The 144,179-nt window shown below is 39.7% G+C and overlaps 2 protein-coding genes across 4 annotated transcripts; one reads left to right on the forward strand and one right to left on the reverse strand.

Annotated features, from left to right (window-relative positions):
• Positions 1 to 9,225: 9,225 nt before the first annotated feature.
• CPM (carboxypeptidase M) lies at positions 9,226 to 82,859 on the forward strand. Of its 2 annotated transcripts, XM_068971281.1 has the most exons (8): positions 9,226 to 9,385; positions 55,322 to 55,419; positions 61,431 to 61,603; positions 63,193 to 63,377; positions 64,067 to 64,234; positions 69,354 to 69,506; positions 80,328 to 80,476; positions 82,617 to 82,859. In XM_068971281.1, the coding sequence occupies exons 1-8, from the start codon at positions 9,226 to 9,228 to the stop codon at positions 82,857 to 82,859; spliced, it is 1,329 nt and encodes a 442-aa protein (XP_068827382.1). The 2 variants fall into 2 exon arrangements, with proteins under 2 accessions (XP_068827382.1, XP_068827383.1); XM_068971282.1 differs by lacking the exon at positions 69,354 to 69,506.
• Positions 82,860 to 101,079: 18,220 nt separating this feature from the next.
• MDM2 (MDM2 proto-oncogene) lies at positions 101,080 to 126,920 on the reverse strand. Of its 2 annotated transcripts, none has more exons than XM_068969733.1 (11): positions 126,620 to 126,920; positions 125,830 to 125,914; positions 123,150 to 123,224; positions 120,891 to 121,024; positions 118,869 to 118,918; positions 115,909 to 115,976; positions 115,675 to 115,771; positions 112,443 to 112,603; positions 107,826 to 107,981; positions 106,771 to 106,848; positions 101,080 to 104,601 (listed from the first exon to the last, which is right to left on the reverse strand). In XM_068969733.1, exons 2-11 carry the CDS (start codon positions 125,908 to 125,910, stop codon positions 104,026 to 104,028), a joined length of 1,476 nt encoding a protein of 491 aa, XP_068825834.1. In that variant the 5' UTR covers positions 125,911 to 125,914; positions 126,620 to 126,920; the 3' UTR covers positions 101,080 to 104,025. The 2 variants fall into 2 exon arrangements, with proteins under 2 accessions (XP_068825834.1, XP_068825835.1); XM_068969734.1 differs by lacking the exon at positions 126,620 to 126,920 and adding an exon at positions 126,050 to 126,169.
• Between the last annotated feature and the right edge of the window lie 17,259 nt (positions 126,921 to 144,179).

Here is a 144,179-nt window from a genome sequence, read left to right on the forward strand (position 1 = left end):
GTCTTTTATGGCTAGATAGCTCATTTCTTTTTAGCACTGAATAATATTCCACTGTCTAAATGCACAATAGTCTATCCATTCACTTACTGAAGGACATCTTTGTTGCTTCCAAGTTTTGACAGTTATAAATAAAGCTGCTATAAACATCTCTGTGCAGTTTTTTGTGAGGCCATAAGTTTTCAGCTCATTTGGGTAAATACCAAGGAGCAAGACTGCTGAATTGTATGGTAAGAATATATTAAGTTTTGTAAGAAAACACCAAACTATCTTCTAAAGTGACTGTACCATTTTGCGCTCCCTCCAGCTATGTATGAGAGTTCACACCCTCATCAGAATTTAGTATTATCAGTGATCCTGATTTTGCCCACTCTGACAAGTATGTAATGATATCTCAGTATTAAATTTACATTTCCATGATGACTTATGATGTGGAGCATCATAAGTCATATTAAGCATAAACATATTATAAACATAACATTATAAACATATAAACATATTATATGTAAACATATCATAAACATATTAAGCATCTCTTAATATGTTTATTTGCCATCTACATCCCTTCTCTTGCAAAGCATCTGTTAAGATCTTTGGCGCATTTTAAAATCAGATTGTTTATTTTATTATTGTTTTAAGAATTCCTTGTATATTTTATATAACAGTCCTTTATCAGATGTGTCTTTTGCAAATAATTTTTCCCAGTCTGTGACTTGTCTTTTAGCTCTCTCGATATTGTCATTTTGCAGAGCAAAAGTCTTTAATTTTAAAGAAGTTCAGCTTATCAATTATTCTTTTTGTGATTCATGGCTTTGGTGTTGTGTTGGGGAGGAAGAAATTTTCCTCTATCCTTCTATCCTATTATTCTGCGTTTAGCCACTCAGTCATGTCTGACTCTTTACAACCCCATAGACTGTAGCCTATCAGGCTCCTCTGTCTGTGGGATTTCCCAGGCAAGAATAATGGAGTGGATTGCCATCTCCTCCTCCAGGGGATCTTCCTGACCCAAGGATGAAATCCGCATCTCCTGGGTTTCCCCCATTGCAGGAGAATTCTTTACTGCTGAGCCATCAGGGGAAGCCCTAGATTCTTCTGGCTGGTCTAAAAGTTAAACTGACGTGGGACACATTAACAGGAGAAAATCAAACCAAAGTTTAATGATGTGTATATGTGGAAGAGACCAGAGAAACTGAGCCACTTGCCAAATGGCTGAAGCCTCATCTTGAATACCATCCTCAGTTACAGACAAAAGAAGATGTTGAGGGTGGGAAGAGTCAGTTACAGAAGGTTGCTGACAGTGATCCATTTGTTTAATCTTTCACCAGTACCTCACTGTCCTGATTAATGTAGCTTTATAGTAAGTCTTGAAGTTGGACTGTGTTAGTCCAGCTTTGTTATTCTCCTTTAGTTAATTGTGTTGGTCCTTCCTTATGCCTTTTCAAATTTACTTTAGCCTCAGTGTGTTGATATCTACAAAATACTTGCTGGGACTTCAACTGATATTGCATTGAATCTACAGATCAAGTTAGGAAAAACCCACATCCTGACAATATTGTGCTTTTCTGTACATGGACGCAGAATCTCTCTCCATTTATTTAGTTATTTGATTTTGTTCATCAGAGTTTTATAGTTTTCATCATATAGATCCTGTACATATTTTGTTAGATATATACCTAAGTATTTCTTTTGAGGGGATGCCAATGTAAATAGTGGTGGTCATTTAGTCACTAAGTCATGTCTGATTCTTGTGATCCCGTGGACTGTAGCCTGCCAGGCTCCTCTATCCATGGAGTTCTCCAGGCAAGAATACTGGAGTGGGTTGCCATAATGATATTATGTTTTAAATTTTAAATCCTACTTGTTAGCATGTAGGAAAGCATTTGATTTTTATATATTAACCTTGCCACCTGCAACCTTGCAGCAATCACTTCTTAGTTCCAGGAGATGTTTTTGTTTATGTTTGTTTTGTCAACTATTTCAGATTCTCTACACAGATAATCATGTCACTTGTGAAACAAAGACAGTTTTGCATCTTCCTTCCCAACTGTGTTTAATTTATACTTTTTTTTTTTTTGGCCTGATTTCATTAGCAAGGACAGTCAGTAAGATATTAAAAAATAGTGGCCAGAGGGGACATCCTTGCTTTGTTCCTGATCTTGAGGAAAACTTTACATTTCTTCTCATTAACTCTGATGTTAGCTGTAGGTTTTTTGTAGATAGTCTCTAGTAATTTGAGAATGTTCTCTTCTATATCTAGTTTACTGGAAGTTTTTAATCAAGAATGAGGTTTGGGTTTTGTCAAATGCTTTTTCTGCATGTATTGATATGATCATGTGGTATTTTGTTAGTCTATTGACATAATAGTTTACCTTATTCAGTTTTCAAATGTTGAACCAGCCTTGTTTACCTGGCATAAATCCAACTTGGTCATGATATATAATTATTTTTATACTTTTTTTGGATTCAACCTGCTAATATTTTGTTGAGGACTTTTGCATCCATGTTCATGAGAGATAACAATCTGTAGTTTTCTTTTCTTGTAATATATTTGTCTGATTTTAATGCCAGCATCATAGAATAAGTTATGAAGTATTCCCTTTGCTTTCATACTCTAAAAGAGATTATGGCAAATTAGTAAAAATTCTTCCTTAAATATTTGGTGGAATTCACCAGTGATCCATTTGGGCCTGGTTCTGTTTTTAGAAAGTTATTAGTTATTGATCAATTTCTTTAGTAGATATAGACCCAAACTTGTGTTTAATAAAAAAGAAATTTAAATGTTAACTTGTAGAAAATTGGTAAGATGCTAATTTTTTTTTTAATGTAAGGAGGGCATGGCAACTCACTCCAGTATTCTTGCCTGGAGAATGCCCATGGACAGAGGAACCTGGCAGGCTACAGTCCAGGGGGTTGCAAAGAGTTGGACACAAGTGGGTGACTAAGCACGATTTATTTATTTATTTTTCATTGCACTGGGTCCTTGTTACTGTGCATGGGCTTCCTCTAGGTGTGGTGAGCAAGCCTTACGCTCTAGTTTTGGTGCGCGGGTTTCTATTTGCAGTGGCTTCTTTTGTTGTGGAACATGGGCTCTAGGCGAGAGGGCTTCAGTAGTTGTGGTACACTGGCTTAGTTGTCCCAAGGCATGTGGAATCTTCCCAGACCAGGGACTGAACCCATGTCCCCGGGATTAGCAGGTAGATTCTTTACCACTGAACCACCAGGGAAGTCCCAGAGCTAATTTTTTTGTGTAAAAGAGATACAAATAATTTTTGTCCTTTATAGATGAAAATGATTTCTACTCTGTAGAGAAAGAAAGAAAGTGAAAGCGAAGTCGCTCAGTCGTGTCCGACTCTTTGCAACTCTATGGACTGCAGCCCACCAGGCTCCTCCGTCCACGGGATTCTCCAGGCAAGAGCACTGGAGTGGGTTGCCTTTTCCTTCTCCAGGGGATCTTCCCAACCCAGGAATCGAACCCAGGTCTCCCACATTGCAGGCAGAGGCTTTAACCTCTGAGCCACCAGGGAAACCTTAGTACCAAAGGTTATAGTTTATTACTATGCAGGAATTTAATCAGATTTATATCTAGCAATAATTTAGAATGGTTTCAATATTCTTTTTTTCTTACACTGATATATATAAAATATTACTTCCCATATCTTTCTTTGAAACAGCTTTGTTTCCTGCTGACTTCTTCAATAATAAGCTAAAAGAAAAACCAGACCTAGGGCTTCTCTGGTGGCTCAGGGGTGGAGTCCACCTGCCAAGGCAGGAGACACAGGTTCTATCCCTGGTCTGGGAGGATCCTACATGTCGTGAAACAAACGAGGCCTGTGTGCCAGAACTACTGAATCTGTGCTCTGGAGCCTGGGAGCCACAACTACTGACCCTGAGTGCCTGGAGCGTGTGCTCCGTAATAGAAGTTGCCGAAGTGAGAAATCCCTGTACTGCAACCAGAGAACAGCCCACGTAGCAAAGAAGACCTAGCATAGCCAAGAATAAATAAATAAGTAAAATTATTTTTAAAAAAATAAAAACTTGACCTATGTTTTCTCTGTACTTTTACTCTGTGTGAGAATTTTTTGAACATTTTAAAATTATACTTTTGACACTTTATCAGAATACAGTTTGGCCAAATATTTAAAACTGCATGTCTAAGAACTGACCCTAAAGAAATAAGGATGTGCTCAAGAATTTAGTTCTAAGACCATTTACTGTGTATAAGGGTAAAATATCAGAAGCAAGTATACTGCATTAGGGGACTACTTAATGCCTAAATATATTTTCAGAATTGTTGTTACTGGATAAGTGGAATTTGTAGATTTTAAATATTTCTTTACCTTGTTCATATTTTCTTGTGACACTTTTGAAAGAAAGGAAAAGCAAGATTGAAGGTCACAAAGTCTAGTTTCACTGGTCTGCCCATTCTTGTTGACAGTTATTGTGGTATTTAACCCCTGACTATAGTCACTAGTCACCAGGCTTCCCTGGTGGCTTAGTGATAAAGAATATGCCTGCCAATGCAGGAGGCAGGGGTTCCATCCCTGGGTGGGGAAGAGCCCCTGGAGAAGGAAATGATAACCCAGTCCAGTATTCTTCCCCAGGAAATCCCATGGACATAGGAGCCTAGTGGGCTACAGTCCATGCGGTTGCAAAAGAGTTGGACACGACCTAGTGACTAAACAATGACAGCAACAAAATATTCACTATAGTCTTCCCTTCTGCTCTGATTCCTGCCACTACCTTAGGGAATTTCAGAGTCCCATGACAGAATCATCCACCTGCTCCCCAAGCTTTTAAAATTCCTTAATATCCCATTTCCAATGTCCTTCTTCGCTTCTGTAATTCACTCCAAAGAAATTTTAGACCTTGTCTTCATTGAGAATTGTCTATCTCTGACACTTCTGTGCTTTTTGCTCTTTCAGGTGAAAACGCCTTCATTGTTTTTCTGATGAAAAGAAGTAACACATGTATAACTGCAACTTGTTTTCAGAAAATACAGAAAGATTTTAAAAGAAAAATCAGAACTTTGCAACTCAGATCTTACCACTCAGCAGTTTGTAACCCTTTAAACTTTTTGCTAGGAATAGTTTTGTTTGTTGGCTTGCTTTCCAAAGTGGGAATTGACTATTCATTTACTTTTACATTCTTCTTTTTGCCACTCAATAACTTATCTTTCCAAGCCAATAAATACAGACCCACATCATCAATATGACTGAAAAAATAATTTATTGTAAGGCTTCAAGGACATCAAACCAGTCCATCCTAAAGGAAATCAGCTCTGAATATACATTGGAAGGACTGATGCTGAAGCTGAAACTCCAATACTTCGGCCACCTGACTCATTGGAAAAGACCCTGATGCTGAGAAAGATTGAAGGCAGGAGGAGAAGGGGACAAAAGAGGATGAGATGGTTGGATGGCATCACTGACTTGATGGACACGAATTTGAGCAAGCTCTGGGAGTTGGTAATGGACAAGGAAGCCGGCGTGTTGCAGTCCATGGGGGTGCAAAGAGCTAGACACAACTGAGCGACTGAACTGAAGGCTATAATATTCTTCATCTAACCCAAGGTGTCTCAGTCTCAACACCAGAATTTGGGGCTAGTAAATTCTTTGTTGTAGGAGGCTGTGTTGTCACCGAAGAATGTTTAGCAGCATTCCTGCCCTCTACCCACTAGATGCCAATAGCACTGTCCTCCTCCCCCACCCCAAATCAATCAAAAATATTTCACACCTATTCCCAAATGTCACCTGTGGCCAGTATTAACCCCCAGTTGAGAACCACTGATATAATCAACCTGCCATTGTTTGTTTATCTACTTTGTCACAATTGAAAACAGGTGCTTTCACAAACTGGGCTCAATGTTATGCAGAAGCCTGGATGGGAGGGGAGTTTGGGGAGAATGGATACATGTATATGTATGGGTGAGTCCCTTTGTTGTGAAATTATCACAACATTGTCAATCGGCTATACCCCAATACAAAGCAAAAAGTTAAAAAACAGTGGTGCTTATAAATATCCTAACATATAAATTTAACACTCCTTCAAACTACTTCTATAGCTTAAGTTTTTATCAAAGAAGAGCATATTTTAAATTTTTATGTCCATTCCCCAGATTTCCTCCCAAAAATATTGTAGCAATTTATAGTACCATTAAAATAGCAGGAATGTCATTTTCCCAGATCCTGTCCATTTCTAGGTACCATCAATTTTTTAATCTTTCTTGGTGATAAGCAAAACAAAGTATTACTTTGCCCTTCTAATGCGTAATTCTTTGATTGCTAAGCAGGTTAGTAACTTTTACTATGTTTATTGACCATTTGTATTACTGCTTTGGTGAACTGCCTATTAATATCCTTGCCCTTTCTTGATTTTGTAAGGGCTATCAATTCTTCCAGTTTGCAATTTTTCTGGTAACCTTTGAGATTTCCTGAATAAAATGTATACATTTTTATGATGTGAAATTATCTGCCTTATTATGGTTTTACCTATAGTGGTGTCGTGCTTAGAAAGATCACCTGTGTTAACTGTAGTGTTTTAGTCTTTTACGCCAACCTTATATACCTCCATATCTTTCACACTCTAACACTAAGCCTTTTTGACCTGTAGACCACTGCAAATAAAATTTGAATGTACATAAGGAAATGGCAATCCACTCCAGCACTCTTGCCTGGAAAATCCCATGGACGGAGGAGCCTGATAGGCTACAGTCCATGGGGTCACAAAGAGTCGGACACGACTGGGCAACTTCACTTCAGGGATCATCTGGAAATCTTATTTAAATGTACGTTCTGATTCAGTAGGTTTGGAGTGAAACAAAGGATTCCGCATTTCCAGCAAACTCCCAGGTGATGTCAACGTTGTCTGGACCATACTTTGAGTGGCTAGGGTCTGGACCTTCAGCCCTCAAATCCCTATTCTCCCTACCTCCTTTCTCTGATTGGCTTTCTCCTGAATTTGCTTCTCTTCCTACAGACTATGAACCCCAAGCACAGCAATTTCAACTATACCTCACTCCTTTGTTTACCTGGAATAAGAACCCTGGCAATCTCCATCCCAGTATGGACCAAGCAATATCTTCTCCAGTCTCCAGCCATGTCACCACTAAAAGAAATCACATAACTGCCACTTGCTTCTGTACCAAATGTATGATTTTTAACATCAGATCAGGAATCCTTGACAGTTCCCTTTCCCATTCTTTACAGTTATTTTGCCTAAATTTAATCTCCTCAACCCTATTCCACCTCCTTTCAGGCCTCTGACAAATGAATGACAACATCTTAAAGTCATACAGTAGAAATAACAGAAGAGTAACTGCTGCACACTTTTTTTTTGAGTCCTCTCAGCAACTCAACAACATCATAAGATTTTCCAACTCTTAGAAATTTTGCTTATAGATTAATTATGAATTAAACTAGGTTATTTACTTAATAGACATCTCCCAGTTATTTAGGTAAGTACAACGATCATTTCCATCTTACAGACTAGGAAACTAAGGTACAGTGAGTTGACACAACCAATGAGTGTCAGAGCAAGGACAGAAACCCAGATGATGATGCTCTTAAACCTCTCTACTCTGCCTCCTGGGAAGGTTCCTAAATGCTTGGTGTATCTATCTATCACAAAGAAGAGTGACTAGCAATTTTCAACTCTGGAAGGCACATTCCATTCACATTCCCAGGCCTCAGAAATTCTGTTTAATTCGTCTGGGGTAGTGCCCTGGCACTACTGTTTTTAGTCTGTTAAAGGAGAATGTTATCCTAAATCAGTGCTTTTCAAACGTTTTACATTTACTGGACCCTTGGCACAAGTCTCCTGTTACCCTGATAGATAATGTATAACAGGTGTGTGAGGTGTTTGCCCTCCCCACACACCCTCTCAGGTTTTGGTCAAGTCCTTGCTGTCCCTAGTGCAAACACAGACCATTCCATCCTTCCAGAAAGAAGCATTTTAGGCCCTGAAGCTGACCTGGGCAGCGTTGGTGGAGGAAGCGTTGACATTACAATGATGACTCTGATGCCTTCTCACACATGATTTCCAGGTTGTCAGTGTTCAATTTAACTTTGATTTAGTCAAACTTCCCTGGTGGCTCAGCTGGTAAAGAATCTGCCAGCAGTGAGGGAGACCTACTGGGTTGGGGAAAGCCCTGGGAGACGGCACCGGCTACACACTCCTTTACTCTGGCTTGGAGAATTCCATGGACTGTATAGTGTCCATGGGGTCGCAAAGAGTCGGACAAGACTGAGCGACTTTCTCTTTCTTTCATACACTATAAATATTTGTCGGAAAATTTCCTGGACTCCGCAAGATCCATTTAAAACTTCTGAACACACGTTCTGAAACGCCACGCGACCGCAGGGCTGGGGGCGCCTGGAGCGTCTGAGAGCGTGGCCCTGGCGAGTCGAAGAGCATAAGAGCCCGCCTGCAGCTGCGGCCGCCCGGGACTCACGGCTCATCGTGGGGCTCCAGGTGAGCCCCGGGCTTGCCGGCCCGCACCGCCCAACGCGAAAAGCCGTCCCAGCCCTTGCTGCAGCTGTTGGGCGGAGCGCAGGGGATCCCTACATCGGACGGAGCAGTGGCCGAGGTGAGAATACTTCCAACCTAGGGCGCCGGCAAAAACTAAGACCACGCAAGGTAACTCAGTTTCGGGAAGCTCTGCCGCGCCTCGGTACAAGTCGCCGCGCCCTGGAATCCTCGCGCAGCGTGGGCGCCTGGGGGGTCAGGTGAGAAGCAGGCGGAGGTGCCCGGGTCGCCAAGCTAGACCCCGCCCCGGAGTGCCTCGCGCGGTGTCTGAGTGGGCCAAAGCGACGTCAGTCAGATGTCGAGGGCGGGACCTGAGCGCGCCCGCCCCTCTGGCCCAGCTATAATGTCTGGTCTCGGGAAGCGGCTGCAGCCAGGCGGCGGTGTGCGCCTGGGCAGGGGTGAGGCTTGGGGCGTGCGGGGTCAGGCGCAGCTGCTGCGACTGACGGGCGATGGAGGGTGGTGGGGACGTGGGGAGGGGCTGGGTGGGCTACGGGATGGTGGGCACCTGGGGCTGCCGGTGCTCTGGGTACGCTAACTGCCGAAGGTGTTGCTTCCAACTTTTACCTCTTTCGGAAGCAGCGAGATTTAGTGTCGGGAGATCTGATACTAGAGAGCAGAGCGGGAGCTAGTAGCATTCACATTTTCCCTCCACCCCACTGCCTGCTTTATCTGCTCAGCTTTATTATTTTTATTCATCTCTAGAACATGGACTGCGCCCGCCTCTGGCTAGGGCTGCTGATGCCTGCGGTAGCTGCACTGGACTTCAGCTACCACCACCAGCCAGAGATGGAAGCGTTTCTGAAGAATGTTGCCCAAAACTACAGTTCTATCACTCACTTACACAGTATCGGGAAATCTGTGCAAGGTAGGGTGTGTCTCCTGTACTTTTCAAAACCCCTAGTCCTCAGTTTCATTCATCAAATATACCTTAGCTTCCTGTCCCCTTTCTATGAAGCTACTCAGAGGGGCTCCAGGCGAATCCATCACTGTCTTGCGTGTAGATTGTTTCTTCCTTTGTGTGTTGCGTTGCTTTTTGTCAGGGGAGTACTAAGATCTGAATTTTACTAAGTGTCTCCGCTGTCATTCGGTGTCATTGAATGCTTTGCGAGAATGGCGTTCTGATTTTGGATTTTGCAGACAGATTTCTTGGAATGAATATTTTAGCCTTTAGTTCTCTAGATAAACTTTTGCAAAGAAAGTCTGTTTACCTATCTCAAGTTTCCCTTTTTGATGGCTTCTTTAAATATGATTCAAACTGTTAGGATCCTGTCTTCAAGTCTCTTTTAAATCGAAATAGTGCAGTTCTATTGGTGAGATTTCTATATCGTGTATAATATGGCTTAAAGTTATGTAAAAAAAAAAGTGACTCTGGTACTGATTAAAAGGCTGTTTTAAAAATTATTCATTGGAATAAGACAATTGCTGAATAATAAGTGTACCATAGCAGTGACTGGTATTGCTCCTAGTATTTTCATGCTCATCATTTAAATATTTTAATTTGGAAGCCATATATTGAGTATAAACATTAAAATGTATATTATATTAATTCTTTTTTAGTAGATAGGAAAACTGAATCGTAGTGAAATTAGTATCTTGCCCAAGAACACCCAGATCACGAGTTAGTTTTATAACCGGGATTGGCATTCAGATCATTCTGCTTCAAGGCTTAAATATTTGGGGGAAAAGGCAAATAATTTTACCACGTATTATTAATCTTATATTGGTACTTCCCCCCAAACATACCAGTTGACTAAATACTTAAGTTTTGTCAAGTGTATGTAATTTGGATCTCAACTCTTTTTTTTTTTCCCACACCAGAATAATACTTTAACAATCTGCAAATCTGTTCTTTTGGTTTTAAGTCCTGCAAAATGAGTGGTAAATCAAAGATCTGTGCACGAGTCTCTTGGATCTCAACTCTTTATAAGGTGTGTTTCAACCCCAACTGAATTTTAGCTCTGTGTTTTTCAGCCAATTTGGCAGTCTCTTAATCACCATCTTCTGAAGTAATCATTTCCCAAAAACTTAAGGCCGTGGTTTATATTGTAAGCAGTGTTCCATAAGTTTGGTTATATGCAATGCAACAGAAAAATCCTAGGCTTGTGCGTAATGGCATCTTTGTTTTTAAACAGCATTGCTAAAGAGTTGGTGCCAGAATTATTCTATATTGCTCTATAATCCAAAATTATAGAGACTGAATGTATGAGAAAGCATATCTTGAATCAGCATATGTATATAGCCTTTTGAAATTGTTTTCCCCTAGGGGTAAAGAAGAGCAACTTTAAAAGATCTAAGAATACTAATTATATCAATAAAGGAAATACAGAGCACAGCTGACTTGAGTTATTGTTCAGTCATCATTTAAACCACAAGGCAATGTGAATGTTGTTAATTTTTAAGTACTGAATGAGTTAGCTTCTATTTTTTCAAGCACAAAGTGCTTGTGCAAGAAAATCAGGGACTCTCTCAATGTCAACCAGCTATTTTGATCTACCCTGCATGCTATCAGACTACAGCAATAATGAAAGCCAGCAAGCTTAACTGTTTTTACCTGTGTGCACTCTTGTAGTTAAAGGACTGGGGAATTATCATGTAAAAACTACAGTGATGCTAGTTTAGGTCAAAGGTTTGTATTGAGTATGCTCTGAATCATTACTCTGATTAAGAAAAATTCCAAATCTGCTATTGGGTTCTGAGCCAGAGGTTAAACTGTGCACTGGTAACTGGGAGCTGGTTGCCAGGGCACCCTTGTATGATTGTTGGTACTCTTTTTGCTAGATGGACAGTTTTCCCTGGCCGTCTTGCCCTCTGATGTAAGATGCATACTTAGCAAACATGATTTACCATATGTGTTATTTATTTTTCTTTTTTTTATTATGAATGTGGACAGCTTACCTAGAAGGGAAAGTAATATTTCTACCTTGCCAATTTATTTTTAGCTTTTGTAAATGCCTGTCACATGTATTTTCACTGCTGTGATCATGGATTATAGTCTGCTTTCTTTCTCCCAGTTCATATCGTTTCATTATGTATTTCTATGAATTGAATGGTTTGCTAGTGTGAATTGGTTGCTGCTGCTGCTAAGTCACTTCAGTCGTGTCCGACTCTGTGTGACCCCATAGACAGCAGCCCACCAGGCTCCCCCATCCCTGGGATTCTCCAGGCAAGAACACTGGAGTGGGTTGCCATTTCCTTCTCCAATGCATGAAAGTGAAAAGTGAAAGTGAAGTCGCTTAGTCGTGTCCGACTCTTCACGACCCCATGGACCACAGCCTACCAGGCTCCTCTGTCCATGGGATTTTCCAGGCAAGAGTACTGGAGTGGGGTGCCATCGCCTTCTCCAGAATTGGTTGCTAGATAATATTTTACATTGATTATATTAATTTCTTAGTCATTCATCTTTGAGCCATCTATATAGTTTCTGGTGGCCTCTGTTATAAAACAGTGATGCTAAAAAAATTGCATGTCATGATTAATGGCCTTCTCTTATAGTTGATTATTTTTCCAGTTTTTAATTTTGAAATGTTTGAAACCTACACAAAAGCTCTGCATACAACATCATTCATTATTAGAGAAATGCAAATCAAAACCACAATGAGGTACCATCTCACACCAATCAGAATGGCCGTCATCAAAAAGTCTACAAACAATAAACACTGGAGAGGGTATGCAGAAAAGGGAACCCTCTTACACTGTTGGTGGGAATGCAAACTGGTACAGCCACTGTGGAGAAGAGTGTGGAGAGTAGAACTACTGTATGACCCAGCAATCCTACTGCTGGGCATACACCCTGAGGAAACCAGAATTGAGACACATGTACCCCAATGTTCATCGCAGCACTGTTTACAATAGCTAGGACATGGAAGCAACCTAGATGTCCATCAGCAGATGAATGGATAAGCAAGCTGTGGCACATATACACAATGGAATATTACTCAGCTATTAAAAATAACACATTTGAGTCAACTTTAATGTGGTGGATGAAACTGGAGTCTATTATACAGAGTGAAGCAGGTCAGAAAGAGAAACACAGATACTATATATTAACACATATATTTGGAATTTAGAAAGATGGTAATGACAGTCCTACATACAGGGCAGCAAGAGACACAGATATAAAGAACAGACTTGGGCCCTGTAGGACAAGGAGAGGGTGGGATGATTTGAGAGAATGGTGTTGAAACATGTATATTACCATATGTAAAATAGATGACCAGTGCAAATTTGATTCATGAAGCAGGCCACCCAAAGCCAGTGCTCTGGGACAACCCAGAGGGATAGGGGTGGGGAGGGGGTAGAATCGGGGTTCAGAATGGGGGAACACATTATACCTGTGACTGATTCATGTTGATGTATGGCAAAAATCATCATCACAATACTGTAAGTATCTTCTATCTTTTTAATTATGCCTAACTCCCTTTGTCGAGTGTGTTTGGCACATATTCAGTGATTTTTATGTTTGTTTAGTGGCTTGAATATTTGCCAGAGGAAAGTCTTCAAGCAGAAAAGTAGGCCATTTGTGTCCTGCCATCAGATAGCCCCCTTTAAAATACAAATGTATTTGTTGTATCAATAGACTCCCCAGCTTTTCTCTTCACATCCCCTCAAATTAGTTCTAGGACCATTTAAAATAAGATTTCCTACATCTATTCTAAGAATCTTGTCTTTCCTCTTGCTAAGTCTAACCTTTATCCGAATAAGGAAGGTTGCAAAGATCAAGGATTAGATAACAATATGTTATAAAGTGCTTTCCACATATTGGGTGTTTTAATACGTTTTTTTAAATCTCAACATCTCAAAGTAGGCATTAACATCATTTACGGAATGGGTCCAATGAGGTACAGATAAGTCAATTAACTTGCTGAAGATCACACAGCTGACAAGTGTTAGGTCTCAAGCACTTCTTTCTCATCAAGGAAACAGTTCCACATAGATGTGGTTGCATGGAGATTGTGGTAGTTAGTGGAGGGTTTCAGAGTCATGTTTTGGGCACATTTGATCTGAAAATAAAGCTTCTGCCAAGATCCAACACAGTAGTTAGTTGCCACTTGTCTATTGAGCAGTTGAAATGTGACCAGACCAAATTAAGACCAGCTAAAAGTGTCCCATGGACAGGGGAGCCTGGTAGGCTGCAGTCCATGGGATCGCTGAGGGTCGGACGCGACTGAGCGACTTCACTTTCCCTTTTCACTTTGATGCATTGGAGAAGGAAATGGCAACCCACTCCAGTGTTCTTGCCTGGAGAATCTAGGCAAGCGGGATGGGGGAGCCTGGGGGTTGCCGACTATGGGGTCGCACAGAATCAGACACGACTGAAGTGACTTAGCAGCAGCAGCAGCAAAAGTGACTCTGAGGATTTTAGTTCCAAAAAGGAAAATAGTCCATTAATATTTTATATTGATTCCTTGTTAAAATGTAATATATTTTAAATATATAGGCGATATAAGACATATTTAAAAATTAACTTCACCTGGTTTTAATTTTGTTAACATGGTTGTGGTTTCTAAAACATTTTAAATTACATATGACTTGCACTGCATTTTGGGCCATGCTGATCTGGACAGAAATTTGTTATGAGCAATTTTTTTTCTGAGTACAAAAGGAACTCAAGTTCATTTAGAAATTTGGGAAGTTATAACAAAGCACCAAGAAGAAAATTAAAATCTCACCATCCAAAGGAAACATGGAGTAAACTTGAAAGACTATATGCCCTTTGTGTCTTTCTCCCCTCCCACTGAGCCAAATGACTTGCTTGCCTGTGCAAACATATTTCTAAAACTTAACTTTTAATACCTGCTATGTGTCCTATCAATGGATGTACTACTGTTTATTTAACTTAGACCCCACTGATGAACATTTCGTTTGTTTCTAAACTTTTCCTGTTATTAAAAAAAATGGAGGCTCAAAAGGGAGGGGACATATGTATACCAATGGCTGATTCATGTTGATATATGGCAGAAACCAACACAATATTGTAAAGCAATTATCCTTCAATTAAAAATAAATAAAAAAAATTTTAAAGCCATAGAGAACATCTTTGTAGCTAAGACAACTGAAGTTGTCAGAGTGCACACAGGCTTGGTAACCACAAGGCCCAAGTTCAAATTCTAGATTCTCTATTTTGGAGCAGTGTGACCCTGGGTGGTTAGAATAATTCCTGGAGCATTGGTAAAGTATTACATAAGCACTGCCGTTCAGGATAAGACCTGCTATTGAGGATACATTTCTAAAAAGGAAATTACCAGCACTTAAAGCAGTTTTATGTATTTGATACATGTAACCAAACTTATTTCCTAAAAGAGTGTATTGATTTGATAATCGCACAAGAAATGTATGCTTAACTCTTCTAAATCTTATATCAATGATAAATCAGGCATTAGTGGCTTTAAAGATTTCTGTAGTATTTACCAAAGGGTACAGAGTTTCGGTCATCAGGATGACTATGTCCTAGAGATCTACTGTATGGGGGAGTGCCTATAGTTAACAATATTGTTTACTTTAACATTTGCTAAGAAGGTAGATATGCTAAGTGTTTTGATGATGATGAAAGATAAGTGTTTTCATGATTCTTTAAAGTATAAAGGAGAATTTATTTCTCATGCATTTACCTCACGAACTCTCACCGTCCTATATTCCTTCAACAGATATTTTATTGAATTTCTCTGCCAGGAATCTTCATAACATTGCATGTGCTTAAAAATCTTCCTAAAATTTGGCTTGGATTCCAGCCCCAAAGAGGCATGCACTGTGTTTCCGTATACAGATCTCTCATTGTCTACTACCCTGGACTACTACTATCTCTCATTGTCTACCATTGGCTAGCAATTTACCCTCAGAAAGGAACATTGCATTTGAGACTTTTGCCACCGTATTCAGTTTTCTGTCACTCTGTTCATTTCTCAGGTGTGATCGGACAGCCAGTGTGCTTGAGATCCTGCTTAAGATGCTTTTTGTGATGTAAATACTGACATATTGAGGACCAAATACCAAGAAGACCACTAAAATCTAGGAATTTCAGCTGTAATATACATGTTGTGGTTTCAGGTTACATTGAGTTCGCCTTTCTCCTTCTTTAACTTGAAATGTAAAGTCCTTTTCTGAAACATCTTAGGAATATCAGCCTTGTTTTATAACCACTCAGTTTCTTAACGACACTGCTTTTTTTTCTTACAATGAAATGATTTAGATTTCCACCATATTTGTAGGATGATGTTTGAAGAGGATGAGATAGAATTTCCAAAAAAATAACAGAATTTTACTCTGCTTCTTGCGTCTAGGAACAATTTTTGTTCCAAATGTCAAATATATCCAAACACCAATACTCTAGGGCCATTTGAAACTTAACGGATAGTGACAGCCAACATTGATTGAATTTTACTCTTTACCTAGCACTTTACATATACACCTCACCTAATCACTCTAGTAAGAGTGTGAAATACCATTATTACCCTTCAGTTCACATGGGAAGAATTGAGATTGAATGAATCATCCACAGTCAGTAAATGACAGAGGAGTGATTGGAACCAAAGTCTGTCTTGCCCAATAGTGAACCCTTAAAAGCACTTTGCTGAAGTGAACAGTTTCTCCCGTTACCTTTCTCTCTTTTTGTCCCTTCCCTTTCCCCCACACATCCTTGCCTCTCCCCTTGCCCTGATCCCTATGATTCTGAAAAAGTTGACGAACATACTGTATCATCCAAGAAAAGGTCTGTTTTAAATGGTTTTTTATGTGCTGAGTGATAGTTTGTAGAATTCCTTGACCCCCCTTTCAATATTTGCAGTTTCATCCAAAGCAGTGTGAATTCCATATTTTGGTGTAGAGTTAATTTTTTTCTTTATACCAAAACTGTTTGATTATGAGGCAAAAGGAGAAGGCTGAAGTTCTGATTTGCACACTTTGGGGACACCCACCCACCTAAATGCCATCTCCGGAGTTGATAATAGTGTTTCTCATTAAAAGCAGTACTGCCCCCTAGGGGGAATTTTGAAAATTGAGGGGCGGTTTAGGCCATAACTTTGACGTCTTTGGATGGGGGACCTTGCTGATAATGCATCCTCCTGGTGGTGTTAACAATACACAGAATTGTCATGCATAGTGAAAAATCATCCCCCATACTTTCTAATGTCTTCCATAAGTGAAAGACAAGCTTACCATCATCTGAACCTAGAACCAATTCTTTTATTTACAAATGCAAAATATTTTCCTTCACAATTTTAATATGTAACAAACTTTCCAGGGATGTAACTGTAGGTAAATTGAGGAAAATTTTATTATGTTTTTCTCTGAACTTGATTTTGAGATATTTCACATAAAATCCTGACACCAGTGGGCACACAGCTCTATCAGTCTACATTTGTAATAAATGCCTTCACTGTGGGTCTCAAGAATTGATATAAGCATCTTTTTCATTGTGTCTTTTAGTGGATGGTGCCCAAGTATTTACATATTGATAATGTTTTATTATAAATTGCTTTCTTTTTATTTTTCCTTGATATATAAATCTTTTTGAAATTACATAGGCAAATATTTTCTGTGAATTTTATGCCAGCATAGTAAATAAAGGAAGAGTTGCAAAATATTGGGTGTGAAAAGAGGCATCAACTGATAGGGTTTAGAACTGTTTGTCTAAAACCACAGATGCAGAGAGCTGATAAGGACCCTCTTCCGATTTGTGTAGCCACCATCCAAAAGGTATGTGGTTTCCGTTCTTAACCAAAAAGCTGTGTGTCTGGAGGTAACACCACAGTGACAAATAGAACCTAGAGTTGAGAACTAACTGCTGTTCACCCTGTTTCCTTCCTTTATTTTGTGCATTTAGAGTGTCCCTTTCTCAAAGAATACAAAGTCAGAAAGTAAGATAAGGATATTACAGTAAAAAAAAAATTGAAGTATAGTTGATTTACAATGTTGTATTTCAGGTGTGCAGCAAAGTGATTTAGTTTATATATATATATAACGTGTGTGTATGTATATATATATTTCAGATTCTTTTCCATTATAAGTTATTATAAAAAAGTTAAATTTTTAAAGATTATACCAAATACCAACATGCATTTTGGTTAATGGAAAAAATTAAATTGAAACTTCCTATCTAATGATTTAAAGCAATTGGTATTCTTTCTAGCTCTGTAGTCATTCAATGCAAGATAAGATAGTAGTTTGCTGAGAGGGTAGGAAATCCTTATTTGAGTTTGTGTGCAAATAAACAGACATTAAATAAAAAATGCAAAAACAGACATAAGTTCCACATTAAAAGAGTTTTCCCATGCCTGTTTTGTAAGGACTGCTGCATGTCAGATGGTTAAAAAAGGCACATTTTCTGGTCTGTGGCCTTTCACATACATAACTTTATCAACAGCTCTACTGGAGGTTTAGTCTCCACGGCATCACAAAAATGCCACCAAGTTCAAACAAGTTGGCTTCAAGCTGGCTCCTCAGACTTAGGCTCCTTAGGCTCCTGAACCTCCCCAGAGCTTCCTGAAGATAACAGCCTTCATGGTAGGGTATAAAGGCATTAACAACAGGGTAAACCCTTCAAATATGCAGGCACTGTCACAAAGTCTGGGAGAAGAAAGCAAACCTTCAATCTGTATAAACAAAGAGCTTTCAGTGAGTTGTTTACTCAGTTTTAAAAAATTGCTCTGATAGAAATCTCTCTGAGGAAACTAGAACCATACTAGGGAGCACAACCAAAGTCACCTGAGCTGACAGTCCTCCTGATACATAACTGGGCGCCCCTTTCCAACAGAGTGCACAGGAGTACTACGAATGTAGTCAGGTGAACGTTGAGCACGCTGCCACATTTTCAGAGCAGGAATGGGTGTTGGGGACCACTTGATCATTTATTCTGTTGATTGAGCTGAATTCAAAGCGTCATCTCCTCCTGGAAGTGTTTTTCTAGACGCTTGGGCAGAGGCAGACTCTTCCTGAGCATCTTCCAGCCCCTCTGTCTTTATTGCACCTGGATGGCAGGGACCAGGCTTTGATCATCTGTGTATCATAGTCCCAAATATGTGCTGATTATATGTGACAGGCACCCTGAGGGTCACAGCTGAAGAGTTTTTCCATGCATTGTAAAGGAAACTTTAATGTAAATACATTTTTATACAGTATAGTATATAGTATGCTATGTGTATGTATATAAGATGTTTATTTTTATATATACTTTTATAGACATTTATGTAGTTACACATACTATATGTAACTTTGTGCAATGTTATGTAGTTACATACATAGTATGTACCCATAAGTGTCAAGAAAATGAAATTGTTTTCTGGCCATATAAAGTATTTTGCTCAAACTACAGTAAAATATTATGATAACTTGGAGTAGTGGTAATGGAGTACTCAGAGAGTCACTGGCATGTAGGAGGAGGCAATAGGGATGTTAGTGTCCTTCAGGCAGTAAAGGGGATAACTGAACTGTTCACTGTCAACTAAAGGGGTTTTATCCCCCTCTCCACTCAGCCCCCCAGACACTAACCAAACATGTGTTAAAAGAGTAAATACAAGAGATACACACAGAGAGACCCCCCCTTTCCATTAAGAAGAGTTTAAGTAAATATCCCTGGTTTTATTTGAACAGTGTGTATTTAGAGAATGTAAAAAAAGAGAAAAGGACCATGTGATGAAGCCCTCTCCACCACCACCACCCCCTCCCCCACACACACAAATGTTAAGCAGGTACTTGGAATCCCTTAATTTTAAGAGTCTTTTTTTTTTTTTTCCTTCCAAACTCAGCAATGCTTTACAGATTTAAGATGTACAGGTTTTGGAAATACAGAGGTAGACAGATTGAAGGTTGAAAGCATCTTTGATTTTTAATCCCTATTAAATATTCATTCCCTTGTTCATTGTTCGTAACTCAGTCAAGCCCATCCATTAAAATTCTTTTAAGGGGACTGTTTACTTTTGTGAAAGTGTAGACACCTGGGGACGTGTGGAGAGTATAGATCATTTTAACATGGAGCCCTTCCACAGAAATTTCCCCATTATATTAATAATTAAATATATTTGCACCTTGGTAATAATACCAAATGGCAACCCACTCCAGTATTCTTGCCTGCAGAATCCCACGGACAGAGGAACCTCGAGGGCTATAGTCCACGGGATCGCAAGCATTGGACACAACTTAGCAACTAAACCACCAAGCCACCACCAATAATACCAAATGCATGTGGAGTTAAAGCTGAGATGCAGGTTGCTCAGTTGAGGAACATACTTACTCTTAGAGACTGAATAATCTTGCTGTCCTAGAGATAAGCCTGGCAGGGTTATCATTTGTTACCAGTAAAGTCCTTTCTGTTTATGAAAAAAAAAAAACAGACAAATTTGGAAATACCACATTGTAGCCTTACCAAGCATTTAGTTGGGCCTGGTCATCTTCTGAGTTTTAGGACCGTATACATCTAAATGTACAGAAGGTGCCTTCAGATTCAGCAGCACACTCCAGCTCACAGTGTAGGGTGGGCAGAGAGGGAGGAAGTTTTGAGGGCAGAGGAGTCTACTGTATTCCAAGAACAGAAACAAGGCCAGTGGCACTGGAGCACAGAGAGCAGGGGTAGAATATTTTGGGTGTGGCTGGAGAGGGGTGCAGGGGACAGTCCATAGGGTGCCTGGTATACCGATTCAAAGAAGGAGAGTTTGAATTCTCTTCTGATGATAACAGGAAACTACTGAATGGTTTTCATCAAAATGAAGTCATCTGATGTGGGTTTAGAGAAATTGTGACTTTGGCTGCTGTTGATGTTTCTCAGTCACTAAATCGTGTCTGACTCTTTGCTACCCCATGAACTAGAGCACGCCAGCCTTCCCTGTCTGTCACTATCTCCAGGAGTTTGCTCAGATTCATATCCATTGAGTCCGTGGTGCTATCTAACCAGCTCATCCTCTGCTGCTCTCTGCTCCTTGGCTGATAAGTAGAGAGTTAATTAGAAAGAGGAAAGTATAGACGGAGGGAAAATAATTCAGTTATAATAATCCAGGCACCGGTTAATGGTGGTATGTTGGATGAAGATGCTGTATTAGAAATGGAGAGAAGCGGAGGGATTCGAGATTTGCTTTGAAAATAAAACCAACAATACTTGCTAATGGATTGGAAGAGAGTGGGCAGGGATCAGGGAACAATAAAATATCCAGGATGACTTTCAGGTTTCCCGCTTGGGCAGCTGAGTGTCTGAGGTTTTATTTACCAAGATAGAAAACACTAGAAAAGGACAAGTTTTGGTTGAAACAAAGAGCTCTGATTTAGACAGTTTTTAGAAATTTGAAATCCTTAAAAGATATCCAGTGGGAATCTCTAGTAGACAGGTGTACAGGTGGAGTCTGGAGGAAAGTTTTGACTATAGAAATAAACGAGAGTCATCAACATGTAGATGGCATTGAAACCTATATGATTAAAAAAAAAATCTAACGAGAGTAGAGATAAAAGAGGGCCCGAATAGAGCTGTAGGATACTGTAATCTTTTGAGTCTGATAGAAATAGAAGCCAGCAAAGGAGTTAGGAAAAAATCAGCAATGAAGTAGGAAAAAGATGAAAAGCAGTATCATAGACATCTCAAAAGGGCAGCAGTTCAAGAAGTAGGCTGTCTTGGGGTCCCATGACCACCCACGAGTAAATTGCCAAAGGACCCGTGACTCTACAGAGTCTCATACAGACAAGATTAATGAAGCAAAGACACAGTGCAGGCACCGCAGAATAACGATACATTAGCAAAGACTAGAGAAGTCAGCATAGGCTTACCTGTTCTCAGTGAGGGTTGCACAGATGCATGCTTCTCTCCAACCTGACGTCTGTCTCCACTCACAGAAGCCCACTCAAGTCTTGGAGGCCCAGAGTTCTTCACAGGAGCTTGTCACATGACTATCGTGACCAGCCAAGATACATACCCACACTAGGTACCAGGTACGCATTATGAATATTACTGTTTCCTTTAAACAATGCTTTAGGCCTGGTATATACTGACCCTCTGTCTTGCGGGTACAGAATAGCATCATTAATTAGAGAACACTGAAGGAGTTTAGTGCTCAGGGTTTGGTTAAGGGCATTATGATGAGTTTAAGTGTTCTAGAGATAAGCAAGGAGCAAGTAAAGCAGACCAGCTATGTTTCTTTCCTTGCAGAGGTCCTGCCCAACCATGTTGGATGCAGTTATAAGTGAAGTTTGAGGGCCGTAAAGTGATAGATCCCAAAGTTGCATTAGCTAATCTCTATCTCTAGACAGATTCATTCAATTTATTCAGCAAACATGTACCAAATGCTTAATATAGTTTGTGACATGTGCTGGCATAAAAATATAGAGGTAAAGAAGTCAAATGTGGCCCCTGCCCTGATACAACTGATGATCTGAGACGTGAATGGGAAGGAAGAGACATCCTAATGAATGCAGATAGGATTCACCTTGGGGGAGTAGATGGCGGGGGAACTGAAGGATAGGAGTGAGTTAGGTGAAAGGTGGAAGTTAAGGCTGTAAATAGTGTGTTCAAAGGTCTGGTGGTGAAGGGGCATATGGGCCTTGTGGAGCAAAAGTTGAATGTGGCTGGAGAGGAGAGCATGCAGGGGCGAGAGGAGGCAAGATGGGCAGATTGTGGAAGACCTGGCCTACCTTGTGAAAGACTTCATGCTTCACCCAAAGGGAGTCGTCATCATCCTAGGGACTCCTGCCTGATAGGTTTGCTTTTTACGCAGAAAATTTCTGATTATTTTACAGTTCACTTTGCGTTACGATAAAGCTTCTCTTTAAGAAGTAAAGTGCAACAGCCATGTCTGAAATAAGAAAAATAGTGACAAAATATAAACACGCCAGGGTCAATAAACCAGAACACCAACAAAGCATAATATTAAATCTACAAAAATAAGAATCAGTTCAGTTCAGTCACTCAGTCGTGTCCGACTCTTTGCGACCGCATGAATTGCAGCACACCAGGCCTCCATGTCCATCACCAACTCCCGGAGTTCACTCAGATTCACGTCCAATGAGTCAGTGATGCCATCCAGCCATCTCATCCTCTGTCGTCCCCTTCTCCTCCTGCCCCCAATCCCTCCCAGCATCAAAGTCTTTTCCAATGAGTCAGCTCTTCCCATGAGGTCATCAAAGTACTGGAGTTTCAACTTTAGCATCATTTCTTCCAAAGAAATCCCAGGGCTGATCTCCTTCAGAATGGACTGGTTGGATTTCCTTGCAGTCCAAGGGACTGTCAAGAGTCTTCTCCAACACCACAGTTCAAAAGCATCAATTCTTCGGCGCTCAGCCTTCTTCACAGTCCAACTCTCACATCCATACATGACCACAGGAAAAACCATAGCCTTGACTAGACAGACCTTAGTCGGCAAAGTAATGTCTCTGCTTTTGAATATGCTATCTAGGTTGGTCATAACTTTTCTTCCAAGGAGTAAGTGTCTTTTAATTTTATGGCTACAATCACCATCTACAGTGATTTTGGAGCCATAAAAAATAAAGTCTGACAGTGTTTCCACTGTTTCCCCATCTATTTCCCATGAAGTGATGGGACCAGATGCCATGATCTTCGTTTTCTGAATGTTGAGCTTTAAGCCAACTTTTTCACTCTCCTCTTTCACTTTCATCAAGAGGCTTTTTAGTTTGTTTTCTCTTTCTGCCATGAGGGTGGTTTCATCTGTATATCTAAGGTTATTGATATTTCTCCCAGCAATCTTGATTCCAGCTTGTGTTTCTTCCAGTCCAGCGTTTCTCATGATGTACTCTGCATAGAAGTTAAATAAGCAGGGTGACAATATACAGCCTTGACATATTCCTTTTCCTATTTGAAACCAGTCTGTTGTTCCATGTCCAGTTCTAACTGTTGCTTCCTGACCTGCATAGAGGTTTCTCAAGAGGCAGGTTAGGTGGTCTGGTATTCCCATCTCTTTCAGAATTTTCCACAGTTTGTTGTGATCCATGCAGTCAAAGGCTTTGGCATAGTCAATAAAGCAGAAGTAGATGTTTTTCTGGAACTTTCTTGCTTTTTCCATGATCCAGAGGATGTTGGCAATTTGATCTCTGGTTCCTCTGCCTTTTCTAAAACCAGCTTGAACATCAGGAAGTTCATAGTTCATATATTGCTGAAGCCTAGCTTGAAGAATTTTGAGCATTACTTTACTAGCATGTGAGATGAGTGCAATTGTGTGGTAGTTTGAGCATTCTTTGGCGTTGCCTTTCTTAGGAATTGGAATGAAAACTGAGCTTTTCCAGTCCTGTGGCCACTGCTGACTTTTCCAAATTTGCTGGCCTATTGAGTGCAGCACTTTCACAGCATCTTCTTTCAGGATTTGAAAGAGCTCAACTGGAATTCCATCACCTCCACTAGCTTTGTTCATAGTGATGTTTTCTAAGGCCCACTTGACTTCACATTCCAGGATGTCTGGCTCTAGATGAGTGATCACACCATCGTGGTTATCTCGGTCGTGAAGATCTTTTTTGTACAGTTGTTCTGTGTATTCTTGCCACCTCTTCTTAATATCTTCTGCTTCTGTTAGGTCCATACCATTTCTGTCCTTTATCGATACAGTCTTTGCATGAAATGTTCCCTTGGCATCTCTAATTTTCTTGAAGAGATCTCTAGTCTTTCCCATTCTGTTGTTTTCCTCTATTTCTTTGCATTGATTGCTGAAGAATGCTTCCTTATCTCTTGCTATTCTTTGGAACTCTATATTCAGATGCTTATATCTTTCCTTTCCTTCTTTGTTTTTCACCTCTCTCCTTTTCACACCTATTTGTAAGGCCTCCCCAGACAGCCATTTTGCTTTTTTGCATTTCTTTTCCATGGGGATGGTCTTGATCGCTGTCTCCTGGACAATGTCATGAACCTCATTCCATAGTTCATCAGGCACTCTGTCTATCAGATTTAGGCCCTTAAATCTATTTCTCACTTCTACTGTATAATCATAAGGGATTTGATTTAGGTCATACCTGAATGGTCTAACAGTTTTCCCTACTTTCTTCAAAAATAAGAATAGTTCATCAGAATTAATCAGCATAAAGAGTTCTGATTTAAATACCATATTTGGGTCTGATTATTCATTTAAATCTAAAAGATCATTTATTTTTAATCATACAACTTAACTAGAAGCATTTTAATGATGCATTGCACATAGTGTCTTTTTTGCCCTCACAGAGCACAGATCACACAAAGATTTTTTTTTTTAATCAGTCATTTTGGAGACAAATCATAGTTATGCCAGACTTATATACTGAAAGTATTTAATAATAATTAAATCTAGAATTCAGAGAGAAATGTTAGAGTACCTAGGAATAGATACTTAAAATTTTTTCCCAACTGTATTGAGATATAATTGGTGTATAATCTTATGTAAGTTTGAATTGTGTGATGTGATGATTTGATACACATGTACTGTAAAATCAGAAAAAGGTTAGTTAACATCTCCTCCTCCTCACGTTTATACTATTTTGTTTTGGTGGTGGTGAGAATATTTAAGTCTGGTCATTCATTCAGCAACTTCATATAATACAGCATTATTCACTATAGTTACTGCGTGTGTTAGTCACTGAGTTGTGTCTGACTCCTCTTGCAACCCCATGTGACTGTAACCCACCAGGTTCCTCTGTCTGTGGAATTTTCCAGGCAAGAATACTGGAGTGGGTTGCCATTTCCTACTCCAGGGCATCTTCCTGACCCAAGGATTGAACCCGGATCTCCTGTATTGCAGACAGATTCTTTATTGCTGAGCCATCGGAAGAGCCTGTAGTCATTGTACTGTCTATTAAGTCCCCAGAATTTATAACTGGAAGTTTGTTTCCCTTGATCAACACCTCCCCATTTCCCCTCTTTCCCAGCCTCTGGCAACTGCCAATCCACTCTGTTTCTGTGATTCCAGCTTTTTCAGATTACACATATAAGTCAGATCATTGCTGTGTCTTAAGTCACTTAGCATAATGCCCTCATTTCCTCCATGCTGTCACAGGTGGCAAGATTTCCTTCTCTTTTATGGCTGAATAAAATTCCATTCTATGTGCATACCACATTTCCTCTATCATTCATCCATCTGTGGACGTTTAAGTTGTTTCCGTGTTTCAGCTATTATGAATACTACTGTTTTGAACTTGGGGGTGAAGATACCTCTTGGAGATACTGATTCCGTTTCCTTCAAGTAAATACCCAGAAGTGGAATTGCTGGGTGATTTGGTAGTTATTGGGGCTTCCCTCTGGCTCAGACAGTAAAGAATTTACCTGCAATGCAGGAGACCTGGGTTCAGTCCCTGGCTCGGGAAGACCCCCTGAAGAAGGGAATGGCAACCCACTCCAGTATTCTTGCCTGGAGAATCCCCACAAACAGAGGAGCCTCACAGGCTACAGCCCATGGGGTCACAAAAGAGTCAGACATGACTGAGTGAATAACACTTTCACTTTACTTTTTCTTCATGGTAGGTATAATTTTAAATTTTTTTTGGGGGGGAACTCCATATCATTTTTTTACAGTGGCTGTACCAAGGTATGTGCCTACCAACCATGCACAAGATAGAAAGTGTTTCTATTTTAAAACAATATTGGAGTTATCATGAAATACAGTTGACCCTTGAATATCATGAGCTTGAACTGCATGGGTCTCCTGTGGGTTTTTTTTTAATAGTAAATACTACCGACTACATGATCTGCAGTTGGTTGAATCCTCTGAAAAGCCACAGATACAAAGGACTGACTAAGTTACAAACAAGACTTTTGATTGCTCAGAGGCTTGGCACCCCTGACCCCTGTGTTGTTTAAGAGTCGACTCTACAACCACTCAAACTTTTCAAGTGTTGTATAGCAGCACAGAGAGGGAACTTAATCTTGGTCTCATTTTCTAGCAAGTTGTTGAGTAGGAGCAGCGAGGATGAGAAAATGAAAGACCTGCAGCTGCTGTTTACTGAGTACCTGTGATGTGCCAGGCGCTCTGCTAGGCCCTTAACAGATTTTCCTCACTTAAGCTATACAAAAGCTCTAAGTTATCTACATGCCTATCTTAGAGCTGAGTACAAACAGATTTCACAGATGAAGGAACTGATCCAAAATTGTGTCTTGGTAACTGATAGATTTGGGTTAATAATCCAAATGTGTCTTCCAGTAATTCACTTATATACTCAGTCAACAATTGATTTATTGCCCTCCGGTTGTCTATCAGAACCTTGGCAGGAGGCTGCAAAGAACCTGGACCTTTCTTTTTAGGAACTAGGGCCGGGGCCTTACACCTAGTCACCTTAATGGGAAAAGTACCATAACAGGGCTATAAATGTTGAAAGGCCTGGTATCCAGGGTGCTTGGGAAAGTCGAGAAAGGCTTATCAGGGAAGCTGATAATTGGACAAAGCTTTGACTATTCCCAGGCAGACAGGTGACAGGGTAGGAATTCTTGGTAAAATGAATGGAGAAAATAGACTGGAGTAAGGGCCAGGGTGAGACTGTCCTGCAAGCAGCATCTGGGGCACTGAATGCTGCCCTCATACACAGTGAAGGATAAAGAATTGACGGTGGTTTCCTGTTTTTTTTTCTTACTTTTTAAATTATTTTTTATTGGAGTATAGTTGCTTTACAGTGTTGTGTTAGTCTCTGCTCTGCAGCAAAGTGAATCAGCTCTATGTATACATATATTCCCTCTTTTTTGATTTGCTTCCCATCTAGGTCACCACAGAGCGCTGAGTAGAGTTCCCTGTGCTAATACATTGGTATAAAAGTAATTGCAGTTCAGACCATGAATTTTAAATCATTATAACTAGGCTCAAACACATCTTTATTAATCAAAATAGGAACCATTACAATCAATACATTTTTGCCAATGAGAAATAAGTTTGTTTATTCCTGTAGCATAAAAACCTATGCTTTGGGATTCCATAAACTCTTAGAAAACATTTTCTGACTCCTGCTGCTTGTGATATTGTTTCCCTGCAAAAAGTTGTTGAGACGCTTGAAGAAGTGGTAGTTAGTTGGCGAGAGGTCAGATGAATATGGCAGATGAGGCAAAACTTCGTAACCCAATTCATTCAACTTTCGAAGCACTGGTTGTGAGACATGCAGTTGGGCCCTGTTGTGGAGAAGAATTGGGCCCTTTCTGTTGACCAGAGCCAGCTACAGGCATTGCAGTTTTCAGTGTATCTCATCAATTTGCTGAGCATACTTCTCAGATGTAATGGTTTCACCAGGATTCAAAAAGCTGTAGGGGATCAGACCAGCAGCAGACCACTAAATAGTGACCATGACCTTTTTGGTGCAAGTTTGGCTTTGGGAAGTGCTTTGGAGCTTCTTCGTGGTCCAACCACTGAGCTGGTAATCACTAGTTGTCATATACATTCCACTATTCTTTACATATCACAATCCAATCGAGAAATGGTTCGTTATTGTGAGGAGTAAGAGGAAGATGACACTTCAAAAGAATGATTTTTTTGATTTGTGGTCAGCTCATGAAACATCCACTTATCGAGCTTTTTCACCTTTCCAATGTACTTCAAACGCCACATGACCGTAGAATGGTCGACACTGAGTTCTTCAGTATCTTCTCATATAGTTGGGAGAGGATCAGCTTCGATGATCCTCTCAATTGGTTGTTGTCAACTTCCGATGACCAGTCACTATGCACCTCACCTTCAAGGCTCTCATCTCCTTTGCAGACTTCTTGACCCACCACTGCACTGTACATTTGTTAGCATTCCTGGATAAAATGCATTGTTGATGTTGTGAGTTGTCTCCACTGCTCTATGACCCATTTTGAACTCGTTTAAAAAAAAAGTCGCTCAAATTTGCTTTTTGTCTAATATCATTTCAATAGTCTAAAATAAATATAAAATAGAAAGTAATAAGTCCTTAGCAAAAAAAAACAGAAAACGAGAAATGTGCATGAAAATGCTATGTAACATAACCACATTATGCTTAAGAATGTATTCCGATATCTAACAGCAAATTTCAACAATGCAAAACTGCAATTACTTTTGCACCAACCTAATATATAGTAGGTTCTCATTAGTTATCTATTTTATGCATAGCAGTGTGTTTATGTAGAATTGATGATTTCTAATATGTCTTAGCACCTAGGGTATCTTAGTTTGTGCTCACTGGAAAATACAAAATTTTAGGAAGATTATGTCTTTGTGAGTTTGGTTATGGTTTTTTGGAAACAGATTGTTCAAAGAACAGTGATAAATAGGGAAAATATTTTGACTCACGTAACTCTTCACTAAAGTTGCATAGTTCGTAGCCCCCAGGGAACTGTGATTCCACAGAACATTCTGTTCTTTGTCCTTGGGAAAATATGCTTAAAAAGGAATAGGGACTTCCCTGGTGGTTCCAACGCATGGGGCTTGCCTTCAGTCTCTGGTGGGGGAGCTAAGATCCCGCGTGACTTGTGGCCAAAAAACCTAAACATAAAACGGGGGCAATATTGTAACAAATTCAACAATGACTTCAAAAATGGTCCACATTTTTAAAAAAAATCTAAAAAGGAATAAAAAGGGTTTTTGAGCATTAAAGTTGTATATTTTATCGAATGCTTGCTACATACTAGCTACTTTCACATATTATTTTAAATCCTGATGTCAATCTGGGAACTAAGTAGTGTTATCCCTGTTTTAGAAGCTTCCCAGGTGATGATATAGTGGTAAAGAACCTGTCTGCTGATACAGGAGATATTAGAAACATGGGTTTGATCCCTAGGTTGGGAAGATCCTCCAGAGGAGGACATAGCAACCCACTCCTGTATTCTTGCCTGGAGAATTCCATGGACAGAGGAACCTGGAGGGCTACAGTCCACGGGGTTGCACCGAATCCAACATGACTGACACAACTTAGTATGCACACATCCTCTTTTACAGATGGGAATCTGGGGCTTGGGGAAAAGTTGCATAAGGCAGTTGAGCTGGTAGGCAGCAGAGCTAGGAACTCAAACCTAGGATCAAAGTTCCAGTTCCTGCAGTTTTCAAATGGTCTCTAGAACCAGGAAACTTCTGTCAAGGTGACTTGGCCTACTTCAGGGGGTAGAAAGACAACAGGTTGGCTCCTTAAACCAGAGCACCTCAGCTTAACTTCTTACACTAGATTTTTACATAAGAATCTATTGGAGTAAAGGTTCAGTAACCCAGGGACAGGTAACATGAAAGCTACCACATTGACTATGGAACCTTTGCAAGGACAGACTGAGAAAGTACCATAAGCAAGGCAAACACACCAGACTCTGTCGGGTGCCAAGGATGATTAATTCCTGCCATTTGGAACATTCTCTTCTAGTTGGACATGTGTGTGTGTGTGTGTGGACATATATATGTGTGTGATGCTTTACAAAGGGGCTTTTCAGGACCTTCTGAAACTGATAAAAACAAGATTTTTAGAAAATACAGTATTTTGTATTCCATATGTTAAATATATTCTATCAATATCTTGGCTGATCACCTATATGTTGAAGTAGGCAAAAGATCCCACTCTTGAGCCTCCACATGCCCACATCATTACTGTATTCTGGGCAGGCGTAGCCTCTCTTGTTGTTCAGTTGCTAAGTCATGTCCAACTCTGAGACCCCATGAAAAAACTGTTCAATTTTGAGGTGGAAACTCTTGGGAAATAAAGTAAGCTAATGAAACAGAATACTTTCCCAATATGAGAAAGTAATGACCAAGCATTTCATTTTCAAAACATCATATACTCATAGGAATCAGTGTGATCTTAGGGGCCATGAGTGACCAGTGAGAAGTTTAATAATGTCCTCTCTTAATATGCACTCTTTTTATAGCTGCCTTTAAAAACGTTCTCATTTGGCAGTCATTTAAAAAGATGTTTTAATGCTCGCTTCAGCAGCACATATACTTGAAAAGATTTTAAAATTAGGTAGTAGAGTGAAATTTGAATGTTCTATCAAAGTAATCTTAGTAAGATCTTGGTAAGAAAGGGTTGTTACTATCAGATATTGAAACTGGAGAGCTATCAGAATAGGGTGAGATACTGTATTTATATCCATACCAATAAATACAGATATTTGTAAATAACAATAACAGTTTAGGTAGTGGTTAAGAATATAGACCCTATAAAACAGAGATTGCCTGAATTCAAATCCTGGTTATGCTATTCACTAATTGTGATCTAGAATGAGTTTCTTACCTTCTGTGCCTGTTTCTTTTTTTTTGTAAAATGTAAGTGATAATATTTGCCTCATACGGTGTTGAGAGGATTAAATAAGTTAATAGATGTTAAGTGCTCAGAATGTGATTTTGTTGTTGTTCAGTTACTGAGTCATATCTGACTCTTCGCAATTCCATGGGCTGCAGCACACCAGGCTCCTCTGCCCTCCACTGTCTCCTGGAGTTTGCTCAAATTTATGTCCATTGAGTCGGTGATGCTATCTAATCATCTCATCCTCTGTCTCCGTGTTCTCCCTTTTCCTTTTGTCTTTGCAGGCATTGGGGTCTTTTCCAGTGAGTCAGCTCTTCGCAACAGGTGGCCAAAGTATTAGAGCTTCAGCATCAGCCCTTCCATTGAATATTCAGGACTGATTTCGTTTAGGATTGACTGAATGTGATTGCCACATTATAAATGCTACAGAAGCATATTCTGTTATATAAGTTGGGGTATTTAGATACTTGGAACCATGGCACTGACACATGTTTTGGTGTTTAAAACACTCAAAGCTACCCTTTATTGAAGGCACCTTTGATGTCAAGCACAAGGAGGCAGTATCTGTGCTTTATCTCATTAAATCGTCACAACAACCTGTAAGGTAAATACCAATCGACAGCTTTCAAGACTGACTTTCCAGCAGTTTAGTAACTTGCTCAGGGCCCCAAAACAAGTCACTGGCACATTCAGACCTGAGCTTTCAGTCTCTGGAGGTTGGCTCTGGCACACCTATGGCTTTAGGCTGACCTCATTCCTGCCAGCACAACCTTGTGACCTGGGCCATACAAGTGCTGGCGGCCAGGCTAGACCCTCCATTTTACAGAAAAGAGACACAAAACCATAGGATTAAGTGAATTTCCAGAGGTCACCCTCTAATCAGACTGTGAAGTTCAGATTAGGAAACCTGATAAGGCTGTGTCCAGTGCAGGGTCCAGTGCTTGTGGTATGTTTGACCAAAAATTTCAGGATAAGCTGTCAGATAGCAGATAACTGATTCCATTGTCTAGCATATGCATGTTCAGATACTGGGGGACAGACCATCCTTTGCTTTAACTGGCTTGTATTTATATACTCGACAACTTGAATGAACTTAAGAAGATGTGGAGTTTTTTGTTTGTTTACTTCTGCATTTGCTTTGGAAAATCCCTTATCTCTCTCAGTTCGGTTCAGTTGCTCAGTCATGTCCAACTCTTTGCGACCCCATAGGCTGCAGCACGCCAGGCTTCTCTGTCCATCACCAACCCCGAAGCTTGCTCAGACTCATCCATCAAGTCAGTGATGCCATCCAACCATCTCATCCTCTGTCGTCCTCTCCTCCTGCCTTCAATCTTTCCCAGCATTAGGGTCTTTTCCAATGAGTCCGTTCTTTACATCAGATGGCCAAAGTATTGGAGTTTCCGCTTTAGCATCTGTCCTTCCAATTAATATTCAGGACTGATTTCCTTTAGGGTGGACTGGTTTGATCCCCTTGCAGTTCAAGGGACTCTCAAGAGTCTTCTCCAACACCACAGTTCAAAAGCATCAATTCTTCAACACTCACATCCAACTCTCACATCCCTACATGACTACTGGAAAAACCATAGCTTTGACTAGACAGACCTTTGTTGGCAAAGATCCTTATCTTTAAAGAGATAGAGTCCTTACCTTTTTAGAGGTTTAAAATCACATTTAACAATGATGTAGTAATCTTTGGAGAAGACTCACACATATTTCTATCACTGGTACTCAGCAGATGAGAGCTTTCTATCCTGTTGTTGTTGGTCGCTCAGTCATGTCCAACTCTTTGCAACCCCATGGACTGCAGCACGCCAGGCTTCCATGTGCTTCACCATCTCCCAGAGCTTGCTCAAACTCATGTCCATCGAGTCAGTGATGCCATTCAACCATCTCATCCTCTGTCATCCCTTTCTCCTCATGCCTTCAATCTTTCCCAGCATCAGAGTCTTTTCTAATGAGTCAGCTCTTCACATCAGGTGGCCAAAGTATTGGAGCTTCAGCTTTAGCATCAGTCATTCCAGTGAATATTCAGGATTGATTTCCTTTAGGATGGACTTGTTTGATCTTTTTGTAGTCCAAGGGACTCTCAAGGGTTTTCTCCAACACCATAGTTCAAAAGCATCACTTCTTTGGCACTCAGCCTTCTTTATGATCCAACTCTCATATCCATACATGGCTACTAGAAAAACCATAGTATTGGCAAAGTGATGTGTCTACTTTTTAATATACTGCCTATCCTGTAGAGGAACACATGTGCACAAAGAACGTATGAGGATGTATGTTTACAGAATTTATTTATAATAATAAAAGATAGTCATTTAATTAATGCTATTGAACTGTATACTTGAAATGGTTTAAATGACAGATTTTATGTTTTATCACAGTTTTTAAAACTTAATAATGAAAAAAAGAAAACTACAGGCCAATATCACTGATGAACATAGATGCAAAAATCCTTAACAAAATTCTAGCAATCAGAATCCAACAACACAGTAAAAAGATCATACACCATGACCAAGTGGACTTTATCCCAGGGATGCAAGAATTCTTCAATATCTGCAAATCAATCAATGTAATACACCACATTAACAAATTGAAAAATAAAAGCCATATGATTATCTCAAGAGATGCAGAGAAAGCCTTTGACAAAATTCAATAGCCATTTATGATAAAAACTCTCCAGAAAACAGGAATAGAAGGAACATTCTTCAACATAATAAAAATATATATGACAAACCCACAGCAAACATTATCCTCAATGGTGAAAAATTGAAAACATTTCCCCTAAAGTCAGGAACAAAACAAGGGTGCTCACTTTCACCACTACTATTCCGCATAGTTCTGGAAGTTTTGGCCACAGCAGTCATAGCAGAAAAAGAAATAAAAGGAATCCAAACTGGAAAAGAAGAAGTAAAACTCTCACTGTTTGCAGATGACATGATCCTCTACATAGGAAACCCTAAAGACTCTACCAGAAAATTAATAGAGCTAATCAATGAATATAGTAAAGTTGCATGATATAAAATCAACACACAGAAATCCCTTGCATTCCTATACACTAATAATGAGAAAATAGGAAAAGAAATTAAGGAAAAAATTCCATTCACCATTGCAACAAAAAGAATACTTAGGAATATATCTACCTAAAGAAACTAAAGACCTATATATAGAAAACTATAAAACACTGGTGAAAAAATCAAAGAGGACCCTAATATATGGAGAAATATACCATGTTCATGGATCAGAAGAATCAATATAGTGAAAATGAGTATACTACCCAAAGCAATCTACAGATTCAATGCAATCCCTATCAAGCTACCAGTGGTATTTTTCACAGATCTAGAACAAATAATTTCCCAATTTGCATGGAAATACAAAAAAGCTCAAATAGCCAAAGCAATCTTGAGAAAGAAGAATGGAACTGGAGGAATCAACTTGCCTGACTTCAGGCTCTACTACAAAGCCACAGTCATCAAGACAGTATGGTACTGGCACAAAGACAGAAATATAGATCAATGGAACAAAATAGAAAGCCCAGAGATAAATCCACACACCTATGGACACCTTATCTTCAACAAAGGATGCAAGAATATACAATGGATTAAAGACAATCTCTTTAACAAGTGGTGCTGGGAAAACTGGTCAACCACCTGTAAAAGAATGAAACTAGATCACTTTCTAACACCATATACAAAAATAAACTCAAAATGGATTAAAGATCTAAATGTAAGACCAGAAACTATAAAACTCTTAGAGGAGAACATAGGCAAAACACTCTCCGACATAAATCACAGCAGGATCCTCTATGACCCACCTCCCAGAATACTGGAAATAAAAGCAAGAATAAACAAATGGGACCTAATTAAACTTAAAAGCTTCTGCACAACGAAGGAAACTATAAGCAAGGTGAAAAGACAGCCTTCAGAATGGGACAAAATAATAGCAAATGAAGCAACTGACAAACAACTAATCTCAAAAATACACAAGCAACTCCTGCAGTTCAATTCCAGAAAAATAAATGACCCAATCAAAAAATGGGCCAAAGAACTAAATAGACGTTTCTCCAAAGAAGACATACAGATGGCTAACAAACACATGAAAAGATGCTCAACATCACTCATTATTAGAGAAATGCAAATCAAAACCACAATGAGGTACCATTTCATGCCAGTCAGAATGGCTGTGATCCAAAAGTCTACAAGCAATAAATGCTGGAGAGGGTGTGGAGAAAAGAGAACCCTCTTACACTGTTGGTGGGAATGCAAACTAGTACAGCCACTAGGGAGAACAGTGTGGAGATTCCTTAAAAAACTGGAAATAGAACTGCCTTATGATCCAGCAATCCCACTGCTGGGCATACACACCGAGGAAAGCAGAATTGAAAGAGACACATGTACCCCAATGTTCATCGCAGCACTGTTTATAATAGCCAGGACATGGAAGCAACCTAGATGTCAATCAGCAGATGAATGGATAAGAAAGCTGTGATACATTTACACAATGGAGTATTACTCAGCCATTAAAAAGAATACATTTGAATCAGTTCTAATGAGGTGGATGAAACTGGAGCCAATTATACAGAGTGAAGTAAGCCAGAAAGAAAAACACCAATACAGTATACTAACACATATATATGGAATTTAGAAAGATGATAACGATAACCCTGTATGTGAGACAGCAAAAGAGACACAGATGTATAGAACAGTCTTTTGGACTCTGTGGGAGAGAGAGAGGGTAGGATGATTTGGGAGAATGGCATTGAAACATGTATAATATCATATAAGAAACGAATCGCCAGTCTAGGTTTGAGCAGGATACAGGATGCTTGGGGCTGGTGCACTGGGATAGGGAGGGGGGTTCAGGATGGGGAACACGTGTACACCCATGGCAGATTCATGTTGATGTGTGGCAAAACCAATACAATATTGTAAAGTAAAAATAATAATAATAAATTTTTAAAAAATAATGTAATATTCCAAAACCATTGAATTATATACTTTAAGTGGGTGAAATGTGTATTATGTGAATTATACTTGATAGAGCTGTTCAAGAACAACTGTACATTCATCAGTAGGGAATTGATTAGGTCATGCTACACCTGGTCAATGGAACATTCCACAACCTTTGTAGAAGAACAAGTTAGATTTTTTTCTTTTGACATGGGAAGATTCCAGAATATATATGAAGGAAAAGATGTCATATCCAAACTTTTTTCTATGCATTTATGTATAGAACATCATATGCACATGTCTACAGTTTTGTTTTATGGGTATTATTTTGTTAACATTGTTATGCAGCTTGCCTTTTTTGGGCATGAGGCAGGCATGGATTGGTACCTGTAGTCATACCTCATTGTTTTAAACTACTCCGTACTATTCATGGTTTGACTTTACCATAGCCTATCGCACAGAGTCAGACACGACTGAAGCAACTTAGCAGCAGCAGCAGCATTCGTTGCTTAACAACTTTCAGTTATCTCAAAACAGTTCTGTGACTGATACCCTTTGAACGAGCACATGAGCTCAATAATTTCCTGAGGGTTGGCATTGCTAGATCAAAAGGTAGTGCATTCTTGTACTTGGTAGATGCAGATGTCTATGGGGCTTCCCTGGTGGCTCAGTGGTTAAGAATCTGCCTGTTGATGTAGAAGTTGCGGGTAAGATCCCCTGGAGAAGAAAATGGCAACCTAGTCCAGCAGTCTTGCCTGGAAAATCCCATGGACAGAGGAACCTGGTGGAGTACAGTCATAGGGTTGCAAAAAGAGTTGGACATGACTTAGCGACTAAACAACAAGAATGTATATTTTACACTTCCAGCACCACACAAGTGTGTACATTTCCCCACCTCCTAACCAAAACTGAAATTTTTTTCCAATCCAATGGGTAAAATATGTCTCCATTTAAAACTGTGATTTCATGATTGAAACTTAAAAGGAGCATGTTTTCACATTTTACTTCACGTTAAATAAACATTAGGGTACTGCTCTAGATGCTGGAGACAGCAGTGAGCAAATTCCTGCTTCTATGGAATTTACATTCCAAGTTTATTGGCCATTTTTATTTTCTCATGCCTAATGCCTATTTTTCTACTTATGTGCAGGCCTCCCTACATATTTAGGATAGTCTTTATTACACGTGTGGCAAATATTTTCACCCATCCTGTGGCTTGTCTTTAAATGTTATTTTCAACATCTTTTGCCTTATAGAAGTTTTAAATTTTTATGAAGACATATTCATCAATCTTTTTCTTTATGCTTTTTTGTTTTATGTCTCATTTTAAAAGGCTTTCTTTACCCCCAAGGTCATAAATATATTCTATACTTTTTCTAGTACTTTGTAGTTTTAGTTTTTGCGTTTAGCACCTGAATCCATCTGGAATCTATTTTGGTGAATGGAGTGGTGTGTGGATGGATTTCACATCCTACAGTATATATTTTTAAATGTTCAATTTTTTAAACAGTATGCATAATTTTTGTAAGCAGAAAGAGTAATGATGATTTTGAAAACATACTTATAAGTGGACTCCGGAGGAGGAAAGGTAAAGTGATGTGAAAAGAGGGCTGTGGCCTGTGGAGTGGATTTGGGTCATAATGAATCTAGATATGGACAGAAAGAAGAGCTCTGGCTGGCCTTGTGTCCTGGGAGCTACAGAAACTCAGGAAATACATGAGTCATCTCAAATAAACACTATGTCAACTTCAGAACACAAGAATGAGAAAACAAGCCAGAGTGAATCAGAGATTGGATTCTTTGGTGTTTCTAGTAGTAATATAATAGAATTTATGAATTTATCATCTGGGACAAAAATGAGTTTGGGATAATATCCTATTTAAAAATAATCCAACACTGCATGAATGATTCACTTCATTCCCATTAGTTCTGACTACCAGTGGTTAGTAAAAGTGGTATATTGATTAACACACTTTTAGATATAAGAAAGCAAAAGTGGCAGAAATAGGGTAACAAATGAACAAAATTCAGGTAGATAATTCTTTAAAGGGGGGGACGGGTAGAGTGTGATCTAGTCTGGGCTAAGCCACGCAAAGCCACTTTGGTACCCTTCTTCCTTTGGCATTCAATCCATATGATCCTTTAGCGTCTGTGTTACACTGATGAGTTTAAAAATACCAATCCATTCATCAAACATGTATGTTGATTGCTATGTGCCAAGCTCTGTTTAAGTGCTTTTCAAATATTAGCTCACATACCCCTCATAACAACCCCATTGAGATACAGAAATAAGCCTTATTTCACACATGAGAAAACAGGCTCCAGAGCTAAGGAGGGGCCCAGCGTTACAGAGGAAGTCACAGAATCACAGTCTGGACCTATGTGGTCTGGCTCCAGGTACACATAACTGCTCTGTGGCACATCCATGCAGGGCTGGTGTGCTGCATTCTGAAGGAAATGGTTCTCAGTATGGTTTGCATCATAGGATGGGATACTACACAGCCCTGAGAAGGAGTTACATTTACATACAACAATATGAGTAAATCCACAGTTGGAAATGGATAGTGCCTGGGAGTAGGCACAAGTGTGCTTCCACATGCTGGCTGGACATCTGTGTGTTCAGTTTGCAAAATCCACAGTGAGCTATAAAATGTATAGTGTCCAGTATGTATACTGTATTTTACCGAAGAGGTTTTTTTTTTTTTAATGGTGTATATTATAGTCAGCTGAGGAATTAGGAAAAATGCAAAGTCCTGAACTTATATCTAGAGGTTCCCATTCTGGATGGGGCCCACAAGTTTACAGTTTTAACAAATACCCTGGATAACACTGCTGCAGGAAGCCCAGAGACCTGCTCATAAGAAACACAGTGATGCTACCGACCTACTCTCCTTTTGACCTACTTAACCCTGGCCAGCAACAAGACTATGCAAGATGAGCAAAAGAATTATTCATGGGACCTCCCTGGTGATCCAGTAATTAACATTCTGTACTTCCACTGCAGGGGCACAGGTTTGATCCCTGGTTGGGGAACTAAAATCTTACATGCCACAAGGCATTGGCAAAATAAAAATAAAAATTTTTTGAGAATGATTGAACTCACGCTATAGGATATAGGGTAGATAGAGATGTATCTTAATGACTTTAGAGTCACAAAAATGCAGAAACACTGTATAACATGCCCGCAACAAGGTTTGTCTGAATCATTTTCATGCTGGCATGAGAGGTATCTAAAAATCCTCCCGTATGTTAATGGAATGAGAGTAAACTCCAAGCCTAGCTCTTTTCTATTCAAGTTTATCTCCTTTAGATAGAAGTCCTTTGTACACAACTATCACCATTCACATCCTCCACTACCTCTTCTTCCCCTTCTATCCAAATGCACATGCCTTGGTTAAAGCTGTTCTGCCCAGCTTCCCTGGTGGGCCCCTCGCATACTATTTCATGCCCACTTACATGTGGGTTAAGTGGGGAGGGCAGTTTGAAGAGCACGTAGTCACTGGCCTTCAAGAGTGCACCTGATTCTGAGGGATGGTTGAGCACATCTCAAGGTGTTGCCCTATTAGTAATTCTGTGGCCCAGCTTGCTGGCTTGTTGAGCAATGAGAATTCCTGGCAAATCTTGTTGCCCATCCTTTCTTAAGAATCTGCCTCATCTGTAACAGCCCAATTATTTGACTGAGAGTACTGAAGTGAATTAGGTGACAGCTTGATTAAGGGCCCTGTCTCCAAATGTGTTAAACTCAACTAAAGTAAACACAGGCACACTGTCAGAGGGGATGAAGGCCAGCCACCATGATGATAAGTGCAGAGCTGTCCCTGTCCTAGGAGATGTGAGATGCACCAGGGCCACACTGACCCGTTGTAGGAAAGTGTCAAATATAGTCAAAAAAGGGGTTTCTGGAATGGCTCCTTACAACTATTGGGAGTTTTCACTAAGATTCTTGTGTCACAGTCCCTGAAAAAGAGGGTGCCTTTCAAGAGACCGGACATGCATCATACACTTATGTGATTGATCATAGCTTTTGGACATGGCATCTGGCCCACTCTCTCTTGAGAATAGTTTGCCAGTGAGCCACGTGCTATGTGAGCAAGCTGCCTCATATCATTGTGAAATTGGAAAGGCATAATTGTTCATTAAATACACATAAACTAACAAAGATCAAGATAAGATGTCCTTTAGTGGGTGAGTAAACTTTGGTGGCTGATTAACAGCTGCATTTCCTCATGCTTCTTTAGAAATGGGCATTGCTCAACCCACATTTTAAGGTAGAAGCTGACCTGAGATACAAGATGATTATATAGTCCGAAGCAGAAAAGTTGGCTCTGGGAGATTTTCTGACCTTGAAGTGTTCAGTGGCAGCGATCCATGTAATCTTGGGTCTGCTCCGGCAGACAGCTCAGGGCCTGAACATACGGTGTTGTTCCCTTGGACATATTGAGCCAAAGCTGCAGCTATAGGTACAAGATGGCATTGTTAAAGCTATGATCTTCAGCTTAAGATTCATGATCAGTCAGTTGTACATACACAGCCAGAGAAACAGTTGGGAAGCTTAGCGACTTCCAAAATAAATGATCATTTCTTTGTCCATGTGGACATAGGTCTACTTTGCAGATAACATTGACTTTGAAGGGTAAGAAGGGTCTCAAAACCTCTTCTAGACACCAAAGCACATTACATTCCCAAAGCTTCTTAATTAATGAGTCTAATGCCATCATTGGAGAAGTGACTTATTGAGAATTGCTTTTGTTGGGAGGGGAGAGTGATGTGGGAGGTGAAGCTGTAGGTTTACTTTGGGAGTCAGATGCCTTATAGATTCAGGAGTTAGATGCCTCAAGTTCTTTGTCCCAAGAAGGAGAAACAACTATTGCATCTAAAATGGTAACAGAGGAAGCTCTACTTCATGTTGAAGGAGCAGTGTGGAGCAAACATTAATCTAGAGTAAAACAAAAAGCTAGTTTGACTCCAAGCCGTCAGAGCCTATTCTTTCAACTGTAAAATGAGCAAACTACTTGCCTTACCTATCTCGTGGGGTTTTTGCTGAGGATTAAGTGATAAGATCACATGTGGAAGTATGTGAAACACTTTGGAAATTATGTAAAATATCAGGATTTTAAGCAGATATGGTTTCCTGAAATCTCTGAATTCTTCCTCAGATTCCTTGATTATGACATCATTTAAATACGCTACTCCCTCTGTCATCCTAATAATCAAATTCTTAGTGCAGCACTAGAGAAGCCCCAAATCAATAGAAATTCCTACTAAAGCAGCTCACCTTCTAATGGCCCTCAGTGAGTGACAGTTGTTGATGGGTCTGCTGAAAGCATCATTGCTGACTCTTGTAAGCTTGAGAAATCCATTAATAATTTCTGAAGGTTAATTTGCAGATAACACCCAGATAATATCTGGGTGTTGCAAAGATGTGAATGCCAAAGCAATGATTCTTGTGGTTTTGTTTTGAAGTAAATATTTATATTTGTATTAACTTTGCAATGGATTTAACATGCTGCTTTGTTACAGAAGTTAATTAGCACCAGTTGATGGCTTAAATGATGTAGAACTATAATGTTAAATATACTCATATTCTTCTTGGCTATGTCAAAAATAAATAGAACTTTCTAACACCGCACACAAAAATAAATTCAAAATGGATTAAAGATCTAAATGTAAGACCGGAAACTATAAAACTCCTAGAGGAGAACATAGGCAAAACACTCTCTGACATAAATCACAGCAGGATCCTCTATGATCCACCTCCCAGAATACTGGAAATAAAAGCAAAAATAAACAAATGGGATCTAATTAAACTTAAAAGCTTCTGCACAACAAAGCAAAATATAAGCAAGGTGAAAAGACAGCCTTCAGAATGGGAGAAAATAATAGCAAATGAAGCAACTGACAAACAACTAATCTCAAAAATATACAAGCAACTTATGCAGCTCAATACCAGAAAAATAAAAGACCCAATCAAAAAATGGGCCAAAGAACTAAATAGACATTTCTCCAAAGAAGACATACAGATGGCTAACAAACACATGAAAAGATGCTCAACATCACTCATTATTAGAGAAATGCAAATCAAAACCACAATGAGGTACCACTTCACACCAGTCAGAATGTCTGCGATCCAAAAATCTGCAAGCAATAAATGCTGGAGAGGGTGTGGAGAAAAGGGAACCCTCCTACACTGTTGGTGGGAATGCAAACTAGTACAGCCACTAGGGAGAACAGTGTGGAGATTCCTTAAAAAATTGCAAATAGAACTGCCTTATGACCCAGCAATCCCACTGCTGGGCATACACACCGAGGAAAGCAGAATTGAAAGAGATACATGTACCCCAATGTTCATCGCAGCACTGTTTATAATAGCCAGGACATGGAAACAACCTAGATTTCCATCAGCAGACGAATGGATAAGAAAGCTGTGGTACATATACACAACAGAGTATTACTCAGCCGTTAAAAAGAATACATTTGAATCACTTCTGATGAGATGGATGAAACTGGAGCCGATTATACAGAGTGAAGTAAGCCAGAAAGAAAAACACCAGTACAGTATACTAACACATATATATGGAATTTAGAAAGATAGCAATGACGACCCTGTATGCAAGACAGCAAAAAAGACACAGATGTGTATAACGAAATTTTGGACTCAGAGGGAGAGGGAGAGGGTGGGATGATTTGGGAGAATGGTATTGTAACATGTATACTATCATGTAAGAATCGAATCGCCAGTCTATGTCCGACGCAGGATACAGCATGCTTGGGGCTGGTGCACGGTGATGACCCAGAGAGATGTTATGGGGAGGGAGGTAGGAGGGGGGTTCATGTTTGGGAATGCATGTACACCCGTGATGGATTCATGTCAATGTATGGCAAAACCAATACAGTGTTGTAAAGTAAAATAAAGTAAAAACAAAAATTTTAAATAAATAAATAAATAGAAACAGGGACTTGCCTGGTTGTCTAGTGGTTAAGACTCCATGCTGCCAATGCAGGGGGCATAGGTTTAATCCTTGGTTGGGGAACTAAGATCCCACATACCATGCAGCATAGTCAAAAGATAGGAAAAAAATAAATCTCATATTCATCACTCTTGAAAGAGGTTGAGTGATTATCATGTAGCTTCTTAAGTTTGTTGACAACAAATTTATGCTGTGATTTTGTCAAAGGATAAATGAAAGGACCCTTGAAAGCCAGAAACTTTCCAAGTTCACGTTCACAGTCTCTTTCTCTTCCTTGCCTTCTCAGCAGCCAGGGCCTGTGCCTGCCTCCCCTCCACTTACTCACTTGTAACAGTCTTACTGCTCATTCTACCGAAAGCCCGAACAGGAGTGGTGACCAAATTCAGGCAGAGAGAAAAGTTCCAGCCATCTACATCTTTTTTTCCCTGATCCAAAGCCCAATCCCGAGGAAGACATGAAACTCACGATTAATGAAGCCCACCAGCCAAGCTTCTTATTCTATGTTAATCACTTGACCTTTGCTAAGTTAATGACTTGGTGACCAGAAAACACAGTGATCACATAAATCATGTGATTTTAAAATATTTCTCTAATTTTTTTCTGGTTGTAATAGAAATTTTAAAACATCCTTTAGTTAACATTCACATTTGCATCGAGATGATTTTTCTTTCTCAATATATATGGAGACTTAATAAGCTATTGTGGCTCTTCCCTCGTAGTCCAGTGGCCAAGACTCTGAGCTCACAATGCAGGGGGTCCAAGTTTGACCCCTGGTCAGGGAATTAGATTCCACAAGTCACAACTAAGAGTTTGCATGCTGCAGCTAAGACCCAGTGCAGCCAAATAAATTTTTTAAAAAATAAGCTATTGTGTCTTGGTTTGGGATAGTTTACATAGTAACTTCTTAACCCCCTTTCTAGTATAGTTTTGTGTTTTCATCAGGAAGAGGCAACCTGTGAATTTCTCACTTTGGGGCCTCCATCCCCCACCTACCCATGACTTCACCTTTCAGGTGAATAACTCTGACCTCTTCTGACCCTGCATCTCACTTTGCAAACTACGGAAACCAGTGAATCAGGCTATGATTTTTTTTTTTTTTTACCATTATCTTTTACAAATCCTGTCCCCTCCAGCTTTTATTTTGAAATGTTTCAAACCTATAGAAATATAAAATATTGCAAAAATATTAAATATTAAGTTTTCATTTATATGTCCACCAGCTGTTAATATTTTGCTACATTTGGTTTCTCTCTCTCATGAGCTCTCTCTACGGGTTTCAGTTAACTATTAGAAATGGTAACTAGCATGCTTACTTACAAACATCTAAGCATACGCCATCTAAATATGACTCCTTCCTAACCACAGCACATCATTATTGAATTAAGAAAATAATTAGTCAATGAACAATATAGTCCATGTTCAAGTTCTCCAATGGCTCCAAGAATGCCTCTTATAACATTTTTTCCCCTTAGAATCCAATCAAAAACTGGAAACACGCTGCCTATAGTGTTCTATCTCTTTAGTCTTGTAATCTGGGCCAGTCCCCCTGCCTTTTGTTGACATTGACCATCTCCCGTTGGACCAGTTTTTTGTCATTGACTGACTCCTAATGAACCGGTTCTTTATCTACAAGCACTGGGGTTGCCCGCCTACAGTGATGAGTTGGCATCTCTCCACGGCAGGACCAGACTGGGAATCTTAACATGATTTCCAGCCTCTGTCTCCTGGAGACTATTAAAACCTGAGTGATGGCTTCAATCACTTTACCAACAGACCACGTAAGAACACATTGTGAAAGATGCTTTTACGGTTCAGCAGGGCTGGCCAAGGCAGCCTGCTTCCTCACTCTCCTTGTGGCAGTGCCGCTTCCAGGCTCAGCACCAGCCTCAGGCATTTTGCTCTGGGAGTTCTGAATGAGGTTCGGTTCTTGGGCTGAAGTAGATTCACCTGATGTCTGGTGGTATGAACGTTCACGACAGTTTTCATGCTGTCATCATTGATTTTGAAGGACATGTTTTCTCAAGACAGCCTGTTCATTCTGTGAATCCACACTTCAGTTTTTTAAAAAACTGTAGCTGATTTTGGTCTACCTGAACTGATCTGCACATGTTCTGAAAGACACATTTTGGGGGCATGATGTTTCTGTCCATACGTTAGGGACACTGTTTACAGTTGAAATTTTTCTTTCATTGCTCTGACGCTGCATCATCTCCAGGGCCTGTAGTGGTGGTGGTGGTGGTGGTGTGGTCACTAAGCCATGTCTGATTCTTTGCAACCCCATGGACTGTAGCCCACCAGGCTTCTTGGCCCATGGGACCCTCCAGGCAAGAATACTAGAGTAGGTTGCCATTTCCTTCTCCAGGAGATGTTCCTGACTCAGGGATCAAACCCAGGTCTCCTGCGTTGCAGGTGGATTCTTTACCAACTGAACCACCAGGGAAGTCCTTAGGGCCTGTAGTATCACCCGTCAATTCAACTCAAGGCCCTCAAACAAACATGTGCTCATCATGTTTCTGGCACTGTTTATAAAGTTTGTGAGGATTAAATGAGATACAAATCCCATGAGGTACAGGTACCATCAATCCTATAACATAAAAACTAAATCCACTCAGCAAGACTGAGCAATTTACCCAATACTATATGGGTAGTAAGTGGCAAAGCTGGGGGGTTTAAACCCTGGCAATTTGATTCTAAAATCTCCACAAGGCATCGTTACATAAGGTGCCACTGGAGGGACATTGCATATCTTTCAAGAGCTCTCAGATGCTATTTGGAGGCATATGTTGTGTTGAAATTCTGGTTTAGATGTACTTACTAAATTATTGACCCAACTGTGAAACTTAAATCTCAGAATGGTAAAACCAGCAAGAAAGGCTACTTTTGTTAATCCCACAAAAGCACCAATGGTCCTACTTTTAGGTCAAGTTTAGACCTTAAAGGAACCTCATTTTGGCAACTTTGGGGCTCCTCCCACTGTCAGAAATTCAGCATATTTCTGTCTGAACCCTGGCTTCCTTTACTGTCAAATGAAAGCCTTTCAGGTACAAACGCAACAAGTAGGATGACTGAGAGAAAAGGTCTTTGTTCTTCTAAACAGCTTATGAGAAAACTAGTAAAGAAATTGCCATTATTTCTTGCCACTGAAGGATGAGTTATTATGGTAGCAATAAATAGGCAATTAGGATAAGCAGGCCTCCAACAAACTGAAGTTTGAGGGAGGGAGCATGGAGGAAAGGCCCAAATGGATCTGAATTGACCTCATTGTAAAACACAGCTGTGTGACACCTCCAGGAATATATAAGAAGTAAAACCACCAGCTGGGAAGAAAGAACCAAAACACTAACACTGAACCAGAATGCCCCTGGAAAACCTTAAAAGAGAACCCACCAGTGGACAATAAACGTAGAGCCAGCCATAATGATTGACCTTTTAAAATAGCATTTTTTAAAAATCTCAAGTACTTGTTTGTACTTTAAGATATTTAATTTGGCTGTTAAAACTGAGCCATTCTTCAAGAAGAAGATCTGATTTTGTTTGACCTCTCCCCTAAGGGACCAAAAGCGGAAGTTCGCAGCTTTTTATAGTATGAGGCCTCTAGAGATTTTCACTTTGGGGATTTAAAACAAGTTTCCTGTCTATGAAAAAAAGACTAGAAGGGAACATAAAAAAATTAGGGCGGCTGGGACATGAGAATTATGGCTAGCTTTTAAAACTTAATTTAAAAAAAATTCTCTTAATTTTATAGCTTAAAAATTAAAAATTTTTAGAGGAAGTGCAACAGATTTATCGGCTTCTGACCTGGGAATAGAGTGGGAGGGATAGAGAAGGTAGAGTTGAAAGAGGAGGAAGGCAGAGGAATTTCCTGCCATCTTCTTGTTTGGGTTGATGGTTGGTGATTAATGAGACAAACACTCAGCTTCTCTGGGAATCATGACTAGTCTTGAAATTTTAAAAAAAAAAAGGAAGGAAGGAAAATGTCTTCCAATTCAATACAACTTCAGGTTTTTCCTCTCTCTCTTCAATTGAAAATGATAATGTCCCCAAGCAATCAGAAGAATTTCTGATTTAGAAGTTGAAACCCCCAAACTTCCCTACTGACTTGTTCAGGAAGCAATAACATGAAACTAGCATCTCCATTTCTCAGGTGTTGTTTCACAGCATTAGTGCCACGGGGACAAATAAGTAAGCAAATGAAATCCCATCTCCCCATGATGATGGAAGTCTAACCAGAAGCCAGATATTTTGTTTGGATCTCAGCAATAGTATGGAAATATCCCCAAGAAGGTCTGAAAACCCTGGGATTGATCTAGAAATTTGGAGCTTTTTCAGAGCCCACCCCAGATAGTTCTCTAGACTAGCTATAAGCCTTTTCTTCGGTCCTGGACCCTGGCTCCAACTGAACTTCTTTATTTGATCATTTTTCCAGCCATCCATTCATTTAGCAACCATTTATGGGCCACCTACTACATCTGTGCCAGGCATGACACTAGCCACCGCAAGCACAGAGATGCACAATCCCTTGCCTGCAGGAAAACCTCTGGTTTTAGTTTTAGGAGAGGGGTTGCAGAAGCATGTGGGAGACATTCAAAAGAGAGAGCAACTCAGGCTGGTAAAATACAGGATCAAGGAAGAAGGGTAAGAAAGGTGGTAGATGGGAGGGGGCTTTTGGTTGAGCCTTGGAAAGGCAAGAGGAAGCTGGCCGCTTTGATCAGGCAGATAGAGGGCTATTCATGCGGGAGCAAGAGCACACATTTATAGGCATCAAGGCTGATGGTAGCTCCCATTAGAAGCACACATGATTAAGGTTGCCTGGAGCACAGTGTAAGGAATTGTGGTAGGAGGCTAGAAGCAGCAAGGCCACAATCCATGAAAGGCTGCTTGCCATGCTGAGGGGCTTGGATTATACTTTGATGTCATGGGAGAAAAGGGGACCAAAACTCGGGGTCCTAGCTAGAACTTAGAACTGCCGGAGGCAAGAGGCAGCCCAGTCCCATGGCTGCTTTCAAGCAGAGCAGGGCACTTGCTCTTGTCACAGTAGCAGAAGGACCTCTAGGTCGCCTGATTTCTTTCTGCACCGCTGAACCCCTTCTTGACAAGTTCCTCCATTCAGGAGCAACGTCAGGAATTCCGAGCCCACTACACTGCTGCTGCTAAGTCACGTCAGTTGTGTCCGACTCTGTGCGACCCCATAGACGACAGCCCACCAGGCTCCCCCGTCCCTGGGGTTCTCCAGGCAAGAACACTGGAGTGGGTTGCCGTTTCCTTCACGCATGAAAGTGAAAAGTGAAAGTGAAGTCGCTCAGTCGTGTCCAACTCTTCGCGACCCCATGGACTGCAGCCTACCAGGCTCCTCCATCCATGGGATTTTCCAGGCAAGAGTACTGGAGTGGGGTGCTATTGCCCACTACACAGTCAATGGCATTAAAGCTCCAGAATGTCATGTGGCTGACTGGGGATTGGAATCATTGCATCTTACCAAGGATGGGTTCACAGCTTTGCATGTACAGAATCAGACAGACTGGGCATTCACATGGGCTGGCCAGACTTCTCAATTCAATGCAGAAGCCCCAGTGACTGCTGGGCCATTTGCCATGTTAGGAGAGTGTGTGTGTGATTTTTTTTTTTTTGTCCCAGAAAAGGTCTGAGTAGAGCAGATGAGTTTTGTCCATGTCTTTCCTCCTATTGCTATTCCACCTACGCTACTTTTTCAGCCTAGTCAGCTTAGCAGACAGATCTCAGAACTAGAGCTGTCTCCAGATTCCACAGCTTTGGGGCAGAGCCTCTGAGGCTTACCAGTAATCCTTGAGTAGAGCAGTCTGGGGACAAGCTGGTAGTGGACTAGTTTGCAGACCAGCCTGAGATTTGCATACTAAAGGAAGGAGATGATAGCTTTAACTTCTCAGACCATCCTCATAGGGTCCTCGAAACCTCCTCCTCCCATTTCCAGTTCTCCAGAGGGGAGAAAGAAAAATCTCAACACCAGAAATGGCACATGGCAATTTATGGGCACAGGGTCACGTTTCTTTGATCTTTTCTGACCCCTAGGTGACTGGAACAGTGCAGCCTAATGGTTAAGAACAGAGCAGCCTCTGAATAGGCTATCCAGCTCCATCCTTGTTTACTATGGCTCTCAAGCTTTATGTATATCTTTAATTGAAGCATAATTGCTTTACAATATTGTTGTAGGGCAGAAACCAACACAATACCAATCAGCCATAATTATACATATATCTCCTCCCTCCCCTCTCTCACCCCACCCCTCTAGGTTGTTATGGACTGCCAGGCCGGGCTCCCTATGCCATATAGCAGCTTCCCACTAGCTGTTTTACATGTGATAGTGTAAATACGTCAATGCTACTTTCCCAATTACGTCCTAGCCTCTCTGTCCCCCACCGTGTCCACAAGTCCGATCTCTGTGTCTGTGGTTCTCGGACTTTAGTGCGCACGAGGATGCCCTGGGGAGCTCCTTAAGACACAGACTGCAGGTCCCCCGCCCCAGGGTCTCTGACACAGTACTTAGGGGTGGAGTCTGAGAACGTGCATTTCTAACAAGTTCCCAGAGAACGTGATGATACTGGTCTTGGGACCACACGTGAGAACCATGGCCTTATGAGCTTCCCTAGGATAGCGCCTCCACCTGTGTGAAAGGATAATCTTTGTACCTACTGCTTATGGTTGTCAGGGCCAAGTGAATATAGATAAAATGCTCTGAACTGTGAGTCATGCTGCCATGCAAACATAGCCATTCTGGAGACTTTGTCCCTGTTTTGTTTGCAGTTGTTTGTGTTGTTTGTCATAAACCACTTAGGAACTTCCTCTTCCACTTCCAGGCCCGAGGTCACGGAGATTGCATGTTTAACCCGACCGAAGTTATGTGCTACTTTTCAGCTCCTCTGGGACATTATTTGATGCCGGGCTGGCTCTGTGTGTATAGTAATGGGAAAGAGCATAAGTGAGATTGAAGGTTTGGTGTTGGAGCATCGGCTTCTTTTTTAGGGAAGACAGGAGGAACTCGCCAGCAGTCTTGCCAATAGAGCTGTTGGTCCCACTTACGTATGAAGACGCAAACTCATGCATCAAGCAAGGTCCCCTGAGCTTTGACTTAGGTCAAAGGGTAATTGTAAGGGCACAAAGAGAAATATTCTAGTCTGGGAAACAACCGATCCATCACCCTGGAGACTGGTGCCTCGTGGGTTGGACCTTGCATCTCACCAGCCTTATCATCACTGCAGGTCTGCTCCTGGGACCAGGCCAACCACACAGGGATTCCATTTCTCTCTGGGTGTGTGTCCAGAGAGTAGAGACACACTTGGAGTAGAGAGAATCTAATGGGGTCATTATGCCAACACCTAGTATGGACCATCCCTGTAGGGCAGCCCTAAGTTCAGGTGTATTGCTATGGCTCAATGGTCATAGACACGTAGCGTCCTGGAACTTGTTCCAGGGACAAATTATGGCAGTGTGATGCTGAAAGAACTGCTGAGGAACTATGCCCCCAGAGTGGGATTGGCCCTGACCTACCTATTACTTTCAGGAAGAGCCTGGAGTCATCAGAAGAACTCAGATACTGGAATCAGACAGACCTGGGTTTGAATCCTGGTTCTACCACTTATATCAATGAATTGTGGGTATCACCCACCACACAGAGGTGTTGTAAAGATCAAGTATTATAAAGTGTAAAGATCAGGTATTATAAAGCTCAGCACACAGTATCTGAACTTAATAAACAATAAGATTTAGTGTTTTATTTTTAAAAACTAGAAAGATGGAAAAGTGAAAACAAAGTCTTGGTTTTATAACCCTATCACCTAGCCCATTTTTACTGACAGTGTGCTGGTTTCAATTCTTATAGGGACTCATGAATCATTTCATTTAAGGCTTTATATGCTTTGGAGCTGTTTCATTCCATGGTATTTTGTTGGTGAATAGTCTCCTTTCAGTTCAGTTCAGTCACTCAGTCGTGTCCGGTTCTTTGCGACCCCGTGAATCGCAGCACTCCAGGCCTCCCTGTCCATCACCAGCTCCCGGAGTTTACTCAGACTCACATCCATCGAGTCAGTGATGCCATCCAGCCATCTCATCCTCTGTCGTCCCCTTCTCCTGCCCCCAATCCCTCCCAGCATCAGAGTCTTTTCCAATGAGTCAACTCTTCGCATGAGGTCACCAAAGTACTGGAGCTTCAGCTTTAGCATCATTCCTTCCAAAGAAATCCCAGGGCTGATCTCCTTCAGAATGAACTGGTTGGATCTCCTTGCAGTCCAAGGGACTCTCAAGAGTCTTCTCCAACACCACACTTCAAAAGCATCAATTCTTCGGCGCTCAGCCTTCTTCACAGTCCAACTCTCACATCCATACATGACTACTGGAAAAACCATAGCCTTGACTAGACGGACCTTGGTCAGCAAAGTAATATGTCTGCTTTTGAATATACTGTCTAGGTTGGTCATAACTTTTCTTCCAAGGAGTAAGCATCTTTTAATTTCATGGCTGCAGTCACCATCAGCAGTGATTTTGGAGCCCCAAAAAATAAAGTCTGACACTGTTTCCACTGTTTCCCCATCTATTTGCCATGAAGTTATGGGACCAGATGCCATGATCTTCATTTTCTGAATGTTGAGCTTTAAGCCAACTTTTTCACTCTCCACTTTACATGGTTGTAATTATATAATTTTGTACTCTGATTTCTTTGCCATGGTAAAATATTTTACATTAAAAATTCTGTACATAATGTAAGTGGACATGCTGTAATTTACATAAATTATTTATAGTTGGACCCCTAACCATGGAGCATTGTTGAATGAATGATACCGCATTTGTGTAATAAAATATCAAACAGCCATTTTTTAAAATTTATTTATTTTGGACGCTGTAGAAGAGGGAGAGGGTGGGATGATTTGGGAGAATGGCATTGAAACATGTATAATATCATATAAGAAATGAACCACCAGTCCAGGTTCAATGCAAGATACAGGATGTTTGGGGCTGGTGCACTGGGATGACCCAGAGGGATGGTACGGGGAGGGAGGTGGGAGCAGGGTTCAAGATGGGGAACACATGTATACCCGTGGCAGATTCATGTTGATGTATGTCAAACAGCCATTTTAAAAGGTGTAGTCAAAGTATATTTGTTAATATAGAAACATGTTCATGATTGTATGTAAAATGAGATGATTTTACCCCCCAAATCTATCTGGACATTCACTGCCTCAATCTGAGCAGCTTCCAAACTCTAATGGGCCTCAGAATCACCAAAGGAGCCTGTTAAGTGCAGGTTGGGGCCCTCCCCCTAGAGTGTGATTTAGGAGATGGGGCTCAGGGATTGGCACTTTTCCAAGGATCCAGTGATTCTGGTAGGGGAATAACACTCTTCAGTTTCTCCCTGTTGACACTGTACGTTGTTTTTCAAGCTTCTCCTCCTACTCTCTCCTGAATGCCTAGAGTCTTCTGTTTCCTTGCCTTGTGGATCTTTGTGAAGCCTTTTGAATGGTAACACTTTTCTGGTCCTACAAGCAAACCCAGTTAGGTGCCCAGTTGGGCACCATGTCACATCCCTGGGCTTGGAGTCAAGCCCGGAGAGGGTTCCTGGACATAGAATCTGACAATTTTGGAATCCAGGTTTTCCTTACTTTGTAGTGGAGAGAAAGTGGCTGAGCATTTCAGAGCTCTTGAGCACACCTGGTCAAGAGTTCAAAGTTCAAAGTAGGTGCTCAAAGTTCAAAGCAGGAACTTGGAGGGATAAAGGCAGCCTGTCCAACCTTGATAGAAAAAAAAAATCTTGTTTAAATTAGCCTCACCTTGGCAATCAAGCTGTGAAAAGTCAATAGTCTGTCCTTTGTGCATTTACTCTAGTCTAAGCCAGAGATAACCAATGTTTATTGGAGAGGCTGGTTTAAAACTTTCAAAAGGCTTAGCTTTCCAAAAGCATTGGGTGAATATCTTCAGGTTTATGGGTTGGTTTTCATCCTCGGGCTTGGTGCCATGGAGGGTTATTCAAGGTAAGTTTCTCATTTTGCTGTTCACTTAGGAGCCATTCATGCTAAAACTGAGATTGAGTTACTACCAATATTTCTTCATTTAGATTTTATTGGTTTGATTTCACTACTTCCTTGAACCAAATTATACACACACACACGCATGTATTTTTTTGGCTGCGCTGGGTCTTGTTACTGCATGTGGCTTTCTCTAGTCGCAGTGTGTGGGTTTCTCGTTGCCCTGGCTTCTCTTGTTGCGGAGCACCAGCTCTAGGGTGAGTGGCCTTCAGTAATTTTGGGCACACAGATTCTAGGGTGCAGGCTTAGTAGTTGCGGTGCTATGTGCTTAGTTGCTCTACAGTATGTGGAATCTTCCCAAACCAGGGATCAAGCCAGTGTTCTCTGCATTGCAAGGCAGATTCTTAACCTCTGGACCACCAGGGAAGCCCTCAAATAATGTTGAATACCTATGTCAAGTCAGGTTTTTCTTGTCTTACACTATCCTTTATATTACAGGTTGGCTTTGCCAATGCAGAGTTAGAAAACAATTGAGGAACATTATGGCAAGGTGTGGGCTTCCCTGGTGGTTCAGTGGTAAAGAACCCGCCTGCGAATGCAGGAGACATGGTTTGATCCCTGGGTTGGAAAGATTCCTTAGAGAAGGAAATGGCAACCCACTCCAGTATTCTTGCCTGGGAAATCCCATGGACAGAGGAGTCCGATGGGGTATAGTCCATGGGGTAGCAAAAGAGTCAGACACGGCTTAGCAGCTGTAAACAACAACAACGTCAAGATGATGCTGAATATTTTTCCTTGCTTGTGAGGGGACCAGACCATATTCTATACAAATCTGTGGTTATTCTAGCCTTGAAAGCATTAATAGCTACAGAAAAGAATCCCCCAAAAGGAAACCTAAAGAGCCACGTTTAACAGAAAAAAGCTCTTATTTGCTTCACATGAAAAACGGTAACATGCTAAATTTGAAGCCCTAGGTGATCTGAGAATTGGTAATATGGGGGAATCAAAGATTCTGGTTAATAAAGTGGTTCTGCTGGGAAACCACCAAATGGATTGTACTGATACTTGTCCACTTGGAGTCACTGTTCAGAACCCTGGTCAGAAGTCAGCTCTAAAACCCTATGTCTGTAAAGTTTTATGTGATCCCACTCGGAAAAGTTTCTTCCTTTATTCTACAGTCACACGAGTACCTTATACACACTCTGTGATCATATATGTCACAGTCCAGTGTAATGATGTTCTTGCATGCTGTTCTTCTCTAGATCAGAGACTCACTGGGTGTAGAGAGCATAACTATCTGTAGGGTTAAATGCCTGAATATAATAGTACTAGATAAATGGTTGTGAATCAATGACCTGAGTAGTCGGCACTGAACAAGTGGCATCAGTCAGATAAGCTGCCCTTTGGGGATGTTTTTTGACAATCTCTGCAATTACTAAATTCAAAGCATTACCCTGTCAAGATGAATTGTCCTACAATTGTTATAATAAATTAAGAATTAATGGTAGAAAAGACAAGTCCACTATCTGCTTCTCCCTGAGTTCTTTATGGCAAGAGAGTATTCCCCCACTTATGAGATCCCCAGATTAAAGGAACTACACTAAAAATTCTGCAGAAACGGGCTCCACATTAGCCTACAGGCTGCTGTTAAATTCCTTTCCTGGCTTCTTGAATTCCACAGAAGGTTTAGCTATTACAGATGTGTGAACTTTGTATCTAGGTGCTAGATATCAAATATACATTTCCCCAATCTCTAGTTTTAAAGTGTATTTTAAAAAATGTGATTTTAGAATTGAAAGAAACCTCTTCATTTTGCTGATTAGGACACCAAGCTTCTTGAGTAACAGGCTGTTTTCCTTAGTGTTAAGAGCTCTAGAATCGAGTCATTTAGGCCAGAATTCAGGTCTTGGTTCTGGGGCTCAAATCACAGCCTCTTCCTAGCTGTGTGATCTTAAGCAGTTTATTTAATATTTTTTGAAGGTCAGTGTTTTCATTTTGTAAAGTCTGGTTAAAAATCTATCTTACTGGCTCGGGACAAGGGATTGCCTGAGTTAAAATAAACCAAAAATGCAAATGTAACATCTGCCCAGAGCGAATCTTCAATGATGTTTAGTCTCTGTCCAAATTTCACCATCCCTGGCAGAGTTAGGACTTACAAGTTTTCTTTGAGGCATTGTCAGCATTGTTTGTGGTTCCCAGCTTATACGACAGGACTCCGTGCTCAAGGACACTCACTGCTGAGAGCCTTTGTTACATGATCATTTGAATACAACAAGACTCAGGATTTACTGTAAAAACAGTCTCCCTTCTGAGTTTCATGTTTTCTTGCTGTTGGTTTTTTCATGTTCCTTGCACTGAGAGTTATGGCTCCCTCCCAGTCAACTATCAATTATTATTTCTGTGTTATTGTGTGAATTAGCAAGATCACTTCTATAAGGCACCAGGAACTCAGAGCACACTTTTTGGAAAAATAATTTTGGAAAAATCAGATCTATGTAACCTACTAAGTCTACTAAACATTTTGGAAGAATAAGATCTATGTAACATACTAAGCCTTCAATTTTTAAGTCACATTCTAGAATACAAAGTTAAATATTTCTGCTGATTGAAAGGATTTTGGCTGGCAGTAAACTAAAAGCGTTCCAGGCACAGAGGTGTTAGTTGCATGAACTGAGCTGGTCATGAAACAGTCATCAGGTGGGAGAAGTGGCATCATTGTTCACTATTCTTGTTCTATCAGAGTTCAGTCATCATTTCAAAAGGCTACTCATTTTTCTGTACTTTCTCCCCCGTAAAGGCAGAAACCTGTGGGTTCTCGTCGTGGGACGCTCTCCAAGGGAACACAGGATTGGGATTCCGGAATTCAAGTATGTGGCAAATATGCATGGAGATGAGGTATGTATGTGGTTTGAACACATATCTGATGTGTCACCAAAGGACCTCCCCTCGGGTCTCTTGCACTCTGTGTAAATGCAGAGGAAACAGCCAACACTGTAGCAAAGAATCTGGAAGGGTCTTCCTGTAAGGCCTTCTGAGAGGACTGAAGGAGCTATGACCCAAAATCCATCACAGCCGTTTGGTTGTTTACCCAGTGCCCTGTGCAGGTAACCGGAGCTTGTTTTTTGTTTGGGGACTGGAAGAATGACAGCTGTCCAAGTCCCTGAACGCCTCCTGGGTTGGTTTTCCCCACCTCCTGCTCAGCATCAAGGTGACCCAGCAGAAGAGTGATATATTTGAACTAAGAAGGTCCCAACTGGCTATCCAGCCTCCTACTAGCTGGCTTTTTAATGCTTTTGTCACTTTCTCTTAATCCAAAACTTAGCATTTTTGACGCTTTAGACCATCAAGCTTAGGGCTCTGTCATCCCCACCTTTCCACAAACCCTTAAATTCCATCATAACATCTTGCTATTTTCCAGCTTATCAGAGATCAACTCTATTTTGTTTCATTTATGTTATTTATCTTATAATTTGCAAAATACCCTTTTACGACTCCTGGCTGCCCAGCCATTCTAGCCAGGCATTTGAAGATGTTCCGAAAAATTTCTCACCTTACTTCCTCAGAGTATGTTTTTGTATGTATACTTTTATATATATGTTTAGTATATACTTTTGTATATGTATTTTATGTACAATAAAATATTTTAATATATATTTATACATACTTTTCGATATATATTTTAGTATATACTTCCTCAGCTCTCATATTTTTGAGAATGTGACAGCTGCAGGATTTCCTGTTTCCCAGGACCACACAACTGGGCAATCCAGTGGAAGGGAAAGACAGTCTCCAGTCTTGACAGTAAAGAAAATTGACATATGATCTGTGTCACACCTTATCAAACACACTTAACTTTAGATGCATAATCCTGTAAGTACGACCTGCTGACTTGTTACAACACTTCCAGATCTGCAATAGTGTGGCAGCATCGACTACTCAAATGCTGCGCTTCCTGTTCCGACTCAACCCTCCCCAAACCCAGGCTTTATAGGAACAGGCTCCACCCTGCGTGACACATGCACAATTCTGCCTTTCCTGTCCAGACATGCTGCTCAACCTGTCCTGGCCAGCAAGGGGACTTCTTGTCACTGGAGCTCAAATACAAACGTTTGCCTCTGAGAAAGTGGCTTGTCTTGTCTTTGAATTTGATTTATGGGTGGGTGGAAGTTACTTTTTTGAGCATAATAGGCTGTGCTCAAAAAGGCTTGATATTGCTGGGAGTCTGAGCAAAGTTGTTTTTAATAAAACAACTATTCATGATAGATAGCAGCCCAGATTTCCTTTCCCTTTTGCTATCTGGTCAATTGATCGGGTCCCATGGAACCCATTTTTAATAAGAGACATGTGGCTCTCAAATGACTCCAGTAGCTTATTTATTGAATTCCTAGCATTTCGAAAGGTTGCAGTCTGCTGCTCAGAATTTAATCCTCTCAGTTGAAACTTCCAAAGAAAAGCAAAAGTCCTTCCTCTTGTTCACCCCTGAATTTGCTTGTGCTTTCCCAAATTTCTGACATCTTGCTCTCCAGGTAGTTAATGTATCCCGTCAAAGCAGGTCTCACTCATTTACCTTGATTCTTTGACGACTGCCAAGGACTGAGATTATGCAGGGAGGAGTGTCCGTGTGTTTTGGGTGTGGAGACCTGAAGTCCTGTCACCCTCTGTGTGTCCCAGCTGTTAACAGTGTCTGACAGCTTTGGGGGGGCCACTGAGAAACTTGTTATCCTGAATTTAGATCTTGTGTGTTCCGCCCTCCTGGTGCCACCAGGAGCTGGGGAAAGGGATGGCTTAACCCAGGAGCAGAAGGGTCACTTAGATTAGCTTGGTCTAACCAGCTTCTTCATCCTTCTTCTCTTAGAACTTTTGGGATTAAAGAGCATTTTCAAGGCCCACTATTAAAAACAGCATATATAACATTTGTGGGCAGTGGTTCTTAACCTTCTTTGGGTTGATTCCTTGCTATTCTGGCACACTAGCTTTGAATGCTGTCCTCAGGGTGCATGGATCTTCTAGGAGTTTGTGGACCTCAACACTCAGTCTTACACAATACACTACCCAGTTGTGGATTGTTGCTTCAACATTTTTTTGCAATTGTTCTTATAAGTGCTGGAACACTCATTTTCATCTATCTAGCAAGTTCCAACTTGACTGAATTGAAGTAAAACTGATATAGATTTATTTTCTGCTTCCTGAGTTCTTGCCATCTTTTTCTAAAAACTTTTAATTTTACCTTGGAGTATAGTTGATTAATAATGTGTTACTTTCAGGTGTACAGCAAAGTGATTTACTTACACTTGTATCTATTTTTTCAAAGCCTTTTCCCATTGAGGTTGTTACATAGTATTGAGCAGAGTTCCCTGTGCTATACAATGGGTCCTTGTTGGTTATCTGTTTTACATATAGTGCTGTGTGTATGTTAATCCCAAACTCCCTAACTATCCTTCCCCACTCTCCACCACATTCCTCCCTGGTAGCCATAAATTCGTTCTCTGTGGGTCTGTTTCTGTTTTGTAAATAATTGTATCATGTTTTTAAAGATTCCTTTTATAAGCAATATTATACAATATTCCTCTTTCTCAGTCTGACTTACTTCACTCACTATGACAATCTGTAGGTCCATCCTGGGGGTATTGCCATCTTAATGACCAGATGAATTATCAGAGAAACACTCCAGAAGCCGGTGTGCTTACCCAGCCTTTCAGGCTCTTCATTAGGGATTCTCCACATTCTCACAAAAGGAAGAGAAAGCTAAATAAAAGGCTGGATAAGTCCATGGAAACACTTTTGACCACATTAAAAAAAAAAAATTTAGTCTCTCTAAGGTCTCATGTTCAAAGACTTAATTTTAAATGAAGGGAGGCCTATACATAAAACATGAATGAGTATTTGAGACATTTATATTAAGGTTGAGAAGAATTAATTTGAATAATATGTGACATAAATTTGCTTTTACAGAGACAAGAAAATATGGTCCAAGAAAACAAAAGGACTTTGTTTAACTCTCTCCGAAATTGTATCAGTTTACCTCACAAGTTTTAAGATTATCTGACTCTTAATCAGTTCTTTATCATACCTCCAAGATTTTTATTTCACCCTATAAAGTTAAGAATTTGTGGTTTGTTTTGGAATAGGGAAGCAAACAGAAGATACCTTGGTCACCCATTTGTGTCCTTTGTAAGAATCATGATTTTGTTTTTTCAAAAAGAACATAGGTTTTCTTTCATTTAAAAGAAATAGAAAAATAAGTGTAACAACTATTCAAGATACTGTCACTCAGAAATAGCCATCATTATTATTTGCCAGATGCTATTCTACGTATCTCTTTATTTCTGTAGTAATAGAATGAGAGGAATCAAAAGGAAATAAAATGTGTCATATGTATTATCTTTAAGAAGTATGAAATTTAATAACTTTACTTGAGCTTAACAGAACTGAAGTTGATGAAAATGAAAGTGAAAATGACTGGTGAACTTGTTAATTTCTCAAAATAAGAAATTAATTATCTTATTAATAAGATTCTTCTGAATTCAAAAAATTAGGAAAAACTGAAATTATAATGATTTTATATAAATATATATATATATTAAACTTTGGATAATATCCTATGACCCATTGCTATGAAAAGTGAAAAAATTAGCACTTTGAAAACTCATCTCCCCCACCCCGTCCCCTAGCCGTCACCCTTGCTGTTAACTATAAACCTTAACTTTTACCTTCTATCCTATACTCACACCACCACAGTTGCTTAATTTAGTTCATTAATCACAGCTTCTTACTCTTTGTTTTCATTTGCTTGTGGGTGGATGAATTTCATTGCCAGTTCCTGTCTTGAGTTCAAGCATGCTTGAGAATGTATGATTCAGAGAGTTAAGAGGAAATTCACTTTTAGAATCACGTGGGGACTCCAGTATGGCTCACTTCATGCCTGACCTGGGACTCAGATGGGCCTCAGGGTTTCCTGGTACACCCCTCTAAGGGCAGCATCCTGCAGTCTCGAACCAGCATTTAGAAACCTCACTTCCTCCTCCCTTTCCTTGACCCTTTGATCTCCCCTCCCCCTTGCCAGGAAAGCCCCCCTTCCAACCAACCACACACCCACTTGTAGGGCCTTTCACAACTTAAAATTACCATCCCCTCCTCCTCTGGTTTTAGGGAAGGCAGTAAGGAGCTTGCAAACGTGCTTGAGCTTCCAAAACACCCAATTGGAAACCCAGTGTGTGACTCACTTGACTTGTTTAGTTATTAGTTTGTAAGGACCTTTTTCAACCTACAATTTGGACTATAAAAACAAAAATCACAGTAGTGGAAGAAGACAGACATGAGTGGGAGAAAAAACAAATTGAAGTCAGAATGGAATTTATTTCCACTCTAAATTTTATGGCTATGTATAAATATATAATTCACATATTTAAATTTTTCTTAGTTCCATTTTCAATTATTCTGTGTCCATTAGGATACCAGATTCATAAGATGTGATCTCTTTGCTTGCCAGCAAGGGATATAGAGTGCAGCATTGTTCCTTCTTTGTCACAGCCATGAATTGCTACAATGGAGTCATAATTGAAGATTCTTTTGTTGCCCGTGGCCTTCATTAATGCACTGGCAGCACCATCCTTATTTAACACCTGCTGCACTGATTTCCCATATCCTAACCCCTCAACAACATCTGATCACATGCAAGAGGTAAATATTCCTTACTTAGAAGCAGAATCTTTGAGGTCAGGTTTACAGGGGAAAATTAATGTAGGCTAATCAGATCTTTCTGAAGGAGATCAGCCCTGGGATTTCTTTGGAAGGAATGATGCTAAAGCTGAAACTCCAGTACTTTGGCGACCTCATGCGAAGAGTTGACTCATTGGAAAAAACTCTGATGCCGGGAGGGATTGGGGGCAGGAGGAGAAGGGGACAACAGAGGATGAGATGGCTGGATGGCATCACTGACTCTATGGACGTGAGTCTGAGTGAACTCCAGGAGTTGGTGATGAACAGGGAGGCCTGGCGTGCTGCGATTCATGGGGTCGCAAAGAGTCGGACTGAGCGACTGAACTGAACTGAATCAGATCTTTACAGAATAAGGCTGAAAATGTGAATTCCTTTTTTTCCCCTAAAACACGTGACCATGTTTATTTTCATAGTCATGCTTTTATTTTACTGTATAATTAAAAACATGAAATCTAGCAAAATGCTAATTATGCAAAGTTTATCATTTTTAATGTAAGTAAAAAGCGAGCCAATTTATAGAAAATGAAAACTAAATAATAGTATAGATAATATGGAGATATGGCAAAAAGTTGTGAGGATGATGTGCCAATGAAACATGGAACTAGAAATCAGAAGTACAGAGGCATGGCAAAAATTGCACAAGTGTGCAAGAGGGGAATTTGAAAATAGAAGAGCTTGGAAATAGGGGAATCTGGAAATCAGGAACCTGTTTAAATTATGAGTATTACCGATTTGGATTTTGCTCTGTTCAAATCTGCGTGTCTGCTGCAGGGGTTCTCCATGTACCATCCACCTAGACACGCACCACAGCTCTCCTGTGTGTCCCATGTGCTCGTGAAGATGCTCGGCTCCCACGCCTGATTTCTAGCTCTGCCTCTCTCCATCACTCCAAGAAGCAGTTGGAAGACAAGCAAATTGAAAACAAGATAATAAGAAATAACCTTTACTCCGCTCCAATTCATTTTTTAAAAGTAAATTATTAGATACTTTAAAAAAATTTTAAAAATATTAAAAAGATTTTGCAGCATACTAGTGATGGATTGCCATGCACCTGAAGAAACGGTGGTCTGACAACTGGTTTTGGTTTTAAGTATCATCTGTAGTGCTTCTTGTTGGGGAATTTGTTCCTTGGGGACTGTTTTCCTTGTTTTCCTCAAGTAGCCTCTTCTCTGTTTTAACACCTACAGGCTGTAGGGCGGGAACTGCTGCTCCATTTAATTGAATATCTTGTAACCAGAGATGGAAGAGACCCTGAAATCACAAATCTAATCAATAGTACCCGGATACACATCATGCCCTCAATGAACCCAGATGGATTCGAAGCTGTTGTAAAGCCTGACTGTTTTTACAATGATGGCAGGTAAGAATGGGCCAGTCTATGTAAAAGATAACAAAACCACAAAAGGCCCCCATCAGATCGGACACCTTGGCCCTGTCAAGAGGAATTAATGAAACATCTCATAGCCGGTGCCATGTCACTGCCATGCTGGAAACTCTTCAGGGCCACCCATGGCTTTAACTGTGAGAAGAGAAATCCTGAATAAGGCTGGTTTACTCCTGTGCCTGCCCACCCTCCACTGCTCCGGCTTTATTGCTTTTCCCACTGTCACCCTGCTGCAGCCACTTAGATCCCTCTTCACCCCTGAAACTACAACTACAGGCTTCCTTCTCACCTCCGGCATTCTCACCCCCCATTGGCCCCACCCTGGCCTGTTTCAACAGCATTTCCTCAAAGCCTCCTTCCCTAGCCTATCGGATATTAGGTCCCCAGTTATACTCATATCACCTGGCCCTTTACCCTCACAGCACAATTTTAATGTCTCATTTCTCCTTTAATGCCTACCCGAGGGCAGGAGTCCTGTCCATAGTGTTCATCACTAGGAAATCCCAGGGCCTAGTATAGAACCTGACCCCTCGATAGGCAGGCTGATTTATTCAGCCAGGCCAATAACTAACATAAAGAAGAGTGAATCTTGTAGTATTTCTGATTTAAAGTTTATTGTATTTTAAATGGCCTCAGGGAGTTTGGAATTTCTCAAATGTCTGATAAACACTGATACTTGTGCAATTAAAATTTTGTTTTTACCAAAGATAAATCACCACTGGATTCCCTTCCACTGATAAGTTTTTTTTAGCATATTTAAACATGGCCAAGTCTTCCCAGGTGGCTCAGTGGTGAAGAATCCATCTGCCAAGCCAGAGACACAAGTTTGGTCCCTGTGTCAGGAAGATTCCCTGGAGAAGGAAATGGTCACCCACTCCAATATTCTTGCCTGGGAAATCCCATGAATAGAGAAGCCTGGCCAGCTACAGTCCATAGGGTCGCAGAGTCTGATAGGACTTAGTGACTAAACAACTATGGCAACAGAGCCAATCCACTTTTCAGAAATATATTTGTATAAAATAGCATGTTCCTATTAATTCTGATAACAATTGCTATGGAACAAACTGCCCCCAAATTGAGGAAACAGCCACCTTTTCTGTAAGTTGGGAATTTGGGCAGGGCAGAGCAGGGTCCATCTCTATGCCACGATGACTGGGACCTCAGCGGGGGTCTGTCTGGGACCCTGTGTCTTGAGTTTCAGTTCTGGATCTCACCTGGGTCCCTCATTCCTTCATGTGGCCCCTTGATGTAGCTAGCAGTGAGGTCTCAGGGTTCCAAATGGGAGTGTTCCTAGAGCAAAAGCCCCAAAACACAAAACACTTATCCAACCTCTGCTTACATCCGAATCACTCCTGTCCCACTGGCAAGAACAAGTCACATGGGAGGGAACAACGTAGTGCATGAATACCAAGTGCAATTCGTTGGAGGCTGACAAGGCAACCATCCACCACCTCTGTATTCATATCTGGAAAAACAGCTGGAGCCCAGAGCAAAGGTCTACACTCTACAGGAATTTGCTCCCTCATATACCAACAGTAAACCCTTAAAACATCTTTCTTTTAAAGGGATAATAGTAACCTCTATGACCTGAATAGAAATTTCCCTGATGCTTTTGAGCTTAATAATGTACCGAGGCAGCCTGAGACCGTGGCAGTCATGAAGTGGCTGACTACAGAGACCTTTGTCCTCTCTGCAAACCTCCATGGTGGTGCCCTGGTGGCCAGTTACCCATTTGACAATGGTGTTCCAGGTAAGCCCAGAGGGGCCCTGCTCTTGCTCTCTAAATCCAGAGTGAGACTGCAAACTTTCCACCTCTGAACGGGGATACACTCTTTCTCTCCCTACTTAATTTTTCTGGCAGGGTTGGAAAAAGCCTCATTCTCTCAACTCTGAGCTATCCTTCCTACAATTTATAAACAGTAGATGGGCAAGGTGTCTGAACTGACAACCAAAAATGGGATTACTTGACATTCATCAGTGAAATAGTAAAATTGTAATTTAGATTAGCACGCAAGGGACAACATGACTGAAAAAAAAAAAACAACTAATCACATGAATAATAATTCCTGACTCCCCTTAAAACTGTAGTATAAGGTATGTACCAAGGAGTTAAAATATTCTAGTGGCTTCATTTAATCCCTACAGTACCTAAGGAAAGTTTACTGATCTCCTGGAATCAACAAGAATGACTAAGAAGGTATTTAACTTTTAAGCTGATTGAGGAGGAGCTTGGACATGTACATGGTTATTTTGTGTGATACCCCTTCTGTTATGTCCATCAGAAACTGGGAGTAAGAGTAGAGAGACATTCCTGGAAGTGGGTAGAGGATCTCTCTAGGAAATGAGAGCCTGTGTGTGGAATTTGATGATGCAGGGGCTAATGTACTGTATACTTCCTCTACATCAACTAAACGGTCTTGGTCTATCTTCCATGTACAGCCACTGGGACATTATACTCTCGGAGCTTAACCCCTGATGATGATGTTTTTCAATATCTTGCAAATACCTATGCTTCACGGAATCCTGACATGAAAAGGAATTCATGTAGAATTAAAACAGGGTTTTCTAATGGAATTATAAATGGATACTCCTGGTATCCACTGAAAGGTGAGTTTCTCTTCATTCTACTACTCTAGTTGTCTTTACCTAGAGGTGCCAGCTGGCCTTTGTTGACCCCAGTAGTTGCCAGAAGTTAGTCAGGCACAGTGCAGTACCTTGTCATGTCTCTGTCAGCTAATAGCACAGAGCCAGGAGGGGGACAACCGTTTGAGAGATGCTCAGACATGTTCCCTACTGCCAAAGTTGCCTGAGTTCAGACGCTTGTTTAGCATTCACTTTGGAGCTGGGAACTGTGCCAAGAAAGATGAACAGGACACAGATATTAAGCCCAAGTTTAACAGAGAAGAGCAACATTTAAGTTAATTATGATGGCAGTATCATATAAATAAGAACAGAGATTTAGAAAAGGCACAGTGTACCACAGGGGTGGAAAGCCAAATCACAGCAGGAAGTAGTGAAGGCCTTGGAGAAATGTAATTCTTATGTCTCACCCAGTGGGGAGAGTTGCTACTTGTGTGTTAGTCACCCAGTCGTGTCCAACTCTTTGCAACCCATGGACTGTAGCCCACCAGGCTCCTCTATCCATGGAATTATCTTGGCAAGAACACTGGAGTGGGTTGCCATTTCCTTCTCCAGGGGATCTTCGTGACCCAGGGATCAAACCCACTTCTCTTAAGTCTCCTGCAATGGCAGGCAGGTTCTTTACCATCTGAGCCACCAGGGAAGCTGGGTGTTGCTACTTACATCCAGGTAGTTACTGCCATGCAGCAGTAGGGGGCAGTATTGCCAGATCTTCCAGGTTGTGAAGCAAGATGGATGTTTCCATGAAGTCTCCTGATTTTTCAAGCCACTTTGCAGACTGAACAGAAGAGCCCTCTAGTCTTGCTCCTTTGGAACAGAATAGCCAGGCGAGGGAGGAAGTGAGGAGTTTGCCATATAGGGAACACGGCAGAGGGGATGTTCTTGTCAGAAGGAAGAATATCAGCAGAAGCCCAAGGGTGTCATAGTCCTAGTCTGGAAACTCGAGAGAATAGGAGCGACGGAGGACGGAAGGGTGAGAGGGGAGACAGTGGGCAGGGAACAGGTTTCCACCACCTCAGTGAAAAGTGCCCCCTTTCAGACTGCTCAGCAGGTCCGGGCAGCAGCAGGCCCAGCCTGCATTTCCACACTCAGCCACTTCCTCCCTTGTCAGTGTAGATGCACAGGCAGGTAATCTTGCACAAGCTGGGACTTTTATATCTGGGCAGGTTTCTGCCAGCTTTCCAGGCAACGTAAATAAGCCTAGACCATGACTGGAAGGTGGCAGGCCCAGCCAGATGCCACAGTTCCCCAAGCTTTTCTCCCATGTTCGAGAGACGGGCAGGCTAGTCTCCGCTGACCACTCCACACAGGGGAAAAGACCCTCCTGCCCAAGGCCAGCTCTGTCCTTCAGTGTGCTATGTGACTTCCCAAGACAGATCCAAATGCGTGGGAGATTGACTAGGAACCTGGTTTTGCTGTTGTGAGTAGTTCCCAAGTGTGCCTTTGTTGGCCAGGCCTGTCTGGCTTATCCAGAGCGGCCCACACTCTCCACAGCTGGCGTTCTCTATCCGGTGTGCTTTCCACACCTGTTTTGCCATTTACGTTCTTTCCACCTGAGACAGTCATCCAGTCAAAGGCTTTTGTTTTGTTTCATTTCTTTCTTCCTTTCTTTCCTCTTCTATTTCGTGGTGAAAATAAGCTTAGAAATACAAAACTTGCAAGTAAAGGAAAAGGAAGAAAAGAGTAATTCTCCCTGGCTAAAACTGGGACCTATGTGCGTGCGTGCTAAGTCGCTTCAATAGTGTCCGACTCTTTGCAACCCTATGGACTGCAGGCTCCTCTGTCCATGGGATTCTTCAGGCGAGAATACTGGAGTGAGTTGCCATTTCCTTCTCCAGGGACCTACCTAAGTATTACTTAATAGTTATGTAATATTTTGACCATTTTCTGAGCATAAATATTTACTTCATGACTTCCCAAATACTCTGATGGACTTGAAAAAACTTATTTCACTAGGCAAATATCAAGTATAACTAATTAAAATCTGGCAGAGACTAATTCATTCAAAGATACCACACTTCATCAAATCTAAGATGCCAGTGATTGTAAAATATGTCCCACCAAGAAAGAAAAAAGTTTCCAGCTGAACTAATAACACAATGATGCATTTCAGCCATCAAATTTAAGATGCTTCCCAATTCAGAGATTTTAAAATAGAAGTTTGCATCTTAAAAAATATAAAATATGAGTATAACCATTTGAAAATAGGGTGTTGAGAGGTAAGAACTAGAAAGTGAGCATGGGCAGTGGTAATCCCAGAAGCAGCAGGGGACTGGGTCTTCCCCTGCTCCCCAAGAATCCACATGGCACCATGTCTGTCATCCACAGACGTAGTGTGGTGTGATGGGTAAGAGCACAGGGCGTCTAGGAAGGTGGCATGTGCTCTGGTTTCAGCCATTCACTGGCAAGAATCCCTGGGTACATGACCTACCATTTGTAATTAAGTTTCTCACCTGTAAAATACGGGTGATAATTACTGTGAGGGTTAGAGCTGACAGTGAAGTTCTTCAAACAGTACCTAGCAACAGCAAACACTAAGTAAACACTGGCTATTATTCCTCCAAATTCATGTACTTCAGTCGCTCAGTCATGTCTCTTTGCAACCCCGTGGACTGCAGCACGCCAGGCTTCCCTGTCCATCACCAACTCCTGGAGCTTGCTCAAACTCATGTCCATCAAGTCAGTGATGCCATCCAACCACCTCATCTTCTGTCGTCCCCTTCTCCTCCTACTTTCAATCTTTCCCAGCATCGAGGTCTTTTCAAATGAGTCAGTTCTTCACATCAGGTGGCCAAAGTATTAGAGTTTCAGCATCAGTCCTTTCAATGAATATTCAGGACTGATTTCCTTTAGAATTGACTGGTTTGATCTTGCAGTTCAAGGGACTCTCAAGAGTCTTCTCCAACACCACAGTTCAAAAGCATCAATTCTTTGGTGCTCAGCTTTCTTTATGGTCCAACTCTCACATTCATACATCACTACTGGAAAAACCATAGCTTTGACTAGACAGACCTTTGTTGGCAAAGTAACGTCTCTGCTTTTTAATATGCTGTCTGGTTGGGCATGGCTTTTCTTCCAAGGAGCAAGCGTCTTTTAATTTCATGGCTGCAGTCACCATCCGTAGGGATTTGGGAGCCCCCAAAAATAAAGCCTCTCACTGTTTCCATTGTTTCCCTTTCTATTTGCCATGATGTGATGGGACCAGATGTTATGATCTTAGTTTTCTGAATGTTGAGTTTTAAGCCAACTTATTCACTCTCCTCTTTCACTTTCATCAATAGGCTATTTAGTTCTTCTTTGCTTTCTGCCCAAAGGGTGGTGTCATCTGTGTATCCGAGGTTATTGATATTTCTTCCAGCAACCTTGATTCCAGCTTATGCTTCATGCAGCCTGGCATTTCGCATGATGTACTCTGCATATAAGTTAAATAAGCAGGGTGACAATATATAGCCTTGACATACTCCTTCCCCAATTTGGAACAAGTTTGTTGTTCCATGTCCAATTTAACTGTTACTTCTTGACCTGCATACAGACTTCTCAGGAGGCGGGTCAGGTGATCTGGTATTCCTATCTCTTTAAGAATTTTCCACAATTTGTTGGGATCCATATAGTCAAAGGCTTTGGCGTAGTCAGTAAAGCAGAAGTAGATATTTTTCTGGAACTCCCTTGCTTTTTCAATGATCCACCAGATGTTGGTTCCTCGGCCTTTTCTAAATCCAGCTTGAACATCTGAAAGTTCACAGTTCACATACTGTTGAAGCCTGGCTTGGAGAATTTTAAGCATTACTTTGCTAGCATGTGAGATGAGTGCAATTGTGCAGTCATGAATTCCTTATTGCCAAATTCAGACTCAAATTGAAGAAAGTAGGGAAAACCACTAGACCATTCAGATATGACCTAAATCAAATCCCTTACGATTATACAGTGAAAGTGACAAATAGATTCACAGGATTAGATCTGATAGAGTGCCTGAAGAACTATGGACAGAGGTTCATAACATTGTATAGGAGGTAGGAATCAAGACCATCCCCAAGAAAAAGAAATGCAAAAAGGCAAAATGGTTGTCTGGGGAGGCCTTACAAATAGCTGAGAAAGAGAAGTGAAAGGCAGAGGAGAAAAGGAAAGATATACCCATTTGAATGCAGAGTTCCAAAGAGATAAGAAACCCTTCCTCAGCATTCAGTGCAAAGAGAGGAAAACAGTAGAATGGGAAAGACTAGAGATCTCTTCAAGAAAATTAGAGATACTAAGGGAACATTTCATGCAAAGATGAGCACAATAAAGGACAGGAATGGTTTGGACCTAACAGAAGAGGTGGCAAGAATACACAGAAGAAGTATACAAAAAAGATCTTTACGACCCAGATAATCATGATGGTGTGATCACTCACCTAGAGCCAGACATCCTGGAATGCAAAGTTAAGTGGGCCTTAGGAAGCCTCATATGAACAAAGCTAGTGGAGGTGATGGAATTCCAGCTGAGCTATTTCAAATCCTAAAAGATGATGCTGTGAAAGTGCTGCACTCAATATGCCAGCAAATTTGGAAAACTCAGCAGTGGCCACAGGACCGGAAAAGGTCAGTTTTCATTCCAATCCCAAAGAAAGGCAATGCCAAAGAATGTTCAAACTACCACACAATTGTACTCATCTCACACGCTAGCATATACTTATTTTTACAGAATAAATGTGTTTATGAAAGGCTTGTAGAAATATTTTAAAAGAAATATCACTCTAGTTTCTCTCTGTTTAAAATGTAATTTAGGAAAGAAATGTAATATGAAGAATTTTGTAGTTGTGATTTTTAAAAAGGACCCTTCCCTTACTCCTCAGTTAATCTGGATGCATAGATGAACATCAGTCAGCTCTGATTCAGTTACCCATATGGGAGTATTTAGGATTGCTTGGTCATGTCTGGATAATAAAATGTCAAGCTGCAATTGTACATGCCAATATGTCAAATTCATCTTTTCCTGTTTACATGTCCTGTCATTGCAACTGTCTAATTCACCTGTCTCCAAGATATGTGATACTTGACTTCACTCCAACTTCGTACTTTTTAAAAGACTTAAATATGCTTGTGTTTAGGTGGAATGCAAGATTATAACTACATCTGGGCCCAGTGTTTTGAAATTACGTTGGAGCTGTCATGCTGTAAATACCCTCGCAAGGAGAAGCTTCCAAGCTTCTGGAAGGATAACAAAGATTCGCTGATTGAATATATAAAACAGGTGCACATAGGTTTGTAAGATTTTATTATTAATTCCTATTAACATAAAATATAGCATCTGGCAAAACCTTTGGGTTGAGAAAATGCAAGCCCCTATTTCTGTTTTCTGGGTCCAGCCTCATTTTTAGCACCAAAACTAACGGTTCAGAATTCTCTCTGCATGAGCATCTGCAGCATATGAAAAATGCAGCACCCATCAGCTCATATAAGAGAGAGCATGGTGTGTGTTACTTTAATATGGGGGTGTAAAATCCAGGGTACTTCTAGTTTTACATGTTGAATGACCTGGAAATCTGGCAAAAGATCAATAAAACAGGCTGTAACTGTGTTACATCATCGCCCATTTAGAAAGAAGACAAGTTTGCTTGTCATTTGCCATTCACTACCACAGACCCAGAGAATGTTGGACATGCCATTTTACATTTTTTTCTAGAACTGGGTGGTGACTTAGCACCATTAGCTTCAACCCCTCCCACCTCTCAACTGTGCCAAATGACCAGGCACTGGGAGTCTTTGCAGCCTGTTTTTTTTTGATGCCTGTCTGACCTTTATGACAGATGAGTGGACAGTGTGACAAGAGCAGTCATTCTCAGACATGTGCAACTGACTCACCAGGAGGGTTTGTTAAAACGTGGATTGCCAGGCCCATCCTCAGAGTTTCTGATTTAGTGGGTCTGGAATGATTGACATCTTCCCTGGTGATGCAGACGCTGCAGGTCCAGGGACTACTCTTTGAAAACCATTGCATGAGAATAGCACATTGCTTGTGGTGATGGTGGAACCTTGGGCAGGGTGTGGAAGGCTCTTCTGCATTGCCCATGTTATTCTTCTCCATTCAGAACGGTTGGGGGAAGCAAGGCGTCAAGAATTGGAGTAGTGATTATGAAGCCAAGTGGTGTGTGTGTGTGTGTTGAAGTTTTCATCATGGACCTATTGCAGAATTGCAGAATTCCTGGATTTTCTGCATGCTTCACACCAAAGTTTCCCACCTGCTGCAAAGAGATGGTGTAGTTGAGGGTTACAGGGCTGAGTGCAGGGACAATTAGAAGCTTCTCTTGGCCATTCATCCCGAATATAGATATTTCTTCCCCCTTTCATACTTGACCCCCAACCTCTTGCCATCCAAAAACACAAGTACAGAAAGATTATGTATTTTTAAAATATTTATTTTTATTTATTTGGCTGCACCAGGTCTTAGTTGTGGCATGCAGGATCTTTAGTTGCGGCATGCGAACTCTTGTGCGCATGTGGGATCTAGGCCCCCTGCCTTGGGAGCACAGAGTCTTAGCCACTGGACCACCCAGGAAGTTCCCAGAAATATGATTTTTTAATTGGCAGGACTGCGTCTAACTGGCTGAGACATTAATGGAGTAGGTTGATGGGGGTTATTACAAAATGTAGTATTACCAGCATCTTAGTGTACTTTAACCAGCATCTTAATAATTTTTATTGAGCTTATTATTGGGTCTTTTTCCCTTTTCATTATGTCACCAGACTCTGTTCTGGTGTTTCTCCTTTTGACTTTCTTCACAAGGCACATTTCTACTTTGGCTGTAGCTTCTACCTATACCAATCTTTTAGTGTAAACTCTAAAAATTCCTCCTTTAGAAGAATAAAACTGGGAATGCAACGGAACACAAAATACACTCTATGAATTTCAGACTAGTTGGAAAAGTTAGGGTACTACTGGGCACTGAGTTAAGGTGGGCTCTGAAATATAATGCTGAAATAATATTGTCAGTGAAGGAGCTTTGTAAACTGTTAGAAAACATACAAATTATGGCCTAAGTGTTGTTATTAATTTAAAGCATTTACAAGTCCAATTAACTAGATTTTATAAAGAATATTCATCTCTCTGCGTGTCCCTATAATCAGATGTGCACAGTTCACTTAAACCGTATGTATGAATATATATTAATACATCAGCACTGCCCCCTTGTGGTTTAAGACAGGGTTTTTGTTTTCCTCCCTAGTTTAATAATGAAACTCTATTTCAAAATACTGATACAGCATGGTTACTGTTACCTGATAGAGAGCTTCTCTCCATATTGGTGCCCAATGGGAAGCCAAAGAGTATGTTTGCAGATAATGGAAACAACCATTTCTTTACCGTTATTGCGCTGGTTTAAGGAAATTATTGAGGTTTGTCAAGGTGCATCACATTCATTGGTTCAGTTTCACCACTTGCTATGATGCTAAGATCTGAGATCTCCAGGTGGGTCAGAGACTCTGGTAAGTCGTCCTCGTCTGGGAAGGAAAGGCCTCTTACTCTAATGGAAGAACCTGGTCTAGAGCAGGGGTCCCCAGCCTCTCTAGTGCCTGATGATCTGAGGTGGAGCTGGTGTAGTAATAATGGAAATAAAGTGCACAGTAAATGCAATGTGCTTGACTCATACCAAAACCATCCCTCCACCCCTGGTCTGTAGAAAAGTTGTCTTCTGTGAAACCAGTCTGTGGTGACAAAAGGGTTGAGGCCCACTGGTCTAGAGGGCAGGAGCCTGGGTAAAGCCTAAGCTGTTCTGTTATCTGCCCGTGTGAAACCTCGCAAGTCACTTGTCTTGACTGTTTTTAGTCAAATGATAGCTGGGACGGACAGCATATGCCTTGCCTCACCCCAGCTTATTCTAAGGTTCTGATTGGTCATTCTTTCAATTAAATCTCACCTCCAACCTCAGTCTAAACTCAGGCTCTTTGTTGCTGCATCGTCAAGCTTAAGAGGGTTGACCAGGCTCAGGTTGAGATGAGGGTAAGGCAGACATTAAGGTGAGTCTGAATTCTAGGGACCTGGAATGTCCCAAATGTTCCCTCTCTGGGGAGAAGTAAAGAGGAGCAAGACATGACTTTATCTGCTGCTGTCTTCTCCCCTGAACTCCTTAGAGCAGAGCTGAACCCAGAGGTTAGGGGATGGCCCACGGCACCCAGAAACCTAAGCAACCTGGGCCCAAGAGAATCTGGTATGTGCTGAGTGCCAGAAGCCTGAGAGACACAGATAACACATCTGTCATGGGGTCCAAAGTCAGTGACACCTGTGCTGTGCTCATCAGGTGGGGGCATGGGAATGGACAGTCCCCCGAAAACCACCATCTCAGACTGTGCTCTGGCCAGTTCTTGCCCAGAATGTGCTTTTCATCCATGGAGTTTGATACATCCCCAAGGGATGTACATTTATTTCTCCCACTCATTTCCAGGTGTGGCCACAAAATTTGTCTCAGATTTCATTCTCCTTTGCCTATTACATGAACGTTTTTTAGAATTTTGCTTTTTGTTCCCCTGATGTCATAGTGCTGACTGTTATCTGCAAATCTTTGGATCTACTGGTCTTTTTTTTCCCCATTTTCAATTTTAACATATCAAAATAAATCATCTATTTTAGTAAAACAGTCACTTATAAGTGAAAAGTTTGGTGGTGCCTGGACAGAGTATTGAAAAGACATATAAGACCCAAAGGCAGCTGACATTTGGCTGGTGGTGCGGGGCTGTCCTCTAACAGAGATTCTGTAGTTACACATGGTCTGTGTTTGTTCAGTAACAGTGATATTCAGATATTCCCAACGTGAACTACTGTCTCTAGGTTTGGGTAAGGGATATACAGAAATGAATCTTTTAATCTTTAGAGGACATTGAATGAAAGTCAAATTTGAATATGAACACTTTAGCAACTGACCTGAATCCAAATGACTCTTCGTTTCCCCATACTTGAAGATAGGCAGACTATAGGTCCCTGGAAATCTTTCTTCAGTTTCACAGATATGGGGGGCTGTGTGCATATCTAAGGTCATCCAAAAGCACTGTTCATAGGCTGTCAAAAAATTCAGATCTGTTCTGTTAAAGCGTAGCAACCATTTCCAGCCAAGAAGAAAATGCTAACTTTTTTTTAATTTGAAGTATAATTGATTTACAATGTCTTAATTTCTGCTGTACCGCAAAGTCACTCAGTATTATATATGTATATATAACATATAGTTTTATATATTTTTCATATTCCTTTCTGACTTATCACAGGATATTATTCATAGTTCCCGGTAGGACCTTGTTGTTTATCCATTTTAGACAGCTTGCATCTGCTAATCCCCAACCCCCAGGACATCTCTCTCCCACCCCCTCCCCCTTGGCAACCACAAGACTGTTCTCTGTGTCTGTGGTCTGTACGTATATACAGCATCTTCTTTATCCATTCATCTGCCAAAGGACATTCATGTCTTGACCTTTGTGAATAGTGCTGTTAACATAGGGATACATGTATCTTTTTGAATTTTAGTTTTGTCTGGATACATGCCTGGGAGTGGGATTGCTGGATTACATAGCAATACTATTTTTTGAAGCATCTGCATACTGTTTGCCATAGAGACCGTACCAACTTACATTCCTACCAACACTGTAGGCAGGTTTCCTTTTCTCCATACCCTCTCCAGCATTTGTTATTTGTAGACTTTTTAATGATGGCCATTCTAACCAGGGTGCTGCTGCTAAGTCGCTTCATTCGTGTCCGACTCTGTGCAACCCCATAGATGGCAGCCCACCAGGCTCCCCGTCCCTGGGATTCTCCAGGCAAGAACACTGGAGTGGGTTGCCATTTCCTTCTCCAATGCATGAAAGTGAAAAGTGAAAGTGAAGTCGCTCAGTCATGTCTGACTCTTAGCGACCCCATGGACAGCAGCCTACCAGGCTCCTCCGTCCGTGGGATTTTCCAGGCAAGAGTACTGGAGTGGGGTGCCATTGCCTTTTCTGTAACCAGGGTGAGATGGTATCTAATTGTAGTTTTGATTTGTATTTCTCTAGCAATTAGCAATGTTGAGCATCTTTTTATGCCTGTTGGCCATCTGTATGTCTTTGGAGAATTGTCTAGTTCTGCCCATTTTTCTTATATTTTTGAGTTGTATGAGCTGTTTATATAGGAGGTTTAGTCACTAAGTCATGTCCGACTCTTGTGACCCCATGGACTGTAGCCTGCCAGGCTCCTCTGTCTATGGGATTCTCCAGGCAAGAATACTGGAGTGGGTTGCTATTTCCTTCTCCAGGGTATCTTCCTGACCCAGGAACTGAACCCAGGTCTCCTGCATTGCAGGCAGATTTTTTACCAACTGAGCTACAAGGGAAGCCCCGCTGTTTATATATTCTGGAGATTAATCCCTTGTCAGTTGGATCATTTGTAAATATTTTCTCCCAGTTGTCTTTTCATTTTGTTTATGATCTCCCTTGCTGCGCAAAAGCTTGTAGTTTGATTAGGTCCCATTTGTTTTTGTTTTTATTTCTATTGCCTTGGGAAACCTAAGAAAACTGCTATGATTTACATCAGAGAATGTTTTGCCTATGTTCTCTTCTAGGAGTTTTATAGTGTCATGTTTTATATTTGTCTTTAAGCCATTTTGAGTTTATTTCTGTGTATGATGTCTGTTCTAACTTCACTAATTTACAGGCAGCTCTCCAGCTTTCCCGACATCGTTAAAGAGACTGTCTTTTCTCCATTGTGTATTTCTTTTGTCTCCTTTGTTGAAGATTGACCACAGGTTGGTGGGTTTATTTCTGGGCTCTCAGTTCTGTTCCATTGATCCATATGTCTGTTTTTGTGCCAGTACCATGCTGTTTTGATTACTGTTTGCTGATTTTTTAAAAGTATCATGGAATTTTTTTCTTGGTATCTTCTGCCTTGCATCCTGAATCTTTTTAAACTTTTTATATTGGAGTATAGCCAATCAACAATGTTGTGATAGTTTCAAACATCCTGAGTCTTATTCTAGCATTATCTTAGATGTCAAAGGATGGTATAAAGTCAGTTTCAAAGATAGCTTACTTTTCTATGAGTTGGGTGGTGGTGTTTTTTTTTTTTTGGTTTTGAAGAAGATGAAAAATACAAAAGATGCCAACACACATACTGCCAGTACCACACGCTATCTTGCATAAATGCACAGATTTTCCAAGCAGTAGGAAGACTATAAGCTAGTTCAGAGGCCTAAGGAAGGAAGACCTAAGCATAGCTTCTTTCCTCACATATTCTTGCTCCTGAGGAACAAAGTTGAATTGAGATCCCAGCAATTTATGTAGTGTATCTATTCAACTTCAGACTTACATAGCTGCGGTCTTTCTATTCCTTTGTATCATTTTTCTCATCCAAATAAGAAAGAGAAGGATTAAGAAATGGATTAATATTTGTTGAGCCTCCTCTTGTATTTGATTTTCATGACAATCCTGGAAGGTATATACATATTATGCCCATTTTATAGGTGATGGAATTGAGGCTTGGGAATGTTTAGTGACTTGGGACATAATGTAAATCTCTCTTCAAAAAATGAATGCCACTGAAATTCAATGAATAAATGCAGAATCAGGTTACTAAATTATGACTGATTTTAACAGTTGAGTACTACCTAAAGATCAAAAGGATACATATGACCCTTGAACAACACATGTATGAACTGCATGAATACACTTATATGCGTGGGGTGGGGTGGGGGACTGGTTTCGTTTTTTCACTAAATATCTACTCTAGTAATACCCAATTCATGGTTGGTGGACTCTGCCAGCGCTGAGAGAGCCAACCATAAAGCTGTATGTGGATTTTCAACTGTGTGGAGGGTCGATGTCCCTAACACTTGCATTGTTCAAAGGTTAGCTCTAGTAGGAATAAGTATAAATGGAACCTATTTTTTTAAATGCAAAAGAGGAAAAAATCAAAGTGGAGGTTTACATTTGATTACATTGAAAAAAATGAGAAGGAAATATGGAATTTAGTAACTTTTATCCTTGTGGCCTCTTCTCATTTATGTCATTAAGATAACATGACTTGTCAATGAAATAGACAGACTGAGATGGGAAAATAGGATTTAAAATGAGTGGAGTCTTAAAATATATATGGCCTTTTATTAACTGTATTCTTGAAATTTCAAGGTGTCAAGAATACAGCTTGGTCTAATGTATCATTTAAGGCCTATGTTTCCTTATTGATTCTCTAACTGATCTGTTCAGTGATGAAAGTGGGGTATTAAAGTCCCCTACTATTACTGTCAATTTCTCCTTTTATGGCTGTTGGTATTTTCCTTATATATTGAGGTGGTCCTATGCTGGGTGCCTATGTATTTACAATTGTCATATCTTCTTAGGTTGATTCCTTGATCATTGTGTAGTGTCTGTCTTTGTCTCTTACAACAGTCTTTCCACCATTCTGTCTTCTGGCTTACTCATCCATCCTTCTGCCTGTTACTCCATTGATTCCTTCTAGGGTACTGTTTCATTTCATTGATTGTGATTTTTAATCTCTTTGTTCTTTAGTTCTAGGTTTTTGTTGAACATTTCTTGTATCTTCTCAATCTATGCCTCCATTCTTTTTCTGAGATCTTGGAATATCTTTTCTATCATTAATCCGAATTCTTTTTCAGATAGATTGCCTATCTCCCCTTCAATTAGTTTTTCTCCTGGCATTTTATCTTGTTCACTCATCTGGGACATAGTTCTCTGCCACTCTGTCTGACTTTCTGTGATTGCAGCTTCCATTCAACAGGCTGCAGGGTTGTAGCTCTTCTTGCTTCTGCTGTTGGCCTCCTGGTAGATGAGGCTGTTTAAGAGGCTTGTACAGGCTTCCAGGTGTGAGGGACTGATTTTTGCCCATTGGTGGGTGGATATGAGTTTTGTCCCTCTGGTGGGCAGGGCTGTGTCAGGGGGTGTGGTTAGTGGGCAGCTATGTGCTCAAGAAGACATTAAACTGTCTGCTGATGGGTGAGGCTGTATTCCTACCATTTTGATTATTTGGCCTGAGGCTTCCCAGCATTGGTGCCTACAGGCTTTTGGGCAGGGACAAGTCTTGGTGAGAAAGTGGCAGCCTTCCAGAGGGCTCGTGCCAATGAAAACTCCCCAGAACTACCACTTCCAGTGTCCCTGTCCCTGCAGTGAGCCACAGCCATCACCCCCACCTCCACGGTAGACCCTGCAATACTGGCAGGTAAGTCTGGCCCAGTCGATTATGAGGTCTTTGCTTTTTTCCTGGGTTCTGGTGCGTATGAGACCCTGTGCATGCCTGCCAATAATGGAATTTTTGTTTCCCCTAGTTTTGTGGAATTCCTGCTATCAAACCCCACTGGCCTTGAAAGCTATATTCTCTAGGGACGACTCCTTCCCATTGCCCAACTCCCAGGCTGGGAAGCCTGATACGGAGCTCAGAACTTTCAATCCTATAGAACTTCTGTGGTATAATTATTTTTCAGCCTATGGGTCACCCACCCAACATGTATGGGATTTGGTTTCATCAGGATTGTACCTCCCATCTGCTGTCTTGTTGTGGCTTCTTCCTTTTCTTTGAAGGTAGGGTATCTCTTTTGGTAGATTCCAGGGTTTTTTTTTTGTCAGTGGTGTTTCCATAAGAGGTGAGCTTGTCCTTCTACTCCACCATCTTGTCACCTAATAACAGTGAATTTAAATGTGCAGCTCTAAAGGTCAGAAGTTCAATACCAGTCTCGCTGGGCTTAAAGTCCAGGTGTCAGCAGGACTGGTTCCTTCCAGAGACTCTTGAAACATATAGCTTTGAAAATGAGAGGGCATGCATACATGAGACCCACAAAGCTATAGCAAACTGAGAAACGGTTCTTCAAGGAATCACACAGACTTACCTGGCTATCCCCCAGGACCTAGTGCTAAGGCAGCTGATGGAAAAGTGCCCAGCCTTTCTGTGAAAGAAGCCTAGTTGCCTGTCTGAAAGCTTCAGCCTGAGGGGCAGTCATTTCATTTAACGCATATCTAGGGGTCAGCTGAAATACTCTCCGAAGATGGAGGCTGCCATCTCTGCCCTGTCCCTCCACCTCCCTGCAGGATCCCAGTGTCTCCTGGAAAGGAGTTTGTGCACTTGTCTGGTGCCCTGTTTTCTACAGTTGCCACCCCTTCATTTCCTGGTTCTGTTTGACCAGCACGGCTTTTGTTCATGGATCCCACGGGACGGTAACAAACAGAAAAGGAATTCTTAACCAGCTGTACCCAGGACACAGTGGGAGAGGCAGCAGTGAAAAACAAAAACAGTCTTTTGGAGAAAGAGGACCATTAGTTTATCTTCATAGTTGTGGCTTAAGGAGCAGGCTTCTAATTAAATTTACATCTAGTGGCTGACTACAATCATCTCTAGATGTCACTAGGCACCATCTTCACTCTCAACTTGTCTTCAAGAAAGGAGCTTGTATACCTTTCTAGCCCCTTGGCTTTTGTGGCTACTACCCAGAGAACACTTTCTTTCCTGGCCTGATTCTCACGAGTTCAAAGAGATGATATCAAACAAAGAAATGGTTCTTAACTGGCTGTCACCCCAGGGCTCAGTGCAAAGGCAATAGACAGAAACACTCATCTCCCAGCCTTCCCCGAAAGAGATATATTTGTATACCTTCAAAGCTGCTGTCTGAGGGTTTGGCTTCCAGTACACCTGAATCTTTGTGCAAAATATTCCCCTTTGAGACACTAACAGGCCTTGGCACACCCTCAACTATGGGAGTCATTAAGACTAAAGTAAGCAGCTTGGGTAATCACAAAGATAGGAGACAAAACCCAGAGCTGGGGTAGGGTTGAATAGTAAGTTCATCTCTTACATGAACCCACTCCTTCAAGACTGGGAGCGATGGTTGTTTTATCTAATACATATAAACCAACACAGTGTCAGCACAGAGGACTACATTCCAAATCAAAGAACAAGATAAAACCCCAGAAAACAGCTTAATGAAATAGAGGTAAGTGATGTACATGATAGAGTTCAAAACAGTGGTCATAAAGATGCTCCCTGAGTTCAGCATGAACAAAATAATTTCAACAGAAAGAAAATATAAGAAAGTACCAAATAGAAGTCATGGAGCTGAAAAATACAGTGGAGGGGTTCAACAACACACGAGATGAGATGGGAGAAAGGAAAGTAAATCCAAGGACAGGCCAATGGAATTCATCCAATCATAGCAGCGAAAAGAAAAAGAATGAAAAAGAGTGAAGACGGCCTAAAGAACTTATGGGACAACATCAAGCAGGCCAACATTTACATTACAGGAGTCCCAGAAGGTGCAGAAACAGAAAACTTACTTGAAGGAAAAAAAGGCTGAAAAGTTCCCTAACCTGGAACTTCCTAGAAGGAAGCAGACATCCAGATCAAGGAAGCCTGGAGAATTCCAAATAAACCAAAAGAGACCCACATCAAGACATATTGTAATTAATATGTCAAAAGTTAAAGACAAATAAGAGATATCACCTTACCCCTGTTAGAATGGCTGTTGTCAAAGGACAAGAAGTAACAAGTGTTGGCAGGGATGTGGAGAAAAGAGAACCCTTCTGCACTATTGACAGGAATGTAAATTGGTGCAGCACTATGGAAACAGTATGGAGCTTCTAACGAAAACTAGAAACAGAACTACTATATGATCCAGTAATTCTACTTAAGGGTATTTATCCAAAAGAAATGGAAGCAACTTAATCAGATGGATAGATAGATACAGAAAATGTGGTATGTTTAAATAAGTCCTGGGGAGGTAGTGTACAGCAAGCATGGTAAATATAGTTAATACTGTATTGTATACTTGAAATTTGCTAAGAAAGTAAAATAAAAGTTATCATCACGCAAAAAAGGTGTAACTATGTTAACTGAGCATATTTTGGTGAATATTTCACAGTACATACATTTAGCCATGTTGTATACCTAAAGCTAATATGTTTTTATTATATCTTCAATTTTTAAAAAAAGTTTACCATCCCTTCTCAAATACTCTATTAACTCAGAATAGCTAATACATATTGGGCTTATTTTTCTAAACAATTATAAGAATTTTTTTTTTCTTACGCCATAAAATGTGGTATTAACACTTAATTCTTTTTCTGTCTTGCAGGTGTAAAGGGCCAAGTGTTTGATCAGAATGAGACTCCATTATCCAATGTAACTGTAGAAGTCCAAGACAGAAAACATATCTGCCCCTATAGAACCAACAAATTTGGAGAGTATTACCTCCTCCTCTTGCCTGGATCCTATGTAATAGAGGTAAGAATACAATGCTAGTTACTGTTATCAAAATACTATAGAACTCAATACTTACTCACCTAGAAAGAATCTAAAATAAGTCTGGAATATGGAAAAGGAGATACATCAGGACAGAATAAAAAGTCAATGTCAGATTTGCATCTGTCAGAGGGAGTGGGTAAAGTGGCAATAGTAAAAACAAACTCAAAATCATGTTTTCTCCCCAACTGGAAATTTTTAAAATAGAAGCCAAATCACATTTCTCATGATAAAAAATGGAAAAAACCCTATAGAAACAACCAACATAGTCAAAGTTCTTCCAAGGTTCATGAAATACCAGTTTAACACCTATTCTCTGAACCATAATTTCTACTATTAAAAAACTGACTGGGACACAAGTTCCTTAGAATTCATTACAAATAAAATTTGATCCACAAAGTCTACCAGTATATTAAGTGACACATATTTTTGCAGCCTTCTCATAAGCAGATGAAGGTCAGTTTTTCAATCAATCCAAGTAAAATTCCAGATTTTAATTCTATTTAGATGAATGTTTCTGAGGCTTTTCTTCTGTAAGGATACATGGCCTAGTTTGAAGCTGAGTGGGTTTATGCAAATGAACTAAATGAATAAGTAGCTGATTTAGTAGGCCAGATTGTGCCTCTTCCTTTCTGATGTGGCTTCCTCTAGAATGTCAAGTTATATCTAGTTTGTTTAATGGGTCTAATGCCAGCCATAGCATACATTCCATACAGAGCTATTCCTGAGAAGGTGGTCATTTATTCTGTAGTAAAAACTGGCTTTGTAGTTACTTTGTCTTTAGGACATTAAAAAAGGCATGATTTTCAGTTCGTACAATTCTGTAGGATTAGAAACTCCCACTCCAGAAAGTGAAAGTGAAGTCACTCAGTCGTGTCTGACTCTTTGCGACCCCGTGGACTGTAGCCCACCAGGCTTCTCCATCCATGGGATTCTCCAGGCAAGAATACTGGAGTGGGTTGCCATTTCCTTCTCCAGGGAATCTTCCCGATCCAGGGGTTATTCCCAAAGTGCCCAGCACACTTGGAGTGAGGTACTCATCCTTTTCTTGAGTGTCTCTCCTCCTACTGAGGAGATAAACAGAACTGGAAAGACCCAACTTAGTATGAATCTTTGCCTAAAAAAGGCCCTTTTTTTCCTGGGACATTTTCATTGTATGGGAAAAAAAGGGTTTTCCTTGTGGTGAATCTAAATTGTTTTTATGCAGTCCCATAAATAAGCCACATCTTGCATATATGTATATGTATAACAAATTCACTTTGCTGTTCACCTAAAACAAAAAACTTGTAAATCTAACTGTACTCTAATAAAATTTAAAGTTATAAATTGTTGATTTCCAATTAGTTAGACTAACGCAGCACAAATCAGCTTTAGTCTAGGACAAAAGGGAAAGGTAAGACTGTGGAAGCTGAGATGAATAACTAAATACAGGCTGGTTAGTGGTCATGTAAATGTTATTCCCCATTCTCTTCTCCCGCTACCATATATAATGAAAGCATTTCTCAGTAAAAACAGTCCATAGTTTAGCGTTTGTCATTATTTTCTTGATCATTTCCTCCACCAAAAAGAGAAATCTAGCTGAAGATTCAGATTTGTGGACAAAACCAAGTAAAACCAAAGCTTTTTAAGGAAGCAATAACATTTATATATATATATATATACACACACACACACACACACACACAGAAATATATAAAATCAGTTGCAGGAAAATGGAATAAATTGAGAAAAGATTTCCACGTAAATAATCTAGATTCCGAATCAGGATAGCAAGTAGAGATTGGGACAAAGAGAAACAGTCAACTCTTTTACCTTTGCAATCCATGATAAATGATGGGGACAGAAATCAGTCTGTTGCTTTCGAATTCTGACATCTCCAGATAAAGGAGCTGTCTTTATTTCACTTTGTAATTCTCAGCAACGGCATTAACCACAGTACTCCACATCAGCAGGATAACTCATTCAGCGAGCAGGACTGACGCTGTTTCTACGCCCGGGGAAACCTGGCAGGTTGTTACGTGTGTTTCATAAAGGCTGCATTTTAGTGGATATCAGGGTTTTCAGTGCTGGCACCACAAAACATCTGAAATCACTCAGATAACTGTTTCTTGTTTCCTCTCAGGTTACAGTCCCTGGACATGATCCACATCTCACAAAGGTGACTATTCCCCCCAAATCCCAGAACTTCAGTGCTCTTAAAAAGGATATTTTACTTCCATTCAGAGGGCAATTGGATCATATCTCAGAATCAAATCCTTTATGTCCCAGGATTCCTCTTTACAGTGAACTGCAAGGCCACTCAGCTGCAACAAAACCCAGTCTGTTCTTATTTTTAGTGACTCTTTTTCACATATTGTTCAAATAAAGCAAAATGTGAAACTCAACCCCCATCATCACCTGGAATCAGGGATTAATCATGCCAGGTTACTGCAACTCTTAACTCCCTCTGTGGGACCTTGATTGGATAAACTCCATGATCCTTCCCTAAGAAGAGAAATGTTTGTTTTCAAATCCTGCAATGACCAGTGTACAGTGATAATGAAAGGAATGATTTAGTCTTAATGTGGAAGATACCTGCCCATCAAGTACTGCTCACTTACACTTAATCTTGAAGTGGTCTTAGAAATTTATAAGAAGTTAAACTTGAGAAGCTAAAAAAAGTTCCTGCAAGGGAAAAAAAAAAAGAACTAATTTTGTATACAGACAGCCATTTGAATATAAGCAATGAAGATGAATATTTATTGATTACCTATTACATACATGGGTCGGGAAGATCCCCTGGAGGAGGAAATGGCAATCCACTCCAGTATTCTTGCCTGAAAAAGCCCATGGACAGAGGAGCTTGGTGGGGCTACAGTGCAAAGGGTTGCAGCGTGGGACACAGCTGAGTGAGCATATAGCATACTGCTAACACATGCAAGGCCTTGCCACGTGTGCTCCGTGTGAAGAGATGGTGCCATATATAATTTTCAGTACAGGGAGAGATGACATAGGACTGGGAATATTAAGTTCTGCCAACGTTCTAAGGAAATGTAAGAGAAAATAGGCAACCATGTCCCAGAAGCCCAAGAAAATACAGACCTGATGGGATGACAAATTTGTCTACAGAGCCCCCAAAATAATAGGTTAAGTAAGGGTCCCTGCCTTTCTGAAACCAGATGCCACAGTCCTCAGGTATGCTGATGACCCCCAAATGCCAGACTTCAGACTCAGGTCTGACTGCCCACTGGACACATCTACCTGGATGTGACCCATAGATACCTCAGATTCATTATGTTGAAAAATTGTACATACTTTTCTCCCCAGAGCTGCTTTCCCTCCTGCATTCTCTGTCTCAGTTACTGATAGCACCAAACTAAAAACCTGGAAGTCCCCCTTAATACCTCCTCCTGCTCCTTCATCCCCTCTATTCAGTCAGTCCCTGACTTTCATTTACAATAACAAATAAAGATTGTTATCAAATAACAATATGAAAGGAATTTTAAAGGATTCAAATTATTATTATTCAAATTCAAATATGAAATCATTCCTTTCATATGTTATCAAGTAGCAAAGATTTCAAATGACAATGAAGACGGTTGTTTGTGTTGGTTGATTTTACATTCTCTTCATGGCTACTAACCCCACCAGGTCTAGGCCATCATAACTCACCTGCACCACAGCAACAGCTTTACTGGTGGTCCCTTGCTCCCAGCCTTCTCCTCTTCAGATGCAACCTCCATGTAGTACTAGGGAAAGGGGTCTATTTAAAACAATCAGCAATCAACTGCATGTAGTTCCTACACACGTAACATGCCGTGTGTGTTCCCTGTGTCTGGCAGTGCCATTCTGACCCGCTACATTTTCTTTCCCACTCCACCTTTAAAACTCAGTTAAGACTGTCTATTGGGTGCAGAGTTTCTGTTTAAGGTAAGGAAGTTCTGAAAATAGTGATGATGGGTGTACAACGTTGTAAAGTATTTAATGCCATTGAATTATATACTCAAACTGGTTAAAATGGTAGATTTTATGTATAAAGATAGTAACTATTATATATTAAAATAATGTTTCATAAGGTGCTTTGTGATAATGTACTCTACAAAGTGAAGGTTTCAAGGCATACATGCTAAATTAAAAGATGTAAATTACATCTTTCTTACTTGCTGATGTGAAACTGCGACAGAAATAAAGACTAGTCTGTTAAGAGTAAACAAGTAAAACTTAAAGATTGATGATTCCCTTTAAAAAAAAAAATGGAAACCTCAGTTCAGGTTTCAATTCCCTTGGGAAACCTTTGCTGCCCGTTGTCCCATTTCACTTCTCAGTTTCATTGCACCGCACGCGCCCCCACCCACCCACCGCCACCCGTTGATCTGAGGCCCTGCCTCTTTGCTCCCCAAATCACACAGGTTACTTCTGTTATGGGACTTACCACACTGTATTATGATCTGCTTCCATGGCTGATTTTCTCTGGTGTGAGGTCTTTGAGACCAAGGTCTACTTAATTTGTTTGGAAAATTTATTTATTCTCAAATCCTAGCACACGGTGAGAACTGAATAAGTGAACTAAGTGCTCCAGCAAACTGCTATTCTTAAAACATTATATATACAAATTAGGTTAAAGGGGTCGGGCGGTTATCAAACAGAAAAATACAGCAACTGTGGCAAGCAGATTTCTGACTGCTGTGTATTCCTCATGGAAAGTGAGTTGCTTTAGTTCTTATTTTAAATTGAAAGTTCTATACGATCTGGAAACAAAATATCTTTTCCTAGGGAATATAGAAAAATGAACATAGCATACTGTCTCACTGTAACAGGGAAAGTTGCTTATTGAGAAATTTGGTTCTTATTCTACACAGTGATAATACAGTTGATGCCTATTTTATGACTGATTTAGACTGGGTGGAAGGGGAGAAAATTTTGGTTCAAGAGAAAAAAGTTCACAGCACCTAAAGCAGAAATTTGGGGAGATGTCTAACTTCATTACAGACGTTTACATTATATCACTGATAAGTAGGCATTGTACTGTATTGACCATAAATTGTTTTATCATACTTTAGCATATGAACTAGTCCATAGCCTTTTATAGATATTGCATAAGATGATTTTACAAGTTTTCGCAGTGACTTTCTTTTGTACTATAATTAAGAAAACATACAAATTGTCTAAGACTATAAAGTCTTGTTGGGTAGGGGTCATGACTACCTCTGAATTCAGGAAAAAGCAGAATATTTCTGATTCTCAATAAAGAATTAATATTCCTATAAACAATGAGTGCTGCTTCTTTCCATTATGTTACTTTGAAACCACATACTTACACCAGTGTACAAAGCCCACATACCAGAAAGAACTGATTGTCATCAAACAAAGCCTGGGAAAGACCAAATCTAATGACCTTTTATGAGGCAATAATATTGCAATAACTCTTCAAAGCCTAGATAGCCCTTCCAGGAGAGCTTACATGACATATATTCATCCAAATTAGTTTGTGCATGGGTTGGATAATGGATGAAAAGTATGCCTACTGACACAAAAAATCAAACACACACAAAAAAATCAGACAAAAAACATACTACATGCACAAAAAAATCTTTGGAAAATTCCCAATGCACATTAATGTAGTAAAGGGTCTGAGAAATCATGCAGGAAAAAAGTGGTTTCCTCCAACAGACTCAGCCATGGAACCTTTGCTTGAATAATTTAGGCTAGTGCCATCTCTTAGAACTGACTTATCCAGATTTCCAAACACATTTTGGGAAATGCTGATATAGGGAAGGGCCTTTTGTCCTAAATAATGTCTTATTGATTTCAAAGTGCTTTTCAAACAGAAAAAGAATTTGCCTCTTCTAGGAGTTAGAAAACTAATAGCCCTAACCCTCATTCCTTCATTGATGCAACCTCTTAACATTGAATTTCTAGTCATAGGGCAGAGAAATTGGACGTGTCTATATGCCCCCTGAAACATGCTAAACAAATAATAGTTTAAATGAGACAAGACTGAGGAGGAACTAATTTATAGGTACCAATTATTTAAAAGTGATGTGTCTCAATTTAAAAATAAATTGGGGACAGTTTTTCTATTTTCAGAAGGAAAGGAAAAGGAAAGAGCTTCCCTGGTGGCTCAGCTGGTAAAGTGGCTGCCTGCAACACGGGAGACCTGGGTTCAATCCCTGGGTTGGGAAGATCCTCTGGAGAAGGAAATGGCAACCCACTCCAGTACTCTTGCCTGGAAAATTCCATGGATGGAGAAGCCTGGTGGGCTACAGTCCATGGGGTCACAAAGAGTCAGACACAACTGAGTGACTTTATAGACATGCCTTTAGCAGTTTCCTGGTATATCTTACCTAGACTTTGATACTTAAAAAAAAAAAAAAATTCTGGCTGCATCACAACCAAGGTGAGATCATAGTTACCCAACCAGGGATTGAACCCACACCCCCTGCAGTGAAAGTGTAGAGTCTTAAACACTGGACCCCCAGAAGTCCCTGGATTTTGATACTTAAATTTGCAGCTCCTTATAGCATTCTTTACTCCCATTACACCTTCCAAAGCAAAATACAATTTTTAAATAAACTAAGTTTTAAAATAATAGACATAGAGGAAAAAAGTTAAAGAAGGTAAATTCTAAAAAGGATTAGTCCAGGGGGCTTTCCTGGAGTCTCAGTGGTGGCGTCTGCCTGCCGATGCAGGGCTCCATCCCTGATTCGGGAAGATCCCACATGCTGTGGAGCAACCAAGGCTGTGTGCCACAACTACTGAGCCTGGGCTCGAGAGCCCAGGAGCCGAAACTGCTGAAGCCTGCACGCCCTAGAGCCTGTGCTCCACAACGAGAGAAGCCACTGCAATGAGCAGCAGCCTGAGCACTGCAACTAGAGAGCGGCACCCACCCGCTGAAACTACAGAAATTCTGAGCACAGCAACCAAGATCCAGCACAGCCAAAAGTAACTAACTAATGCATTAGTCCACATTTGGGGATGGTAGTATGTTTTTGTTTTTCCTCCTTCATTTTTGAAATTTTCCACTTGCTACTTTTGTAATGAAAGAAGTGTTAGTCACTCAGTCGTGTTCAACTCTTTGCAATCCCATGGACTGTTGCCCACCAGGCTCCTCTGTCCATGCAATTCTCCAGGCAAGAATACTGGAGTGGATAGCCATTCCCTTCTCCAGGGGATCTTCCCCATCCAGGGACTGAACCCAGGTCTTCCCACGTTGTAGGCAGATTCTTTACTGTCTGAGCCACCAGGGAAAGAAATACGACTGATTTAAAGAATGGAACCTCAAATTTCAGAACACCAGCTTATACAACTGCTACACATTCTTACATATTCATGGAGATTTCCAGAGCTTATATGAAAATAATAGTTGATTTAACTTAGGTTAAAATTTTTTCTAATTGATCAAGTTAAGGATATGTTCTTCAACATGAAAGCATAGTATTATTACATACAGTATTTATCTCATGAAACCCTTAAGGGTGACTAGTGAAGGATTTATGTGTAATAGAATTTGTATTATTTCTTTGCTTTCTAGTCCGGCAATCTGTCTTGTGGGAGTATTCTGTGCATACTGTTAGGAGTCTACCTACCATTAGTGATGACTTCTGAGAATGCCCAATGCGGTGCTTGCATCTGGTGGTTAAAGGAATTAATTACAGAGATTTGGTCTTCTCACATGTCTCTTAGGAAAAAAAAATAAACCATTGTGAGAAAAGGTGAAAAAAGTATTAATACAGAGAGATGCTCTGTTATTCACTGGGAAAGTTATTCTATTACACATCTGACACTATATCAACTTTTTAAGATCACTGTTTCATTAGAATGTTTCTCATCATTTAAGTAATAATTTATTGCATGGACAATAACAACTGTCTTTTCCTCTTGTAAATTTGAGAAAGCTGCACAGCTGATTTCCCTGCCAAGCAATATCCTTTACTGAATGCCTACTGTGCACAGGATACAGGACATGAGGCCCCTGGGGTTAGAAGACAACTCAAAATGATGTTATAATCTGCTGTGGAGAGAAGATACAAAGCAGCAAGGCAGTGGATGTAAATGTGAGTAGAGTACTCAGGCAACACAGGTGAAAAAATGGGGGCGAGTTGAATTCAAATCTAGATCAGTGGACTTGTGGTCATAATGGATGCAAGGAGAATATGATTAAAAGAAGTCCCTCCCACTGGCCAGACTCCATTCCAGGATTTGTATTTATTGTCTCTAATTCTAATTAAAAGATGCTTACTCCTTAGAAGGAAAGTTTAGACCAACCTAGATAGCATATTCAAAAGCAGAAACATTACTTTGCCAACAAAGGTCCATCTAGTCAAGGCTATGGTTTTTCCAGTGGTCACGTATGGATGTGAGAGTTGGACTGTGAAGAAGGCTGAGCGCCGAAGAATTGATGCTTTTGAACTGTGGTGTTGGAGAAGACTCTTGAGAGTCCCTTGGACTGCAAGGAGATCCAACCAGTTCATTCTAAAGATCAGTCCTGGGTGTTCTTTGGAAAGAATGATGCTAAAGCTGAAACTCCAGTACTTTGGCCACTTTGTGCGAAGAGTTGATTTATTGGAAAAGACTCTGATGCTAGCAGGGATTGGAGGCAGGAGGAGAAGGGGATGACAGAGGATGAGATGGCTGGATGGCATCACCGACTCGATGTACATGAGTTGGTGATGGACAGGGAGGCCTGGCATGCTGCAGTCCATGGGGTCGCAAAGAGTTGGACACGACTGAGCGACTGAACTGAACTGAACTGAATTCTAAGGCCACTAAGGCAAGTAAGTACCAGATCTGCTATCTGAATTTAGCCTGTCCTGCCCCACTAGGATGAAAATGAAGTCATGAGAAACTCAGGAGGCAAATGAGCTTTGCTGCAGCAAGAAACCTGAGAGAGAGAGAGGTGAAAAGAAAGCTTTCATAGAGAGCTCTACAAGTCTAGAATGACTGGGCAAACATCTGAGATAACGTCCAACAAGCAGGAAAATTACTGAAGGGTTTTTTTTCCAATATTTAAATCAGGGAAGTGACATGAAGATATCTGTAAATTATCTATAAATGAATTTTTTTTAAAATGTGGTAAGGTCAATCTAGGCAGATGTTACTGTGATCTTAGAGGAAGACCTAGTACAGGATGTGGCCTGGGAAGGTGTGAACCAAAAATAAGCATATAAAAATACTGAAACTTAACTGAGAAATAAATGAAATTCACCTAACATGATAGTAAAAAAGTCTTCTGAAAAGGTTGACATTTTGAAATTTGGAATATGAAAGATATTTTGATAAGCTGACCTTAAGTAGTTGGGTAAATATCTAAATAGTTGTATTCTGAAGGCAGATCTGTAGGACTGAAACAAGGATAAGAGGGCAACATTGGGAACTCCCTGGTGGTCCAGTGGTTAAGACTCCCTGCTTTCACTGCCATGGACCCAGGTTCCATCCTCGGTAGAGGAACTAAGATTTTGTAAGCCATGCTGAGAGAGAGAGAGAAGGTAATATCTATCAATTTTTTAAAACAGGAATTTTAAAAGGAGAGTTTTAGAAGAGAATGGTAAGAATTCAAGGATGTTTTCGGATCACCACACTCCTAAAAACAATCAATGATGGTGCTTTTATCCAAAATAATAATTTGTAATAATATATTAATATATAATTTCACATGCATTTCATACAAACTACTAACCACATGGGGACTCTCACAATTGCTTGCCACTTCACACTGCCCTTGTTCTATTTTCTGTTTTCCTTTGCTAGTTCCTGTTAATAGTTCATTATATAATTTGCCATTATATTAAACACTTCTGAGCAACTTCTAAATGTGCTGGTGCTTTCAGATGTTTATCTTTTTAAAGCAGTATTTGTAAATGTCAAAAATTCCCTATATTATAGAAAACCGGCTGTGTGATAGACAATATGGCCACAAACTTTTAAACCAGTTTTTAAAGAAATTACTAAAATATAATTTTTGTAAATAAGTATTACTAATTTTTTTAGTAAATCAAATAAAAAAATTTAGTAAACTAAATCAAAAAACACAATTCAGAATCCAAATAACCAGAAAATGCAACTATCACCTTTTCACAATACAATGAATATTTGCAGTTACTGTCATGAACCTACAGATCTAATCAGTAGCTCTAAAACATTTATTAAAAGTACTCACCTAGAGCCAGACATCCTGGAGTGTGAAGTCAAGTGGGTCTTAGGAAGCATTACTATGAACAAAGCTAGTGGAGGTGATAGAATTTCAGCTGAGCTACTTAAAATCCTAAAAGATGATGCTGTTAGAGATGTACTCAATATGTCAGCAAATTTGGAAAACACAGCAGTGGCCACAGGACGGCTAAGTTTTCATTCCAATCCCATAGAAAGGCAATGCCAAAGAATGTTCAAACTACCATACAATTAATTCATTTCACATGCTAGCAAAGTAATGCTCAAAATCCTTGAAGCTAGGTTTCTACACTACGTGAACCAAGAACTTTCAGATATACACGTTGGATTTAGAAAAGGCAGGGCAACCAGAGATCAAATTGCCAACATCTGCTGGATCACAGAAAAAGCAAGGGAATTTCCCCCAAAAATCTACTTCTGCTTCACTGACTATGCAAAAGCCTTTAACTGTGTGGATCACAACAAACCGGAAAATTCTTAGAGATGGGAATACCAGACCACCTGACCTGTCTCCTGAGAAACATGTATGCAGGTCAAGAAGCAAGTTAGAACTGGACATGGAATGGACTGGTTCAGAATTGGGAAAGGAATGCAAAGCTGTATATTGTCACCCCGCTTATTTAACTTGTATGCATAGTACATCATGAGAAACGCTGGGCTGGATGAAGCACAAGCTGGAATCAAGATTGCCAGGAGAAATATCAGTAACCTCAGATATGCAGATGACACCACCTTAATGGCAGAAACCAAAGAGAAATTAAAGAGCCTCTTGATGGTGAAAGAGGAGAGTGAAAAAGCTGGCTTAAAACAACAGTCAAAAAACAATGATCATGGCATTCAGTCCCATCACTTCATGGCAAATAGAAGGGCTGAAAAAGTGGAAAGAGTGACAGAGTTTATTTTCTTGGGTTCTAAAATCACTGTGGACAGTGACTGCAGCCATGAAATTAAAAGACATTTGCTCCTTGGAAGAAAATCTATGACAAATGTAGATAGCTTATTAAAAAGCAGACATCAATTTCCCAACAAAGGTCTATATGTAAACCAAAGCTATGGTTTTTCCTTTTCATACTGTTTGTGGGGTTCTCAAAGCAAGAATACTGAAGTGGTTTGCCATTCCCTTCTCCAGTGGACCACATTTTGTCAGGCCCTAACTAGCAGGGACATGCCCTTCAGATTGCCAATATCAATAACCTCAGATATGCAGATGACACCACCCTTATGGCAGAAAGTGAAGAGGAACTAAAAAGCCTCTTGATGAAAGTGAGAGGAGAGTGAAAAAGTTGGCTTAAAACTCAACATTCAGAAAACTAAGATCATGGCATCCGATCCCATCAATTCATGGCAAATAGATGGGAAAACAGTGGAAACGGTGGCTGACTTTATTTTGGGGGGCTCCAAAATCACTGCAGATGGTAACTGCAGTCATGAAATTAAAAGATGCTTACTACCTGGAAGGAAAGTTATGACCAAACTAGACAGCATATTAAAAAGCAGACATTTTACTTTGCCAACAAAGGTCCACCTAGTAAAGGCTATGGTTTTTCCAGTAATTATGGACTATAAAGAAAGCTGAACACTGAAGAATTGACACTTTTGAACTGTGGTGTTGGAGAAGACTCTTGCGTCCCTTGGACTGCAAGGAGATCCAACCAGGCCATCCTAAAGATCAGTCCTGAGTGTTCATTGGAAGGACTGATGTTGAAGCTGAAACTCCAATACTTTGGCCACCTGATGCAAAGACTTGACTCACTGGAAAAGACTCTGATGCTGGAAAAGATAGATGCTTGAAAGCAGGAGGAGAAGGCGATGACACAGGATGAGATGGTTGGCTGGCATCACTGACTCAATGGACATGAGTTTGGGTAAACTCCGGGAGTTGGTGATGGACAGGGAGGCCTGGAGTGCTGCAGGCCATGGGGTTGCAAAGAGTCGGTCACGGCTGAGCGACTGAACTGAAGCTTCAATACTTTGGCCACCTGATGCATAGCGTTGACTAACTGAAAAAACCCTGATCCTGGGAAAAATCGAGGGCAAGAGAAGGGAGTGACAGAGGATGAAATGGTTAGATGTCATCACTGACTCAATGTACACGAGTTTGAGGAATCTCAAGGAGATAGTGATGGACAGAAAAGCCTGGAGTGCTGCATTTCATGGGGTCACAAAGAGTTGGATACAACTTAGCAGTTGAAGAACATGGTTTTTCCAGTAGTCATGTATGGATGTGAGAGTTGGACCATAAAGAAGGCTGAGCGCCAAAGAACTAATGCTTTCAAATTGTGGTGCTGGAGAACTCTTGAGAGTCCCATGGACAGCAAGGAGATCAAACCAGTCAATCCTAACGGAAATCAACCCTGAATAAGTACCTTAGCGACTGAACAATGAAAAATAAAAAATCCAGACTTACCAACTGAACAAAGTTAAAAACCTAAACTAAGTTACGCCAACAGCTAACCTTGGTTTGGCTTTGGGACCCACAATCTCCTGCTTTAAAGCCAGCTCAAGACTCATGTCCCAGTGCTTAGACTTATTCAATATCAACTCCTATTAAGCACCTGTATGTATATCCCAGTCAAGACGACATTCTTGGCCTCATGGAATTTAGGTTCACAGACAACACAGAGAAGTCACATGCGATTACAACAGTACCTTTCATGCTGACAAGTGACAGGGTAGCTAATCCTAGTCCCATCCATGCCCTAGCTACATCCCTTTCAGACTGTTTAGAATTACCACTTGCTGAGAAACTACTTAAGCCAGCCTGCCGTATGGTAACAAAAGTGAACAAGATAGGGAGACAACAGCATTTCGTGGCCCTACTAAATTGTGTCATTATTCTCAAGTTGGTCTTATTCCATGCTTTACAAGCTCCCAGCTGGGTCATGCTGCCCATATATGTGTACTTCCATAGTGGGCAGGCATGGCCATTCTAAAAGCAGCAGCATACTTACACTAGTGCCTTTGATTACCCAAATAAATGATATTCAAATATAATTTTTAACAAAACTCATTATAATGGAGATGTGGCCAAAATAGCCACAGATAGGAAGACCCTGAGCTCACCTCCTCCCACAGGCACACCAAAATTACAACAGGGAAACTACTGATGAGAAAAGCTGGAAGACTAGCAGGAAATATCTTCAATCAAAGATCCAGAAAAGGAACTGTAACAAGACATGTAAGAGGGCAGGTGATGCGATATAGCTAAAACTCATACCCCCAGGTGAATGACCCACAAATGGGAGGATACTTAAAGTTGCAGAGGTTCTCCCATGGAGTGAGTGGTCCAAGCCCCACAATGGGCTCCCCAGCCCAGAGAATTCTGCACCAGGATGGGCCCTTAGAACATCTGGCTTTAAAGACCAATAGGGCTTACTTCTGGGAGAGCCAGAGGACTGTGGGAAACAGAGACCCCCACTGTTAAAGATGCACACAAGCCCTCACATACTCCAGGACTCTGGCCAGAAGCAGCAATTTGAAAGGAGCCTGAGTCAGATCCACCATCTGATCTTGGAGTTTCCTGGTGAGGCAGGAGGCAACTGCAGCTTGTCCTGGGGACACAGACACTGGCACAACTATCTTTGGGAGCTTGTTCTATCATATGAACACTGGTGCTGGCAAGTGCCATTTTGGAGTCCTCTCTCCAGCTTATTAGCTTCAGGATCCAGCCCCTCCCACCAGCCTCTTGGCATCATTATTGGGATGCCCAGGCCAAGCAACTAACCAGGTGGAGAAACAGTCCCACCAACAGGCCTGCTGCCTTATGATCCCGAGCCCATAGTCAACCCAGGACCTGGCTATCTCTACCAGAGGGCTCAGATCCTGGTTGGGTAATGGGCACTACTCAAAGGACAAAGCTCATCCATCAGTGGGTAGAGCCAGGATTCTATGGGCACCACTCCACACACCAGCAGGACAAAACATCAGCTCTGGGACCTCCAGGACCCTGGGCTAAAGACCTCAGGTGCTGGATCTACCTCCCAGTGAGTAGCATTAACCCCAAGACACCCTGGGCCTTGGCCCTGCCCACCAGCAAGCAGACACCAGATCTAGGGCTACTTCAGCCCTGCACCCTACTGTATCAAGATCCAGCCCACCTACCAGTAGGCCTGTACCTGCCACAGGACCCCTTGGGCCCAAGCCCGCACAGCAGCAGGCTAAAACCAGCTCTGGGACGCTTTGGGACCCTCAGTCAGCTGGTCCAGGATACAGTCCCACCTACCAGCAGAACACTACCAGCTCTAGGACTTTGGGGGCCTTGCAGCCAGAGACCTGAGAACCCAGTTCTGCCCACCAGTGAGTTGGCATTAGCTCCAGCACTGTCTCCCTGCAAGACACCACCAGCCCCAAGAAGCCCCAGTCCCACCCACCAGCAGGCAGACACCAACTCCAAGACACCTGGTAACCCTTAGCCAGCTGCCCACTCATTCACCAGTGAGCCAACACACCTCAATCCTGGCAGCCAGCTATGTCAGCAACTGGCCCCGCCCACAAGCAAGCCAACATTAGACCTGGGACACATTTACCCCTTCATTCCCCACAAGCCCCCACGCCACTTCACTCACCCCACTGATGGACTAGCTGGAGTCCAGGATCCCCTAAACCTCCACAGCCAGCAGCCTTGTAATCCAGCCCCGCCCACCAGCAAATGGCAGCCTCTGCACAAGGCAAGGCCTGGAAACCAACCGGGCTTGGGCCAGCCACATCCATCAGACAGCCCACAGTAATCAGCCCACCACAACAGAAGAGTTCAGGCACAAATAGGGGGCACCTCTATGGCATACGGCCCTAGTCACCAGGCAACGATCACAATGATGTTCCGCACCTGAGACAAAGTGCTGTGGGTGAACAGAGCAAAATGTTAAGAGAGTTTTAACAAAGCATGATAAAATATAAAGAGGAGCCAGAGACAAAGAATATAATAACTGAAATAAAAAATACACTAGGAGGAATCAATAGTAGATTAGACAATACAGAGGAATGGGTCCACAAGCTAGAAGACAGCAGTGGGACTCACTGGAACTGAACGTGAAAAGAGCAAGCAAACAAAAAGAAATGAGGACATCCGTGTTCACAGCAGCATTATTACAATAGCCAAGGTATGGAAGCAACCCAGGTGTCCATCAACAAATGAACAGATAAGATATGGTGTGTACACACACACACACACACAGTGGGATACCACTTAGCCGTAAGAGAATGAAACTGCTGTTTGCAACAACATGAATGGACATGAACCATGTTATGTTTAGTAAAGTCAGTCAGAAAAAAGCCAAAATAATGTATGCTATCACTTATAAGGGGAGTTTAAAAAATAAAACTTGTGAATATAACAAAAAGAAACATATAGAAAACAAGCTAGTGTTTACCAGAGGGGCGAGGGGAAAAGGAGGAGGGAGGACAAGATAGGGGTAGAAGATTAAGAGATCATCTGCACATCTGAGGTGACTGATATTTCTCCCGGCAATCTTGATTCCAGCTTGCGTTTCTTCCAGTCCAGCGTTTCTCATGATGTACTCTGCATAGAAGTTAAATAAGCAGGGTGACAATATACAGCCTTGACACACTCCTTTTCCTATTTGGAACCAGTCTGTTGTTCATGTTCAGTTCTAACTGTTGCTTCCTAACCTGCATACAGGTTTCTCAAGAAGCAGGTCAAGTGGTCTGGTATTCCCATCTCTTTCAGAAATTTTCCACAGTTTATTGTGATCCAGTCAAAGGCTTTGGCATAGTCAATAAAACAGAAATAGATGTTTTTCTGGAATTCTCTTGCTTTTTCCATGATCCAGCGGATGTTGGCAATTTGATCTCTGGTTCCTCTGCCTTTTCTAAAACCAGCTTGAACATCTGGAAGTTCATGGTTCATGTATTGCTGAAGCCTGGCTTGGAGAATTTTGAGCATTACTTTACTAGCGTGTGAGATGAGTGCAACTGTGCGGTAGTTTGAGCATTCTTTGGCATTGCCTTTCTTTGGGATGGGAATGAAAACCGACCTTTTCCAGTCCTGTGGCCACTGCTGACTTTTCCAAATTTGCACTTTGACAGCATTATCTTTCAGGATTTGAAATAGCTCAACTGGAATTCCATCACCTCCACTAGCTTTGTTCGTAGTGATGCTTTCTAAGGCCCACTTGACTTCACATTCCAGGATGTCTGGCTCTAGATGAGTGATCACACCATCGTGATTATCCAGGTCATGAAGATATTTTTTGTACAATTCTTCTGTGTATTCTTGCCACCTCTTCTTAATATCTTCTGATTCTGTTAGGTCCATACCATTTCTGTCCTTTATCGAGCCCATCTTTGCATGAAATATTCCCTTGGTATCTCTAATTTTCTTGAAGAGATCTCTAGTCTTTCCCATTTTACTCTTTTCCTCTATTTCTTTGCATTAATCGCTGAAGCACTATAGTGCATTGATCTTCTCTCTTCTTGCTATTCTTTGGAACTCTGCATTTAGATGCTTATATCTTTCCTTTTCTCCTTTGCTTTTCACTTCTCTTCTTTTCACAACTATTTGTAAGTCCTCCCCAAACAGCCATTTGGGTTTTTTGCATTTCTTTTCCATGAGGATGGTCTTGACCCGTCTCCTGTACAATGTCACGAACCTCATTCCACAGTTCATCAGGCACTGTATCTATCAGATCTAGGCCCTTAAATCTATTTCTCACTTCCACTGTATAATCATAAGGGATTTGATTTAGGTCAAACCTGAATGGTCTAGCGATTTTCCACACCACAAAACAAGTTTCCATAAATTTAACAAAACTGAAATCATATCATCTTCTGACTACAATGTTATGAGACTAGAAAATACATACAAGGGAGAAAAAAACTGCAAAAAAACAAACAAACAAACATTCCAAAACTATTAACAAAATGGCCATAAATACCTATCAGTAATCACATTAAATGTAAATATGATGCTAAACAACTTGCTACTAATCAATGGATCACTGAAGATTATCAACAAAAAAAGGAACTTAAAAATACCCAGAAATGAAAACAAAAACATAACAATCCAAAATCTGTGTGATGCAGCCAAAGCAGTCCTAGTGGAAGTTTACAGCTACAAGCCCATCTCAGGAAAGGAAAAACCTCAAATAAACAACCTATTCTTACATCTAAAAGAACTAGAAAAGGAAGATCAAATAAAACCCAAAGTGAGCAGAAGGAAAGGAATTAAAAGATTAGAGCAGAAATAAGAGACAGAGATTTAAAAAACAAGAGATTAAGGAAACTAAGAGCTGGTTCTCTGAAAAGATAAAATTGATTAACCAGTCTCAACAACAAAAGAGAGCCCAAATCAACAGAATCAGAAATGAAAAGGGGAAAGTTACAATTGACACCACAGAATTACAAAAAGGATCATAAGAGATTACAACAATTATATACTGATAAATGGACAATCTCAAAGAAACGATAAATTCCTAGAAATGTACAATGTCCTCAGACTGAACTAAGAACAAATAAAAATGTGAACAAATCAATTACCAGGAATAACACTGTATCAGTAATAAAACAACTTTCAGAAAACAGTTCAGGACCAGACTGCTTCACAGGTGAATTCTATCCTCCAGAGAAGAGTTAACACCTATTCTTCTCAAACTATTTCCAAAAAACTGTAGAGGAAGTAACATTTCCTCAACTCACTCTACAAGACCAGTATCATCCTGCTACAAAAACCAAATGAAGATAACACTAAAAAAGAAATTTACAGGTCAGTATCACTGATGAACACACATGCAAAAATTCTTAAAATATTAGCAAACAGAATTCAACAATTCATTAAAAGGATCATACACCAAGATCAAATGTCATTTATCCCAGGGATGGACTAATACCTGCAAATTAATCAAAGGGATACACATTAACAAACTGAAGAACAAAAATCATATGATCATCTCAACAGATGTAGAAAAATATGACAAAATTCAACATCCATTTATGATAGAAACTCAACAAAGTGGTATAGAGGAAACATACCTCAAAACAATAAAGGCCATAAATGACAAGCCCACAGCTAACATCATACTCAATGGTGAAAAGGCAAAAGCATCTTCTCTAACATTAGGAACAAGACAGTGATGTCCACTCCTGCCACTTTCATTCAAGATATCATTGGAAGTCCTAGTCGTAGCAATCAGGTAGGAAAAAGAAATAGAATCCAAATTGCAAAAAAGTAAACTGTCACTGCTGACAGATAACATGATACTATACATAGAAAATCCTGGGAATTCCCTAGTGGTGGTCTAGTAGTGAGGATTTGGTGGCCCTGGGTTGGATTTCTGGTCAGGGAACAAAGATCCTGCAAGTTGCACAGCAAACCAAAGAAAATTCTCAAGATGCCAACAGAAATTACTATAGCTCAATGAATTTAGTAAAGCTGCCAGAGACAAAAATCAATATACAGACACCTGTTGCATTTATATACACTAACAACAAACCATCAGAAAGAGAAATTAAGAAACAATCCCATTTAGAACTGCATCAAAAGGAATAAAATATTTAAGACTAAGGTAACTAAGGAGGTTAAAGACCTGTACTGAGAAACTACAGGACATCAATAAAAGAAACTGAAGATGATATAGATAAATGGAAAGACATACGGTGTTCACGGACTGGAAGGATTTGTTAAAACAACTATATACTACTCAAGGAACTCTACAGATCAATTCAATCCTTATTAAAATATTAATGGTATTTTTGACAGAACTACAGCTAATTAAACAACTTGTATGAGAACACACACACACACACAATGGTATTTTTCATTGAGAACACACACACACACACACAGACACCCTGAACAGCCAAAATGGTATTTTTCACTGAGAACACACATGCCCTGAACAGCCAAAAGTCTTGAGGAAAAACAAGCAAGCTGAGGGCCTCACACTCCCTGGTTCAAACCATACTATAATGCTATAGTCATCATAACAGGATAGTACTGGCACAAAAACAGACACATAGGTCAATGGAACAGAATACAGAGCCCAGAAATAAACCCACACTTATGGTCACTTAACCTATGACAAAGTGGCAAGGATATACAATGAGAAAAACACAACCACTTCAATAAGGGGTGTTGGGGGATTCCTTGGTGGTCTAGTGCTTAAGAATCTGCCTTGCAACGCAAGGGAAACCAGTCCAGTCCCTGGTCCAGGAAGATCCCACATGCTGCGAGGCAACTAAGCTCATATGCCACCAACTACTGAGCCTTCGAGCCCTAGAGCCAGTGCTCAGCAACAAGAAGCCACCGTAACGAGAAGCCCTCGCACTGTAACTACAGAGCAGTCTCCTCTCACCACAACTAGAGAAAGCCCATGTGCAGCAACCAAGACCAGCACAACCAAAAATAAAATATTCTGAAAAAGCAGTGTTAGGAAATCTGGACAACTACATGCAAAAGAAACTGGCCTACTCTCTCACACCATTCACAAAAATAAATTCAAAATAGATTAAGTTCAATAAAAACAAGCCTACTGAAAACTGGGCAGAGGATCTGAACAGATGTTTCTCCAAAAACGACATACAGATGGCCAACAGGGACATGAAAAGATGCTCAACATCACTAATCAGGGAAATGAAAATCAAAGTCTCAGTGAGATCTCACCTCACACCTATCAGAATGGCTATTATCAAGACAGCAAATAAGGTGGAAAAATAGAGCTACCATATCATCCAGCAACTCCACTCCAGGCATAGACCTTGAAAAGCCAAAAGCACCAATTTAAAAATTTACATGCACTTCAATGTTTGCAGCACTATTTACAGCAGCAAAGATACAAAAGCAACCCAAGTACCCATCAATGCACAATGAGTAAAGATGTAGAGATGTAGTATACACACACTGTACAAGACTAGCCATAAACAAGAAAATCTTGCCATTTGCAAGAATATGGATGGACCTAGAGGGTATTATTGCAAGTGAAATACGTGCATGCTTTCACTATATGTGGAATCTAAAACATGAACACAACATCAGAAAGTGGTGGTTGCCACAGAGATCAAAGGAGGAAAGAAATAAGTGAAGGAGATTAACAGGTACAAATACTTAGTTGCAAAGTAAATGACTCAGGTGTGAAATGTACAGTGTATGATTAACAGGCAATAACTATGTAACATCTTTGTACAGTACATAATGAGACATTGTATTCGTTTGAAAATTATAGCATACCACATGACTTTGTTGTATAACAGGAACACAGTATTGTAGGTCTTTATAGTTCCCAAAAAACCCAAATAAACAGAAAAAGATTTGTGGTTATCAGGTGGGGAGTTAGGGGAGGGGAAATGGATGAAGGCAGTAAAAAGGTACAAACTTCCAGTTGTAAGTACTAAAGATATAATGTACAACATGATAAATGTAATTAACATTGCTGTACGTTCTACATTAAAGTTAAGAGAATAAACCCTGAGTTCTCATCACAAGAATAAAAGTTTTCTATCATTATAATTTATCTAATGGCTGTTCACTAAACTTACTGAAATAATCATTTAGTTATTAATAAGTCAAATCATTATGCTATAACATCTTACAGCAGAGTACTGTATGTCTATTATATCTCAATAAAACTGGAGTAAAAAACTCATTCTGGGAAAACTGCTTATAGGATCCAATAGCCACATTTTTTTAAACAATTCTTAAGCACTCAGTACATCTTTTATTTGTAAATCAATAAATACATATGCTACATCAAAATATTTAGACAATCAAGACTGCATTAGTAATCCCTGTGTATGTTGAATGAAATTATCTGGAGCAGTTTGAATGTTTTGTAAGGAGCATAATCATTGAGTTACATTCTAAAATGTACAGCTGTCCTTCAGTATCCATAGGGGATTGGTTCTAAGATTCCCCCTGATCCCTGGGATACCAAAATCTGATGCTCAAGTCCCTTATATAAAATACTATAGTTCTGCACATAAACTTTGCAACGGTTCTCCTTCTCCCATATACTTTTAATTAAATCTCTAGATTACTTAGAACACCAAATGTATCACAAATGCTATGTAGTTGAGAGGGTACAACAAATTCAAGTTTTCTTTTTGAAACTTTCTGGTATCTTTTTCCTATTTCCAAACCAAGCTAAAATTCATGGATGTGGAACTCACAGCTATGGAGAAGACTATACGGTGTTTATCTTTTTTCTCCTCAGAGATCAATTCTACTTAGCCCTAGCTTAAGTATTATAAACCCCAAATTAAGCTTTACTCTATTTGAGGAACACTCTTTGGCTAAGTACTGATCCATTCAGTCATTACCTACCTATCTATATACATGGGTAAGGTGTGTGTGTGTGTGTGTGTGTTATTTTTAAAGTTTAACACCATATTCTGTAACTGGCACACAAACTTGCTGTACAAAATTACCGCTCAGTTCTATCTTAATCATAGTTCAGTTGATTTTATTATCCTCACTTGAGTATGTACAACTGTCATATATAGGAGAAAAACACAGGGACCTTGTAAATCAGTTACTTTCACTATTCTGTTGAAGATTTAATATAAATCAAGATGTTATTCTACAGTTTGAGAGTTATTTTAGAATTTTATGTTCTGTTATTCTTAAAATAATGTATAATTTTTGGACAATTTAGAGAGGTTATGACATTTTCGGCTAGTATAAAAACAATCTGTTTAGTCTATCCCTGACAATATCCAAGAGACTGGAGAATGAGAAATGTGTAAGTGCTACTCATGTAGCACCAATATTTCTTTTATCTAGAAAGAGTACAGTAAGTCCCCTACATACAAACAAGTTCTGTTCTAAGAGCACATTTGTTAAGTCCAGTATGTTCCTTAGTTCAACCGAGTTAGCCTAGGTACCCAACTAACACAATCGGATACATAGTACTATACTGTAATAGGTTTATAATACTTTTCACACAAATAATACATAAAACCACAAAAAAATAAAATATTTTTTTATCTTACAGAGCAGTACCTTAAAAAAATACAGCAGTACATTATACTAGTACAATTCAGCTGGTACGCAGGGATTGGCACCAAGTGAATAGGCAAGAAGAGTTACTGACTGGAGGGAGACGTTGGGGCTGAAGGATGGCCAGCAACAGGAGACAGAAGCAGGCTGCAATTGCACTCATGCTTGACGCTGATGGCACAGGTTCTGGTTCCTCACTAGATTCAACTCTTATCTACCCTCTTGGAAAAACGATCCAGGGATGTCTGGGTGGTAGCTGTTTTTTCTCATCATAAAATGACATGGTAACACTGGACTGGATTCTGAATGGCTGCTGCGACCTTCTTGCTTCGTGTACTGTTCTACATTTAGCTCCTGTGTCTCAACAATGAACGGTGCCTCCTCAAAGAAAATCCCCAAGCCATTTCCTGCGTTGTGAACCTCTTTGGTTCTTCAGCTACATTTTTCCTCTTGTCAGTCCACTCTCTCAACTGTTTTCACTTTTGTGCCCAGTTACCACTTGGTGCTTCTTTTCTTTTGGCTATATGAAACTTTTAGTATTTTATTCATTTTCATAGTTTTACAGTATTGGTAAAAATAATGGCCATTATAAATAAGTATAAAATGGAAGCTGATGAAAAAATAACCCCTAGTCTTCCTTGATTCCCACCCTCCCACCAAAAAATTAGGTAATATATAACAAATATCCTTTTCAGACATTATCTTTAAGCATATATTCACTTTGTAGTGGTGGATGGTCTAGTTGCTAAGTCATGCCTGACTCTTGCAACCCCACGGACTGTAGCCTGCCAGACTCCTCTGTCCATGGGTTTTCCAGGCAAGATTACTGGAGTGGATTGCCATTTCTTTCTCCTCACTTGGTGCTTCTCAGCAGTAACAGCTATATCCCTCCTGCTTTTACACTTGCTTCTGGACATCCTGAGCTTGAAATAAAAAATACTGTACCACTGTACTCGGCACAGTAGTGTACAGTATATACAAAAGCACCGGCTGCAGAGGATGGATGCATGTGACAATGTATAAAAGACACGTGAACTTAGTGGCTGAGTATGCAAATGCTTGTTTGCGTCTTTGAAAGTTCGCAACTTAAAGGTTGCAAATCTTCACATGTAGGAGGCTTACTGTACTTTAAGTCTCTCTGAAAGACTACAAAAATGAAGGATTAGAATGTTTAAGAGTATCTAAAATTTAAATATTAAATCTTTCACAGGAACTTTTTTTTTTACACGAAAGGTACTAAATCCAATCTAAATTACACTGAAAGCCAAATATAAAATAGCAACAGAATAGGCATTTTCCTAAAAGGAATAATCACTATTGGGAGAGATCTACATGTAAGGTATTATCTTGCTTTAATACAGCTAAAAAAATAAAAATAAATTTCAGGTCTAAATTTTTAGGCCTATAATATATAAGTCTGTTTTTACAGGTAGTTCAACTAGGGGAAATAAGTTAGCACAATCATTTGAATTGGTTGCCTACATACTGGACAGGGCTTATTCCTTTTTTTTAACTTCTTTGCACAGGTAAAGCATGCCATGAGATGTCCTGTTTTGCCATGGACGATGCAACCATTTTTAGGTCGACCCTGGCAAATCACACAAGGTTCAATGGCATTAAGGGGAAAACTAGACTCCATACTTTCTTCTTTGTCTTGTGTTTCTTCTCTCTCAAACTCTTTGACATCTTCTTGGCTACTATAAATGATGCTATTAGAAGTCGATGGCTGAGAATAGTCCTCACTTTCTTGAGACAGAGAGGCTTGTGTGATTTTATCATCATTTTCTTCAACACATGATTCTCTGGAATCACTGACCGTAGATTTCTTACAGTCAGGGACATCAAAGCCCTCGTCTTCTTGCATCAAGTCTCCTAGTTTGGCTTTCTCAGACATATTCCCTTTATCTTTTCCTTTATCTTCAGGAAGCCAATTTTCACGAAGGGCCCAACATCTGTTGCAATGAGGTGGAAGGGGAGGATTCATTTCATTGCATGAAGTACACTTCCAATAGTCCTTCAAGGAAACAAGAGAGTTAGCTTCTATAACTCTTCAATAACCAATCCAGCAATGCTAACAACTTGTTCAATATGTCTAAGGCAAAATGTTTATCATACAACTCAAATTTCAGCATTTCATGTTTTATATAAAACAATGTCTTTCCTCAAACACGATCTTGTAAATACCTATTTTTTCCAGCCAAACTATGCGGAAAAATTATAAAATGAAAAATGTATTCACCATGACCTTAACATGTACCTCAGTTGGTTCATTTAGTGTGTGTGTGCTCAGTCGTGTCCAACTCTGCAACCCCATAGACTACTGCCCATCAGCCTCCTCTGTCCATGGGATTTCCAAGGCAAGAATACTGGAGTGGGTATTTCCTTTTTCAGGGGATCTTCCTGACCCAGGGATCAATCTCACATCTCCTGCACTGGCAGGAGCCACCTGGGAATCCCTAAGAAATGGATATACAGTGTGTGTGCGCTCAGTCGTGTCCAACTCACTGTGACCCCATGGCCTGTACGTAGCCCACCAGACTCCTCTGTCCATGGAGTTTTCCAGGCAAGAATACTGGACAAGCTGCCATTTCCTACTCCAGGGGATTGTACCAACCCAGGGATTGAACCCACATCTCTTGCATCTCTTGCACTGGCAGGCAGATTCTTTGCCACTGCACCACCTCCTTTGGTTTAAGCCAAGTGCTATGCTACGGGATATTCTCTGTAGAGGTCTGTACCCACTCTACTCCCTTGAAAGCTCAGATCTGATACCTTGCCCAGAGTTCACCAAATCAATCTAGACAAAACTATTATCCAGTTTGCCATTGACTAAATCTCTTTTAGAAGTTCTATAAAACCAGGGTTCAAATGAGTGTTCCTTAATTTCACCCACAAAGGAACACTAAACGTTCTCAGCAATCACCACCAGCTAAACTCTGCCATCCTTGTCACTAGCCAAAATGCATGCCCTTACTTGTCTATCCTTTTCTGGGTTCTCATCTCTGTAACTGCTCACTGCTTCATCCTTATTTCAACTTTATTTCTCAAATCTTTCCACCCATGATGCAATTTGGTTAACAAACTCCACATCACAAGTCTCTTCACTGAACTATCCTTATCTCCCTGCCTTAACAGAAGCACTGTTCTTGCCTGAAACACTGTACATGTAAAACTTGCCCTATTGGTCCCATTTATCTTGCCATGAATAATATAACCATTTTTAAGCTGCCTGACAAATAACATAAGATATTAGCAATAAAGGTCGAGACCAATCATCCTCCCACACTGGTTCTTTCAAGTTGTAAAAGCAGGGCTCTACTAAATGATAAAACCAAAGACAAAGGTCTTGTAATGTGGGAGGAAGGAAATGGCAACTCACTCCAGTATTCTTGCCTAGGAAATCCCATGGACAGAGAAGCCTGGCAGGCTACAGTCCATGCGGTCGCGAAGAGTCGGACACGACTGAGCACACAGTGGAGGCAAGTGCTTCAAGAGTTTGATAAATTGTAAGACCTATGTCTAAAATATTTAATTCAACCTGACATCAAATGAGTCAATTAGTTATTTGAATTATTTTCTAATATAGTAGAGTATTTTCCTAAAGTTTTATAATTTCTCTTTTGCTTTAACTGGATAATTAATAATTGTTTCTATCTCAGAAAACAGAGAAATGAGATTTCCTACCTAAATAAAAGGCAATATTAAAAACAAAAATTAAACAACAATATTTAATTTAAAAAATACACATTCAATATCTCAAGAACTCTGAGGCATAATGTAAATGTTTAAGTCCAAATTTCTTTAATAGAAAATCCTGTATTTCCTAATATGAATATGAAAATATTTATATTTGGTAAGACTGGCAAAATGTTGGTAAATGTTAGAACTGAATGATAAGTACAAAGGAGATACACTGTACTATTCTCTACGCTATATATACTCAAAATCTTCCGTAATACAGTTCTTTAAAAGTTCAAATTCCAGCACAAAAAAAAACTAAAGAGTACCAACAGATTCCAACCCAATAAAAGAACAAAAACACTTTAAAAGTCATTAAAACTTCACAATTTTAACTTTATAAAAATTATCTCATGTCAAGAAGTAGGAGACTAGATATATATTTTTTAATCTTGGTCTCAATGCTATTTTTTGATTCCTTGAAAAAAAATAAATGTATACTTACAGCTAAGGAAATTTCAGGATCTTCTTCAAATGAATCTGTATCACTCTCGCCTGCCTGATACACAGTAACTCGATATACCTAAAACAAACAAAACAACATTAGCATCGATTCATCACCTTTCTTCTTCAACCAGTAAGACCTGTCAGTGGTAATAAGTCCTAAACAAATAATATATACTACAGTCGTAGGACCCTCTGAGGGATACCTAAAGCTGCAGATACCTAAGTCCCTTGTGTAAGACTGCACAGTATCTGCATACAACCTATGTACATCCTTCTCTATCCTTCAATCATTTCTAGATTGTTTATAATACTTAATACAATGTAAATATAATGCAATAAGGTGTAAATGCAACATGAATGCTATGTAAACAGTTGATGGCTCACAGCAAATTCAAGTTTGGCATTTTGAAACTTTGTAGAAATCTTTTTTTTTGAGTATTTCCAAGCTGCACTTAGTTGAATCTGCAGATGTGGAACCCATGGTCCAACTGTGCTATATATGAGAAATCTGAGACAAAGGTCACATGGAATGAGTGAATACAAAGGCAGAGAAATAGAGGACAATAAAATCCTCACTCACTACTGTAAAAAGTCAACACAGAGGATGTTTAAAATGAATAAAGTAAAAAATTCAGTACAAGCAGTTTTGTTTTACAAATATGCAGGTATTAAATAACAGTGAGATAGCTAGAAATGTTCAAGCTGGTCATTTCTAGGAAACAGATCTGGTGGTAGTATGTGACTTTAATTGCATGATTTTTATAAAAAGTAAATTAACAGTGGAAAGAGGAGAACTGGATTAATTTTAAAACGAGCAGACTATTATAATGCTCATTAAGGCCTACTGACTTCTTGACACTGTATTTCTAAAAATATAAATAAGACAACAAGGAATTACAAAACCTCAAGTCCACAAACCAATATTCTAGTTTGAATAAATCAAGAGTCAAAAATTGTGATGTGAAATCTGATAACATTATTTCAACTTCAGTTAATGAATATGGAACATATATAAGAATTTTAGAATATAATCAGAGAAAAGAAAAAAACTACCTCATCATCTTCATCTGAGAGTTCTTGTCCTTCTTCACTAAGGCTATAATCTTCTGAATCAAGAGACTCAACTTCAAATTCTACACTGAATTGATCTGAAACTGAATCCTGATCCAACCAATCACCTGAATGTTCACTTACACCAGCATCCAGATCCTAAAATCAGGGGCAAAAAAAGATGACTTAATGGACATTACCTGTAACAGCTTCTTAACTCATCCCCAGTGCACCTAATTTCCCCTCAGTCCGATTCTACACACAGACACTAGGTTAAGCTTCTGAGTTACGACTAGATAAATATTTTCTCTGTTCAAAACTCCATTTAAGAAAAAGGCCAAATTCCCTTGGCATTCAAGAAGGTACATACAGTAACATCTATATTAACATTTTCATGTTTTCTTCAACTAAACACCCTGCTTCCCCTTCACTAAATATGAAAAATTAGCCAGATCCAGATTGTTTTCTAAACCAAACTTCAACTTCCACACAATTCCTCCCTAACTGGAGTAACTTGAGTTTTCAAATCCTGCTCATTCTTTTTTGCCAAAGGCTTTGTCAATACTGTAACTAAAAAAACACTCCCACCTTTAATATCTGTGCTACTCATATTATTTTCACACACAAATTATACAAAACATAATTTTGCATGCATGTTTATCTGAATTACACATACTTTAAGAGTTAAGACAATTTCTAATCATCTTTGTATTTTGATGCTAGTAGTTATAACACATAAAATAATTATGATTTATATTAATGAACTTTGAGAATTTCTTTGGAAGAGCTTTCATATATAATTTTTAAAATTTATTTTAAAAAATTTGTATATGCTCATGTGACTCCTATTTTAGAACTCTGATTAACAGTATAAGAAACTAAGACCTTCAGTCCTGTAATAATTGCCATCAGTGGCTAAGGGTAAGAACATACATAAAGCAGAAGGCTAGAAACAGAAAAAGTACTTTGGTCTAGTATTCAAGATACAAACATTCTTATTTTAGATTTGCCAGTAAGCACCTCAAGCTTAGACACATTCAGTTTGTAAAGGCCACAATGATTTCACCCATGAAACATGAGTTTAGATTTAATCATTTATAAAACAAAGGTATATTATTTTATAACCACCAAGGTCAAAAGACCAAAATATTTTAAATCATGATGTTAGGAAAACAGTAGTAAAAGTAACATTCAAATTGCAGTTCTAATTCCTAAAAAAAAGGGGGGGAGGGCTCTATTAACAATCACACTAAAATCATAAGCCAAATCAGAATACAGTAACTATCCATCCTTTCACAGAAAAAGTTGGCCCATGCTGACCTAGGGGGTTCTCTGAAGAGAGCAAAATTTAAGGTAGTTTTCAAAAGTTTCACCTGATGTTCAAAAAAGAAAAACCTAGAAATTAAACACTGTGTATTTAAAAAGCATCAGACAGCCTTGATCTGAAAAAATATTAAAATCTGTTTTCCTGAATTTCAATTGTGACAATTATTAGTTATGTGATCTAAAGTTATTTGAAACCCCCAAATCTTAGTTTTCCCATCTATAAATGGAGTTTGAGGCTGCTGAGGTGACAAAATATGGTAATTGCCTAGTATAGAGCCTAGAATATAGCCTTAGTTCCAATATTTTGAACCCAAAACAAAGAGAAGATGGGAGGCAAAGGCACTTTCCTTTAGCTCCCTTCACAAACGGATGAATGACAACACCAGACAACTACCCCATGTGAGAGAAACTAAAATGAAGAGGGAAAGAAAAAAATCAACCCAACCAAAAGCTTCCACAACTCGGGACTTCACCTGAAAACCAACAGAATTTTATTTTAATAAACAGGATTTTTAGAAGAGAGCGTAGAACAGGACTAACCAAAAAAAAAAAAAAAAAAAAAAACAACACCCTCTACACTGCTTTGGTTACAAGGCAGTATTTCAGGTAGAATAAACAAAAACTTTAATATTGCTTAGCTAGAATTCTGAAACAACTTTAACAAAGACTGTAAATTTAAATGGGGCATAGTTATTGTATTAAAACCATCTGTAAGGAATAAAGTTATCCAAACATGAAGTTCATGACACATCAGTTTAATGTAAGTGAGTGAAATCGCTCAGTCGTGTCTGACTCATTGCGACCCCATGGACTGTAGCCTACCAGGTTCCTCAGTCCATGGGATTTTTCAGGCATGAATACTGGAGTGGGCTGCCATTTCCTTCTCCAGGGAATCCTCCCGACCCAGGGATGGAACTCAGTCTTCTGCATTGTAGACAGACGCTTTACCGGGTGGATTCAATTTTTAAATCACACATAGTTGCTCTCAAGAACCTATCTTTTCCCTCACAGCATTTATTGACTGTTTAAATTATTTGTTTGACTGCCAATGACCTATCTCCCAATGAGAGTAAGGATCATATCCACGTTGACTACTACTGTATCATTACTGCCAAAAGGAACCTGGCACAGAAAAGGCACAAATATCTACTGAATGAAGAACTTGCTCTTGGAGGAGAGCTCATGATGCCATCTAGTGGCCTATACAAGTAACAGCTCTATTAAATATTATATCTAGAGGGTACATCTCTATCAATAAAATCCCTGCTTCAGAAGAAAAAAATGCAAAGATAATAAAGTAACAAGAATACATAAAAGAACATAGTTACTATCATAATTGGTTCATTTCTTTACATATTCTAGAAAACTATAAAACAATCACTAATATACAGAATGGCCATGAGACATTGCCATATCACAAATAAAGATTCCAATTTTAAAGACAAATGTTTAATGACAAGAAAATATTCCATTTGTTAAGTGTTCTTGTTGGCAAAAACTTCTTTACAAACCTTCCTTCAGTGGTATCTTAAAAACATTAGTGCTGGCTAATACTGGAATTATTCTATCAGTAATCAAAAAGTACTGATATTTTCCCATCATCCATGCAATAATATACAAATATTTCATGGCCTTAGTAAATACTTTCCCTGATGTCTAGACCTACATATGGCAAGTGTAAAGATGAGATTACAGCTGAGAGCTGTAATAAGGTATTTTTACTATAAATATTCAAGACAAAGTTGTTTAGAATTTTAAGATTATCTTTGGTGCAGTGGCTCACAAAGATTCTCCAATATGTATGGTGACATCAGTAACTATTAACATTGGTATGAATTTTACCAACACACTCCAGTGCAACTCCATTATCCTCCACCCTTTTCGCCAAACCTGGGTTAGGTGTAGGGAAGATCTATCAGTTCAGTAGCATCGCTCAGTCATGTCCAACTCTTTGAGACTCCATGAACCGCAGCACACCAGGCCTCCCTGTCCATCACCAACTCCCGGAGTCCACCCAAACCCATGTCCATTAAGTCGATGATGCCATCCAACCATCCCAACCATCTCATTCTCTCTCGTCCCCTTCTCCTTCTGCCCTCAATCTTTCCCAGCATCAGGGTCTTTTCCAGTGAGTCAGCTCCTCGCATGAGGTGGCCAAAGTATTGGAGTTTCAGCCTCAACACCAGTCCTTCCAATGAACGCCCAGGACTGATCTCCTTTAGGATGGACTGGTTGGATCTCCTTGCAGTCCAAGGGACTCTCAAGAGTCTTCTCCAACACCACAGTTCAAAAGCATCAATTCTTCAGCGCTCAGCTTTATTTATAGTCCAACGCTCACATCCATACATGACCACTGAAAAAACCATAGCCTTGACTAGACAGACCTTTGTTGGCAAAGTAACATCTCTGCTTTTTAATATGCTGTCTAGATTGGTCATAACTTCCCTTCCAAGGAGTAAGCGTCTTTTAATTTCATGGCTGCAATCACCATCTGCAGTGATTCTGGAGCCCAAAAAAATGAAGTCTGACACTGTTTCCATTGTTTCTCCATCTATCTGCCATGAAGTGATGGGACCGGATGCCATGATCTTCGTTTTCTGAATGTTGAGCTTTAAGCCAACTTTTTCACTCTCTTCTTTCACTTTCATCAAGAGGCTCTTTAGTTCTTCTTTGCTTTCTGCCATAAGGGTGGTGTCATCTGCATATCTGAGGTTACTGATATTTCTCCCAGCTATCTTGATTCCAGCTTGTACTTCCTCCAGCCCAGCATTTCTCATGATGTACTCTACATATAAGTTAAATAAGCAGGGTGACAATAGCAGCCTTGACATACTCCTTTTCCTATTTGGAACCAGTCTGTAGTTCCATGTCCAGTTCTAACTGTTGCTTCCTGACCTGCATATAGGCTTCTCAAGAGGCAAGTCAGGTGGTCTGGTATTCCCATCTCTTTCAGAATTTTCCACAGTTTATTGTGATCCACAGTCGAAGGCTTTGGCACAGTCAATAAAGCAGAAATAGATATAGGTGCCCAATACGCTACCAGAGATCAGTGGAGAAATAACCCCAGGAAGAATGAAGGGATAGAGCCAAAGCAAAACCACCACCCAGCTGTGAATGGGACTGATGATAGCAGCAAGATTTGATGCTGTAAAGAGCAATATTGCATAGGAAGATCTATAGCTTCATTTGAAAGAAAAAAAAATTACCAAGTGTATAGCATCAATCATACGTCATGCACGTACATTCTGTCTGAATGCCTATTAGGAATGCCAGAACTAGACTTTAGAGGATTACCGGATTTGATGGAGTTCCTGTCGATTCACTGCTACTGCTTCTTTCACAACATATCTCCCTTATTACACACAGAGCAAGGCTTTCATCAAAGGAAAGGGAAATATTATCAGATTTGTGGCGCTTTCTCTGTCGTTCACCAGGTAATTCATCTGAATTTTCTTCTGAATATGTAAAGAAAAACAATTAAATTGCTATACTGTAATTTATTTAAAAATTGAGCTGTCTTAAGTTACCTATCTGTACTAAAGCTGTTTCAATGAAATTAAACAGAAAAATAATGAATGCTTCAAAAGTCAACACTTTTACTGATCTGTCCAACTGATGGCAGAACATTACATTTTAAAAAAATGTTTCAGGACTTGTTTCAGGACTTCCCTGGTGGCTCAGACAGTTAAGTGTCTGTCTACAATATGGGAGACCCGGGTTCAATCCCTGGGTCAGGAAGATCCCCTGGAGAAGGAAATGGCAATCCACTCCAGTGCTATTGCCTGGAAAATCCCATGGACAGAGGAGCCTGGTAGGCTACAGTCCATGGCGTTGCAAAGAGTTGGACATGACTGAGAGACTTCACTTTCACTTCACTTCAGAACTTTATCCAGTCACAATTAATTTAATCCATCTAGAGTTTTTACTAACAAGTCTTCAGATTTTTCTATCAAACTTTAAGATAAAAGATTTCAAAATTTAATTTACCTAGAAGATATTCTTAATGTTTCAGTTTCCTTAGTACTCAGTATTTTTAACAGGAATCACAATTAACAAAATTAGTCCATTTATTTATTTGGCCATGTGGGTTATTCATTTATTTATTGGGCCAGGTGGCATGCACAACCTTAGTTCCTTGACCAAGAATCCAACCTGTACTCCCCACAATGGAAGCTCATAGGTTTAATCACTGGACCACCAAGAAAGTTCCTGATCCATTTTATTTTAAATAAGAAATTATCTCTAACTTAAACTCAGAACGTTACCAAATCTGTCAGGAATATAAATGAGTCCTACCTCGTATCAGACATAAAAATAAATTCCAAGTGGATTAAAAAACCAAACACAAAGAACAAAACCATCCAACTATTTTTATATAAGAATGGGAAGGGTGGGAAAGTATAATGTAACACTACAAAGCCCTCAAGAAAAAGATTATCAAGATTAGGTTGTTAATTAAAACTTAATAACAATATAAAATACAATAAATAAAAGTGAAAAGGCATTGTCAAACTAAAAAAGAACTGCAATATATATTAGAAAATAGCTAATATCCATTTACACAAAGTCTTCCTGCCAATCAAGTAAAAGACAAGATTTTTAAAAAGTCAAAGGACAGTTCAATTCATAAAATACAAATGACTAATAAATATGAAAAAATGACTTATCTTCTAGCAATCAAAGAAATGCAAACTGAAATGAGACATCATTTTCCGCCCGTGAGAATGACAAAAACTAAAACGAGAAAGTCTCAAGAGATTTGGGAGAGGACTTTTTATACACTACTGGTAAAAATCCAAAACAGTGTAACATTTTATGGTCAGTTTTTCTATCATAGATAAATACCTACATAATCATTTATAAACATATGTGCAAGGGTGCTCACTGCAGCCTTACATGTTAAGTACCTAAAAGGGTTATGAGATTTAATAAAATATAATCCTAATCTGTATGCCTGAAACAAGTACAACTCATACCTCTGCTCATTCCATTTCCCTCTTGACCTTCCTGGTCAGAAGTAATCTCTTCTTCCTCTGAATTCCCAAAACACATTTATATCCTCTAAGATCACAAGTTTCTGATATAAGTTCTTAATCATGTTTATACTATTAGAAAAGGTGACCTTGACTGAAAGATGTGGGCTAGAAGGGTAAAACCATGCTGTTGATGCATATTTTTTCAAAGTCCAGAATATCTTTTTAACTCTATTAAAAAATAACCTTTGGGGCTTTTTCTGATCAAAGTGTTATATTACTTACTGTAGAAATCTCTTAAGAAATAGAAATTTAAAAGTAAATCATCTATAATATTACTATTGAGATAACTACTATTAACACTTTAGTAATTTTCCAGCTGTCATTAAAATTTTTTTTCTTCTTAAACATACCTATTATCACACTGTATGTCTAATTTGGGATTGTTTTCTAATTTTTTTTTTTTGGCTGCACTGCATGGCTTGCAGAATCTCAGTTTCCCAACCAGTGATCCAACCCAGGTCCTAGCAATGAAAGCATTAACTCCTCACCATTAAAAAAGAACTCCAGAACCACTAAAAAATGACCGCCAGGAGCTGTTTTCTCTTAAATATTCTTTTACATTATTTTTAGTGCCTGAGAATATAGTGTCCATAATGTATGTTCATCATAACTGAACTATTTAGTCCACATTTCTGAGCACTGGCTTCTGTCTAGCACAGTGCTAGGCAGTGGGTGTAAAAGTGAAGTCAGCCATCATCCTTACCACCAGAGGAGGTTTACATTCAAACATCAAGGCAACCAAAACACAAGCATTTACAAGCTATAATGAGTGCTATGAAGGAAACAAGCAGAGTACCAAGGAAAAGAGTAACAAAAAGGGATCTACTTGTCTGGGTGGTTAGAAGCAGGCTCTCTGAGAAAGTAATAATTAAGCAAAAATTGAAAAATGAGGAGTTGGTCTTGCAAGGCTGAGACAGAAGAATTCCTGCAGAAAAAAAATTAGGTGCAAGCTGGAAAGAATTTTGACTTGTTTGAGAACCAAACAATCAATGTGGCTGAAACACACTGAAGGTGGGGGAAAAGGCCAAAAACCAGAATAAAAATAGATCAGGCCTTGCAAGCCAATGTAAAAGTGTGGGTTTTATTTGAAGGTTAATAGCTTTTTTACCTCATCTTCATTCCTAAGATGCTACTTTCTGTTTTTAAACTCATTGCTATGTTTTATTTATTAGAAATAACAAATACTTTAACTGTAAAGGTGACTAAGAATGATGACTAAAACAGAGTTTAAATCCTTGCCCTCTATTATGTTGACTAGCAGAGAGCCAACTATAAAATACAGGACACAGGAAACTGTGCCTGCTGTAATCAACCAGAAATGTTGCCAAGAAAACAATTTTTAAGCCAACTAAATCATATAAAAATAAGAACCTCAGAAATTCATTCACATGAACCAAAATAAGCACAATTTAAGTCTAAACGGACTAGTATCAGTAAAAAATGAAAAATGAAAAGCAGTTTGAAAGTGCCAATTAAATATTCATATATACCTGTCTCACTAACTGCTCTCCTTCTAGATGAGGTAGATGGTCTAGAAACCATATCTGAAGATGAAGGTTTCTCTTCCTGTAGCTCTTGCACAAGGTCCTAAGCATGCAAGGGAGAAACAACAAAAAAAAAACCCACAAACTTATAACATCAGGAAGCTAAAAATACATTGTTTTAAACAACCTTCCCCAATTTTCAAGAAATATCATTGTAGAGTGAGTTCGTATCAATATTACCTTTTGATTACTCCCACCTTCAAGGTGACACCTGTTATCACTCACAGATGTGCCTGAATCTGATGGTTCTGATAGAAAATAAAAACAAAGAATCACAAACTAGGAAAGGAAGGGCTACTCAATAGATGCTATCACAACAAACTCCTTATACAGTTTAACTTTCAATCAACATTGAACCTGTAGTCTCCCAAGTGCCATCCTGTGCTGGATACTAGAGATGTAAATAGATAATTCATTTTAATATAGAAGATACATAAGAAGCATCATAAAGCACAATAAACACACTAAAAGAAGTAAATTAATGGAGAAGATGGGAGTATGGAGTAATGATTATTTGGCAGAGATAAGGCAAGGTCTGAGTAAAAAAGAATCAGGAAAGGTTTCATACTTGAACATACGGAAATACAACTGGGAAAGGCTATTTCAGACTGAGAGCCCTGTGTGAAAAAAGCATCCAGAACTACAGGATGCTTTAGAACTACAGCTACTTCATTACTATAGGAATGTAGGCAGGATCTTCAAAGATCCTGCATGTCTTGCTAAACAGCACAAAAATATCAACAAGCAGTATGCATGCCACCAACTGCAAATCACTGCCTCCTTCTCAGCTAATACTTCACATTCCTCCCTAAGCCACTCACCATTAAAAAGGTTTAATCTAAGAAATAAAATTGATCTGCTAGTTCACAGGAAGTATTTTGGCCAGCGAGTAATAAGAAGCCCCTAAATGTTCCTTTTTTGGCCACCTCATGCGGAGAGTTGACTCACTGGAAAAGACTCATGCTGGGAAGGATTAGGGGCAGGAGGAGAAGGGGATGACAGAGGATGAGATGGCTGGATGGCATCACTGACTCGATGGACGTGAATCTGAGTGAACTCCGGGAGTTGGTGATGGACAGGGAGGCCTGGCATGCTGCGATTCATGGGGTCGCAAAGAGTCGGACACGACTGAGCGACTGAACTGACTGAAATGGTAACTTTAAGCAGAGGAGTGACAACTCACTCTGTCAAATTTTAGAGGAGAACGGGGAGTGAAACCAGTGTTAGCAACTGTAATTACGCAAATGAAAAGCATTAAAGCCTAAACTAAGACATGGAAAAAAGGCCAATTCCAGAGAAATTTAAAAAGGTAAAAACCAACAGAAACCTGGTGTCTAATACACAAGACAAGGGAGAAAGGAGTCAAGAAGGATTCCAAGATTCTATCTTGGGTAGATGAATGCGTGGCATATCATTTACCAAGAGAGATACTTCAGATGAAGAACAGATTTGAATGGGAAAATAATCAACTGAAGTGGGTAACTTTCAGGTAGATAGGTTTAGTTTGTATGTGGATGTATAGACCTGTCACAGCACAAGTCAAAATTTCAGATATGGAATATATACTATCACCAAAGATCATAATCAAATACCCTTTACTACTCCCTTGGAAACATTTCACCTTAACTGTGAAGCCAGGTCTGAGCATTAACATTTTGAAATGATATGCATTATCATTAAAAAGTTTCTCTTTTGTATTATGGGTAAAGGTATTACATTGATTTTGAGTTGTCCATATGAATAGGTTATATTTTTAGTGTAAGAGATGTTATAAAACAGATGTAATAAAAGGGAAGTACCAAGTATAATAAGGTTGAGAACCTTTTTATAAAGGAGTTCTGAAGTTAATTAAGTAATCTGAAACCTGAAACAAACTCAATCTAAATAACATAGGAAATCTACAAGTTACCACTTCATTAATACAATTTTCCTAGCAATCAACAAAGGTTTACTTAAATGAATGAATATATCAGGGATAATACTTCAGAAAACTGAAAATACTACAACAGATACTATAACTATAGTTGTTTATTTGCCTTCATTTGATTTCAAAAAGTGCTCAGTAAAATAAAATCTCAAGTTACCAGCCTAATAATTAATTCTATTCTAGGATAAGATGGTGATGCCCTTTTATGGGTCTTAAATCCTAACTTTGGAAGAATAGGTATTCAATTCAACACATTTACTAAAAGACCTTATTACCAAACACCGTACTATATGACGCAGATTGCAAACCTGAATAGGACAAAAGTGTGTAAGCAAGTAAGGGTAAAAAAGTAGTATAACAATAAAATCTAATATGGAATAATAGGAGCTCAAAGGGGTGGTCAGTTCATTCTGGAAAGTAAACAAGCTTCTGAGAACAGTTCTTAATTACAGACCAAAAATAGACTTTGAGAAGTCTGTGGTATATTGGAGCCAGCTCCTACCAGCATTCCCAAGCCAAATGTACATTTCTTCCTAACCCCATGTTTGTAGTTGAAAACGGTCAAGGTCAGAGTATTTATATCATGAAAACCAGTAACCACAAATCAAGGCTCTTTCCCTGGAGACTGGACTGTTAAACATTTACCAGAATCTCACTGTATATGTTTGGGTATATCTTTAAGGAATAAGAACCTAGCACTTTCATCAGATTATCAACAGGTTATGTAACCCAAAAATAACCAGTTAAGAACTACATCTAAAGGAAGGGAAGTAAAATGGCACTCACCTGAAAAAACTGGTAAACAAGGCTTTGTCTATTATAAAAAACACACAAGAAAAGGGCCTTTCCATTCAAATGGTCCTACCTAGGTAGTTGGATTACTTCCCAAAGTCTTCGAATACATGTTTCAAGGTTAGATCATATGTCTACCATGCAGAATCTTTTGAAATTATCTACCTTTCAAACAAATTCTAACCTGACATCCCAAGGTTTAAATTTATGTAATAGGATATAGTGCAAATATGCACGAGAAACTTAGCATTATGTTATTTGTGCTCATATGTATTTCTTCCTGTTAAATTTATCATACCCTTACTATATACAATTAGAGCAACTTTTAAAGAGAATCACAATTATAAAATGTCTGCACATTCACAAAATGTCTTTAAGGTATTTTACAGTATATGGTTTATGGCATTCAAAATTAACTTACCTTGCTGACTGACTACTATCAAATTTCTGTAGATCATTGTATATATTTTCCTTGTAGAGAAAAAAAAAGATGTACATTTTAAAATAAAAATATATTAAACTGGGCTGAACAGGACTTTTAAATGTACATTAGTATAAACTATCAGACTACAACCCAAATTTTAAATTATTACATTCAAGTACTGATAAACTCCTAGACACTAAAAAGCACCAAAATAATTAGTTGCACAATGATTTACATACAGCCTAATAATCACTAAGGTCTCCCTAGCTCAAAGATTTCCCATCTCCATTTCCTGAAACATGCATTGTTTAGACTTTAGCAAAAGTCCACAAAAACTGGTATGAACACATGAGGCAGGTTAACATTCTTATTTTCAAACAGAAATTATCTAGCTCTGGGCATAGAAGTAGACTGCCTTAAAAAGGTAGTAGGTTCTGTAAAACCCAATACATAGGAACTTGATTTATAGTTTTGACTTTCATCAACCTGGATCAATCATCTAATGGATTTTCCTTCTTGATCTGAAAATTGAAAGATAAAATAGTTTGCAGTCATTTAATACAGGCTGACTACTAGTCACTGTTCTAGAAATTGGGGAAAACAAAGAAGGAAATATAAACAAATCTCTGCCCTCCTGGAACATAAGGAAACAATTCACTTATGCCAGTGCTCAATGAAGTCATGGTACTTCTTTTTTTTTTAAATAAATTAAAGATTTTAGAGAACATTTATTGGTCACAAGACATTTCTAATTCTCAAGGTTAAGGGGGAAGTGCCAATCCCAGCTAACTGTTTTCATCCTTGGGACTAATAACATATAGCTCCTTAAACTCACAAAAATCAATATTCCTATTCATATCTCATTCCCAAGTCAGTAGTTTTGCCAGTGTTTAACCTTAACACGTTAGACTTCAAGTCAAAAATAATTTTAAATCTGTACTTTCAGTATCAGAAATTACAGCTCCAAACATTATAAAAATTTAATACATAGTGAAAAATTATCAAGTTATTTATTTTATAAAATTAAAGCTTATATTCCAAGGCCAAGTATAAAATAAAGTATTAAACATAAATGGTTTGTCAATGGAAAGATGCTTATGTTAGTTTAACAGCAAGGTGAAATCAAAGTATATTCACCAACAGTCAAAACACATCTGCGCATACCATCAAAATGGTGAGTAAGAATACCTTTTGGTGACAAACTGTAGTCACTCTTCCCTGTCCTTAGCTTTCTCTCTTAATGTACAATAATGAATATATATTTTTAAGTGTGAAGCTGTTTTAAAGTTATAAATAAACCAACTCAATTATCTTTTTAGCTATAACATTACCGAGCCTTAAATACTAGAAGCCAGTTAAATGTTTCAGGTGAAAAGTAGTCATCTCATTAATTAAGATGCTGCGAAGAGACTAAATGTCCTAAACCAAATGAAAGGAATTCCGAATGTAAAGTAAGAATGACGGAAAAAAGGGTCTTCAGTTCCCAGGAGAACAATTCTAGAAATGTTACCCGGGTTAAATGCAGCTGATTAAGTGTCACAATGGTATATGACAAAGAAAAAGATCTCTAAAGTAACTAGAGCTCAAATTTAAGCCTTCAACCACAAGATAATATAAAGGTTGTCTTTGGAAATGATTACAAGAATTTTTTTTAATATGCAGTAACTTGTAGCTAATAAATGCTTTCCATGTGCCAAACACTATTTTTTTTTTTTTTTACACACTGCTTCCTTATAACCTCTAGGATATTTATATTATTCCTACTTCATATTCAGGGGAAACTTAAGGCTTAACCCAATTTACCTAGTTTAACTGCTAGTAAATGACTGAGCTAGGTCTTAAACCCAAGCCTGTAAGATTCCAGAACTCAGGTTCTCAAACAATATGCTATAATACTAAGAAATGAAACTTCAGTTATCTTTTATACATATTATAACAATTTTCTCTGACAAAATGGTGTGAAGATGGAGGTGAACTGCAATGTTTGCCCAGGTGGCATTTTATAGACTAAAGACTTACCTGTGCTCCTTCACAGAGAAGCTTGGGACTCCAAACAAATCCCCTAGAAGATCATTTGAACAATATACAATATGTTGTTGTTTTTCATCATATAATCGTTTAGTCATGATATACTGGCCAAGATAAAATATAACCTGAAATAGAAATACAATTTCTGAGCATTAAAGAAAATTAAATGTTTGTTTCAAATACACTCAATAACATCTCTTTTATCTGAAGAGGGTTAAACAACCAATAACCACATCTAAATAACAACCATCCTATATTCTTAAAAAAAGAAAAGAGCTGATTTTATATGTTCTCCTTTTAATTTGATGGAAGTAGAAACACTGCTTCTGATTTACTTAAACTTTAAAATGTGTCTTTGGCCAGGGGTGGGGGAGGGCAGACTTCGCCTCTGCCCAGATATCTAGGTGTTACTTATTAGGAAGAAACTAAAAGGCAGCAAAATGCAAAACCAATGGTAACAATAAAAAGCTGCAGAATCAAAAACATCAATTAAAATATAGCAGTGACCTGGAGTCATTTACTAAATAGTTCTGGATACCATATAACTCAATAATCTGAGGTCATCACAGATGAGGAAGACAAGATAATGACCAATTAATTACATCTATGTAACAGCTGGGGAGAACTCAATGCATGAAATAAGCCCTCAGAGATACCAACATAATGCATATAGTAAGTAACCAAAATAATGACCCTGAATCATACATATATGGCTAAATACTTTACAGTTTACAATGTACTTTTACGAGTACTTTCTCTTTCTTCTGATATTTCATAAATCATATGAGAAGTAAAAACACCGACCAGGTCTTCTGACTTTTAGTCCAGTATTTCTTTCTTTCTACTACTCCATACCAGCTTTCATTACTCTCCCACATACCACAAAACAAAGATTCTACAACTGGAAACTGTGTCAGACAACACATCCATCACTCTACACGGTCTAACACAAGCATTTTAAGTCTTTATCATGGTCTTGATCAATTTTCTCCTTATTTCTATCTGCTACAAGGCGTATTTTTTTGTTTCCTTAACTGATTACATAATAACATAAGGTCAGACCCAAGTTAACATCCCTAAAAACATAATTTACCTTGATACTTCCCTGCAAACATCATCTATAGACTTAATTAGCTAAGCAGGTTTCAAACTTAAAGGAATATTTCTATGTGACTGTGGATCAGAAATAGTAGACAGTGAGAAAGGAAGAAGGAAGACAACCTAGACTCCTTCCACCAAACATCCTGTAAGAAAATTTCTGGTGTGGCTAAAAATGAAAAGGATCTGAAATCTCCTCTTGCCCACTATCCTGATGTAGATAAGGTACTGAACCCCATAAACTGTGAGAGATGGGGAAGAGGCACATTTCATTCACATCAAATTTTGCCCAAGACAACCCAATCTCTCAGTGAAAAGCATGCTTTAGTGCACAAATTTAAAGCTAGAGAACACCACATTGAAATGTATCCATTAAATAGAATGTATGTTCACGAATCAGCTCACCTCTCTCCCAGAAAGATCAGTATACTGTACTCATGTATCTCTAGTGCAGAAGTTCTTAACCTGGGATCCATGGATGCCCAAAAAGTCCTTGGATAGAATTCAGGGGGTCCATTAATTTGGGTGGGAAAAAAACTGTCTATCTTTATTCTCACTACCTTTTAACTGAAATTTAGCTTTTCCTTCAAATATGAATACAGGCAACAAATCACAAAGTATTAACAATAACTGATTTTGTCACCAATAAAAAAAATCACAAGCATTTCTCATATCATACTATGCTTGATGTAAACATCTGAAAATACCAATTATACTTACAACTTCCAAATTAATTAGATCTGTTGCTGAATTAAAGTGGTCATAAAAAAGCATGTATCACAAACTCATTTACTATTTTGTTAACTATATTTTAATGTAATTTTCCCACTGTAATCCTATATATTTTATTTCATCCATTTAAAAACATGATTCTGAGAAAGAATTACCAGTCTGAAAAGACTTTACAACAGTGCATCAAGTGGGTTAACAGCACAAAAAGGCAAAAAACTCCTATAGAGCTTCCCCTTGTCTGAGGTTCCCAGCTGAGAAATGAAATTCGAGTATAAACTGAATTTTCAGCTTCAAATTACAGTCCAAATGAGCACAATACTTAAAACTACTGCTTACTGAAAATCCCTCTCTATGGCCAATTTCTCACCATGGCTATATGTAACTAGGAAGACTTTTTTTTTTAAACTTAGTTCAGCATACCTCTTTCATAGTATAAGTGTCCTTCTGTGCACCAACAGACTTCAACAACTTCAAAAGCAATGGCTTTGGTCTAACCTATAAAGAACAAAGAGTTGCTATCATACTTTTAAATCATTCCAGAACCAAAAGCCCTGCAGGAAACCCATCCATAGAGAATTTCAATAAGGGTAGCAAACACAATCTCTAGCAACCTTACAACGTTAGACCCCACAAAGTCAGTCATAACGTCTTCACTAAATGTAACAGACTATGTAAACTGAATACCACAGATTGTGTTTGGAGAAAAAAATACTGGGACGGAATTATTATGCAAGTAATCAGAGGACCCTCAAGTATTATCAGCTGTGATCAACATTCATGCCAAGGCAGTGAAACTCTTTTTCCTCCAGATATTTCTATCACCTGCTTACTACCTTACAAGCTCAACTGTAAATGAATACTCAAATGAGCTTACTGTAAGCTAAATGACAAAATCTGAGAGAAAAAAATAAATGTAATTTACAATTGAGTCCCTTTACCAATCTTTTCTTTCTGCAGATTAGGTCTGTGAAGGTTAAGAACTTTAACCAAGCTGACAAGGATAATTAAGAGCAGATCTGAATATTGCAACTCACAACCCTCAATGGCAAGCCAGCATTTTCCTCCTACTATAGTATCACGCTGACTTTTAGCTGGCTACGTTCCACATATCTACTTGACAAGCATTTTTGAGCTTCTGCCATGAACCAGACAGTGCTGGTTATTGCACAAACACAAAAATGACAAATACAAAGAACAACCTGTATTGAAAGAGCCAGCCAACTAGATCAAGGGGTCATTTTCTTTCTTTAAAGAGCCCGATAGTAAATATTCTAAAGCTTTTCTCACCAGATAGTATGACTTGGAAGCATAAATAATATGCAACCAATGCATGTGGATGCATTTCAATAAAACTAGTCACAAAACTAGGCAACAGACCAAATTTGGCTCATAGCCTGTTGTTTGCTGCCTCTGATCTAGAGGATCTGCAAGTTGTATTTAGAAAATAACTGGCAAGGGGGCAGGAATGTAATGTGTTTATGTTCTTTCTCCCTATCTGATGCTCTATTAAAATCTTCAAAATCTTTACAGCTACACAACCACCCCTACAGGCTGGTGCTTCTGCACCTCCCTTCAGTATACTCCAGTCCTATCTAACTTTGAAATCTGACAGCAACCCAGTTTGGGATCTAATTCTCAAAACTAGATTAAGAAAATTGCCTGTTTCCTGCTAATCAACAGAACATTATTTAATAACTGAAAAATTTTAAACACACAATAAATGTAGTATTGAATCATTAATTGTTCTCATCATGTGTTTTTTCCCCATGTGTTTACATTATGAGCTTTATTTTCAAGTTAAAGAATCAATTCTCCCAGAGAACATAGTTATTTTTCTAAAATTTTGTTATATTAATGCCAAACTATATAAAACAATGCAAAATGAAAAATCTCCAATGAAAAGCCATAAGCTTTTTATTAAGACTTAAAAGACATGCATTAATAAGAAAATTATTATAAAAAATACCAGTCTTTAATCTTACATAAAGAAAATTCTAGATAAGAAAAGGCACTAGAAGAAAACACAGCAATATATTTGCATCATCTTGGGAGGGGAGAGTTCATCCAAGACATGATATGAAATTCAAATGGCAGCAGAAATCAAATTTTACTTAAAGACCACATAAGCAAAGTTAATTGTACCATTTATAAATGATAAAAACCAAATACACTTGAATCAGAGAACAGCTACAAATTATTAAGAAAAACCAATAAGCCTAAAAGAAAAGTATACAGATAAGACCAAGCAAACCCCAAAAGACACAAATTCAACAAATGACAAGATGCCCAACCTCACCAAAGATTAGGGAAATACAAATGTAAACAATACAATTCCTTTGTCAAAACAATGGCAAAATAATAAAGTGATAATACTCAGCTCTGGCAGAGAGAGGTAACGCTTGTGTTAAGATATATAAACAAAGTGCTATTTGTAATACTCAAAAACTAAAAGCAATGTAAAAAAAATCTATCACTGAAGGCATAAATTTTTAAAATGGTATACAAACACTGTGGATTACCATGCAGCTGTTAAAAAAGAATTCTATAGATTTTATTTATTGACACAATGTTATTTGCCCAATATATATACATAAAATCCTATTTTAGCAAAATAAACCAAACAACATAATTAAAACTCACATGTACACATATATATGTGGATATGTACATACAAAAAGATCTAAAAAGTAAACATGAACAAAAGACCAGCATTTTCAGTTTTTACTTTATACTCTTCTATAATGTCTAAAATCTTTACAACAAACATGAATTATTTTTGTGACTTTCAGAAACCATTTAAAAGTTAAATACTGACAGGTCAAAATCGAAAAATCAGTCACATAAACCATAACTTCACCATCCATACTTAAGAAGATAATGAAACTGACTTTTAAATTCAGTTTGGTAAAAAGCTAAGAAAATAAATAATGATGCTTACAATTAACTTCTGCTCCACAGTTATAGCTGAGTGGCAGAATTTAAGCTATGGACTACAATTTCACTTTTAAGAGCCAGGCTATAATTAGGGTCTATGGAATTTAGCAGATCACCTCATAAAATAACTTTTTGTTAAAGTTACACTGGAGACAAAAATACCAACCAGGGTCTCTTGTTCCGAAGCTGGAATCTGTGAGGTGCTTACAGCACCATCAGTAGACACAGACATGTTGGTATTGCACATTTGCCTAAGAGTAGGAAAAAAAACACGATAAAAACTTGAAATAATGAAACACCTGTTTTAAAAAAAGACAAAAATCATATAGAAATGAGACAAATAATGCCTTTACTGAAAGTAAAGCCGTTAGTAAGTGGGTCCTTACCTGGATCAGCATAAAGTGCTATATACGTAGGTGACTACAGGTTCTCTCTCCCAAACAGCCAGCGAACACAGCTGGGAAAAGGCATGGTTTAAATAGCCCCAGCTGGAGACAAGTCAGGGCTTAGCTCCTTCTACTGCAGACTCGGAACGTGTCCGAACTTGACCAGCCCATCAGGAAAAGCTGAGTCAACCTGCCCACAGAACCAGCCCAATCTTGCCCAGACTCAGCGCCTGGGTAATAGAAGCTACCGAACAGACACCTGTCATTACTACGGCCCCGGGTCAAGAAGCTGCCCGCACCCGGCAGCTGCCCCCTCGCACATGACCTTTACCCCGGACGCCCGCGGAGCCCCCTCCCAAACCCCCCGCCCGCTCGGAGCGCGGCCCTAAGACCCCGCCCTCCTCCCTGGCGGCGACAGTCTCGCCTCCTTCCAGCAAAATTTCTACAAACCCACGTGCCCCGCGCCCCCCACCACGAAAACCTAAAGGCTGCGCGCGGGGCCGAGAGCGAGCCGGGAGACAGAAGTCACAGAGCAAACCCCGAACTGCCCACGCGCTTCCACGCCGATACCTGATGCTCACTAATTGGGGTTTTCCGCGACTGGAGTCGGAGTTGGGGGGGTGTCCCCGAAGGTCCCCAGTTTCCGTCACCGGGCGCGCGGAAGCCCGACGCCCCGGGCCTCGGCGACCATCCCACTCTCAGGGCCCTGGCCGGCGGGGCGCTCGAACGCAGTAGATCCGGAGGAAAAAAGAGGCTCCTGGCGGTGAAAACGGCAGGACCTCGGTCAGAGGGGTGAGGGCTACCCCTCAGACTAGGCTTCTTGCTCCATTTTCCTTTCAGTTACACCGGGCCGCATAGGCCCCTAAGCCTGCCGAGCTGGCCGAGGTGCGCCGGATGCGCGCCCCCTGCCGTCCGAGGGCACCGCGCCGGAAGCCGCGGCCCATCCGGGCTTTTGAGCGCGCGCGCGCGCGCCAAGGCCCCGCCGCCTCCGCCCAGTAGGGGCGGGGCCGGACCCGGCGGCCTCCGCGAAGGGGGCCGTCTCGGAGCACGGCGCGCGCGAACGAACCAGATCGCGAGTTCCCAGCGAGTGGAGGGGATTTCTGGCCCTTCGCGCCGCCGCCTAGTTTGGGCGCCAAACTTGGGACTTCTTTATCCCTTGGTTATTTTTGTATTTCGTGAGTTTACACTTCCAGACCGCGATGGAAACTCAGGCAGATGCGAATCTAAGTGCCGCTACCAAAAGAGAAACCAAAATTAACAGCTGTGCGATATATTAAGCCCGCACCACCGGCTGCTGGAGTTGTATACAAATAAGTTATTTGTTTGTTTTTTAAAAGTATGATTAAAAATAGCACAGTGAGGGCTTGTTGAGGGATGCATACAGTATTTTAGTTGGAGGAATTAAAGACTGGTGGTTAGCGTTCAGACGAACTGGGGTAGAGAACGGTTACGCCTTAGGCTTTTAGAGTGTTTGGGTTTATTTTGTCTATATATGAATGTATTCATTCCCATTAAAAATATATTTATTAGGCATTCAGGACTGAAAGACTCACCTACTTTGCCCCTTTTGGCACATAGGCATGGCCGTCTCAGAAATAAGCCAGGACGTGAGAATTGAGTTGGCTCAACCCAAAAAGTAAAGAACAGTTCATTATTTGAGCTGTTCATTACAAAAAACAGCTGCTTCTTCGCCCAGGAAGCGATTAGTTCCTTGTGAACACAGAATTTTCTGATAAAGTTATATCTTTCCCTTCTCCCACCCTCTAACCTACTAGAAAGTAATCTTTTTTAAACATAGTGGTCACTAAATTGATTTAATCTAATTGCTAACATGATCTTCAGGGATTTATTCGGGCTTTATAAAAACTCATCTTTATCAAATATAGTGAAGTTTCTGGTTGTAAAAGTGTGTGCTTGACACAGGATAAAAGAAAATCTCAAGTGATGAAGAAAACAGCATAAAAAGATAAATTATGCAATTTGTTAACGCCAAGTAAAGGAACAGGTGTGTGCTCTGAGTTGAAAAACAGGATTGCTCAGTGAATACTAGGCAGTGCACAAAGGATTCACAGACCTTTAGATATAGTCCAGGCACAAGAAAAATATTCAAAAAGCCCAAAAGTGAAAATATAAAGGGCTGTTTCAGAAACAAGTTTGTCTTGCATAAGAAACACGAAAAAGAATTTTAAGAATTTGGATGTTGCCTTGAATGTCCAACAAAGGAAATATGGGCTTTGGACAGGGTAGGCAGTGGACAAAGGGGAAGAATGTAAACTGGTGAATTACTTTAAACTGTTTTTAACAGCATCACCATGACCAAATTAATGAATAGTCTGGCAAGCCTCCTCTGGACCAAATTTCCCCCTTCTCTTTGGCCTCGTATTTGAAAAAATCTTCTTGGCAGAATTAATAAAGCAGAAACAAAGGGCAGAACTGATCAGATTAGTCTTTTTTTTTTTTTTATGGAAGCAAAAAAAGAAGGGCAAAAGTGAAGTGATAGTATTTGGAGTGTTGGGGGAAAAAAGAGATGAGGCAAGGATGCTTTCAGGGAAAAGAGACTGAAAATTAACCTAGTGTAACAAGCACTCTCCAAGGCCCCTACTGGTAAAGAAGATGGTCATATTCCTTGCCATCATAGCACCTAGCAGGAAGACTATGAATTTACGCCCAAAGAAATAATGATACTGCTGACCAGAAGTCTGGAAGAAATGAGTTGAATGAGTTGTTGCGTTTTGGATGATGCACCACAGAATGAAGAGCTCAAGGTAGAAAATACAGAACTGAAATTCAGGCCAAAGACAGAGCTATCAAGTTTAGGTGTCATTTCAGGGGCCTCCAAAGAGCTCCAGTACCACAGTCCCTTCTGTCTCAGCACAGAAAGAATTCAGTGAGAGGCAAAGTGATAGATAAGAAGTAATATACTGGGATAGGCTCTTGTGAGGCTTATAAGTGGGAGGGCAAGGGGATGCCACACGCCAAGAACTCAGTATAGTTTTATAATCAAAGGAAAAGTGGGGAGGGAGAGAAGAACTTCTTTGTCTTTCTCAAGTAGATGTCATGCTTCCATTATCAGTTCCTCCTCCAGGTTGAGCAAGGGAGTTTTCTTGTCCCTACATGGTCAAGCTAGGCTTCCTTGGTGGTTCAGCAGCAAAGAATCCACCTGTCAATCCAGGAGACGTGGATTTCATCTCTGGGTCAGGAAGGTCCCCTGAAGAACAAAATGGCAACTCATTCCAGTATTCTTGGCTGGGAAATCTCATGGACAAAGCAGCCTGGTGGGCTACAATCCACGTGGTTGCAAGAATCGGACATGACTTAGCAACTAAACAACGACACCGTGGCCAAGCTAGGTCCACAAGTTGTTTTTTTACATCTGCAAGAGCACGTTCTAGGGATTATTCACTGAGCTCACTGGGCAGGATGTGTGTGTCATGCCACCATTGTTTTATTGTTTTGGGGCATGTTTTGTTGTATGGTTTTATTGCTAAGCAAGCCTGCTTGATTTTGTGGTTAAGCAAACCTGCTTTCTTGAATAATCATTAACTTACAGGGGTCCTCCATATTTTTTTCCTACTTACTATCCCCTAGTGGAATTAACAGTTTAATCACTTACTTTGTCCCTTTACTCTGTCCCTATCAGTTGGCTCTACACTTAAAACCTGATGAGTTCCTCAAAGGAAAGAGACTAAATTGGAATAAGGTAGCAAGGGAACAAACATCAGAAAATGAGAGAAATGACCAGAAAAGGCCAACCAATGACTGGCCATATGGTAGTGTCTCAAAAACCAGAGGAGCCAAGTAATGGTACTGAACACTGCAGAAGTCAAAGAAAATGAAGAAAGAAAACACGCTGGATCCGCTCACTCTAAAAGCAGTTCCTGTAGGGGAAGGGGGTAGCTAGGGAGTGTGGGAGGGACATGTGCACACAGCTGTATTTAAAATGGATAACCAATGAGGTCCAACTGTATAGCACAGATAACTCGGCTCAATGTTATGTGGCAGCCTGGATGGGAGGAGAGTTTGGAGGAGAATGGACACATTTATATATGGCCAAGTCCTTTTGCTGTTAATCTGAAATGATCACAACACTGTTAATCTGCTATGAAGAAGTGAAGTGAAGTGAAGTTGCTCAGTCGTGTCCGACTCTTTGCGACCTCATGGACTGTAGCCTACCGGACTCCTCTGTCCATGAGATTTTCCAGGCAAGAATACTGGGGTGGGTTGCCATTTCCTTCTCCAGGGGAACTTCCCGACCCAGGGATCAAACCCGGATTTCCCGCATTGTAGGCAGACGCTTTACCGTCTGAGCTACATGCATCCCTATACAAAATAAAAAGTTTTTTAAAAAAACAAACCAGTTACTGCTGTTTGTGACTTTACTATTAAAGAAAAAATGCAGACCAGCTGCTGCTGTTTCCCTGCGTGCATCCATCCCATCCATAGATGTCCTGTATTACTCTGCCCTTGCTGTGCTGCCTGGAGGCTTCTCTGGAGGCACCTTCTGCTTAATATTTAGCAACATTGTTCTTGACACCCTCCTTTGTTCTAAGAGATGGAGATACCTTGAGTATCTTTGCGTTCTTTGGCACCTAAGCTCTGCAAACACATGTACAATAGAGTTTTATCCTGGTCCAAGAGCCACTTCTTACTTGCATTTATTAATGACAACTGACTAATCTTTAAGGAATGGTAAAAAAAAAAAAAAAAAAAGATTTATCTCAGAATGTTTAGAATGCTGAAAGCTTTACAGTATTTAGGAGACCCTCTAAAATTACAGAAGTAGATCAAATTTCTCATATCTTTGCAAACATCTGAAGATAGTGTTATTTAAAAAGCAAATCCCAGCAGTGTCTATTAATACAGCATTTTTTAGTTCTATTTGGAGAAACAATCAACTTTTTGCTTATTTTCAAAAGATTCAAGTGTGCAGAAATATTCACAAAATAATTATTACCCAATGTTACCACTGCCTATAATATACATTTGTCATTTCTACTTCAGATATATTTTAAAAGCAGAACATTAAAAAATGAAATTCCCCCATTCTCATTCCTAATCCTATCCCCCTCCCTCTCTTGAGGCAATCATAATTATCAACTTGATATTTATCTGCTGATTCCATATTTTTAGACATTGACTCTATAAACAGTAAGTACAATAGACCATATGCACATACCTGTAAGAGGAATTGCTGAGCCATAGGGTAATAATCTATATGGTAAGTTTCAACATCTAATAGGGAAAGCTAGCCTTATCTTTTTCACTATTGTTTTGACTCTTCTTTAATGTCATTTTTAGAATCAGGTTGTCTAATTCATAAAAAAGAATCTTATTGGAATTTTGATTCAAATGTATTGGATTAATAGATTAAACTGACGTCCTTCCAGTTTGGATTCTTCCCAGATGAGAACATAACAGATTGTTCCTTTTTTTTCAGGTCTCCCTTTAACATTCTTTAATAATGCTTTATCATTTTCTCCCCAGGGCCCTAGTAACTTTGACTATTTTTTTCTGAGGTAATTTATAATTTTTATTGCTACTGTATAATTGCTGAGTTATATCTTTTTCTATTCTATTTCTAGTTGGTTATTCTTGGCATATAGGACAATTACTGATTTTTGTATTTTGATTTTAGAGCCAGTAACACTGCTGCATTTTGTTTTATAAATATAACTAATTTTCCAATAGATGCTTTTGAATATTCTATGTAATAATCTCATTTGTAAAAATCATCAAATTGTCTCTTTCTTTCTTGTGCATATATATATTTGTTGTTGTTTAGTTGCTAAATTGTATCCAACTCTTTTGTGATCCCATGAACTGTAGCCTGCCAGGCTCCTCTGTCCATGGGATTTCCCAGGCAAGAATATTGGAATGGGCTGCCATTCACTTCTCTGGAGAATTCCATGGACAGAGAAGCCTGGCGGGCTATAGTCCATGGGGTCACAAAGAGTCAGACATGACTGAGCGACTAACATTTTCACTTTTTCTTTCTCCAGGGGATCTACCTGAACCAGGGATCAAACCGGAGTCTCCTGCATTGCAGGCAGATTCTTTACCACTGAGCCACCAGGGAAGCATATATATATATATACATAAGTATATATATATATAGGCTGAACCACGTGGCTTGTGGGATTTTAGTAACTTGAGCAGTAATGAAACCCAGGCCCTCAGCAGCGAAAGCACAGAGCATGGCATCCTAACTGCTGGTTTGCCAGGGAATTTATTTATTTCCTTCTCTTAAAACAATTATAAAAATTATTACTTTAGGAAATAGTAGTAATGATAGTGGGTATCCTTGTCATATGCTGAACTTTAATAAAAATGCTTTTGAAGTTTGATTTTTGCTGTCAGTTTTAGGTAGATGCCCTTTATTACACTATAAAAGTTATTCCTATTTACAGGTTTTTACTTTTTTAAAATACATAAGTGTTCACTGCTATATTTAAGATGAATAGCCAACAAAAACCTATTGTATAGCACATGGAACTCTGCTTAATGGTATGTGGTAGCCTGGATGGGAAGGGGTTTGGGAGAGAATGGATACACATATATGTATGGCTGAATCCCGTCACTGTTCCCCTGAAACTATCACAACATTGTTAATTGGCTATACTCTAATACAAAAGGTTTTGGTTGTTAAAAATAAAATAAAATAAAAAATATTAGAAAACATAGATAATAAATTGCTAATAAAAATGACCAGAAATCCATAAATATTTCTGAAAGTAGATTACTTTTTTATAATTATTTATACTTCTCAACATGTCATAAACATCTTGACATGTGTCATATGTATTCTTCTGTAACAATTTTAAAAAAATTTTATTTTTAATTGGAGGATAATTGCTTTACAATGTTGTGTTGGTTTCTGCCATATAAGAACATGAATTAGCCATGAGTACGTGTGTCCCCTCCTTCTTAAACCTCCCTTCCATCCCTCAGCCTCATCCCACCCCTCTAGGCTATGTGTCAGTATTAAAAACTGGTCAACTAAAAAAAAAAAAAAAAACTGGTCAACTAATAAATATATATATATATATGTGTGTGTGTGTGTGTGTGTGTGTGTGTGTGTGTGTGTTCAATTTTATCAAATGCTTCTTTATGCATCTGGAGATGAAGTGTTTTTCTCTTTAATATGTTAATATGGTAAGAGTATAGTGATAGATTTGTTAATACTGAACTATCCTTATATTTATTTGGATAAAGTCTACTTAGTTATTATTTACTTAGGGCTTTTTTCTTATAAAGACACTAATGAATTAAATTTGTAACAAGAATCATGCAACAGGATAATATATGGAGCGTGCGTGTGTGCCTGCTAAGTAAGTTGTTTCAGTCGTGTCCAATTCTTTGTGACCGTATGGACCCTTCTCCAGGGGTTCGTTCCGATCCAGGGACTGAACCTGTGTCTCCTGCGACTCCTGCATTGCAGGCAGATTCTTTACCACTGAGCCACTGGGGATGCCCCAATATGGAGCATAACTGGTATCCTATCCTGTCCTCAGAGGTTACCAGTGGCTACAATCCTCAGGATTTTATTGGGGATGCTGCTCTATGAAGAACAGTTGCTCAGTTCTTCAAGACCAAGTTCAAATTAGGCCCAGTTCTTGACTTGAAACTCTGGTTCCCACAGGGGCAATACAGGTTCAACCAGTTTGATAACTTTTACCACTGAGTTTAAAGGGAGGACCAGGAACAAAATAGGTCACCTTTTGGAGGAACAGAGAGTGTATAACATCCCATCAGTTCAGTTCAGTTGCTCAGTCGTGTCCGACTCTTTGCAACCCCATGAATTGCAGCACGCCAAGCCTCCCTGTCCATCACCAACTCCCGGAGTTCACTCAGACTCACGTCCATCGAGTCAGTGATGCCATCCAGCCATCTCATCCTCTGTCGTCCCCTTCTCCTCCTGCCCCCAATCCCTCCCAGCATCAGAGTCTTTTCCAGTGAGTCAACTCTTCACATGAGGTGGCCAAAGTACTGGAGTTTCAGCTTTAGCAAATCTGAAACTGATCATATCTTATCTGGAAGTTGATGAACCACTCAACTGGCAGAAGAGACACAGTGAGTTTGAGTGGTATCTCCTGCCTTGGTGTGGAAAGCTTGCTGGAGTTTCTCACAGGCCCTTAAGAAGATGGCAAGGGTGTAAGGAGTTTTACTGGTAGCCCCTAAGATGAACACTGCCTTGTAACAGAATCCCAGCAGCTAGAGACTATAGAATATGTATGGTGCAATATGCTGAGTTGTTGCAGAAGAAACTGAATTTCATTCAGATCCCCCCTGTCCAACTTCCCACCAGGACCAAGTCAGAGGATCCCTTTGGAGAGCTAGCTTTTGGACGCCAGCCACATGGAGGGAACTGATATTCAACTGGTATTAAACAGAGAATTTGAAACAACCAACAGAAAGGGGGCAGAAATGTCTTCATCATGTAGCTGGGATTGTTCCTATAAAGGAACCGTGATTATGCACAACTCATAAAAGGGAAACAAATTCGGAGGGCAATCATGTAAAGGAGGTCATTTTTCCCCACCCTCCACCTTCCCAACCCAATATCAAAAGAGTAACGTAGTGGTTCTCTATTGCTGTGTAACAAATTATCACAGAGTGGCTTAAAGTAAAACAAATGTATTAGCTCACAGTTCTGTGTATCAGAAGTCCAAGTGAGGGCTTCCCTGGTGGGCTCAGTGGTAAAGAATCTACCTACCAACACAGAAGACGTGAGTTTTATCCCTGGTCTGAGAAGATCCCACATGCTGCAGAGCAACTAAGCCCATGCGCCACAACTACTGAACCTATGCTCTAGAGACCAGGAATGGCAAATACTATAGAGCCTGCCCACTGCAACCAGTGAGCCCGAGTGCCCGGGAGCCCATGCTCTGCAACAAGGGAAGCCACCACAATGAGAAGCCCGTGCACCGGAACTTAGAGAGCAGCCCCCACCTTCCACAACTAGAGAAAAGGCACGTAGCAATGAAGACCCAGCACAACCAAAAACAGACAAATATTTTTTTTCTTTTTTAGAAAAAGAGCAGTGTAAGTGAACTCAACTGGGCTTCCCTGCTCCAGGCCTCATGAAGTCAAACCCAAGATTGGCAAGCTTGAGCTCCTACCTGGGGGTTCTAGAAAAGAGCCCACTTTCTAGCTCCTTCAGATTTGGGGCCACATTCAGTTTGTGTTAGTTACAGAACTGTGACCCCCTTTCCCTGTTGACTGTCAGTGGAGGCTGCTCTCAGCTCCTGAAGGCTGCCTGTGTTCAACACATGGCTCCTTTCACTTTAAAGGCAACAATAGTGTAGTGAGTCACCTTATGGGGCATACTTTATTTTATTATGCTTTGCTTTATTGTACTGTGGATGCTTTTTTTTTTTTTTTAACAAATAAAAAGTGTATGGCAATCCTGTATCGACCAAGTCTATCAGCACCATTTTTTCAATAGCATCTGTTCACTTCACGTCTCGGTGTCATGTTTTGGTTATTTTGGCACTATTTCAAACTGTTTCATTATTACATATATTATGGTGATCTGTGATCAGTGACCCTTGATGCTAATATTATCATTGTTTTGGGGGTGCCACAAGCTGCACTTGTATACGAAGGCAAACTTAACCCGTAAATGCTGTATGTGTTCTGACTACTCCACCAACCAGCCAGTCTCCTTCCTCTCTCCCTCTTCTTGAGCTTCCTATTTCCTAGGACACAGCAGTATTGTACTTAGACCAATTAATAACCCTACAATGGCCTCTAAGTTTTCAAATGACAGGAAGAATCCTAAGTCTCTCACATCATCAAAAGCTAAACATGATTAAGCTTAGTGAGGAAGGCATGTTGAAAGCCAAGACAGGACAAAAGCTAGACCTCTTGTGCCAGTTAGCCAAGCTGTGAATGCAAAGCAAAAGTTCTTGAAGGAAATTAGAAGTGCTACTCCAGTGAACACACAAATGATAAGAAAGCAAAATAGCCTTATTGCTGAGATGGACAAAGTTGTAGTGGTCTAGACAGATGATCAAACCAGGCCATGGCACCTCTGTTTACAACATGGTTTACTGAACATTTTCAGCCCATTGCTGAGACCTGCTGCTCAGAAAAAAAGATTCCTCTCCAAATATTATTGCTCACTGACAATGCACCTGGTCACCCCAGGGCTCTGATAGAGATGTACAACTATTTAATTAATTGATTTTGTTTTCATGACTGCTAACACAACATCCATTCTGCAGTCTATGGATCAAGAAGTAATTCTGACTTCCAAGTTTTAGTATTTAAGAACTAGATTTCCTAGGGCTTCAATTGCTATAGACAGTGATTCCTCACAATGAGTCTGGACAAAAGCCAACTGAAAATCTTTTGGAAAGAATTCACCATTCTAGATGCCATTAAGGACATTCACAATTCATGAGACAAGGTCAAAACATCAACACTAACAGGAGTTTGAAAGAAGTTGATTCCAACTCTCAAGGATGACCTTGGGGAATTAAAGACTTCAGTGAAAGAAGTAACTGTAGACTCGAGGGATAGAGCAAGAGAACTAGAATTAGAATTGGAGCCCAAAGATGTGACTGAATTGCAACAATCTCATGATAAAACTTGAATGGATGAGGAGTTGCTCCTTATGGATCAATAGAGTGAGAGCTTTCTTAAAATGGAACCTACTCTTGATGAAGATGCCATGAAGATGGTTAAAATGAAAACAAAGGATTCAGAGTATTATTTAAATTTAGTTGATAAAGGAGTGGCAGGGTTTGAGAGGACTGATTCCAATTTTGAAAGAAGTTCTGGTGTAGATAAAATGCCATCAAACAGCGCTACATGCTACAGAGAAATCGGTCATGGACAGAGTCACTGATGTGGTGAACTTCCCTGTGGTATTATTTAAGAAACTGCCACAGCCACCCCAACCTTCAGCAGCCACCACCCTGATCCGTCAGCAGCCATCAACACTGAGGCAAGACTCCACCAGCAGAAAGACTACTACTGTTCGGAGACTCAGATGACAGTTAGTATTTTAGAAACAAAGTATTTTTAAATTAAAGTTCGTACATTGTTTTTTAGGCATAATGCTATTGCACACTTAATATGCTACAGTATAAAGGAAATAATTTTTATATGCAGTGGGAAACTAAAACATTTGTGCAACTCTCAGAGAAGGAAATGGCAACCTACTCCAGTATTTTTGCCTGGAAAAGTCCATGGACAGAGGAGCCTGGCGGGCTGCAGTCCATGGGGTTACATGACTGAGCGTGCGTGCATGAGGGTGGAGGGAGATGCTGGTAGCAATAAACTATAGAACTAAAAAAAAGAAAAAAATTTGTGCAACTCTCTTTATTGCAATATTCACTTTACTGCAAAGCTAGGGAACTGAACCCACACTGTCTCCAAAGTATGCCTGTATTTTGAACCTCAGATTCCCCCCTGTGCCACTAGCCAGAGAAAGCTCTGAGTTTAAAGGCTCCTGTGATTAGAATTAGCCAACCCACACAATCTCCCTTTTGCCATGTGATGTAACATAATCATGGCTCTACTGACACCTTGATTTCAGACTTCTGACCTTCAGAATCATGAGACAATAAATTTCTATTGTGCTGAGACAATTTCATTTGTGGTACTTTGCCAAGACAGCCACAGCAAACTAATACAGTTAGTTTCTGATACCACTGAGAATCATGACTAATGTTAATTTTGTATTGAGTGAAAAATTATGGTACAACCCAGAACTGGAAAATTTGGCTTAGGAAGGGATAGGTGCCTCTGAATGGCAGGTCCATGTGGACTTCAAATTAAAGTCTCACAAAAGCAGTACTGCCTTGCAGGACTGTGGAGCAGTCTTTGGTGGCATTAAAATCTTCCTCCCAAGACAAGTTGGAGTGGTTGTTGCCATGCTCAGTGGATGCCTTGAGGGAAGCAGAGCACTCCTGCCCTGAAGATCAGCAGTCTCTGCCTGACGACTCGGTTTAAACTGCTGCTGGTCGCTGAGGTGTTTGGAATTGTCTAGTATCTACCACAAGTTCCAGAGGTTTCCACTGTTGATCTTCAAAGTGTTTACAAAGACACTGTGCCTTCCCCATGAGGAGAAGCTGCCTCATACACACACAGATCTCCAAGCTTTTTCTCATGTTGCCAAATCTAGAAGTGGAAGCCAACTTCTAATTATCTATCTTCTATTTCAGGTCACCCTAACACGTGTGTGGGTTTCTTTTTTTTTTAAGATGTCATGGTATTTTTTGTTTTTATATTGTGAGCCAGCACAACCACTTACAAAGATTATGTCAGACATTTTGGGTCAAACTGTTCCTTAAAACCCAAAAAACAGCAGAAAATTAAAACCAAAACAGCACAAATGAGGCACTTGCATTACACTAAACAGAGGGGAATTCAGGATACTTTCATTGGCTAAGAGTCTCGGCAGCATGGTACACTTAATCTCATTGGCTGGAGCAAACAAAACAACTGCCTTACCAGCTCTAATTAGTTTTGACCATAGACAATGCTGAAAAGATGAGGGAAATAGATCTGTAAACAAAACTGTAATGGATTATTATACAAATAATGAGGTTGCACGTTTAACACACCACAGCTCAGACAAGCAAATAAAAAATAACACTTTAATCTTGCTATAATTATTCCTATAATTATTCCTAAGGATATACCTGGAGTTTAACAGGAAAATTAATTAAATGTCCAATATTATTTATATCTGGTTATTTAAGTCATTTAAACGGTGCCCAATGTCTTTTATTTTATTATTGGTAAAGATAAGTCATAATTTTTTTTTATTATTGACATACAGTTGACTTACAATGTTGTGTTCATTTCCGGTGTACAAAAGTGATTCAGTTATACAAACATATATATATCTTTTTTCATTCTTTTTCATTACAGGTTATTACAAAATAGTGAATATGGTTCTCTGTGCTATACAATGGGTTCTTGTTTGTTATCTATTTTATATATAGTAGTGTATACGTGTTAATCCCAAACTCATTTATCCTCTCTCCTTTCCGCTTTGATAACCCTAAGTTTGTCTTCTATGTCTCTAGGTCTATTTGTTTTGTATATAAGTTCATTTGTGTGTGTGTGTGCATGTGTGTGTGTATATATATATATATATTTCACATACAAGTGATTTCATGATATCTGTCTAACTTACTTCACCTAGTACAATAATCTCTAGGTCCACCCATGTTGCTGCAGTGTCCAGTCTCTTTTAAACAGAAATGTTCACAGGTACTAACGGTATTTAACAGTTTATCCTAAGAATTTCAATGCAGTAGTCTGGTTTTAAAAAATAAATAGGTAGATAGATAAACAGAAATGCATGTCTTTCATTTAGATTTCCTTCCCCCCCTGCTTTTCTAAGTTGATATTCTAGTACTGGGGTGGGAGTGGAGGCAGTCCTGGCATGTGTTGTTCTGTATCAATTCTGCTCACATCTTTTGCTTTCCAGTTAGGTGATGCCCTTTGACCACCTGGTTACTCCACAATCTGTTAGCTGCTGATGCTAAAATCTAGAGGTTATAGCCCCAACCCTACTAATAAAGTCTAACTGATTCTCTTGCTCTGTGAGCCCCTTGGTTTTAGGACTTACTGCTTAGATTTGGAGTCTCCCTTTTTATTTCTGGGGCTTCCCTGGTGGCTCAGAGGGTAAAGCATCTGTCTGCAATGCGGGAGACCCGGCTTCAATCTCTGGGTCAGGAAGATCCCATGGAGAAGGAAATGGCAACCCACTCCAGTATTCTTGCCTGGAGAATCCCATGGACAGAGGAGCCTGGTAGGCTACAGTCCATGGGGGCTCAAAGACTCAGACATGACTGAACAACTTCACTTTTTATTTCTGGTAGAAAAGAAAACATCTCTTTCTTGATTTCAAGTTATGCTATATATGTATATATGTATATTTAAGTTTATATATATTTAAATTTTATTTGATGTATTACGCATCTCTTAAGTGTTTAAAGGGAGTACGCATATTTCATCTGCATCAGATAATAATCAGAAAATGAACTTTTTAAAAATAAGTAATAAACACATTACCTTTGTTTAAAAAAGGGGCAACATTTGAGATCAAATCCCTTTTAAGTCCTACCCGCACTCCTGTCCCTCATAGAAATATATCTGTAACTTGCTTTTTTTTTTAAGACTTTGTTTATATTTTTTAAGTTCTTTATTAAATTTTTTACAACATTGCTTCTCTTTTATGGTTTGGCTGTTTTGGCCACAAGGCACGTGGGATTCTAGTTCCCTGACCAGAGCCTGAGCCAGTACCCCTGCACTGAAAGGCAAAGTCTTAACCACTGGTCCCTGTAACTTGTTTTTTACCGAACCACATGCTGTGGGGAGCTATCCAGGTTGGCAGAGACCTACCGCACCCTTTTAACTGCCTCAAACCACCACATACACAGTTTGTTTATACGCTTTATTAGCCGTTCTTTTATTCATGGTTCTGCATTTCCTGCTCTTCCCTATGAGGAACTCCGCAATGGACATGCTTGGACATGTTTCCTTGTGTACAAGTACCAGTGTTTTTGAAAAGGAGATGCTATATCTAGAGTGGCTGGCTCATAGCATATGTGTATTTTTATTTTATTCAGTATTGCCATTTGCCCTGTTCATTGTGGCTGTATCAATTTTATATTCCCATTAGCAGTGTGTATGTATATTCTACCACATTTTATATTTTATTAATGAGTTTAATTTGTATAATGGTTGAAAAATTATCTCAGTATTCTATCCAATTTTCTTGATAATTGATGACATTCAGCTTCTATTTATACATTCACTGGCCAATTTCATTTATTTTTCTACAATTAATTTATCCTATGTTTTTTTTTTCCAGGTTCTCATTGGTTTATTTGAGTTTTCCATTTTTGAAGGAATATCTTATGGATCTAAATACTAATCTTTCCTGTGTTATATGTTTGGCAAATATTATCTTCTAACTTGTCACTTGTCTCTGAACTTTGCTTACATACCCTAGACATGTTATTGAAGGCTTATGATGCCTTTTGTAACAGAGAACTTATACATGCTGTTCAAATTTATCAATCTTGAGGCAGTAAAACATATCAACTCATTCCCTATATCTTCTGCATTTAGGCTCTGACTAAAAACTGACTTCTAATTTTCCAGTCATAAACATTTTCCTACATTTTCTCCTGATATATTTAGGATTTTGCCTCTTAACATTTGAGTCTTTAATCCCTCTAGAATTTATCTTCATGAATGGTGTTAGGTAGAGAATCTAATTTTATCAAAACAAATGATCCACTTTCCCAAAGCCATTTACGGAACTGCTAGTGCCTCCTCACTGAAACTGATTCCATCTCTATTGTACATAACGCTCTAACTTTGATGAACTAGCCATTTGTAGGTATAACCCACAATAAGAAAAGGCTTAAACATCATCTGCTGAAACTAGGCAACTATCCCCTGACTTCACTAAGTGAGCAGAATGTGTCCTTAAAATGAGATTGCTACATATTTTAGAGCCTGTTTGGAATAATATGCTTGTCCCACCGTATCCATGGGGGATTGGTGTGTTTGCATAATAATCTATATGTATCCTCCCATATTTCTTGACTTCCTATTTTTGCATTCTGGTCCCCTATAATGAAAAGGACAGATTATAGGGGACTGGAATGCAAAAGTAGGAAGTCAAGAGATACCTGGGTTTGATGCCCAGGTCACAAAGATCCCCTGGAAAAGGAAATGGCAACCCACTCCAGTACTCTTGCCTGGAAAATGCTATGGACGGAGAGCCTAGTAGGCCACAGTTCATGGGATCACAGAGTCGTACACGACTGAGCAACTTCACTTAAGAGACAGCTGGAGTAAAAGGCAAATTTGGCCTTGGAGTACAAAATGAAGCAGGGCAAAGGCTAATCGAGTTTTGCCAAAAGAACGCACTGGTCATAGCAAACACCCTCTTCCAACAACACAAGAGGAGACTACACATGGACATCACCAGATGGTCAACACCGAAATCAGATTGATTATATTCTTTGCAGCCAAAGATGGAGAAGCTCTATACAGTCAGCAAAAACAAGACTGGGAGCTGACTGTGGCTCAGATCAAGAGCTCCTTATTGCAAAATTCAGACTTAAATTGAAGAAAGTGGGGAAAACCACTGGACTGTTCATATATGACCTAAATCAAATCCCTTATGATTATTCAGTGGAGGTGACAAACAGATTCAAGGGATTAGATTTGATAGAGTACCTGAAGAACTATGGACAGAGGCTCGTGACATTGTACAGGAGGCAGTGTTCAAGACCATCCCTAAGAAAAAGAAATGCAAAAAGGCAAAATGGTTGTCTAAGGAGGCCTTAAACATAGCTGAGAAAAGAAGAGAAGCAAAAGGCAAAGGAGAAAAGGAAAGATATACGCATTTAAATGCAGAGTTCCAAAGAATAGCAATAAGAGATAAGAAAGCATTCCTCAGTGAGCAATCCAAAGAAACAAAGGAAAACAATAGAACAGGAAAGACTAGAGATCTCTTCAAGAAAATGAGAGATACCAAGGGAACATTCCATGTAAAGATGGGCACAATAAAGGACAGAAATGGTATGGACCTAACAGAAGCAGAAGATCTTAAGAAGAGGTAGCAAGAATACACAGAAGAGCTGTACAAAAAAGATCTTCACGACCCAGATAAGCACAATGGTGTGATCACTCACCTAGAGCCAGACATCCTGGAATGCGAAGACAAGTGGGCCTTAGGAAGCCTCAGTACAAACAAAGCTAGTGGAGGTGATGGAATTCCAGCTGAGCTATTTCAATTCCTAAAAGATGATGCTGTGAAAGTGCTGCACTCAATATGCCAGAAAATCTGGAAAACTCAGCAGTGGCCACAGGACTGGAAGAGGTTAGTTTTCATTCCAATCCCAAAGAAAGGCAATGCCAAAGAATGCTCAAACTACCACATAATTGTACTCATCTCACATGCTAGCAAAGTAATGCTCAAAATCCTCTCAGCCAGGCTTCAACAGTATGTGAACTGTGAACTTCCAGATGTTCAAGCTGGATTTAGAAAAGGCAAAGGAACCAGAGATCAAATTGCCAACATGCGCTGGATCATCAAAAAAGCAAGAGAGTTTCAGAAAAGCATCTATTTCTGCTTTATGCCAAAGTCTTTGACTGTGTGAATCACAGCAAACTGTGAAAAATTCTTAAAGAGATGGGAATATCAGACCTTATCTGCCTCCTGAAAAATCTGTATGGAGGTCAAGAAGTAACAACTAGAACTGGACAAGGAAGAACAGACTGTTTCCAAACTGGGAAAGGAGTACATCAAGGTTGTATATTGTCACCCTGCTTATTTAACTGACATGCAGAGTATATCATGTGAAATGCCAGGCTGGATGAAGCACAAGCTGGAATCAAGATTGCTGGGAGAAATATCAATAACCTCAGATGTGCAGAGGACACCACACTTATGGTGGAAAATGAAGAAGAACTGAAGAGCCTCTTGATGAAAGTGAAAAAGGAGAGTAAAAAAGTTGGTTTAAAAGTCAACATTCAGCAAACTAAGATCATGGCATCTGGTCTCATCACTTCATAGCAAATAGATGGGGAAACAATGGGAAAAGTGACAGACTTTATTTTCTTGGGGTCTAAAATCACTGCAGATGGTAACTGCAGCCAAGAAACTAAAAGAAACTTGCTCCTTGGAAGAAAATCTATGACAAACCTAGACAGCACAGAGACATTACTTTGCCAACAAAGGTCCTTCTAGTCAAAGCTAGGTATGGTTTTTCCAGTAGTCATGTATGGATGTGAGAGTTGGACTATAAAGAAAACTAAAAGCCAAAGAACAGATGCTTTTAAACTGTGGTGTTGGAGAAGACTCTTGAGAGTCCCTTGGACTGCAAGGAGATCCAACCACTCAATCCTCAAGGAAATCAGTCCTGAATATCATTGCAAGGACTGATGCTGAAGCTGAAACTCCAATACTTTGGCCATCTGATGCAAAGAACTGACTCACTGGAAAAGATCCTGATGCTGGGAAAGATTGAAGGCGGAAGGAGAAGGGGACCACAGAGGATGGGATGGTTGGATGGTATCACTGACTCGATGGACGAGTTTGAGCAAGCTCTGGGAGTTGGTGATGGACAGGGAAGCCTGGCAT

The sequence above is a fragment of the Capricornis sumatraensis genome, chromosome 4 (genome assembly GCF_032405125.1).
Source record: "Capricornis sumatraensis isolate serow.1 chromosome 4, serow.2, whole genome shotgun sequence".
Classification (NCBI taxonomy): domain Eukaryota; kingdom Metazoa; phylum Chordata; class Mammalia; order Artiodactyla; family Bovidae; genus Capricornis; species Capricornis sumatraensis.

Excerpts from the sequence above, each read along its gene's own strand:
- MDM2 (XM_068969733.1), bottom strand. The coding sequence starts at position 125,910 with ATGTGCAATACCAACATGTCTGTGTCTACTGATGGTGCTGTAAGCACC. Across the intron at positions 121,025-123,149 it reads ACACTTATACTATGAAAGAG|GTTATATTTTATCTTGGCCA; the intron begins GTATGCTGAACT and ends TTTCTATTTCAG. Across the intron at positions 115,772-115,908 it reads AAGGTGGGAGTAATCAAAAG|GACCTTGTGCAAGAGCTACA; the intron begins GTAATATTGATA and ends TTGCATGCTTAG.
- CPM (XM_068971281.1), top strand. The coding sequence starts at position 9,226 with ATGGACTGCGCCCGCCTCTGGCTAGGGCTGCTGATGCCTGCGGTAGCT. Across the intron at positions 9,386-55,321 it reads TATCGGGAAATCTGTGCAAG|GCAGAAACCTGTGGGTTCTC; the intron begins GTAGGGTGTGTC and ends TCCCCCGTAAAG. Across the intron at positions 69,507-80,327 it reads TATAAAACAGGTGCACATAG|GTGTAAAGGGCCAAGTGTTT; the intron begins GTTTGTAAGATT and ends TCTGTCTTGCAG.